Raw genomic sequence first — 144,179 nt, forward strand, 5'->3', positions numbered from 1 at the left:
AAGAGATCAGTAGCAACCTCTCTACAGTGTCCTTTCAAATAGTTGTAGAGGGTCATGAGGTCTCCTCTCAGCCTCCTCCTCCTCAAACTAAACAGTCCCAGCTCCTTCAACCGCTTTTCATATGATTTGTTTGCTAGGTCCTTCACCAGCTTCGTTGCCCTCCTCTGCACTCACTCCAGCACCTCGATATCTCTCTTGTATTGAGGTGCCCAAAACTGGAAACAATACTCGAGGTGTGGCCTCACCAGTGCTGAGTACAGGGGCACAATCACCTCCCTACTTCTGCTGGCCACACTATTTCTAATACAAGCCAGGATGCCGTTGGCTTTCTTGGCCACCTGGGCACACTGCCGGCTCATATTCAACCGCTTGTCAATTAGAACCCCCAGGTCTCTTTCTGCCGGGCAGCTTTCCAGCCACACTTCCCCAAGTCTGTAGCGCTGCATGGGGTTATTGTGACCCAAGTGCAGAACCTGGCACTTGCCCTTGTTGAAACTCATACCATTGATGTTGGCCCAATGATCCAATCTATCTAAGTCTCTCTGTAGAGCTTCCCTATCCTCATGGGAATCAACTCTCCTGCTTACGTTGGTGTCATCTGCAAACTTGCTGATGATACACCCTATGTCCTTATCGAGATCATCAATAAAGACATTGAACAGAAATGGTCCCAACACTGAGCCCTGAGGCACACCACTTGTGACCGGCCGCCAGCTGGATTTAAATCCACTGAGCACCACTCTTTGGGACCTTCCAGTCAGCCAGTGCTTGATCCAGCGGACCGTATGCTCATCCAGGCCGTGCGAAGCCAGTGTTTCTATGAGAATTGTATGGGGGACAGTATCAAATGCTTTTCAAAAGTCCAGGTATACAATATCAACAGCCTTTCCCTCATCCAATATTCTGGTTTACTTAAAAATCATAACACGAAGATTTAGAGTAAAAGATTAAAAACTCCTGGATGTTGTAATGCTATTGCTTTAGCAAGTGTCTTACTCAAAATAATCAAATCTGCTAGTCATGAATAGAGAAACAGGCTTACTGTTTGACATGACTATACATCAAGCTCTTGACCACTGGAGAAATGTTGTCTCATCATCTACACCATTAATTAGTAATTGCATGACATTACAAGCAGTAATTTCCATCAGTTCAATTTCAGCCAAAAGAAGCAAGAATTACTCTTCCAGATAAAAATTGAAACAGTACCAGTGTGTCCCATGATATAAACAGAGAAGCTCCAGGCATGCACCAAAGAATGGAAGACATCACAGTCACATCTCAAAACAAATTCTGAACAAAATAAGCCCTTGGCAGTTTTTAGTTCCCATCTCAGAGCGCAGCCTAATTATTAGGACTGAAGTCAATTATGCTAGTCATCAGCTTAACTGGGAGAAGTATCGTGCCTAAAATACGACTTAAAATAATTTTCATGCCCTAGTTCCAAATAACCCATATGGGATGTTCAGTTCTAGGATAAACACATCAGGCAGAATAAAACCCAAACATGCTACAGATAACGGCAATGAAGGACAGCAATAATCTTTTGGTACTTTCAGTACCAAAACTGGTACTACTTTCAGTGACAGAAACAGTGGTCAAGCACATTAGCTTTTACTCTACGAGCGTTTCTGTTCCAACATTTAACGGGGATGAGCCAGTCACGAATGGCTGTGGCGAGCTTTCCTCTTACTTCAGTTCCTACCAGCACTGCTGCACTGTGTGTTATGGGATACTCGCAGCTGGCAGAGTTACAAGGTCACCTCATCCAGCCCTTGTCCATTCAGTATTGTTCTTTCCCTTTCACTTACACACTGTCATGAGTAGACTGAAGCAATAGGATTTCCCCTAATTCCAATGGAAATTTATTCTATAGGCTCCTAGGAAGCATTTTATTTTCTCTTTGATACGTTCACCTTTCAAGCATTCTGTTCTATCAGACATGGCCACATTAACTTCCTGTTCATTCTTCTAAAGATACTGCTCATCATTACAGTATTGTGTGTTATGATTAACTTCTATGTTTATTTGTTAATTTTGTTTAAAGTGTTACCCAAGATTTTCTCTAAATACGTGTCCATGTTTTAAGATAGTTACTCTGCATGACATGCAAATTCTACTGAATGCAACCACATCAGGATTCTTGATGATCAGGGTGTTAGCTGTTGGGGAAGCAGGTAGGCAGAACTCTTTATGTAAGTCTCTCGCTGTACTTCATATGTATGCCCCAGAACAAGAGTGTTGACCTTATGAACTCTACCAAGTATCTGCCTCATCAATATCCCGGTCTCCATCAAACCAGTCACAAGTGCTTGTTATATAGTAATGGGCTGCCCTATGTCTTAGGTCACTGTCCCTAAAATACCATAACTGAAAAGTATCCCGCATTCTAATTGAATTGTACAGTTAGGATTTGAGGATGCAAGATGATTTGAATCAATGATTTGAACAGAACACTGATTTATGTACTTAGACAGCCTTTCAAGATAAGACAGTGGACCATTTCTTAACTGCCCTGTTTTCTCCATCCAAAATTTATTTCCCGTTCTCCCAGTTACAAGATGAATCACAACCAGAGCCTGATTCCCAGGCTGTTTCACCAGTCAACTCAGACAGTCATAGCCCACTGCTAGATCTAAGCAGCGCCATGGACACTCTTTCTTCTCCCTAGCCCTTCTTTGCATCTGTACAATGCACAGTTCTTGCATACATCCTTGTTTAGCTCTGGTTTCTGCTGTTCGTCCCCTGCAGTAGTTCCATATGAATTGAGGGATTAGGCAGTGAGCTCTGAGAGGAAACAAGCAGATCTCTGGTGTACATGGAACCACCCTCCTTAGAGGTTTCTTGAAATAAACTTCCTAATACACAAACTCCTAAGAACATCCTCCAAAAACACCACTGATAAGATGAGCAAAATGAAGGTCTATATAGCAGCCTGCCCAATAACAACGACAGCAAACTGAGATTAGTCACTTCATAGCCAAAGAAGCCACTTCGCTGATTACTCCAGGTCACAAAAGTCATGTAGGAGAGCCAAATATTTAGAGCCGGCTGGTCCAGTTAATTACACACTGTATGGCAATCATCAGAAAGGTCAAGGACTTCAAAAGGTGTCGGGGGAACTTAGGCTACTTGGCCAGGTGCCATAGGACATAGCACACTAGAAAGGAGTAAATAGTGTAGCCTGACTGGAGTGAGGTAACTGCCTTTGAACCAGAAACTTGCAGTGCTGTGTAAAGCCCACTGTGAAGTCTAGACTCCAGAAATGGGACTCTTCGTATCACAGAACTGAAGACTGCATAAGTAAAAGATTACGGCCATGATCTTCGGGTTTCGCATGTTTCATATGCCTTCTCTCTCAGGTAACAACGCAAATATCTGCAAAACAACATGGGTGTAGGTAGCCACATCATTTGGTCTATTTTATTTAATCCCAAAAGTTTTAAGTTAACAAATAATGACAGTTTCCTCAGCACGACCATCGCCTCCTCCCATTCACTTCCAGGAAAGTAGGTGTTTGGCAGCTTATTGTGAAGAATAGTTCTGATGGATGATATGTTCAGACTACGTTCAGGATAAGCCACAGAAGCTACCGACTAGTAAAATGCGCCTAAGAAATGATATCGCTATGCCTCACACATTTTTGCTACCTCAGAGCAGATAAATAGGTTAACAGAATAGTTGGAAACATCTGGTGCCTGGAGAGCAGTAACAAAGATGTCAGCTATTAGAGAACTGGTTTTGGCTCAAGCGTAACTTGAGGCTGGGCTGGAATCAGATTGTACACAGATCACAGAAACTTAACACAGGTATGTAAAATAGAGGTTGGTATCAGAGATGGTAATTAGATTCATACCGTACGTCCACTATCATCTGATGGAGGCACAGCTGGGATTAACGGAGTTTTCTAATATTTATTCAGGTACTGTTACATGCCCATACCATCCACAAAATGTTCCCTTTCCTGAAAATTCTTGTACAGTCAGTTTTCAGTTTTTCAAAACCCCCCGGAACTTGACTTGTTCCTCTTATCATTTACTAGCTTTTTTAATTCTCCAAGTGTCCTACAGACCGTGGATTGGTCAATGGTCTGATAGGCTGTGCAGTTAAAGAAGCCAGTGGACCAAGGGCAATACTCATCAAAGACTTGGATGGAGGTGGCCAAAGGCACCACAGAACTGAGGGTGGGCCTGTTCCACAACTAAGCACTGCATAACCTCAGTCTGCTCAATAATTCTTTTCAATTCAAGCCTCCCCCATGGGGCTGAGAAAGCTGGAGTAGGTGGCCTGCTGGTCCTCTGCCAAGCTTGTTTCTCCAGCTCCTCCAAATGTCCAGACATAACTAAGGGAAAACATACTGGCTGACTTACCAAGTCTGCTTTCCCCTACACCGTCCACCCACTGACCCTCCCTGTCCCATACCTCTAAGCTCAGTTTAGTTGCCCTTGTATTCAGTCTCATGCCCAGTCTTACCACCCCACTTGTCCCTTGCATGGTCCCACTCATGTCCTTGATAAATCTGTTGCTATTTCCCAGTCTATCACATCTCTCCTAATGCATACCTTCTGTGCCTCTGCTCAAACTGCCTGCTAACCCAAAGGCCTGGACGAGCATGAGGGAATAATGGCTTTTATACTGGTGGGCAAGCCTTGTTCCCAGTTTGGGAGCCTTGGTTCTGATCTTCCTGGGTGGGCTAGTCATGACCCTGTCTTGACAAGAATTAAGGACTTTCCACATGGGTTGGGCAATATTTAGGCACGCGGCATGAGAGAAATGAATCAAAACAGGGATGGGTGGAGGACAGAAGGCTAAGTTGGCAGGAGAGAATCGTATGAATTTGAGAAAAGCAACTTAGAAGGCCAGAGAACTTTATAAATCTAACTCTGCACGGCTATCTGACTTAGATGAGTAGTGTATCCTTGGGAGGTGGGGTTAAGGAAAAGAGGAGAAAAGAAGGCAGATGACATGGACAGCAAGACTTAACTATTGACCTTCACCTAACTAGCTAAATGAGAAAGAGAATCCTAATATTAATTTCAAGAATCTTTGCCAGGAAAACAACTTACTCAGCCAGCTATACTGAAAATATATAACCTTATCTTTTAAAACCTTTCTGTAGCCTAGTCTCTTTACTGCATTTTCCAAGTTTCCTGGAAATTTGGTGCTTAGAAGTAAGCTGCAGTTTTCTGGGATAAATAAATACTATAATCTCCCCACATCCATGAAGGAAGACACATTCAATGTAGAAATTAACTACTTGTGATAACATTCATACTTCATTCATCACAGCAAGTACTTCCATTATGACCAAGGAACTAATTTTCAACTTAAGTATCTGTGAAAAGCAAAATTAAGCTTTTGCATCAGAAATTGGAATTGAAGAGAATTACAGCATATATTTGACCAGGACACAGTAGTAATACTGTATAAGTTTTCTGACCATTAGTAGCCAAATAAAATAAACTTTTAAAATACTTTTGCGAAGAGCAAGCCATATTATATTCCATATTTCTGAAATGTTTTGTTAATAGTTTCAGTTTCAAATAACTATATTTAAGATCTTTTCATAAGTTTATGGATACTCAGTGAAGATTTTTTTCCTTGACAAACTCCTCACTACTATTTTTCTTTTGGCCACTCAATTTGAATCATGTTAGCATCAAACAGGAATTGATCCCGCTTACACTGAAAAAATCACAGTTCTTCTGTGGACTCTTAGGAGAACTGGACTGGGCCCACAGAGAAGAAATATTCCCTCTTCACTCCATGATACAGTTTATAAACTTCAAAACTGACTTTTCTGTTTCCTACAAGCACTTCCACTGATTATGCAGTACCCATTTACAACTTGTTAGTTAATTTTTTATTTCTCCATCCTCTCTGGAGCATGCTGTTCATCACAATTCAGGCACAGTTTCACAACTAGTTTATTTCACAATCCACGTCCACGTTGCCACCAAAAGGGAAAGTTCTCCCTATTTTCTTAAGCCCTTGGCCCCTCCTTTGTGCCCCCACTGGATTGTTGGGATCAGATGGATTGACTCTGTTCAGCTGAAAACTACAAAAATTAATTAATTAGTTTTCAGGCAGATCAGGTCTCTGATCCAGCCAGTTACACAGCTGCATGAATGTTGGTGCCAGCAGAGGAAAGGCGTTATAACCCATTGCCTGGAGCGGAAAAGTGGTGGGACAGTAGCAGAATAGATTTAAACTGGTTTACACCAATTGTGAAAGTACAGCCTTAAAATCACACGTAACTGAACTGAACATACTGATCAACATCTTCTTCAATAAAGGGGATAATAAATAAAATGGAAGCGAACATTGCTCTGAATACTAAATAGTTAATTAAATAGTGGTTAATGTCACAGGGCAAATCTGTGCAAACTACATATTAACACATGACTTTGTTGGAGCACTATTGTCACTTGTTTATTAAAATGCATACTACTCTATATTAATCTTTACTTTCGTCTCTTACTGAAAAAGGGACCTTTTAGATAAATTTTTGCTTGTCAGCTATTTTTTCTGCTTCACAACATTAATATTTATACCTTCTTATTAATACCTACCTAACAAAAATGACAGGATTGCCCTTTCATCACACAATGAAAATGTTAAATAAATTTTATCCTCATGTTATGTCAAGTCAGTTCTCTTAAAAATAATTGTACTGATACTATACACATACAGCTATAACTTCTTTAAAAAATTGGATACATATTGTTTTGACCATTCCAATAATAATTCATATATTCTGAACATATTTCATCTACCTCCTCACTGTTTGCATGTTTTGCTTTATTTGTTTCCATAATTTTTAGCCTCACTGAAGATCCTAACAGGTAAACGTAAATGGATGTTGCATAAGTGAAACAAGAAAAAGGTATCAAGTAATGTAATGGACTAGGATACATGGCAGTAATTTTCTAGAAATGTACTCTAGAAAAGTAAGTGTCTAGAAATTCATATCTGTTGAAACTATTTTGCTACTAAAAGAAAAAAAAATACTTTCAAACTCTCTTTTTTATCCCTTTCATCTAAACTATACAATGCTCAACATAGAGCATTTGCTGGGATTCACTACTGGCTGTTGTTCATGGCCCTCAGCTCAGCTCTGGACCACCAATTTTAGACAGTCAATAATTTTAAGTCAGCACTGCAAAATCTTATTGTGGAGCTCTGTTGAAAAATCAAAGTGAGTTTTCTCAAAGAATATTGAAGACTATTGTCAGCTGTTACATGGCTACCAGGGAGAAGTATGTCCCAATATACTGATGCGATTAAGAAATCACTAGTTACCTTCTCTCAAATAACATATTCCTAGCTATTCCAGCAAGAACTTTGTCTTGTTTATTTGATCCATGGACCCTTTAGACCACACGACCTAAAATACTTAAAATCACAAAACTACTTTACTGTAGCTGACATCCTTCTACTCTACCTAACTCCTGTACAGACCCATAAAACTTGCACTGGTATCAGCATATTGCAATCAGGAATTAAAAAAACCAACCAACCAACCAACCAACCAAACAAACAAAAAAAAACAAACCAGAAAATAATCAGCTATTCTGTCTGTAGCTTTTCCATTTCACCTTAAAATGCCAGAAGTCATTTGTCACACTTACTGAATTACCTCATACACGTTCAAAGTCCGCCAAGTCCTTTTCACTATTATTTCCATCAACCTTTTGATGTGATGACTAATCTGTTGCAGAACTACATGATGTAACACAATGGTTAAAAATAGTAAGAACTATCTTGCTTTCTTTTATTGCCAGCCATTTTTAGAGTTCTTCATGCCCTAACATAACTTTCTGTCCTTATAAAATAAAATTTTAAGCAGCTTTATGTCCTTCAGTAACACTTGCACATCAATTTGTTTGCTCACACTAGATTGTATATATATGAATGCATATGTATAATTATGCACACAAAATATTTAAACGACTACTAAGGCTATAACTTGAAGCACTGGAAAGTTAGGAAATACTGGAATTAGTGTTGGTGCAACCCTACTTAAAATGTGAAGAGTGAGAGAGGCTTTAAAGAAATCTCTGAAAAAATGAATAATTCTGCCTTTAGACAAGGATTTGAAATGTCTGCAATAAGTAGGGCTTGGGGCCATGCATGATAAGGGCAAAGCAATATATTTAATAGCTGCTCATTAAGTGCATCCTGCGTGAGGTAGGAATTCTGTGGAAAAATAGTGTAATCTCATAATTAAATGTAAACATATGAGGGACCGAGTTTACTCCATCAAAACCTCCCAGGCTTTTTCTCCTTCCTTCTCCCTATCTACTATCGTAACTCTGTTATCCCCACCGTCCATTCCTCTCTTGTCCTTGTCCCAGTTCGTTCCTTTTATTTATATATGTCTGCCTTTTTCCCCTCTACGTTCCACAAAGGCAACTCCTCCTCTTCGTTTCCATGGGGGTAACGAACAGCACGTGCAGAACAGTTTCCCTGAGCTGTTCCAGTGACTGGACCTAGATCCAATCCAGTTTAGCACAGTGCAGGAATGTACATGTACAAAGCGAGAGTTCAGTTCAAGGTTATTGTATCTAAAGAAGAACATAACTGAAAACTTGATTTTGTCATAGGTTGAACTGAGCAACTTCAGTAATATGCAATACTATCAGCTTACCTACAACAGCAGAAGTCATGCCTCGGTATGCGTTTGTCTCATCTGAGCACTGTCGTGAGCTCATGTTGTTAACATGGTGCATACATAAAAGCTAAAATCAAGCTGCACGGGTCGTGCTAATATGTTAAGTCCCATTATTTGACTGCTGAACTTGACAACACTAATGGTGTTCTTTTACTACAAGTTGTGTTTGTGCCTGTGGTTGTATGCGATTTATTTTACAATAGAATTGAATTTGATCTATGTCCTTGATATACAGGAGGTTTGATTCTCTTCTCATACTGCTTTACGCAGCAAAACTACTTTGATTTCAGTGAAGTTATTTCTGATGCATATTAATCTGACAGTAAATTGTTGCTTTCTTTTCATACAGATAAATGCTCACACACATACATCAGGTTTTATACACGCAGTCATATACGTACATGTACTTGAATACTAAAACAACAAAGACAGTGTACAAAGCCATATGTCTACCGCATTTTGTGTGTTGCCATGTTTGACGACATTTGTTCTATTGTGCTTTCTGGAAGATTATCCTACTAAGATCCTATTCAAGCTTGCTGCCAGAAAATTTTAGTTTAGCACTAAACCAAAAGCTAAACTAAGGCAATAAACTAAACTTACCCCTTACTCCCGAAGGGGGTCCAACAAGAAAAGAACATAAAAGCTGCTTGTTCAGCTGTGGCACTCCTAAAGCTATTGTGTGACTGCCTTTATTTCAGTGACACATGCTGCCTGTCAGAAGGTGATAGTCTCTGTCACATTTATTAAAAGCCATTTTGGTACTAAGCAGCCTTAAGTAACTAACTAAAGACCATGACATAAATCATGTATGACATTATAAGACATGAAAAATGGGTCTCAAAGTAGTCACCAATTAGTGACCCTACTGTACAATATTTTTAGCAAAACAAAATGAGCAGAAAAATATTGACTTACAGGGCAGGAGCTTCAAAACTTTTGAATGTCAAAAGCCATCCTTCCCAGCAGTTGAATTCGATTTTGCATCTCTCTGATAACTGAAAAGGTATGGAATCTCGCAAGCTAGAAGCTTTCTGTTAGCTATGCCTTTTGAGGGACTCATGAGAATTGTTTTATCTAACAGTTTCTGCATCTGATTAACTCCGTTTTTTAAAGTGTTCCCAACTGCTGATCAAAACATGCAATAAATTATGCTTTGTTTTCAAAGTACCTACTTACTATACCTTTTCTGGAGGTAATCTTCTACTGCATTATTTTTTACACAGTAATAAAGCAACATTTGAGACTGGTATGCCACCGCTAATCTACATCACAGAGAAGTCTGTACAAAAGACTGGAGTGCAGAGATGTCCAAGCTCACTTGAAACCAGCTACAAGAAGCCATCCAGCTGTATGGCCATGGAGGATCATACCTGCTTATTTTCTTTGGAAAACTTTGGTGTTTCCCCAGCAAGATTTCTTCCAATGGTGAAACTTTCTTATTTATACAGGTATTTGGGTACTTATACATTGTACTGAATGTGCAGGTTACATTTACACATCTCTGGCCCTGACTGAATTTAACAAAACTTCTTGATTTGGCAGCACTTGCCACGTTGCTGCTACTATAAACTGGGAAAGTGGATTCCTTTTTCCCTTGCGGATACCTAGTATGCAATCCTGATACCTGGACCACAGACGCCATTAAGGTTTATAAATATACTAAGCATTATTTTTCCCCTACTGTACCTAACTCTGGTGCATTACTGGATTATCACCGTTAAAACTGGGACAGGTTTCTCACATCTCTTCCTTTGAACACTAAAATGCAAGGCCACGTCTATTATTTTGTAGTGTCCCTTTACAAGTATAATTCAGAATATTTTATGAGGCTAAATATTAAACACGATGGTGTTCACAAGAAAGCTGAACCATTTTTTTGTAAAGAAAGGAAAAGTTGGTTTTGCAGAAGAAAACAGCAGGTGAAGACGAGACTCTGTAGAAGTCCTCCTTACGATATTTGCCGTAAAGCAAACTTCCAGCTACATGGCTTGACTGTACAACAGGAGAGAAAGACCTGATCTCTGCTTGGCTAAAGGAGGGGGATATGAAGAAAGACAAGGAGGGCTGATAGGGATAGGACTTCACTTCAACCTCTGCACTAAAACAAGCTGTCGCAGAACTTGAAATGAATATAAAACACCAGAATGAAATGGCTGTGAGACACAGTGCTGCTTATTTCTCTCTGCAAGGAGGTAGATAGTAATGTTTGACACATGTTGAAGTATAGAGATATTAGGTCTTCACATTATGCAGAAAGAAAACAGATGGGTCTAAGGAATAAAAAGAGATGAAAGTTTAATGTGCTGTCTATACTACCTAAGAGTTTTCATGTTAAATTCCATTTCTTATTCCTAAAGACTCCATTATCATTAGACTAAATAGCTGCACTTTTGTAAAGCAATCAGAAGCACCCTCCTATTAATAACCAGAGTATTTTGTGGGTAAGAAGTTCGAATTTTAAACCTGGAAAAGAAATCACTTAGAACGATTGCTGCTGACAATTGTTTTGCTTCATGTTATTTCTTGACATTGTAGCTGGGTGGTAAATAGTTCCCTTCCTGTGAAACTTTGAAATCGCAAAAACATTTCTTCCCCACATTAGAATTAACCCCAGAAGTTTCAAAGTTTTTCCACATAAAAGCAAGGCTGACAGACTCCAGAACAGCAAAAAGGCATCGTTGTCATTGCCTTTATTTTAAAGTCAGAGCAGGGACTTGAAACTTAGCCTTCTGCAACCCGGTCACAGTGCCCCCTTCTTTTTTCATATTTTTCAGTAATTTTTTCTTTCCTCTTCATTGCCAGTAAAAGTGTTCATGAATTAACATTTCCAGCCAAAACAAACAAACAAAAATAATCATTTTATCACTCCCTACAACTTTTATAGAAACAAAGAGGAAAAATAGCCAGGCATTTTGCTTGCTCTTACTGGACCAAGCAAAAACAGGTATGTCAAGAAACATAATCATTTGCTCAATAAAAATATACTTATTTTAATCAACTTGAGAATATTAATCTAACCAGTTCTAAGGTGTGAGTATAAGGATGCAAACCATTCTGTTCAATAAGATATTCAAATAAACCAACGTACTATTAACAACTATTCCAAATATTCTAGTGAAGAAATCAGGCTGATGTTATTAGCCAAAGAATTTTCACCACTCATATGAATTTGAATTATTTAAGCCAGTTTCAACATTTGAAGAACTTTCCTAGTCTCCAGGGAGATATTAAATGTATACGTCAGTAATTCACAGATTGCTGCTGCTGCTGCTAGTCATCAGAATCTGGCTTTAATTCCACCCAGTTAAAATTTCTCTTCAAATCAAGAGTGTTTAATTCACTAAAAACTTCTCAAAATCAAACAGAATAAATAATCTTATTAATGACAGACAATCTAAAATGATAGCTTTCCTTTAGGACCTGAGAAAGGGAGGTACCTGATTATCCAAATTATCCAGAGAGCGAATGATGAGCTAATTTACATGGTAGTAATGAGCCCATAGCTTTCATATGACTTCCTGAACCACTTGCACACTGAGCTGACCGAACCTGGAGTCCAGAGAGCAAAGAATATGACACTACAGGGAAAAGGAAATAGTCCAAGCAAAAGGAGGTAATAATCAACATTTGGATGCAATTTACATGGGCGTGAGGAAAAAAAAACAGGGTCATACTGTGGCAAGGAGTTCAGTAATCTTCATTTCCCATCCTTCATATATTTTAGTGCTACTGTAGTGCTGTCCTGTTCCCAGAAGAAACAGAAGATGAGGTAGTGGACTTGCCATTTCAGCCTGTGTCAGGCAGGGCTCTTGTTCGTTGTCTTTTCCTGAATGACAGTTTGGTTTCAGAACGGCCAGCAGAAGATGTTAGATCATTAATTTGTCCCTTCATTCTTCCCAGATATTAATCAGATAGGCAGGGACTTGCTTTCCTATTCTCTCCCAAAATTCTTTCATACCATTCCTCAATAAACCTAGCTATCAAAGATAGCTTTCAGAACAGTCGCCAACCATGGAAGCGATTAACAAATCATTTAAGTGCTACACGGCTCTTGAGGAAAGAGGGGCTTTACACTCAAGATCTAACACATTCTCTGCAGATACTGAAGCTGACCACACTATGAATAGCCAAAGAGTTTTCAAGGAATGCAAAGCGGTCCCATCGCTATGTAAGAATCAACTTACAGTTGTATTTATTGAACAGCAGGGTAAGTCATTCCTTTTCAATGTCTTTCTTGAAATGAGACCAAGTGCCAGCTAGTATTTAGCGGAACTATGTTACTTTTACACCAGATGGAAAGCTGGCCTGAGAACCTTTATTTCATGTAGAGAGTCAAATACACATGTTAAAAACTCCCACTGACTTTTTCTTCCCTCCTGAACAAAAAGTTATTTTCTAGAAATTCCTGTTCTATGGATGAATCTGGCACTTCCCATAACATCAGGCAAATTAATGCCGTCTCTAGGGGTCTTCTAAACCTGTATGTGTTTACACACTTTGATTATACGGATTTAACCCCGTTTCTGTAAAAGAACCAATATACAAGCTTAATTATACACTTCTGCTTGTGTTAAAAAATTCTTATAACTGTTTCACTGAGAGGGTCTTCAACCTTCCTTCTTCGAAGAAAGGACTTAAGAGTTTGGCAGGATGCATTTCACTGTCACTATGCAGTCCCACCCTGTTTGGACAAGCTCTAAACTTCTGACAAAAATCAAGATTTTGCACGCGCTCGATGAAAGCTTGGTTAGAGGGTATCAGGCAACGTTCTTTACGGAGTCTGTTTTCACATTTTGTCTTCCAGAGCTGAACAGAGCTTTCCCTTGCAACTGCTCCTCATGGCTGCCAGAAACAATTATGGCACTGGGCACTGGAACAGAAAAGAGGCAAACTGCCTTCCTGTGTTCTCAATGTTCCTCTTGTTTTACACACAGCTCAGAGAAAGAATCACTTGGGTTGGAAGACGCAGTGCTCATAAAAAAGTAGTGAAAAGTGGATGGGAAGGCTTGACAGGAGAAAAAGGACTCAAAAAATATTGCTGGCTGTGTGAGATACGCTAATGGGAAAGAGAAGAAGGGGCAAACTGGTGGGAAAAATGTGCAAAAATGTAATTAGTACTACTAATTACAACTTAGTACTACTAAGTACAACTGCTTCCCACAAGAACCTGGAATAGGACACACAGTTCTTAATTTTCAACATTCCTCTGCTGTAGGTATACGGTTGGGAAAGTCACTGCTAAACTGCGTGCATCTTCTCCACGCTGTGGCCAACCCACAAAGGAGATGGCAGCTTATGGCTGTTGCCAAATACTTCATTTGGAGACACACAAGAGTCTGTGCTACAGGTTTGTAAAATTTCTATTTAGTATCAATGTAGTAGTCTATGTAGCTCCACCAAATGACAATTCTCTTTCAGGAAGGTCTTATTTGTTTACTGTATCCTACCTTGGAAGATAGTATGGTACATTAAAATCTGTATACAATATGATACATGCTACAAAGGCTTATCCAAAATGTAGAACATACCAGCATTAAGTTCACCTGTGCAATCTTTAATTGCTTCCTGCATGCATAATGATTGTTTTTCTTTTTTTCTTTTTACACAAACATATTCTGTCCTGGATCCCAACTTCATTCAGTAGTCAGGAAGTAAGGTGTTTAGGGAATGATTAAGGCTTAGCCTTTGAGTAAGGATTTTGTCGTCAGACTTCTGCCTCGTTTGCTCCAGAAGGCAGGTTAAGTGCCCTGGAAGGACCAAGCAAAATCAAAGATTAGTGTTCTCTTCTGACTGAATTTAAAGGTCTGTGCTGAGCTGAACAGGAGGACATCCAGAGGGAAGGGTGAGCACTGTACCGGAGTAGCACTATACTGGAGGACTACTGAGGGAGTAGACTGTGTCAAGAGAAAGGTGAGGGAAGAGAAAGTGAGGTCTCACTAATGCAATGGAAGGCTGCGTCATTGTAGCTCTGTTCTGTCTCTGAAGTCTGCCAGAAGACCTGCATTCTTATGACAGCAGCATAGGTCAAGAAGAGCTCTCTTTTTCACACTTCAAGCTCTACAAGCAGCTCCAAACCATATGAGCAATCAGGCCAAAAGTCTCCTACACTCTGAGGATTAGACATTTTTGACAAAATAGGATTTGCTCTCTCAGTGTTTCAAGTACACAGATATTTGTATGGGGGCATAGAAAGCAGCTCATTTTACAAAATAAATTATTTCTTGTTTGCAGGGAATTCATTTAATATAGCAATGATTGCATAGAAAATGCCACACGGAAATTAGTTACTCAAGGCAGGGTTTGGCTAGAGGTCACAAACAAAGCAAAAGGGGAAAACATTGATTATGCAACCACGAAGCTATGCTGTGTTGTCAACTCAGTTGAGGTATATTTAACTGGAGCAACACAGTACCATATACGGATAGACAAGCTTGCTCTGAATGACAGACTCTGCTCCCTCTGGGGCAAAACACCCTACTGCTCAACAGGCCTATGAAGATAAAAGATTCCTGAATTAATTAAAATGAACTTCTTGTCCAGACTTTACTGATATTTCTGTAAATAACAGGTGCACGCTAGGAATGAGGATGTAGGGCTACAGGAACCCAAAAGGCCTAAAACATTCCCAGCTTCCATATCTATTGCTGGGGCTGTCAGTTCCCAGAAGCCAAGAGAATAGCGTCCTCAAATACTATTGCTTTCCTGCACATTTAGTTGAGAAGCAGATGAACCCTTAACTCTTTGCTCACCACTATAATCTGCTGCACCAGAACATAAAACTGCAACACGTTTTACTTGAGCCTTGAATAACTTTGGAGATACAGTATGGATTACAATTCTGTCCTTTTGGAGACCTGCAATTACATATTATTTCCTCACAGGAGTTATACCTGAAAAGCACAACCAGCAATTGATTTAGTAACCCATGTTACTCGGACAGGAGTAAATTCTGCTTATTGCAAAGAGTCCTGAATTCACAGAATGTTAAACTTACGAAGGACTGTTCATGTCTAAGGATCAGATTCTTAAGGTCCAGTCTGCGTAAAAGTTGCTTACATGGCTCTTGGCTCAACTGAAGGACCACAAACGTTGTGTACTATGGAGCCACTCAACATAATCTGAAGAGAATATTTCCTTCAGTGCAGCTGCAAAATACCATAAATAGGCATTCCCTCTGCTTCCTTACAAAGAACAAAATCTCAGACTTGGCTCAGTAAAGCATCTGCTTCACATGGGGGAGAGAAACCCCTTCATTTCTTTGCTAGAACTATGACTATGTAAAAGCAGCAATATAAATAAAAAGGCAAATCTAAAGGATGAATCTACATTTTGCTCACCTTATCTGTCTTCATTTATATCCGTAAAAAAGGATTACAATGCCATGCTGGAGTAATGTTCACTCAAAGAAAAGTTAATGCACCACAAGGAAGGGGACAGAATAGCATGGAAATCCAAGGGCCATTGTAACCATTCTCTGTCCTACTCGCCCCAGTCACTTTATGGCTTGGAAGCTAAGGAAAGTTTTTTTCTTTCCTGTGAAGTGGCTATTGACTTGAACAGATTACCTTGCCATGAAATTTGTTCAGGCATATACATTATAGTAATAGGGGACATACATGCATGATTCAATCAGATGCTGAGACAATTTATGCCTATTGCAACTGACAAGACTGGAGATTGAGTGCCCATAACCATTCAAAGTATAGTACCGCCTGTTCTTTTTCCCTTATTGTCTCTAAATTGCTACAAAAGTTAATCACTCACATGTTAAAACAACACGACTGTAGTGAGTCTGTAATACGCAATCTTTTCCCAGATAAAATTTTCCTTTGTTTTTCAATAAAGAAAACATTTTTATCTATTTTATTTTTCTCTTACTTGAGACAATAGTTGAAAAACATTAGCATATACAACACATCTTACTCTTCATTCTTTATGTGTCGACCCCATGGGCACAATGAGCATAGACTACAGTATTTTGGGCTGTCTTCCTTTCTATCTGTTTTTGTCTGTAAGTTGGGTTTTCATAGAATCACAGAATGGTTTGGGTTCAAAAGGACCTTTTAAAGAGTATCGAGTCCAACCCCCCTGCCACGGGCAGGGACATCTTTCACTAGACCAAGTTGCTCAAAGCCCTGACCAGCCTGGCCTTGAACAATTCCAAGGTCGAAGCATCCACAACTTCTCTGGGCAGCCTGTTCCAGTGCCTCATCACCCTCATTGTAAATATTTTCTTCCTTACGTCCAATCTAAATCTGCCTGCTGTCAATCTAAAACCACTATTCCTCGTCCTATCACTACACTGCCTGATAAAGAGTCCCTCCCCATCTTTCCTGTAGGCGCCCTTGTACTGGGGACCCCAGAACTGCATGCAGTACTCCACCTGGGGTCTCATGAGAGTGGAACAGAGGGAGAGGGTCAGCTCCCTCGACCTACTGGCCATGCTTCTTTGTATGCAGACCAGGATACAATTGGCTTTCTGGGCTGCAAGCACACGTTGCCAGCTCATATCTAATTTTCCATCTGCCAGTATCCCCAAGTCCTTCTCTGCAGGGCTGCTCTCAATCAGGTCATCATCCAGTCTGTACTGATATTGGGAAGTGCCTCAACCCAGGGGTAGGACCCTGCACTTGCTCTTATTGAACTTCATGAGGTTCGTATGGGCCCAACCCTCAAGTATGACAAGGTCCCTCTGGAGGGGATCCTTTCCCTCTAGCATATCAACTGCATCACTCAGCTTGGTGTCATCCACAAACTTGCTGAGGGTGCACTCAATCCCCCCCGTCTATGCCATTAATTAAGATATTAAACAGTATTGGTTCCAGTACAGACCCTTGACAGGCACCACTTGTTGCTTGTCTCCATTTGGACATTGAGCCCTTGACTGTAACTCTCTGGATGCAGCCACCTAATTCCTTATCCATCTAATAGTCCATCCATCAAATCCATATCTCTCCGATTTAGAGGCAAGAATGTTGTGGGGGACCACATCAAGGGCCTTACAGAAGTCCAGATAGGTGACCTTGCCAGCTCTTGCCTTGTCCACTGAGGCAATTACTCCACCATTGAAGACCACAAAATTAGCCATGCTCAATTTGCTCTTGGTGAAGCCATGCTGGCCATCTCTAATCTAATTTCTGTAAAATGTTGCATACCTCGTTGATGTTTTACTTAAGGATATGATTCCTTGATCTTAGTTCCTAGCATAATCTTCCAGGAAATGTGACTTTCAAGCAGAAGAATGTTCTGGCCATGAAGGTTATGCTGTCCACTTATTCACTGTGCTGGGATTCATTGGTATTACTGTCAGGTTTTCAGCAAGCAATCTACTGTTATAACACACATCACCTAATCATAATCTTTGATAGACAATGAGGGTTGACTAGCATTTTAGAAATGCTGACAAAGCTACTAAAATGATCTTTTATTTTGGAAATTGAGTCCTTGCACAGATCGCATTGAAAAGTTTGTGACATTTTTATGGGACTGTTACTCCAGTCATGCCAGTTACTGGCTAGATTCTGCCTGTGGCTGTGATTTCACTAAACCAGGGTAACAACTCTGAGAATAAATTTCTGTTATAAAACATGAATACAAGTAGCAAAAACTAGACAAAAGCTTTGGACACTATCACCAATAACATGTAAAAATTTTGACAAACCACTGTCCGATGGGAAACTACGACATAAATTCCTCTAGTTGAGCACTTTCTGCCATCCAAACAAGGAAGAATTTAATCAGTATGAACCATATCCTCTTTCAAACCCGTTGGCTTCCTAGCACTTCATTGTCTTACCCAGATAGTTTTGCATCCTGCTTGAAATTACTTTAATGAATAGTGTGTGTCTGGTACCCTCAGTAAGCTGGTTCTGCTGCCATTTTCACTGCTCCTGTTTTTTCTGTCCAGAATAATCACTGCTTGTTCTCAGTTCTGTGCAACTTTTTCTGTTTTTCAACCTGCTCCAAATACTTGATGCAGGTCTTTATTGCCTCTGATTCACCATCTTTTCATACTTCATGTACGATTGCATAGTTTGCTCGTCTTATTTCTGTATTTATTTCTTTCACTAGCCTCTCCTTATCCTCCAGTGCCATTTCTTTCTCCATGAACGTTTCCAGAGACACACGCCCTACAACTGTTTACTAACTATAGTTAGTAACTATAACTACTTAAGCTTTATCTATTTTCGCGTATGCTGTCACATAGTCCTTCTACAACATTGTTGACTGTCATTGTCACGTAAAATTCAGTTTCACTAATGAATAATTAGCCATAAATAATCAGGCTTTTTTGTTGCTGTTCCTGTTTGATGCCTTCATTCAATTATTTATTCCTGAACAAAAGTTTTCTCTGAGAATTAGCCTATGTCTTAATTCCTTCAGCTGTTGTCTTCCCTTCCTCTCTTCTTCCATCATCAGTCATCTCCCAGATGTAAGACAACATTAGGGAACAGAAAGGAAAACAAAGAGGGGTGAGGATAGTGCAGTAAAGTGAACAGAGCAGAAAGAAAAGGGAAATGACATACTGAAGGATATGGGGAGAAAACTGGGGCGGGGGGAGGAACACCATCGGAAGACTGGGGTAAATCAGTGTGAAAAAAAGAGCTGAACATGAAAGGAGGAAAAAAAAAGAACAGGAAAGAAAGACTTAGGGAAAACACCATAGCTATAGATAGCATAAAGAGTAGACAATAAGAAAGAACAGACTAAGAGGAGACAGAAAACAAAGGAGATTAATCAAGACCAAAAAAAAAGCCCTGGGGAGATGATCTGTATCAGAAATAAGGGGTGTTTTTAACCAAAATTGGAGATGCACAGTATAATGGGGAACGCTACAGACCAGTGTAGAGGGCATAGGACAATAAACAGAAGAAATATTTTAAAATAAATGAGCACAGAGTGAATAGCGCAATTGTGCTGCTGTACACTCTAAACAGGAAAGGGGTTATAAGTTATGAACATTAATCTGGTGTTTCTCTACAATTTAGAAGGTAAGCAGAATGCTAAAAGGCATTAGCATAAAACTAAGATGTAGTACGGTGGGGGTTTTTCCATGATATGCTCTTTGATAACTCTATGTGCTACAGTATATTGAATAAGGATACTAAAACTAGCAGAGCTCTACTGTCATCACACAATGATATATGGTAACAGTAAATGTACACTTGGGTATATTGCTCCTGATTGCTTATTTCAGCCTTTTGCCAAGCTGTAGTTTGCCCTATTCCCGCTAAACATTATAAATACTTTTAATGGAAATAGAATACACATCAAAAGATGTGATATTATTGTTTTATGAGGCACTGGTTAGACCTCATGCTTAGTTGGGCTCATTTTGCTACAGAAAGACTATTCTTGTACAACATAATGGAGTACATGGGATAAATTCAACTTTTGAGATAATTTCTTATGAGGAATTGCATGCTGGCAGATGCACTGATTCCAAGTGAGGCGCCCATGTGCATCTGAAGGTAGAATATTCTCCAACAAAAGAAAAGTGCAAAGTAGCCAAATGAAATCCTTTGAAATCATATTGTCAATTTGACAAAATATATTTGGTTCTTATGCTGCTTTCAATGTACAGTGCTTGGTTATTATCATTATGCTCATCTAGCGTAAGGGAAAAAGAGTGACTTGACAGAGGGTACTTATGGAAGTTAGATGCAAAGCCAGCTATGATACCATGAATTAATAACATCACCTTTGTTGAAGTTGATATTAAAATTCTAATTAGTTCCAATTGTCCTGGGGCTTAAGCACAGTTTTCCTGTCACTCTCTCTACTAATTGATCAATCTGCCCAGGAAAAACAGCAGTGGCCTAGCTTTTTTAGGGATAGGTGTTAGCTTCCACTTGTAGCATCCCCTTAGAAGATTGTTTCGAAAGGACAACTAGCCCCTCTAGACGCCTTGGCTGTGCTCAGGAAAAGGGATGTCTAGTGCCAATCTCTTTTTCTGGGTGGACGTGGCACAACAGTTGGGCTTTGAGCATGGTTATGTAGCTGAGCAATAGGTAACATTTGCTAGTGAGGGCAGTGCATGCCCTTACAGGCATTTCCTAGCTTCTCCTTGGCAAATGCAGCAGGCCAGATGGAACTGTTCCTTGGGCTGCCAGTTGGACCACCCTGGTTTGTACCAAACAGGATTTTAAAAAACCCAAGGGGATGGAAAAAGTCTGAAAATTAGCAACTAAAAATAAACAGGAAATGAAGGCAGAACTGTTTCACATGAAGTGCCATAAGTACATGAAGTAGAATTGTCCAGTTAAAATTATCAAAATTATGAATTTAAGTAAAAACACTGGGAATAGTGAAAATAATGCCAGGGCAGAAGGGAAAGGAAGACTTATATTTAAACAAAAAAAAAAAAAAAAACCCTAAACAACCTCAGCTACAACAACTCTACCACTAGAACCACACATGGATATCTTTGATGTGAGGTAAAGAAATGTGTCCAGAAGTATGGGATTTTGAAGGTCTGAAATATTTTAAGTTTAACAAGGTTCCTGTAACCTCCTTTGGAATTCCTTATTTGTCGCAGCAGCTACGGTCGGTAGCTTGATAATTTTCTTCCTTTAAGTAATAGCTTTGAGATACTAAGATTCAGGCCAAGTACATAATGGAAGTTTGTATTCTATCATTTGTACTGCATAAGCAACTAGAAAGAAGAAAGTTACTGCATAATAATAACAACAGCAACTTTACTAGTTATGCAGGATCAGTTCTTAAGATTTAATGCAATTTTTTTTCCAGATGGATATAAGATGTTGTCGGTCTGTGAGGACATGTTATTTTCAATATACATTATTTAACGGAAACATAATGCCAAAGAGAAAGAGCACCACCTACAATTTGATTGTACTGTTTAAAGCTGGAAAAGTCAAAAAAATCTCTCAAAACGTACAGGGCACAATCCTTTATTGCCCAGATAAAACCTATCTACACAGGACCTTTTCCTTCTTCAGGTTCTGTTGCTGCAAAGAGCTATGAAACTGCTTTCTGACCATTCCATTTAACACTCACAACAACAAAACGTAATACAGAAAATAAAGTATACACACACATTATTTACACAAATTATCCTGTATGCTAACGTTGAGTTATTGAGTAAAATACTGCAACATGCAATTCCTTTCGGTATTTCACTCATCTGAGACCCTGAGACACTAAAGGCTGTGTTTTCTAATTTTGGAGTTTTAGACAAATGCGGGCACTGGAGCACTTTCGTTATCTAAACAGTTCCCCAAAAAATTTAAACACAGTGAAGCACAATCAAGCCTTATTAGATAGATTATTAAGTAGGACTTGCTAGGATACTTGAACTGCTAACCAAAACAACATATGCAGCACATGTTTGTGCAGCAGACTGGGAGCCTTAAAAAGTCTTCCTGTTTAGCAAGGTGAATTCCACTGAGTAACTCACTTGGTTCTGGGGAGGGCGGCGGGGCAGGGGAGAGAAACAACAACAACAAAACAACAACAAAAGATATTCCTTTCCTGCAGGACATGTGGAATGCGAAGCATCCAGGACAGCAAACTGCAGAAGCATCACTTCAGAGTTCTTTGGATTTGGTGAACTCTCCCGACAGTTAAGGCCAGCAACACAGTCAGAATCTTAGGTATTTCCATAGCATCTCTAAGTCAGCACTTTTTTTAGGCAGCTATCTCTGAAGTGGCACCATAGAAATGATCTCAGTGACTGCGCTTGTGTACCAAAGCTCTTAAGTTTGCAGGTGAAACAGCACTAGGTTTCTTTTTTTTTTAAGCCCCAGTGCTACAAGTATAATCTGAAAATGATACCATATTTTTCTGGTTCATTCTGCCTTACTAGTAGTAACAATATTTCTATATTTGAAATTTAAAGTGATGAGGAGAAGACAGTAATTCAATACCAGAGAAGCTGGTTAGCATCATAAGATCATCTAAGATGGTGCGTAGAAATTGCATCCTGCTTCATTTGGCAGGCCACCTTCCTTTCGTTTGCTACTAAAGTGCCATTACACTTTAATATTCTAAAACAATAACGCATAAGATATAGAGCACAAGGCATTTTGTTGTTGTTTCACGGGTATGGTTTTTTGCTTTCCAAAGAAAATAACACAGAAGGGTCTTTACAGAAAGACCTTGGGGCAGATTCTTAGGTAGTAGAAATTATCATAACCGAAATCAACAGAGAGGTGACAGTTTTAAACAGCTGATGAGCCTCCTCTTCTTTTTTGCAAGTGGGTGTTGAATGTGGCCAGAAAAGGATGACAGAAAGTCCTCTCACAGAATTTCCAAGCCACAGACATCAAGGACAAAAATCTGCCTCTGCTACAGGTTTTACCAAATGTGCTACTGGTTTTAATGAAGCTCAGCTATTTTTACTTCTTTAATTGTTAGAGCATGGACACTTCAAAAGCTTAGAACTTTTCAATTTTTCTGTAACATTCAATCTCGTAGAGAAGTAAAGGGCTACGTTTCCCTTTCCCAGATGTAAAATTTACACTAAGACCTATAAAACCAATAAGCAAATGAATCAACCTATTAATTTAACATTTCTTTTTTTTTTTTTTTTTTTTTTTTTTATAACATGCAATCTTTACTCATTTACTTAGAATTATTCATAGGACAAAACCAGGAAATCACTATTCCGAGGATTATTTATAGCTCAGAGTTCACGCCAGAGTTCAACAAGTCTCAATTGCTACCTACAGGTATTTCATGTAATAATAGGAAGACACATGCATTTTCTGCATATACAACACTACTCTAATAAATGTTCCTTCTACAATCTCTATACTTCCATAGTTTCTTTAAAATTTGCTCTAATATTAGTCTATAGACTACTGTAATATGGATTAGATGAAAAAATCAAATGTAGATTGCCACTGTGCAGGGCAACATATAAATACATATAAAATACACAGGGAAAATTAACTTCCAAGGGGCTTAAAACAAAAGACTAGAGAGATATTAAACCAACTTAAATAATAAAGGTTCTTAAAATAATTGTATTCAGCTTCCTATTTCATTAAGTGTCTCATTCCAGTATCATCACTGTAGTTAGTGAATTTCCAAAAGCTAGGTGATTCAGACACAGTTTTACCCACGCCACCACGTGAAAATAAAATTAATTTTGATGCACGCTCTACCAGAAACTCAACATAGGTCCTGCAAATAGTGCTCTGTAGCAATACCCATATTTTTTAGTGTCATCTAAAGTTTTTTAGTGAAAACTAATTACCCATTCTCAGTATGAAACATCGATGGAGTTGGCGGTGGAATCATACTTGGGTTGCAGCACTCCTCATCATCTCAGCCAAAATTCACGCAGCCAAGGGTGTTGGCTACCTGTAAAACAGTGATATCATCATTTCCAATTGTCTCCTTTCTAAAGCTATGTAAACAAAATCATAGTATCGACCAACACAGCTCTTTGCAACGCTGTATTTCCACAAGCAAAGCAAATTCAAGAAATTGCAGCTCCAGAGTATTTTACGAGTTTTTAAAATGTAAAACTATAACTATGAAAAACAAGGAATTTTTATCATTCACTTGGACAGGAATATTTGAGTATTCATGCGCTTCTGACACAGATTGATCCAAGAGAACCTCAGTTCTTTTCCATTAGGTCAATAATAAATATTCCACAATATTTATGAATATGCAGGCTCATAAAGCATTAAACCTATATGACAAAGCATAAGATCACTCATTTTTTGTTGCTTTATGTTAAAACAGTTATTCAGAGCATTTGATACCAATGAAAAATTCCTGTTTTATCACATATAGTAATTTAATAATATAAACTGCAGTGCTACAGTTCTTTTCCAATTTGTGGATTGCCATACACAATGGCTATATCTTACATGCCAGATGAAGCAATGAAACATTATTCTCATTTAAACACTACAGAAAGCTCCAGCACAGCCTGGCTAAATAATTTACTGAGAAGATCTTAGGTAGTTTGGGAATGCAAGAAAAATTTCCTATGATAAACAGTAACTAGCAATTATGAAATGCTTTGCATTTTCACAATACTCCTCAAACAAGCAAGTAAGTAATGTGTGCATTGTACAAGTAAGGTCACTGAAACGGACATCTTTCTCTAAGAAAGATTTAACAATAAATGTTTTCTCAAACAAGAATCAGAATATATTCAATAGTTTCTGTTTCAGAGCTATCCAGAACCCATGGCTTGATCAATTGTTCAAAGTTAAGAGGTATGTGAACTAATTTTATTGTCCTATCAATGCACGACTGAAAATATTCCATATTACTGTAATGTTAATAACATCAGTATAAAAATAAGTATGTAAGTAAACTGGTATTGTATACATAGCTAGCTAACAACTTTGCACTCACACGAAATAAAGTATCAAGGTGTTGTAATGCTGAAGTTCTGGCTCAGGCTAGAAGGGGCCATAATAAGGGGACGACCAAGACACAATTGATAAATTTAGGGGAACCTGCTCTAGATCAAGTCACAAGAGCAGGGATCTGAATGAACCTTGATTTCACTAGACATACTTCATTCTTTATTTTATCATTAATTGTTGTGTTGTTTTGTTTTTGTTTTTTTTTTTTACTTTTCAGTGCTGGACCAATTTTCCTTTTATTCATAACTTTTTATTTTCTTCAAATAGAAGGATCTTGACTTGGTTCTACCTGTCAAGGGTGAATTGCTGCCTACTTTGAGAAAGGATGTAAAAAAAAAAAAAAAAAAAAAATAATCAAAATTAACCCATTTAAATGTTACATTTTTTCCAAACTCCATCTCAGGCTAACAGATTTAGGTAGGTGGATCTCAAGATACAGTGTAGAATCCTATTTGAGAAATCTCTAAATTAAGGATCAGTAAGAAAAAAAACAAAGCACAGGACTGTTTCCCCATCAAGTCCTTTTTTGAGAAGTGTCCTATTTGTGTCCTATATGACTCCCTCCCTGCAGGAAACCAGGAAGATAAATAACTCATAATTACTACATTACCTGCTTGAAATTGCATCTTTAACAGCATGTTAAAAATTATTACTAAAACTTTTAAAAAATCTGTTTCTGACCCCCAAATACTGGAAACTTTAGAGTTTAGACTTCCAGACTAGTTCATTGATTTCTTGGTACAACAGCACTCTCAGGGAACATACAGCTGTCACTTACAAGTGTTTCCCAAAGTTTTGTGTGTACAGATTACCTACTCCTGAGACATACGAGTGCCCTTGATGTTAAAAGTTCAAACCCTTTGGAAAGCCATGCTTGGTGGAGCGATACACAAGCCTCCCAGAAGAACTGAACATTCGGTGTGAGGTTATATAAAAAAAAAACATAGGTCCAGAGAGAACAGCTCACACAGTCCCTCTGCTCCTTCAAGCTGCCAGAGGCACAAGATTCCAATGTCTTCAGGGCCTTCCTCCGTTACGTATATTCAGATAGGTTTATCATGAACAGTTCCCCTGAAAGTACGGGGCTAGCATCTCAGACTTTGTTTGAGAAAAAAATGACTGCTGGAACAAAGTATTCCCTTGTGAACAACCAACTGACCCCTGAGTTTCCCAAAACATTGAATGGCAGGAGAAACTCTTTTGACTCCCACCCATACTTGACTGATTTGCTAGCAAAATTCAACAACTAGTCCACGATATACACAGTGACCTGCAAACAATGTATTCCATATTAAAAATCATTAAATACCATTATTCCAGTGGGTGGGTCTGAAAAATTGATCCAGATTATTGTCCTTTACAGAAGTCAACACTTAATCCATTGATAGCTATATCATACCTGAGTGGTGATCTATACCTACTAATCTTGTCCCAGACATAAAGTGGTGTGTAAATTTGTACCACCCCTGGAACTCTAGGATTTATGTTTTAAATAATCATTTAGGCCCTACTCTAAAAAATTATATGTGGAATAAGAAAGGTTAAAATACTGGAATCGTGACCACTTTAAATCATGTTTTTGACAGAATCAGAACCGAACCTCTGCAGTAAGGGTTAAGTGCAGTCTGTTTACCTCATTCAAACAACATCTAGTCTGCAGTGACCATTCCTTGGGAAATTAGGGATTCCCTCGCATCTGTAACAAATTACGTGGAGCGGTACAGCTCATCCTTAAAGTTCATTTGATAGTGATTGTAATACATGCCTTAAGGATAGGATGGAGCGCTTAACTCAATCGCTTGATTATACACAGAATTTCAAATACCGTAGAAGCCAGACTGCATATAAAAGTTCTGGAATTGAGGACAACTCACCTGGAGATCAGGGCTGTTATTGTTCATATCTCACCACAGGCAGACCACATTCATACAGAGAATACTACTACCTGATGGGGAAACACACAATAGACTAGAAGAAGTTTTCTATTAGAGCTGTTCAGGAACAGATGGTTCCAGCATCTGAGATTCTGCCTCCTTATCCTGAGTTATTTATTTATTTTTTAAAATATGGTCCGGCCTTAAGTTCAGTCAAAGTTCATCTGGCATCCACATCGGTATAGATCTCTATCCAAGGATCTTCTTTGTTCATACATCTTACAGTCACATGAAATAAATGATTCACACATTGCCACCTGCGTGTGAACCCACCACCTACTTCAATATATTTCTCACCAAAGTTAATGGACTCTTCACCTCAAGGTTTAGAAGAACGTACACGGTCCAATCTGTCTTTGAAAATCACATTCCTGGCAGAACCAGGGAGTCCCAAAACCTGACAGTTTGATAGTGCTCCATGTGGATAAAGTAGCTTTATGACCACATCCTAAACTCCTAGCCAAACCGGTGTCTATATTCCATTTTAATTATAGTGAAATTGAGCACTGCTTTTTAGTTAAAGGTTGCCTGTTGTAAATAATCTAAGATACACATGCTTGAAATTTGCTGTGCATCACGGGAGCGTGAGGGCGGGCGAGCAGGCCAAACTCAGTCACTTCAGTGATGGGTTCCCAAAAAACAGTCTCTGTTAAGAACTAGCTGTTTACAAAATCACCTGCTGCTTCCAACTTTTTCTTTGCATGACTGGCACTCAGACTAGAGCTTTAATCCTCTCCAGACTGATCTCAGTCGGTCAGGATTTAGGCTGCTAACACAATGCTCCCAATGCCCCTTCAGGGAAGCAAGACAGAAAAAGCTATTAAGGGTAGAGTTTGTAACTCCAGGTCAGTGCGGGCTAAATGGACACTTCCAAAAGATGGCACGAGGTATGCATTACACCTGGCACAGAGAAGACAGCCCAGAAGCGCACATGAGCCTGCAGAAGCATATGTGATGCCAGAAACGGGAGGCAGCTTTCAGCACCATTCCGAAGTCATTTACTACAGGCCAAACCAACTGATTTTGAGCATGCTGGTAGCATGTGTCCGAGAATGATTTTTAGGTACGCTGGGAGTTGCCTCCATAAGCCAGGGCACTTGGTAGTTCTGAGAATGATGTGTGGAGGAGTGTATATATTTGAGATGAACTCCTGACTTTCTGAAAGGTAAATTATGCTACTGAGTTAGATACAGCTTTCTGAAAGCTACATTACACAGATGAATTAGACACATGCTGTTCTAGGAAAATATATGACAATGGTTGCTGACTCCATCGCTATTTTCCACCTGTGGGAGAAAAGTTTTCCTACTGTTTGGAAAGTAGCCTTGTATAGCACAGTTAATACAGCATATATGCTCTATATGCAGCAATGTTGTACATGGTGCCTTAGCAAATATTATATGAGAGCTGCTATGAAGAATTTCCCAAAGATCCCATATCAAATATGAACTGACTCACACTGATTTAGGTAACAGTGACATGCACATGCACTGCATCAACACAGAGAAAGCCTGTGGAATCCTATCTGACATCCCAGTCACTGAGCGGATGGGCGCAGAGCTTCCTCACTGCTTAGTTTTAACACTGCCAGGCTACAGTTTCCATCCCCTCACTTAGCAGGCAACAAAGAATTCTAGGCACAAATATTTAGGCCCATTATTTAGTTCTGACATGCACAATATCACTTATTCAGAAAGACCTTTACTCCTTTGGTAACTGTTACAAGCATTTCAGAGTTTCCCCGATGGCATCTTATACAAATTGTTCCTACAGCAAGTTAAGGCTACTTCAAATACTGCAGCAAGGGACAGCATACACGCAGCTGGTAAACTGCAGTAGGCAGTGGGATGGATGACTACAGTCCCTGGTAAGAAAGCAAGCTTTTCCCACAGCAGCTTCCTTTGTCTCTTTGTGACACACACAAATAGAGACACGCTGTTGAGGTGAGTTACGGCAGGTCGTGAAAGTACGCAGACCATAGGCAAGAGGGCCTCCTGAGCCTTCATTCCCTCACAAAATGGTGCGCTTTATCTGCCTTCTCGTTAGCCTAGCCTATGTTGCGAAATTGAACACGCGTAATTGAAGGTTTGTGTTAGCAGCTGACACGATGTGCTAAAATAAGCTGTAGTTCATATTCCCTGATGGGCCAATCGAGTGGAGTTAACATCAGCCCAATACTGCTTTTGTACCCAGACGGGACTCGGGTTTTTTTGAAGTCATGTTTAGAGAGTAGAGGCATTAGTTTACAGTCCCAAATGGTCCAGGTGGCTTCAGCTGCTTTAGAGGATTTCTAAGAGCCATGGGGACCTCTGTGGTAAAGACATACCCTAAAAACCTGTCTGTGACTGTCTGGGCACCTATTTTCCCATAAAAAATACCCTAACAAGTCCTGTTCATTCATGTTATACCAGCTTTCACACCTCGTATTTGTGGTATGCAAAGACAAGCAACATGTTATTCTCAGCCCCGTGAAATGGTGTGGGCTATAGTATATGGTGGATAGAACCAACCAGAAATGCTCTGACCAAACTGAAAAATTCTGTTACATCACAAACAGAAATATAAGCAAAAATATAATGGTTTTATAAACTTCTGACTAACCACAAGATGCTTTAATGAAACCACTCCAGCAGTTTTCCTTCTTCATTACCAGAGGAGCTGCTACAGCAAATGGACTTGCAGAGCTCACAGCTGTGGGGAACTCCTGCCATAAAGACTGTCCCGGAGTCAGGGTTTCCTGATATTCCAGTTCTCTGCCTTGAAGCCACAGGAACCCTAGCCCCAGTGATGCAGCAGAGAGCCAGAAAAAACTCTCAACTTCATTTCTAATGGGACTCTCAGGACAGTTGGGCTTTCACCCAATAAAAGCCAGAAGCACAGAAGCTCAGACTGCCAAACCTTGAGATTCCTGCCCAAGTCCTCATTCCAAATTTCCAGATTCCTGAGTCTCTGTCCATCTAGCCGAGAGAAAACAAGGAGATGGGACCCTTTAAGTTTCAGGCGCCACAGCTGAGGCAGAAGCCTCAGAGCTTGGACTCTCAAGCTCAGTTTTGTTTCAAAGTAATTTAAATGAACTATCTGACTACTTTAGAAAGATTTTTTTCTACTTTCCTTACTAAATGAAACATAAAAAATTCAAAATTAAAGGCTTTTTTTCAGAATTGAATCTGGAAATGGAACTCTAATTTTGAGCATCTACAGTGGAGAATCCATAACTGAATATTTCTCCTTGGTCTATGACATAAAGTGATCCCAACAAGAACACAGAATCATGGAATATCTCAAGTTGGAAGGGACCCATAAGGACCGTTGAGTCCAACTCCTTGCTCCTCGCAGGACTACTTAAAACTAAGAAACAAAGTAGAATCATTGGCTTCACAATACATCCCACAGTTTAGGGAGAGTGCTCGAAATAACATGTATAACGCTACAAGGGACTCAGTGAAAAGTGTAATGGTGATGAGATACGGAGAGATTCCACCCTCATTTCATCTGACAATGAAGTGGTTCTGAAAAAAAAAAAAAAGCAAGACAAAAGTGTGTTTGAGAAGATCCACTCAAACTCCAGCTAAAACAAAAGCACTCTCCAAGAGCTGAAGCCCACCTGCTGCACCTAGTGAAGGGGTGAGATAGAGAGGGGTGTTCTTCCTGTATTAGAACCTTAAATACCATAGTTTCTCAGCTGCAGACCAAGGTGAGCCTTGATTTGTCTCCTAGCTTGCTCAACACTGCAACATTCCTCCTTGTGGAACACCACGTATTTGTCACCACTATGGAAGGATGGAATTTAGCCCTGATATCACCGCTGGGAAGGCACATCTCATACCGCATGGGCTTAGCTGCAAAAGTGAGGTGAACACATATGAAGTTGTTCTGTGACTCTCAAGAATATATAAAGGTGTTCCATCAGACAACATCTGTTGGGAGTTTAGGAATAATTCTATGGCTCCTTTTGCTTCCATCAAACCTGATGTCCTGAGATCACTTTGCCCAGCTTCTGCTCCTGTCTGCAAGCTCATATGATAACTATATTTCCCAAAACTGACATTAGCTGCTACACATAACTACACATTTCCTCTTCTGTTCAGACTCCTGAGGAATTCAGTGACTTTAAACCTTAAAGGAGATTTCTTGGTGCAATTAAATTCCCTTGCAAAAAATGTATGACTGTCTAAGAACAAACATAAAATAATCTGAGAAATCATAAGTTCAAGTGCATGCCACAATCAGCCTCATGCTCTTTGAAGGGTATTCTGACACACGAATATCAATTCACACAAGTATTAATTCACACAATACAGGAACCATGACGTATCATGATATAATATAGATAAGGAAGGTAATGGCATAAATTAGCACAGTCTGCTTATCTCTAAGGCAAAACTAGAAGAAAATCTAGCTATATTCAAACACCGTAGCAGCAATAGCTTCCTTTTTTAAAACTTTCTAGCCCTTTCACACATAACTCCATTGTAACCCAAAGATTCCCATCCACATCCTACATACTCCAAACAAATTACAGAATTTATTCAGCTCACTTAACGGCATTACCATGTTTAATCACTTCTAGTAATGAGCTTCATCTGACAGAATCCAGGTTCCTTTAAAAAACTGATATGTCTATTAACCGTATTTTCTACATGCATGTTTTTACTTCAGAAGTATTCCCTTATCTCTGTTTATCAGAGGCTGGAAGTCACCTGAAGTGGACACTCTGAACTGATGTATGCTAATACTGACCTTAACTTTGCATTATTAAAAAGGTTTATAAATAAAATCCTGTATCGACCAGCTTGAAAAGAAAAACAACAACCACCTTTGTTAAAGAAGCCATCATGTACTTTTTTTAAAGAGTGGAAAGGAACATAAGATTAAATCAGGTCTTCTTGCACAAAACCCCAAGAATCAGCAATTTCTATTCAGAGGCTTTAAAGAACATTCAACCTTCTTCAAGTCTTGCTTAAACATCTTTATATCACTCTATCACTATGGAGCTTGAAGTTTGAGCACTTTATATTATACAAGGTCAACAGTACATTCCACAGAATTTCTGGGAAATGTCTCCATCATAGATCTGTGCAAAATTTCTATGTAGAAACCGACCTTCACAAACTGTCAGCTCTTTCTTAGTTTGGCAACTCAATCTATATCCCATTTCGGGAAATCATTCTCTATGTAATAAATACACCTCAAACTCACCTCCTCGGAGAACTAGTACAGGTATACATAGAAACGGATATTTATGCGGGCAGCACTTGAAGGAGGAAGAAAGGTTATTTACTAATAGCTGTATTACTTTGATCATATAGATTTATATTCCTCGCTTCCTCTCTCCTTCAGTGAGACAGAAACTGCGAGGACCAGGCCACAACTGCTCAACAGAAATTTTCGCTGAACATTTGTTTTTTCAAGAGGGTATCTGCCCCACCATCACTTCTTTCCACTGAGTTCCTGCTCCCCACTCCAGTAAGGGAGATGCCGGGCAGAAGTACACAATCTGCGTGAAAAGCATGAGCACCTGCCTACACAGGGAGAGCGACATACAGACCTCCAGCTGTGTCCTTTTGCCACTCTCATTCTGCCGGTGTAACCCTCTGTAAGGAGTCTGCTTGGGAATAAAAGTGACTTTATTCTCATACTGTTATTCTGCTTTATACCAGAATCGCTTTCATTTCAGAATAATCTATGTAATAATCCAGAGTAATAAAAATGGCACAGCTGTTGTAGTCTAACTACATTGCTACAGTTCTTCCAGTCAGGTTGCTCATGGAACAAGTTCACGTATTGCAAAGCAGTACTTTTTTTCTAAAACTACACAGCAAAACGCCGTATCACCAGTGCTGTTGATATCCCAAGTGCCATCCTTATTTCACTCACCAACAGGAGTGCCGGGGCCCATGCTGTACCAAAGGCCTCCCTCGTTTGGGCTGACGTAGCTCAACCCTCGGTTGGGAACGTTTTCAGCCAAATGAGAGTCAGAGGTAAGACAAGTGGTGGTCATGAGTTTAGGAACCACTAGCCTTCAAGAAATGCACTTAGAGGGAGAGGAAACAGTCCCTACATCTACTCAATGATTTATCTGATGTACCATTTGTCCATGCCAAATTCTTATTTAGTTCAGTGGGGACTTTTTAAGGATAAGAGTTCAAACGTAAATCTGAAGACTTACTTTCTTTGGTTAAAAATACACGTGAGGAGAAAAGTAACAGGCCCTAGGTTAAAAATACACACGAGGAGAACAACAACAGACCCTAGTTGCTTCGACACAACACTACTGTGCATCAGGAACTCCACGCAATACTACTTCTCCGTTCTTTCTCCTGAAGGGGCTCTTTGGGTGAAAGCCCTTTTTTCCTCCGTTTCAGGGATCACCACCTGATCTGCGGCTGTAGCTGCACCCGCTCTACAGACGCCTCTGAGGACTTCCACTAGTTCCTCTCCCGCACGGGAAGAAGCAAACACCTCCTGGATATGCTTTAGCCCCCTCTTCCCACCTGTGGGGCTCTGTACCGCCTCCTTCCCAGGGACCTCGGCCTCTCCCCCAGGCTGGCATTCCCTGGGCTCGTGTCTCTCCTTCCCAAGGTCACTTCACCCCTGCTCACGCTGGGTCGCCCTTGCCCTTTCTAGCAGGCTCCTGCTCTCCCAAGTGCTTTCTGGCCACCGAGAGCGACAGATATTGGCTTTGTCCCACTCCCCCCACACGCAGCTCTCCCCTTCTCAGCACACCAGGAGGGCACTGCCCCCCCTCTACACCCCACTACCTCCCACCATTACCAACGGCCGCCATGTCAACCCACCGCCACTGACCAACCGGTCGTACTTCGAGCCCGCTCAGCGCGGTCAGGAGGAAGGTGTGAGCGTCGCTGCGCCGACGGACACCGAGGACGCGGCCCGCCGCGCCTTCGCTGGAAGCAACCACGCTGGAGCTCCCCTAAAAAGCCACCGGGGGCTGACGGCGCCTCCCACCGCTCTGCCCTGCGGCCGTCGACGCCTGCCCCGCGCGTCTGGAACCTTCCCTGGCAGCGGGGGACGAGTCCCGAGGGGGCCCCGCGGCGGGCAGGGCCCAGCAGGCTCGGGGCAGCACCCCCGCCGGGCGGGCCAAAGGCTGGCTGCGCCGCCCCGAGGGGGCCCTGCCGCCTCAGCCCTCAGGGGAGCGGGACCCACCTACAGCGCTTCGCCTTCCGCCAGGCACCGACGCGCGGCTCCACCGGTTCCCGCCGAGACAGGGACCGGCCGGGAGGGGGAAGGCGCCCGCCCCCTCCCGCTGGCCCTCAGGGAGACCCGGCTCCGGTTTTACCGGGGGAGGGGGGGGGGAAGACAGGGGACCGGACACAGGGGGCGACCCCCGCGCCGCCGCCGGCAGACCGCTACCAGGGCGGGGCGCCGCCGCGTGCCTCGCGCCGGGCGCGGCCCCGCGCCGCCCGCTTTCCCGCCGGGCGCGGCCCCGCGCCGCCCGCTTTCCCGCCGGGCCCCCGCGGGAGGCGGCGGACGGCGGCGGCGGCGCGCGCGGCCGGTGCCGCCGGGTGACGTGCAGGGCGCGCGGTGGCAGCACCTCCCCGCGCGCGGCTTAAAAAGAAGAAGAAAAGAGGGAGCGAAACATGAGAGCCTTAGTGAGCCGCAGCCGCCGCCGGCAGCAGCGGAGGGGGCATCGCCCGGCCCGGCCGCCGCCGCCGCCGTCCCACCTCGGGGACACCCTTCCTATGGGACGACAAGTGAAGGGCAGCCGCCGCCCGCCGCCCGGCCTGCCCCGAGCCTCGGCGCCTCGGCGCGACAGCGGCAGCTGCTAAACCTGTGCCACTTGCACAACTTCGCCGGTTCCGAGCATCCTCCCCGCCCGCCCCCGGGGGGCTCGGGGGGCTCCTTCCCCCTCCGCTCCTCCATTTTTTCGCGTCCGCCTTTTCGGAAGCCGGGGTGGGGGGGTGGGGGGGGGTGGCCAAAGTGCTTTTTTTTCCCCCCCCTCCGCGGGCTTTTTAATTGCTACCGTTATTATTCTCCTCCAGACTTTCCCCTTCTGGGGGAGGGAGGTGGTTTCCTGATCTGAAGTGCAAAGAAAAGTCAGTGGGATTCCCCTCCTTCTTCCCCCCCCCCCCCTCCAGCCCCCCCCCCCCTTTTTTGGGTGCATTCACACGCTCCCTCAGGCATGATGCTCAAGATGCTGCCGTTTAAGCTGCTGCTGGTGGCCGTGGTTCTGTGCTTCTTCGAGGGGGATGCCAAGTTTGGGGAGAGCGGCGCCCGGAGGAGAAGGTGTCTCAACGGGACCCCGCCGAGGCGGCTGAAGAAGCGGGACCGGCGGGTGCTGTCCCCGGAGGCGCCGGGCGGCGGGGAAGCGATGTGCCGCGGCCTCTACCCGCGCCTGTCCTGCTGCTCCCGCACTGACGGGCAGGGGCTGCCGCACGCCGAGGCCAAGGTAGGCACCCCCTGAGGCTGCTGGGCGGTTTGGGGGGAGCTTTGGGGCTTTTTTTTTTTTTTTTCTTTCTCCCCCTTTTTTGTGGAGCCCGCGCACCGGCCGCTAACCTGCTGCGTTCCGGTGCGGGTGTGTGGGGGGGGTGATGGTGGTGGTGGTGGGGATGCAGCGGCGAGGGGCGACCGTTTCTACCCGGGAGGTGAGGGCGAAGCAGCAACATGACACTGGTGCTGATTTATTTCCTCGGGAGTCGCGGGGGAGCGCGGCTGCGGGTCCGCTGCCCTGGAGGGGACGGGCGCTCGGCGGGGAGAGCCCTTTGCTAACCGGCGGCTGTGCGTGGAAGTTACTTTTTTTTTCTTTTTTTTTAATTTTTTGCCCGCAGCCCCAGAGTTGCCGGCGGTGGCCCCGGGCTCTCCCCGACTACGGCGGGGGCCGGGCCGCCCGCAGGTACGGCTGCCCGGGGGAGAGGCGGAGGAGCCGGAGGGGCTTTGGCCGCCGCCCGGGCAGTGGCGGGGGGGCGGGGGGCTGTACGTTCGCTTGGCGGTGCTTGCCGGTTGATTTTTTTTTTTTTTTCGGGGGGGGGGGGGGGGAAGCTTGTCCACTCTGCTCCACATGTCTAGTCAGGAAGGATTTTTGGATAGTAGATGGTGCCGGTGTCCGGAAACGTTATGATCTCCAGCCCCCTCGGGGCCCGTGTATTACTGAGGATGAGGTGTATCGGCTGCAAAAGAACCCCGAAGTTTCCGTTTTAGGACCCTGGTCTAACAGTTCTCGCCCATGACCGGTTTCTCACACAAGGTGCCGTGAGACAGTCTTTCCTTTTCACGTTACCTGGCAGCCTCTCTGCCCCATTTCCAGCTGCGGTCATGTGAAGGGAAGCACCTCCTCTGCTCACCCATTTCTTAAAATTGTCACTTGGCTGCATCCTTTAGCAAGTGAAATTCTGTTTATCAGCCTGTTGCTTAGCTTTGCAGACGCCTTGGTACCTAACCCTGCAGGACCGTGTTTGGTACACTCTGCTGGGATGAGCGGCGTCGCATCCAAGGGGGTACGCACAGGGAGGGAACTTGCTGAATAATGTCATTAAGAATCACTGCACGTGAAATAAACAATCAGGTGTCTTTTTATTTTTTTCTTTTCTTTTTTCCTTTTTTTTTTTTCTTTCCATCCTGGTTTAGGTTTAATTAAGAATTCCTCAGTTACAACTCTGTAGTTGTCAAGGTCTGAGAGACTCTTGGAAAACTTGTGTTTCAGTCCTGCTGGCCCAAGCATAATAAAAAAAAATACCCAGCCTGAATCGAATTTTTATGCTCAGTTCACGGTAGATTTCACTCCATTCTCATGTAAACAGCTTCTACGAATCAACATATGTGTCTGGGTGGTATCTCTCACTTTGTTTTGTAACAAAAAGCCATATTGCATCATTTAATTTGCTCAAGTCATGCAAATAGGAAAAAATCAATAGGACAAAAAGGGGTCGACTTATCCTCCTCCCCACTAAACTGCTGCCCACACACAGAGTCCTGTTGCTTATGGCAAAAGAATAACAACAACACCATTGTGTTTGTTAGTTGGTTCACTAATGGGTGAAACTGGAGAACATCATTCTCCTTCAGTCCCCAGCTCTGTCCAAATGTTCATGCCTTTTGAGGGAGCATTTGTCCTACCCCCTCTATTCCCAGATGAGTGAGAACTGTCTTACTGCAGGTTTTCAGCTGCAGATCTCTCTTTATTCATACCATATGCAGCAGCAGTTTGAGATTCAAGGCAGATATATTTCTTCATGTTGTCTAGAGACAGTGTCATTAAACTCCTGTGTGATAATTGAATTAAACTATAAACTAACCACACACAGATAACCTGAAAGATCTAGCGGGGGGGGGGGGGAGGGGGGGGTTGGGGAGGAGAGAGGAAAAAAAAGAATAAGGACTGGAAAATATGTCCTTAATTCACCCTGTTTGCAATGTCTTGGTGGCATATATGCTACTGAGATTATTCAGTGCTTGGAGACCCTTGGAGTAATTGGCTAAATGCAGTAAATTGGAAGTTGAATTTTGGTTAGTTTTCAATCTCCAGGCAGTTGAAGGGTTTATTCTCTTCTTACTGTTCCTTGAAAATATCTTTTAATTCCCTTTGTCGTTTGGGTTTTTTTTTTTTTACTAACAGTACTAAAAACCTGACTTAAATGTGAGGAATTGACCATATATGCCACAGGAGCTATATCTGAGCTGTTTTTTTTTTAAATATGAATTACACTTTTTAAGGAATATTATTTTACAGGGTTTTAAAATCAGGCTGTTTTTCACCAAAGATTATGTTTATGAAACTCACAAACCTGCTTTATCATATAAATGTATGTTTAGAAAAAACATCAAAATACGTGTCATTTATACTTGACAGAATGAGGTGGTCGTTCCATAAAAGACATGGCAAACTATTATGGAATACATTTGAATGGAACTCTTCTGAAAGCACGTTTTTTAAAACGTGTTTTACTACAGTTCCCAAACCAGCTTTTTTAAACTCCATCATATATCTACACGATGGAGTGGCTATGACATTAACAGAAATCTGAACGCTAGCTCAGTTGACATTTTCATAAGAACTTCTTAGGTAAGACGCCGGGTCTTTGAGAATTTTTGACCAAATTATTGATCTGTGTTTATAATGAAAACGCTACCATTGCCTATGGTTTTGGGAACAGAAATGGAGCTTCCGTAATGAGCAGATACAGCAGTGCACTGGCTCAAGTAAGATTTTTGCATCTTGTTGTTGACATTTAACTCTTTGTCTTCTGGTTTTTGTTTATGAAAGGCTACTACATCGCAGTCAAACATTGTAATATCATTTTTTCTAAAAGTTTGCTTACAGCCAGACAGGCAAAGTCCTCTCTACCTTGGATGGTTTCACAGCCAAGGCTGTCAAGGAATGGGTGAAAAGTAATTGTTTTCAAGTGTGCCCTTTTACAATCATTTGTTTGCTCTGGCTCTTTCACGAACAAAGGCTATTGTTGAACACATCCAACTAAACAAATAACTCATCTTGGGGTCCCTTTAACAGCTGCCTTAGTACAATGATCTATTTACATATTACCCTAAAATTGAAACCGAACTCTTTAATGACATAATCCAGCACTATAATACAGAAGAAGCATATGTTCAACCCAACAGCTGAACAATCTCGTAAGCATATGATTTTTAGACATAAATGCTTGTATATCAAATACAGCTTAATGCAATGACTTATTTCACTGTTGTTTTTTTCTGTTAAGATCGAAATTATACTGCCTTTCTCAAACTAGATATGACAGAGTACACAAAACAGATGACAATATTCAATGTAAAGAATTCCTGTCTATTGTGTCGTCTTCTGTTCCTTCTTCTTTGCACCATTCTTTTTGTTAATAAACTAATTTAGTATGCTCTGCTTTCCTGCGCATTCCAGGATTTATCTTACCTTTAGTCTACCCGTTTTACTTTCACGTGGCTAGAGATTAAAGGATGATCTTACAGATGTTGTAAATTAGTCAGCAGCAGGCGTAATCATTATTAGGCATGTTGCAATAAATGTTTGGAAGTTTTACATATTTTCCAGAGCACAGTTAGTTTAAACCACTGCAGTTTGATGGTTTCACATACAACTAAAAATTGAAGCAGGAAATTAGTTTACATTTCTCCAAAAGACCAAAGCCATTGTCAACTTTAAGGTCATTTTCAAAGTAGAGATCCAACAGAAAAAAGCTTCACTCAAATAAGTATTTCAGCTTTCGCTTAAAACTGGTTTAATATACTCCAGGATAAACACTTTATCGATTTACTGAAATTCAGAATAGAATGGTTGTCCTATCTCCCAGCCAGGACCGAGTTATACATCAGACCTCACACAGAGCAAACGTTACCGCCCTATTTTGCTTGAGCATTCTAAAAGTTAAATAACATTGTACTTGATTTTCAGATAATTGATTGACTCTCATTCCTTAATCTTCCGATTAGCTATTATATGACCAAGATTCATTCCAGAAATGACATGAGGGGGTGAATTCCTGTGGTTAATTCCTGGATAGCAGCTGCTCAGGGGGATTAGGATCCTTTTGTCTTAACTTTGAGGACTGAAATGTTGGCAAGCATTGCTTCTCCTGTATCACCAGGCAACGTCAATTATGTTTTCCACAAGAAACAGTAAATTAGCTTTGCTGTCCTGTAATATTTTTTTCCCCTGTTCACAATGCGTTCTTCCAGTAGAAGTACAGTTTTCTATCTGTATTGCTGGAATTAATTCAATAAACACACTGAATATTTACCTAGTAATGCCTCATGTTTACTTGTACTTCTAAACCCACCATCATACTGCTGCCACAAGAAAGCCTACTGCCTGAGATCAACTCCCTGATGAAAACGGCCGAGACTTTTGCAAAGCAGGTGATACTACTACTTGAATGGAAGTTCTTCGAAGAGTCTGTAGTCATGGAGCACTTTCCTTCTTTCCTTTGGTGGAAACACCAAAATAGGTCATTTCATCCTTACTTTAGGAGAGTTCCCAGCTTCTTAGTGACATAACGTTTCTAAAAAGTAGCATTTATGGCCAGTGCTTTCGATCATCCCCTCTTGGCTTCAGACTTTGTTCTATTTGGCAGACAATGACTTGACTGAATTATACAGGCCACTTCTCATCAGAACCACAGCAGCGCAAGGTACCAAGGTCAGGCTGCCATCATCCCTTAAGAAAGCCCAGCTAATGCAGAAGATGATTGCTTCAGCAATGTGGATTACTGCAAGCATATAAAGTCTGTTCTCTACTGCCTGGATTGCAATCCTAGGCAGTGTTAAGTCAAGTTCAAAGTTTTAATTGTTATGTATTTGGGTTATAGTTTATTGTAGTTATCATTATATTTTTAGTTCTTGTCCTCAAGGCATTTCCCCCCAGATATAGCATATGTAGAACAACACCTGAAACTCAAGAAAGAAGACTAAGGTTAACAGTTCTGCTGCTATGGCCCAAATGAGCAATCTACCAAAAAAATCTGAACTTTTTCAGGAAAGAAGAGGCTGTGCTGTGGCTGTGGGAATAATTCCCCAAAGAATTCAGGGTCAATGCAAACCTTTTGCCATACATGCAACATGCAATTAATAGATTACTGCCTTCAAGGTTTAAAAAACAAAAAAAAAAAAAAAAAAAAAGGGACAATGCCTTTCCAAAAGAAGATGTGAGACAATTACATTCCCAAGAAGGATCTGAAGAGACGTAATAAACCATACATGGCAGGTGTTACTCACATTACTTAATTGCAGGTGCTAGGAAGCCGAGGATAGTCTGAGAACAGCTAGCCTAAAGAACAGAACATTCAATGCATTTAACAGTCCTGGCAAATCTGGAGGAATTCTTTCTGAAGCCAATGGCAGCTCTTCCAGAATAAGGGTAGAAGCCAAATGATGTCCTTCTAATCGGTGGTCCAACTTACGCCACTAAACCTTAGTACACATTTCAGATGGTCTTTTGACAACACATGTATGGTACAACTAAATGTTCCTGGAAGGAGTTTGCCTTTTAAATTAGGGTTCCTTTAAGTAGGATTTTGTGTAACTGTACAGGCCATATATTGTGTAATATTTTGAACACCTATCTGTTTAAAACAACGGAGACTGTTGAGGTTTATGTAACTATGATCCATAAATAAAATGCTGACTTCAGAACCATGTTATCAAAGTACTGCATCCTAGAAGAGAGCCAACCTATGAGACAGCATACTCAAACATATCAAGAGTCTTCATGCATTGAATAACTTATTTTATCAAAAGTAATTTTGATAATTCCCTTCAACGTTACGTTGCGACAGAATGCATTGGAGAGTCCTTTACAAATCAACTCAGAGATATGAACTATAGCAAAACTGTGTCAATATTTTCAAATGCACTATTTGCAAATATTTACAAAATTTACAGAATACAAATATTTACCACATTAATATTTCGTAATATAAGTGTCTTATGGTCTTTGTTTATAACTGCATTGAACAAATAGCAGAAAGAACCTGAGCTTTGTTTTTGCCTTGGATCAGATTCAGTCCCCCTCAACTGGGAACACATTTCCCACTACCCACCATTGGGATGAATGATCAAAATACAATTCATGTGGTTAACAATAGATTAACAAAGTGCACTGCATTCAAAGACTAATAAAGACGACTATGCTGTTTTGCATTATTTTTCACGATTTGATGACATTGCGCTCCTTAGGCTCCTGTGTTTACTTAAACACATCATCAATCGTGGTTTTGTGCTTCTTCAAGTACTATGCATAATAGATGCTCTTTTTTCAGGACAAAGTTACAGTTTCAATTACTGAGACAAACAAGATGCTATGAACAAATTCTACTTTTTCACTGACAAAAAGGCATGTCTGAAAACACACAGCTTGTCCCACCTCCAAGTAGTTTGCATTAGAGAGAACAAAGAGCAGAGCAGCATTTAAAGCACGAGAAATCCAAGGCACCTGCTGAACTCTGCAGCAGTCGTTTCACTAGTCAGCCTGCGGTATCGGTCAAGATATACCCATTTAACAAATAACTAGATATGATTTTCCCGATGTGTTTTGATGCTAGAATTTTAAATTTTAGTCTCTAAATACTTGAAGAAGTCACCTTACAAGTTAGGTTGTTGAGTATTTGTCATAAGAGAAGTGGGTCGAAGGCCTGCTGCTGTAGCTCCTCTTTATATAAACGATCCCTCTAGTTCAGAGATTGTCTACGTGATTAAGAGATTGTGGGCCTGAGTCCATAAAATAACTTGAGTACTATTATTCTTGTCTGAGAAAGAGAAGCAAGTGCTTAAAATCTCACTGTACTAATGACATATTGCACTTTTCATAGTAATAATTTTTGCACTTCTGAAGCAGTGATGTGAAACACGATGCATTTGTACTAACTGTCTTGGTTCCGCTAGCATTATTTATTACATTAGATCATGCCATCTTTTTTGTGTGTGTGTGTAAGATGGGGAAACAGGTCGTATATTTATTTGTCTCTGGTTTGTGGCTTGCAGATACTTTCTGTTACCAACAACACAGAATGTGCGAAGCTACTGGAGGAAATCAAATGCGCACACTGCTCACCTCACGCTCAGAATCTATTCTACTCACCTGAGAAAGGGGAAACACCTGAAAGAGAACGAACTCTTCCCTACCTGTGCAAAGACTATTGTAAAGAATTCTATTATACGTGCAGAGGTCACATACCAGGTAAAACCTATAAAAAAATACGGGGCTGAAGGATGTCTGTTTTGAAATGTTGATATTGCCTGAGCGGTCATAGATCCAGCTCTTCGCTAGGTAAAATCCCCATTGATAGCCAGGGGATTTTGCCCAAGCAAAGACAGAATATCTCAGGGTCTTCCCAGCAGATCTTGTGTAGCGAGGCAAATATTTTGCGCGCTTTCTTGCCAGCCTCCTATTAAACTCTCCGTGAAACACGGGATTGTTTGTTGTCAAAGGCACCTGAAACCATTACCTTTGCTGAAATATTAGCATGTTCATTCAAATCATGTAAACGAGTAGTTAGCCATCCAAAAGGCTATTCTAAATGATAGATAGCTTTCAAATGCAAGTAGTAAAGGATGCTGGCTGTTTGCTGTAGACTCTAAAAGCTGATGAGTAAAGTGTTTTTTCTGGTTTTGTTACCCTAGAAACCGATGTTTTTCCGCAGGGTTTAAAGCCCATTGAACTCAAAGGGAGCTAGTCGATAGACTTCTGTGATCTTTGAATCACTTCCAACATGCTGTTAACAACCAAATTCTTAACTAACCTAACACTTCCTCAGTGTAGTCAGTAGAGTTAGCTGGACATAACCAAAACCAGAATTTGACCTGTGTTGTCTAAGGCAGTCACCAAATGTGCACTATCACTTGTAACTATATCAACAAAATAACCACAGAAGATGGGTCTTTTAGACATGCTGTCTTAATATGCTATTATATTAAATAACATCTTTGGTATTCTCAATAGTAAATTATTTATATGTTTAAGACTGTCATTTTTAAACTATGCTTTTTTCCCTGTCCAAACACTACTTATAAATAATGCCACACAGGAGAAAATAATTAAACTGGTTAAGATTATTTTTTTTACTAGCAACACAGACTGGAAAAAAGAGTTGATAACGATATGAAAAATGAATTTTTGAATAGTCATATTTGACAGATGAACACAGCTTTGTAATATAATATAAACATATTTGAGTAAAGGGGAGGAGGGTTTTTTAATTGTGTGTCTACAGTGTGTACTTGTTTTCTCTGAAATCCCAAGAGTGCGGGGATTTTTTTGCAGCGTTCTTTTATTGACTTGAGAAAACATTTTGAATTTACTTACTTTTTCCCTTTACTGTGGTTTAACATGTATCTCAACCCATCCAAATATGAAAATATTATTATTGTCTTTATAAACTAAGAGATGTTTCTAAGGCTTTCTTAAACCAGCTGTTTCTTGCTCTTTATCACATTCCCCAAAGCAAGGCAGAATAGATCACAGTTGCCAAGACTGCCTGCTGAACAGCGATAACAGATTAGATATTCTAAATGTTTGGCCCATCTAAGAAGTCAGCACAAAGACTTTTTTTGACATGAGTTTGTAGCTAGTGCAAATGATTAGCATATTCTGCAGAGCACGTCCCTCATAGTCGCTTTGTGAAAATCTGTGTTTCTGAGGAAACAATTTGTTTAACTGGAAAAAGTGAAAGAGGGAAAAGGGAGAAAGAAGGAGGAGGTGGAGGGAGGGAGAGAGAATGAGAAAGGGCCGAGCAGCACAGGAGCTATAGCCGCAGGAACCTCACTCCTCAGATCAACATATGTGGTGACGAATGACAAATTTATTTTTCTACAAAGTTTGTGTATATGTAAAACTGCTGAAGTGCATCAAGATGTCAAGTGCTTTTTCTGACCACCCAGGTTGCCTTGAAAGATAACCAGATGAAAGCATAACTTTAGCACTGGACAGAGCCCTGTGCTTTGCAGGAAAAGAGCTTACATACTTGAGCGTCAGTTAAAATAAGATTTTTCCTACATCAATCAGATGCTAATAATCATTCCAAATACTTGTTCTGAAAGTGGGTTGTGCTAACAAAGAGTTGTTGCGTGCTTACATCCACCAACAGGGTTCATTTGGTGACTCGACTGGTACATATGGTTGTTGAAACCTATACTAGTATTTCCTGAAGGTATTATTTAAGTAAGATTCAGGTCCCTCTTTTTGAGAAGATGGCCTATGGGATTTTAATATATTAATAGTCTTATACATTCTAAAATATAAATAATTAAAATAACAACTGATTTGGGTTTTCTGTTTTACTTGTGGGACTTGTATATCCATAATAATATTTACTGCAAAAGAAAGGAGAAAATAGAAAATGTGGAAGCTATGTTTTCAGTTTAGCCTGGAGGATTAAACAAAGAGCTGGAAATTAACAGGCCCCCAAACCCAAGGTCTCTGGCAATGATTCACTGCACAATTGTTAAAAAGTCAAATAATTACTCTTCCTCCATTACGGAGTGCTAATTGTTTCTGAACGCCAATACAAAGGAGTTTAAGGAAATTGCTGACTACAAAAATAATTTTATCTCTTAAGTCCTGCACAAATGAGAAATATTATTAGCGATTTAAGATAGCAAGCATCTTTTCTGGAATTGAATTTTTAGCTGTACATATTAGCCAAGACAACTAAGAAATTATACTTCTTTTTTTTTTTGATGAGTTAGCTCCAGAAATTCATTTATTGGTCTGTCTCTTTTTGCGAAGACTAACACTCTAGCAGATCCCTGGTTAACTCTTTTTAAGACAGCAGTTTGCCCACCAGTTATGACTGTATCAGAACTTCCATTGACTTCTTTAGGAATATCCAAAGAGAAAGTGGCCCCGATTCTTTATTCAAACAGAATAATGACAATAGCTGTTAGGATTGTATGGATATGTCACCGCAGGACAGTGTAATATTTCAGAAAGTCTATGAGATTAGAACTTCCCTGCTTCATCCCAGGTGACTGTTCTTATTATTTCTCATCTGATCTTTACTATGACCCTCAGTTTAAGTGATTACTGATAGGGACACTGGAGTTAAGTGACTTAATGAAGTATCTTCAAACAGTATGAATTTTAAGTTTTCCAAGGTGATAGAATCAAAGAATCATTTAGGTTGGAAAAGACCTTTAAGATCATTGAGTCCAACTGTAAACCTAACACAGCCACCACTAAACCATGTCCCTAAGCACCACATCTACACATCTTTTAAACACCTCCAGGGATGGTGACTCAACCACTTCCCTGGGCAGCCCCTTCCAATGCTTGATAACCCTTTCTGTGAAGAAATTTCTCCTAATATCTAATCTAAACCTCCCCTGGCACAACTGGAAGCCATTTCTGCTTGTCCTATCGCTTGTTACTTGAGAGAAGAGACCAACCCCAACCTCGCTACAGCCTCCTTTCAGATAGTTGTAGAGAGCGATAAGGTGTCTCCTGGGCCTCCTTTTCTCCAGAATAAACAGCTCCAGTTCCCTCAGCTGCTCCTCATAAGACTTGTGCTCTACACTCCTCACCAGCTTCATTGCTCTTCTTTGGACATGCTCCAGCACCTCAATGTCTTTCTTGCAGTGAGGGGCCCAAAACCGAACACAGCACTCGAGGTGGGGCCTCACCAGTGCCAAGTACAGGGGAACGGTCACTTCCCTAGTCCTGCTGGCCACACTATGCCTGATACAGGCCAGGATGCTGTTGGCCCTCTTGGCTACCTGGGCACACTGACGGCTCATATTCAGCTGGCTGTCGACCAACACCCCCAGGTCCTTTTCCACCAGGCAGCTTTCCAGCCACTCTTCCCCAAGCCTGTAGCACTGCATGGAGTTGTTGTGACCCAGGTGCAGGACCCAGCATTTGGCCCTGTTCAATCTCATACCATTGGCCTTGGACCATCAATCCAGCCTGTCCAGATCCCTCTGTAGAGCCTTCCTACCCTCAAGCAGATCAATACTTCCACCCAACTTTGTTTCGTCTGCAAACTTACTGAGGGTGCACTTGATCCCTTTGTCAAGGTTATTGATAACGATATTAAAGAGAACTGGTCCCAGTACTGAGCCCTGGGGAACACCACTTGTGACCAGCCAGCAACTGGATTTAACTCCATTCACCACAACTCTTTGGGCCCAGCCATCCAGCCATTTTTTTACCCAATGATGAGCACACTCATCCAAGCTATGAGCAGCCCCAGTTTCTCCAGGAGAATGCTGTAGGAAACGGTGTCAAATCTTTACTACAGTCTAGGTAGAAAACATCCACTGCCTTTCCCTCATCCACTAAGCATGTCACCTTGTCATAAAAGGAGATCAGGTTAGTAAAGCAGGACCTGCCTTTCATAAACCCATGCTGACTGGGCCTGATCGCCTGGTTGTTCTGTATGTGCCGTGTGATGGTACTCAAGACGATCTGCTCCATAACCTTCCCTGGCACCGGGGTCAGACTGACAGGCCTGTAGTTCCCCGGATCCTCCTTCCAGCCCTTCTTGTAGATGGGCGTCACATTTGCTAACCTCCAGTTCACTGAAACCTCCCTGGTTAGCCAAGACTGCTGATAAATGATGGAAAGTGGCTTGGTGAGCACTTCTGCCAGCTCCCTTGGCACCCTTGGGTGGATCCCATGCGGCCTGATAGACTTAAGTGTGTCTAAGCAGTGTAGCAGGTCACCCCCTTGGATTACGGGGGCTTCATTCTGCTCCTCATCCTTGTCTTCCAGCTCAGGAAGCTGAGTACCCAGAGAACAACTAGTCTTACTATTAAAGACTGAGGCAAAGAACTAAGTACCTCAGCCTTTTCCTCATCCTTTGTCACTATGTTTCCCCCTGTATCTAATAAAGGATGGAGGTTGCCCTCCTTTTGTTGCTAATGTATTTATAGAAACATTTTTTATTGTCTTTTATGGCAGTAGCCAGATTGGGCTTTGGCCCTTCTAATTTTCTCCCTGCGTAACCTCATGACCTTCTTGTAGTCCTCCTGAGTTGCCTGCCCCTTCTTCTCAAGGTCATAAACTTTTTTTGTTTTTCCTGAGTTTCAGCCAAAGCTTTCTGTTCAGCCAGGCCGCTCTTCTTCCCCGCCAGCTTGTCTTTTGGCACATGGGTATGGCCGGCTCCTATGATTTTAAGATTTCCTTCTTGAAGAATGTCCTGTACTCCTTTGCCCTTCAGGACTGCCTCCCGAGGGAGTCTGTCAACCATGCTCCTAAACAGGCCAAAGTCTGCCCCACAGAAGTCCAAGGTGGTAGTTCTGCTAAACCCCCTCCTTACTTCTCTGAGAACCGAAAACTCTATCATTTTGTGATCGCTACGCCCAAGACAGCCTCCAACCATCACATCCGCCCACAAGTCCTTCTCTGTTCACAAACAACAGGTCCAGCAGGGCACCTTCCCTAGTTGGCTCCCTCACTAGCTGTGTCAGCAAGTTACCGTCAACACGCTCCAGGAACATCCTAGACTGTTTCCTCTCCGCTGTATTGTATTCACAGGAGATACCTGGTAAGTTGAATTCCCCCCAAGAACAAAGGGTAGTGATTGTGAGACTTCTTCCAGCTGCTTATAGAATATTTCATCAGACTCCCACCATGATATCTGCCTTGTTGGCTTTCCTCCAAATTTTTACCCATAAACACTCAACCCTATCGTCACCGTCATCGAGCTCTAGACAGTCAAAACACTTCTAAACATACAGGGCTACCCCACCGCCTCTCCTTCCTGCCTGCCCCTTCTGAAGAGTTTATAGCCATCCATTGCAGCACTCCAGTTGTGCGAGTCATCCCACCACGTTTCCATGATGGCAACTATATCATAGTTTTCCAGCTGCACAATGGCTTCCAACTCCTCCTGTTTGTTGCCCATGCAACATTGCCCATTCGTGTACATGCACTTCAGTTGGGCTATTGATCCTCCCACCTTTTGGGGGGGAGAAGCCCTAATTCCTACATGACTGTTCTCAGGCACTTCCATGGTTTCTAACACATCAGTAACTCTTGCATCTTTGCTGCCGCATGGATCTCCATCCCCTACCTCCACTGAGACAGCAGACCGAAGGACCTTTCTAGCACATCATCCCTCAAACATTGGTGTGCCGCCCCCCGGCTGGTTTTACCCCTTTCCCCCTTCAAATCTAGTTTAAAGCTCTTTCGCTGAGCCCCGCTAACTCCTGTCCAAACACAGTAAAAGACAGGGAACTCCTTTCCCTGGTTTGAGACAGGTATACTCCATCTGTCACCAGCAGGCCTGGTGTCGTGTAGACTGACCCATGATCAAAAAACCCAAAATTCTGCTGGTGACACCAGGCTCGGAGCCACCTATTGATCTGCTGGCTCTTCCTGTTTCTTCCCTCATCGTTCCCTGCAACTGGAAGGACAGAGGAGAACACTACTTGTGCTCCTAATCTCTTAACCAGTCATTCCACAGCCCTGAAGTCTCTCTTGATTGCACTCAGACTTCTTGTTGCAACTTCATCGTTGCCTACCTGAAAAATCAATAATGGATAATAATCTGAGCGCTGTACCAGTGTAGGAAGCTTTCTCTTTACATCTTTAACCTGGGCCCCAGGGAGGTAGCAGACTTCCCTAAGAAGTGGGTCTGGTCTGCATATTAGGCCTTCTGTTCCCTTCAGAATAGAGTCTCCAATGACAATGACCTGTCTTTTTTTCTTTATGGAAGCAATTTCGACACAAGGCGTAGGCCAACTTAACCTCAGCGACATCTCCTAGCTAGATGGACCATCGTCCTCGTTATTGTTTGGTTCCACTTGCAGAGCCTCACAGCTATTATGCGAGGGCATTTGGGAAGGTGGGGTAGTCACAGAGGAGATGTGTCTGCTGCACTGGGCATGAACTTGTTGCCATTCACCCCTATACCTTAAGTCACCATGTTCAGCCAGATGGAGGGAGGATAGGGACTCCTCCATATTATGCGTCCTGTCTCACTGTTGAGCCTGTCCCAGGGATGGTAGAGAAGCCTGTCTAATATTTATTGTTAATATAGCTAGTAAACAAAGACACAGCTGATGTTCCCTTTAGGCATGACCAGAAACTTGATCCATGCCAGTTGAAGAGACATATTCTAAGGAACAAACCTGTGCCACAGCCATGGCACATTCTGCCATCCAAGGGCATCGAACACGTTTTGAACTACATGCTCTCCATTATTTTCACTTGAAGAAATTGGTTCCAGATGACTGTAGGTGAATTCAGATCCAGGCCCAAATCTGAATTCAGGCGTTACCAGAAGGGATGCTCGATACGAATTTTTTAACTCCAAACAGGGGCAGCCCAGCCCAAAGTGCTGGAAACCTAAGAAATTCTGCAACCCACACAAAAATTCCAGAAGTTCTAACGTAGTCAACTAATAGTCACAGTCAACATAGTCAACCTGCAGAAAAATAGTACAGGCTTGTAATGTTGCTACAGCTAACAAGAGCATTGAGGGGATTACCCCTGGCACTGCCTGTGTGCAGGTACGTGCAATGTGTCTGAGTATGAGAAGGGAGCCACTAGTCACTTGAAAACCAGTAGGAAGTGATATGAGCCACCACTGAACTTATTATTACATTTTGAAAGAATCGATCTGGAATCACCTCTTTGATTTAGTTTTCACTGAGAGTGAGGAAGAGAGAGGAGAATGTGGGTTTTGTGAATAAAATTCACATCTAGCTGTCAAAAGTGCAAATCAGAAAAAACCCAAACCCAAGCCCAGGAAACCGCTTGTTTTACACAGTGCTGAACTGTATGCTCAAAGTCACTACTAACAGGAATAGAGCAGGTGAGCCTGATTTCCAGATGCTACCTAAGCCAGTGTAGGTCTACTCAGATGAGTGGATGATAGATACTCAGTCCTGCGTGCAGCTCAAACAAGGAAGGGAGCGAATAGGAACTTGACTTGCTGTAAGAACCCCGGGACAAATGCTACCACAACATCGGAGTTGTATATCAAAGAGAAGAGGCAGGGGGATGGGTAAGCGGGGAATCCAGCGAAGTGGAATTTGGTGAAGGTGGGATAGGAAGGAAGGTACAGTGTGAGGAATAACTGACCGCAAATACGAGTGGAGAGAGGCGGTGAGGATCAGCTGAGAGCAGAAGTTTTCCTTTGAAAAGGCTTGAAATCATGCAACTTACTCCACCGGTTTTTATAAAGGCGAACACAGAAAGCCTTCACTGTGACTGCCCTAACTGAAAAATTTGATTCTTGTTTGCAAGACAGAAAGTTTTAAAAGCATAGAAACGCAAGCCTGTGCAAAATCTGACACACAAAAAAACATTTAAAAACATTATGTTTAATCTTCCTTTGTGATTTCAGTTTTCTTTGTTAACACGGGCACTGCTCCGTCAACACATACACAACTGGCAGGAAATGTGTAATGATATGTATGAGTCTTTTAAAATAATAAGTACAGAAATTCACACAGGAGCAAATGTAACAGTCCTTATTAGGCATAGTTCTCATAGAGGACAGTGACAGAGCTGTATTTGAATAAACTCAGGCTGAGCAAAATGATTTTTTTTTTTTTTTTTTTTCTCCAAACAATTCTAGTGCTTAGGGGCACTTGTCAGGGACCATTCTTCTGGACACTGTACAAACACTGCACAAAAGACCTTAAAATCTAAGCACGATAAAGAAAACACTAAATGGCTACAAGCAGATGGGAGAGTAGAAGCAAATGTTTTTCTAACTAACCTTAGGTGAAGCTGTTGGTGTGTTGAATCTAGCCTATATAACACAAGCAGAGGGTTTTTTTTTTTTTGTAAATCACTGTGTTTTTTATAGAACAAAATTCCACCCCTAATACACAGGTGAAACTGTATTTACAGAGGTTACATTCCTTCCAGTAACGCAACATTTTAGCAATTTACTGACTGATTTTCATAGTTTAAATCAAACCGCATTTTTTATGAGCATTTCTAACGAAAATGGAACATAAGCCTTATCCTTTGTTGGAACCTGCTGGTGGGTTTGCTAAATAGCAAAAGGCAACTGCAGTGCAACACGTACTTAAGTGCATGATAAAATATTTCATAAGGAAAAGGGATTAGTCTTACATATAAGAAAAGGCATCGCATGAGGCATTAGTCAAGTTTGCATCTGATTGTTATTTGAGATGAACATGTACCGAGTAAACAACATGATCATAATATGCTCTCGGTTTTTCTGACTAAAGATAACATTCAGGCCAAGAGTAGTTTATCTTTAGTAAATAGTAGACGGTATACTTGGAAAATTCTAGAAATTCTCAGAAATTTTACACCTCAAATTCGCTCTTGCATTTTCTGGGATGACCCCCTGTGCCAAGAGAAATAAATGATTAAAGACAAAACTGTGTATTCTTAAGTCAAATAATTTGACAGCAAGATTTTAGATTACCTTTGATTTTGGCATTATATCTACAAGCCTTGGAATACTAGTCCGTGATTATATCAGAGTTCCTCTTCAGTTGTTCCACTTGAAATTATATCTCCTGTTTTCTCCAAATAACTACTATAAATTAAAACCAGCTCCTCAGAGATGATATTTACTGAAGCTCCAAATCATGGTAATTAAACTTTTACACCACAACATACTACCATGTGTTTCCAGAGATTATTTTATAGAAACCAAAGGCAGGCTTTGTCGTGTTATTTTTCCAATATTTTTAAAGGAAGATGCATATGAAAAGAAGTATAGTTGGGTGGGAAAGGCTTTCCACTCCACAAAAATTCTGGGATCTAAAAAATTTTCCTATTCCACATAAGGAAGAAATTGAACTCTTTCGAAATTTTCCATGAAGAAAGCCACAGAGAGACCACCCCAGGATAGCTAATAAAGTCATTCTTAGGACATTTACTTGGGAAATGGGAGACTTAGGGTCAAACTCTTGCCTGACAGATGAGGGGCATTGACCTGAATATTCCTCTTCCTAATGAAACACCCTAATTACAGGACATCGGAGTATAATGATATGAGGTTTGCTGTCTGCTTCTCTCTTTTTCATTCAGACCAGAAGTTTGAGTTTGACTTTGGACCAGAAACTTCACGTTAACTAAAATTTTCTCAAAACTGATAATGTTTCTGAAAAAGCTTTGCTCTTAAGAAATTGGCATTTTCCAACGAAACACAGCTGTCCCTGATCAGCTCTTACTATACGTTGTAAGCCAGAGGTTTTATGGCCAAGATCTATGGATTACTGCATTATTCACAAGTGGTAAAGCCATGCATAAATTAGGCCTCTAATTCCAATTAAGTGCTAATTCTGTGTATCCTATGAGTTATGTCCTGGACCATAGTACATCCTAACACAGTGTGCCAATAATGCAAAGAGGAATGAAGGTAACTTAAGACATATTATCTTAACATCTGTTTTAGTAAAACAGTACATGTATAACCAGCCAAATTCTATCTTCTTAGATTTAATACTAATGATTAAAAAATGGATAGAAATGACTAGAAATAGGTTTGTGGACAGAAATAGATACTTTTGCTGTCATTAAACACAGCGCAGTATCAGTAGTGGCAGGGTTTTTCCTCAAAGGCTCTCATTTTATCAACTTCTTCTTTCCCCGGGTCTTCGAACTCCTCCTCATTTTAACCTAAAACCTAAAGACAACCTTTCATCCAAGCCAGCTTAAAGCCAGCTGCAGTGCAGCATGAGACATATCCCCCCTTTCAGGGGACGGGGGCTGAGGAAGTAAACCGCGCGATGGTTCTCTGTGTTCACCCACTCCTATGCTGGGAGTCAACCAGAGGCCAACTGCACGTCGCCACGGTGCAGTTTCCAGCAGCACTTCTCGCTTTCTGAGCCAACTAATTATTCACCTCTCCGACCGATGTCCTTTGCTCCCAGCATTACATAAAGTCTTTACTGCCTGTCTTTTACTGAAGTCTTTACTGAAATTTTTACTACAACAAGCCACTTCGGGGAAAAAAAAAAAAAGTTAAATGCAAGCTGCTCAAACTATTTTACAGCAGATGCTACACTCGATTAATAGGGTTAAAATCAGGGAAAAGTCTATCACAGCCTCAACTCTGAATTTTGCCTCTAAATTTTTTAATGAGTGAACTGTAGTGTCATTTCAAATGAATTGGTATTTTTATTTAAGCACACTGAAAATAAGGTTTCGTACAAATACAGATGAATAAACTATAAAAGGTAATACTCAGTTTGCATTTATTCAGAGCAGGCCTTTTTTGCAGCTAGCACTTTGTTTAAAATGACTTCTTTTTCCACTCAATATATAATCTATTTAAAGATTAGTTTGACGGCACAAGACTGCAGACATGACAACACACTAAATATTTGTATGCTCTTTTGCATTTTAAAGGTTTTCTCCAAACTACAGCTGATGAGTTTTGCTTTTACTATGCAAGAAAAGATGGTGGTGTATGCTTTCCAGATTTTCCAAGAAAACAAGTGCGAGGGCCAGCTTCTAACTCCCTGGACCACATGGAAGAATATGACAAAGAGGAAGAGATCAGCAGGTTCATAAAGATAAATGCTGTTTAATCTGAAAAAAAAAACCCTAGCAAAGCCTGTGGTTTTCACAGTGAAACAGCTCAGTGTGTGCTTATGCTCAGCAGCTGTGTTCTCCAGATGTTACTTTCCTTTGCTGCTGCTAGTGTACGTCGAAAGAGAAAGTTACGTTAGCTTCAATATTTCAGTGCCATTTGATATTTGCGTTGCTGAAAAGGTGTTAGAATCCTGGGTTGATCCACCCTGTGGATCTTGGTTATGGTCCACCCTGTGGATCATACATAGTTCTGGGAAGTCATTTCCACCTGAATTTAATATCACTAAACAACTATAAGAAGTTCATTAGTAAAATAATTATTTCATGATTTTCAATTTCTTTCATTCATGTATTTTTCATTGTGAAAATAATTAAATTAGATTGTCCCATCATAAGTCATTATTTTTAAATGCGTTTTAGAAGCCAGATTTTGTCAAATTGCTGGAATTTACTGTGTTTATTATACAGTAGAATATTTATTTATAGAATTGTATTTATAAATTCTTTTCTTTTTTTCTTTCCTATTCCTCTATACTTCAGATCTAAGACAAATTAATTTTCTTTTTTATACAAACCAAATTTTGCTTGAGTGACGTTCAAATTGATTTTCAGTATTACCTGCTTGCCTACATTCAAGGAAATAATTTATTCTGGATTGTATAGCTGTGATTTCAGTATCACTGCAGGGCAATCTTTTTATCTTTTAGGGACATTGTTGTGCCATGGTTATCAAAAAACGAAATTTCTCACTATTTTTTAAATTTTTTTTAGAAAACACAAGCACAACTGCTTCTGTATTCAGGAGGTTGTGAGTGGACTAAGGCAGCCTGTTGGAGCAGTACATTGTGGGGATGGATCCCATCGCCTCTTTATTCTTGAGAAAGAAGGATATGTGAAGATTTTCAGTCCTGAAGGAGACATACTCAAGGAACCTTTTTTGGATATACACAAGCTTGTTCAAAGTGGAATAAAGGTTGGATTTTTTACTTATCTCTATCTGTTTATATTTTAGCCTGTATATGGGGAAAAAGGGAAGAAGCTTTTTTCAGAAATTATTTTAATTTAAATAATAAAAAAAGAAGAGTAATGAACGCACACACTACAATTCTATCATCTTGCAACGAAGTGAAAACTTCCTTGTTTCAGGAAGGGAAAACATAGCATCTTATGACTGTCATCACATTTTTTCTCTTTCCCTTTCATTTTTTCCTCACTTTAAATTCAGAAGAAACTATCCAACACCAGCATCCCACAGCATTATCTTTGTATTTTCATCCTTTGGGCTCATCTCCATCCCACTGAATTCAGCCGAGTTATGCTGTGGTTCCAGTGGGAGCAAGTTTGGCTCAGGGCCTCCCCTGACCCACAGGTGCTTAGCGATGCCCTGAGAACTGGGGACAGGAGCGTCTGGGCGACGGGAGTGCTCGGGGACCCCCGGGAGAGGGGCGGTGGTGCTCACTCCCTCTTGGCTCAACCTCAAATGGGGGACAAGCTGCCCTTGCTGGGAAGCTACCTTAAAACGGCACGTGTTTGAGGTGCACATAAAAAATGACTGACCCTCTAAATTCAGACATCCAGGCAGGCTGGTGCAACAGCTTTAATGGTGTTTAATGGGAAAACTTTCATGGTCAGTGGAGGGAATGGTGAATGGGCAATGATGGGAATATATTGGAGGGCGGAGGTAAGACATTACATCTAGGTATGGGGTAAGTACTACTGGAAAACTCGTAAGTCTATTGGGGGATATTTTACTTCGGAAATGTCGTAAGTGTTGTTCCGCGTTGATTTCTTGTCGCGTTTTAGAGTGGTAATGCAAGTAAAATCCAGATATATAAAGCAAATTTAAATTGTAATCAGGTTTTGCCTAGAACAGTCAGGACTGTATATCATAAAGCCTTCAGGGATGAAAGATATATTGACGTGCTCTTGACAAAGTAATCTTAAATAATAATTGTGACAAACTATATGGGTTTAAAATGCATAGCACATGCTAGCGAATCATTTTGTGTTTCAGCTATAAGGCCAATAAGCCAATTTAACATAGTCTTTTCTGAGAGGATTTCTCAGATAATTTTGGTTTCTGTTGGAAGAGAGAGAGAAATGAAGTATATGACACCTTTTTCAGGAAATGAATCAATTTATACAGTTCTGTGATTTCCTGAAGACTTCCCTTTCTGCCTCTGTAGGTAACCATTATGTTCAAGATAACAAACCAAGAGACTTATCAGGGGTATTTTTGAACATCAATATAAGGCTGTTTCATATTTCTTAACTGAAGATTCTGATAGTTCGTACTTGTGAAAAACCGACACTGAAACTTTCCCCAGAACTGCTATCGGTCCCAAGCAAACTTTTACAGCTGGAACTTAGAGGCAAAGCTAAATGGAAAACTGATTTTCCATCCTGCTGATTAGGCAATAGCCCGGTTGATAAGACTCTCAACGGCTGCCCTCAGATTCAGATTCAACTTTTAGTTCTATTTTAAATCAGTGACCTGATCTTTTTAGTCTTTCTTAGTCTTTACCCTAACCATCATATCATGCTTTAAACTCCGTTTCAACTATAATATTTTGTCTAATTCAGTTCCCTGAGATAGAAGTTCAGTGACTGAGGATAATTGTCTTGCAGTGTTTAATACAGGCTGGCAAGAACGGAAGCTTTATTTACTTCACAGGTAAGGAGAAAGGGAATGTGCCTAGGAGCAATACTCCAGCTCTTAAAGAGAAAGGGGAAAGTATAAGAATTTGAGGAATAAGTACATTATTTAAAATAATAAATAAATAGAATAAAACAAAACCCACATAATCCAAATGGTCATTTTAAAACAAGGGTTCTTCAACATTTTTATGTTTATTCCCTGCAGTCTGATTCTTACAATCATTGTCCGTGGTCTTTTACCTACAAGGATGCAAGATCAACGGTAGCAATTATTCCACCAAAATACTACTTGAAGGGTATTTGATTTTACTTACCTGTTATACACTTTAAAACTAGAAATCAGTAGTGGAGAATACTATGTGGACAGACAATTTTCCAGCAGGCAGTGCAGATAGTGTACAGCCAACAATTAAAAAAACCCCAACTATCTAAAGCACTGCATCCACACGCAAACTGTGAGAAATGCTGAATGTGTCCTCTGTACCAACTCGAGAAATGCTTGTAGCGTAAGGCAGATGTATTTGTATGTATACAATTTGCTTGATGTGCCTGACTCTTCTCATATAGTGGTGTAAGTGAAAAAGTAAAATGAAATCAATGAATTTTTAGTTGTCCCCGATCAAACTTAGGCCCATATGTTCCAGTGAAGTGTTTTGCCACGGTAACATGTTGCCTTTTTTGAGTTCTCTGTTCATTTACACTGATTCATAGATGTTAACCCAAATATCTAGTCGATTCCTGTATAACATCATCCATATAATGTTATTCTGGAATTAACATAGAGACTCTTCATTGAAGTAAACAAAAACTGTTTAACTCTTCCACCCTTGAAGCAAAGGCAAACAATTCTTCTTCCCTATAAATAAGGGTGAAAATTTTCTCTCTTATTCCCAAGTGTCTGAGAATAGTTTCTGTTAATTTTTTATCTGTATCTGAAATACAGAAAAATACTTAACTCCAGTGACAATAGTAAAAATATTTTTTCCAACTTTTATAGACATGTTGTATCCGGTAAAGAATAATAATAATGATTATGCAGCTGTGGTAATTTAAATGAAAGGTAATCTAAATTGATGCCTCTGAAAAGCATTTTGGACAGCTATCCCAATAAGATATTTTTCATGTTGATAGATGGAAGAAAATAGTGGTGGGTGTTTTATCTTCTTTTTCTAATGTGAAGAGGAAATTTAGGAGTGATAAAATGGTTACATTGTCACAAAGCAGCAAATCTGTTGCATGATGATTTTCCAAAGAATATACTTATAACTATCTTGAGGCTTATATAACCAAGAAACAGAAATGACGTATTTCCTTCATAAAATAATCCCGGACTTTAGTGCTGATCTCACTAACATCATTTCAGTCATCACAGCACTGGCAGTCAGACAAGGAGGAAAACAATATGCAAAAACAGAGGAAGAGAGGTGACTGCATTGTATAGCGATCAGCTGTGATACCTCCTGAACGGATGCTCTTTTGTTCCTCTGATGGGACTAATGGTCCCAGTGTTGATGAAATTCAGCCCCTAACTTTGCCGTGAGCAAGCTTGTAGGGCTTCTCCACTGCTCCCGCTAACCTGAGCACATAAATGGGATTATCTTGAGTTGCTTCTTGTCAGTCACCCCTGTGAAGGTCTGTGGATATAAATAGAGATTAAGTGAGAAGAGTGGTGCAACCTGATGCATATATTTTATTGGTCCATTGGCTTTTAATGTTCATTGAAGTCACTCAGGTCTCTGCTTGAAAATTGTTCCTGCAGTAAAATCTACTGACAGTTATGTGATTTAATTTTAAGGAGTTCAAATGAAAGAGAAGAAGTGATAATTTTATATGCTGCTAGTATCTCAGAAGGAATTAGCACAAGCAGGTCGAAGTATCTCATAACAGAGAGATGCCATGAATGGATGATGGTAGCTTGTGCTTCCTGGAGGCCCTACTCAAGAGAAAATTAGATGCAGGATTCCTGAAGATTAAAAAAAAAAAAGGCTCTGAAGAGCTTAAGAAACAGTTTTTCTCTGCACATCTCCCAGTTTCTAATCCTCTTTGACAGCACAGTTAGCAGGCATGCTTTTCTGATCTTCTGTTTTTCAACTTAGTTGTTGGAAGCCATGAATGTATCTTAATGAAGAAGTTGCTAATTCAACATCTGTGGCCTTCTCTGATGTATTTTATGTCATGATGCCCACATAAGTATTGTAGGATGGATGGATGGATGGATGGATGGATGGATGGATGGATGGATGTATTGGGCACTTGGCCAAGTCCCTCCTGTCACCCTTAGCCTTTTTTTCCCTACCTCAAGAATGTGGTGAAAAGAAGGAAGCTGTGCACCTCAGTCTTGCCCCAAAGTTGAGTAAGGACAAGAGTGAGACACGCACCTGTAACTTGAACGTAGGACATGCACCTGGGATCAGCTATTCAGGAATATATAGCCCAGTGTAGTGGAGAAAATACTGATTCCCTCACCCGTGCCCATTAATATTACAAAGTACCCTGAGTATGTGGCATGTACGTAGAAGAAAAGAATAAGCATTTACCAGGAAAAAAACTCTGAAAGTCTGCTTCCCTGTTCTGGTGATTTACTGCTCCATTACGTTGTGGTGAAGAGAGTTGTTAGTTACAGAGCAACATTTTACAGTTGTTCCTTCAAAGTTATGTAACAAGGCAATTTTTTAATGAAAATATTAGTACCCGTTTTTTCTTTCAGACTGATTTTCACTACCATTGTTTTCTTTTTGTTTTAAACTATTGCCAAGTAGAAGAGAGGCGGAAAGGTTGAATAAGAAGCTGTTGAACTAATAATGGTAATACTTTGATTTCAGTGGTGTTTAAGGAAACGTTAATCAATTACCAAGAAAAAGTAGTCCTGATGTATCTGAATCAAAAAGTTAGGCAAAATAATGAAACGCTTTAAAAGTATCAGGCAAATATGATTTTATCCCATCTCCGCAGAAAAAAAAAAGGATCAAAACATTCTAAATACTTGGATTTAGTGATTTCTTGAGATGTAGCAGTGCTGAATGTGTTACTGTTACAAGATCAGTCACCTTGTACTCAAGATTATATCTAACTTAGAGAAAAATACTCAATGCTCTAGTAGTTCTCCAAATTCCTTACTCCCGTGGCTGTATTTTATCTTATTAAGTGTATTATTTCCTAAGATTTGGAAATCTTTAGATTAGTAGCAGCCACCATAAAATGTAGCACAACCTATTACATCAATTTTCACTCAGTCTCTTGTCTCCTGAGCCCAATAACATGTATTAGTCTAAAACATATTGGTCTAAAATGTATTGTTCGGAAGGGAAGGCATCAAGGTATGATTTGGCAACAACAAAAAAGGAAGAGCCTACCACTTATCTTGGGAGTTAAATGCTATAGTCACCTTTCAAAATACTTTCTGAAAAGCTAAATAGCTCTGGGGCCGCAACTGTTACTCCTTAAATCACTTTTGCGGTCCTTCCATACAATCATTCAACTTTCCCAACATCCTTTTAAAATGAAGGACCTCAGAACTGTACAAAGTAGCCAAGTTTACATCTTAGTACTGCCAATGCTAAAATCAAGTCCCTGTAGTTACATGGTAGTTTTCTACTTATAAGTCCACCGACTGAATTAGTTCTTTAGGTATGGAATTGCAGTTGGGCTTCATGTTCCGTTGCTTGTCATCCATGATCCTTAAGTTATTTTCAGTGTATTGCCACTTTTTTTGATTTTGACCAAGCTCTGGTGTAGCTCTGCTGTATCCGCTGACTACAGAGTCATAAATTGTGCAGCCAGCAAGAATGACTGCATTCTGTTGCACTTTGCCTCACACGGTGCCTACAGTAGAAAACCCTACAAAATGAGTGTCCTTAAAACTGCCGTTACGGAGTTACCACTTCTGCTTGTGTAGAGATCTTTCTTTTTTCCCTTTTTTTTTCCTTTTTTTTTTTTTTTTTTTTTCTGGAGCTAGTAATAAAATATTTGTAGTACATTTCATGGGAATACTGTGATAGAGGGCAAAGCCTCTGAGGAAGGAGAGGGCAGGGCAGGGGAGGGAAGGGAAAAGGGATGGAAAATCTCAGTGAAATGGTATTGGAAATTACTGTTAAGTATATATGACCCCTTGACCTCCTTCACCTTCTTCTGGACTCTAAGACTATGGTTTGCCTTGTCAGAAACAAATTTTAACAGAAACTTCCCCTAAATCCTAAGCCATAAGCAGGTGTTTATTTCATCTTACTTTCAAATTAATCAGTAAGACTAGTTTTACATGTTTTTTTTTTAATTCCCAATGTTTTTAAATGCTATATTTCTATATAATTCCTTCTAAATATTTTAACAGTCAATTTTCTTTGCAATTTTCATTTGTGTTATTTGCTGAGTTGTATGCTCAGTTCTGTCATTGATAAAACTTACCTCTTGACAGTCGATACATACATTTGTTTTTGCATCATGTTGATGTTACAGACCTAAGTTAACACATACACTGTCCATCGATACCCATAAGATGTTACTGACAAGAGACCCACAATTCACACAGTTCATGCTAATCCTTCCATCCAAGTCCAGTAATTACAATCAATTTATTTTCCTCTGAATTCTTATGTGGATGAGGGTGAAACCAATGAACCTTTCTTGAACTTTGCCTTGACATCACAGAGCAATGTGGGTTCTCCTCCACTAAGCACTACATACTCTTGTCAAGGGTTATCTTCTGCTCTCTGCTCCCTAGAAAGCCAACTTATAGTGGCTACTCAGTTTGTGACCAATTACTCCCAACAGGGGATTATTTTGATGCATGGAGAGACAGGGGAGCAGTGGAAGGATGTACTTCTCTCCAGGCTTTGGGATTGGAAGGAGAATTGGAACTTCCTATCTAAATTTCTTCCTTCTTCAACCTAACAGACCTGCAACTCTTCAGAGTTACTCAGAAACATTGTCTATGAAAACTCTAGAAAGTAAAACCTCTTTGTTCTACCAGACCAAGCTCCCATCTGTCTATGAAGAATAGGGATAGTCCTCTAAAATAGCAACGTTAGAGTATAGAATATAAATATTAAATGTATCCTATTATGAACAGTGTAAGATATCATTTTCATTTAATTCTACCATCAATTCTACTGATGCTGAATGCAAATTCTATTTGCTGTCTTGCTCCTGTACTTCTAACTAAGACTAATTAAATGGTAAGTCCATGTAAGGTATGTGCACAAGCCCAGATAGAATGGCAAGGGAAATAAAATCATTGGCATACAACAGGGATACATTTTGGGGTATTCTTTGGTGTCCTGGAACTCCTCTTTCAGAGTATGAAAGGGGAGGCTCTAGGATGTCTTTGGTGAGAAGCTGACGTGCTATGTTGTCTATGTTGTTGATAAAATGACAAGGCAACCAATATAGACCTCAGCTTTCCACTGGAGATTGCAGAGAGGAAAGTGATGAAGACTATTCTTCAGCAGAGGACCTGCATGTGAAGTCATGTGGGGTCACAGGACACGGGGGTTTCTCACTCGTTCAAGAGATCAGAAGAGCTGCCGTCAGGCTTATAGCGCAACAGACGTCATTTCTGAGGCCACACCTCACCTGTGACGCGCCCACTAGGAATCACAATTAATTGGTTTTAAATGTCTTGACATAAGTGGGGCAGAAAACTAGGAGAGAAGTAACGGTTAAGGTGTGCAAATGGCCAAATGTGAAAGTACAGGACATTTTAAAGATAAACCGAGTAGAATGCCCTTGTTTCTAATGACCTTAAACGTTAATGAAATAGGCACAATGCACACCACACAGCAGCCCGCATGGGAACTCAGCCTTCTTCATGAAAAGGAGGATTTTTTTTCTTTATTAGTGGTAAGTTCTTTATGATTTTTGAGAGGGTGATAATACTTTTGTGAGGACTTGCTATACTTCAACTGTATTCAGGAACCGTAAAATACAAGTGTTGTAACCCAGGACTATATAATATCAGTGAAATGTGCCTGGATTTCCCATTAACCATTTGCAGATTTTGGTTCTAATCCTAAAAAGGGCACAACAGTCCTCTGAAAGAGTCTGTATCTTACCACCATATAGCTCTGTTGCTTGCGCGGAAAAGAAAGATTCTTACAATTCTAAAAAGCATGTGCCAAAAGCTCTAGAGACCTCTATTTTTGTGTGAGAGACTGCACTAGATAACCATACCCAAGCTAGCAATTGTGGAACAGTGCAGTGACTTTCAGGTTGTAAGCTGACCAAATGAAGAATTGCCAGTTTATTCTAAGGAAATTTGAATCAACAAAACATAATCGTTTCTGTTGATTTTGGGTAGCGTGCCTTAGATTTGAGGAGCTGAGAGGGGAAAGAAGATAATACTTTATCATTTTACATGCACATGTGTAGATTTTAATGTTCTGTGTTTCCTTGAGAGGAATCCCATGGTGCCAATTAACCTCACTTATTCCAAAACAATTCTCTGTTTGGAAAGAATAATTTTCATTGTGGGTGTTCCATGAAATTGTATGCCTCATACCCTGTTATTACTGAGATGTGTGCAGTGCAATTGAGAATGCCAGTTTCTTTTCCATGCACTGTATAGATTATAGCTGTATCCCACACACAGTGCTAGATAATCCCTACTTTAATTTTGTTATGCGTACAAATCCTTTTTGAACGTTTAGCTGTTTTAAAAATGTAAAAATCCATCATCTTCTGAAACTGCATTTGTTAAAACCAAAAGCTGAATTTAGAAGTGATCAAGACCAATGAATAACATGGTAATTATCTAATTAAAAGGAAATTACTGCGTTTGCTGAAGTATAACAGGCAGATCATGATATCCAACAGAAAATGGCAAAGAAGGAATAAAGTTACGCAGAAAATTCCATGGGTTTTAGCCAACACAGTTTCAACCACATGTTTTTCTTTAATGGGAGGAGGTTTAACAGTCCACTAAGGCTCCAAGATTCATCATCCCTTCAAGCTCTTGGACACCCCAAAATCTGTAATGAGATCCTAGAATACTGCAGGGAACCCGTGAAGTACTGGAGCTCTCAAAAACAGTACCGTGTCCTTGAGACTTCTTCTGTGTGCTTTCCTGTCCGTCAGAGCTATGTGATTTCCTCTGGTGATATATCCCTTGTACTATGCCTTACAGAAAATGGGCCATGTTTTTGTCTTGAAAGAGATTAAAAATTGAATAGCATGTATACTTTCATAGTTAATACAGCCCAACTGCTATTCCTATGTATACTTTACCCAACGCCACAGAACAATTTTCGTCTATATCCTCTTACACACATTTTCTCACAAGCTCTTGAGTCCTATTCTTTAGACAGGATCAGCAAGTTGGATTGTGGGAGGAACAGTTCCTCCAACGGAGCACTGGTATATTGTCATGTTTTCCACCCATTTTATCCCCTTTGCAGTTAAAATTGGACAAATGATCTGTCCCTAATTTAATGGTTTATATATAATTTTAGTTTTAAAAACCAGTCAGAATTAATTTGTCCCATTACCGAAAAAAAAAAAAAAAACTCCAAAAGATGAAACCACTTAGTAGCTGACACTTATTTTTGTTCACTGTCGGTGTCTGCCTGCATTCTCATATTGCTGGAATTTTTAAAGAAATTATTCCATAAATCTCAATAAAGTAATATTCTCTCTTAGATTTAATTTGGAAAATGGAATATACAATCTGTGGGAGAGAGGTCTGCAAAATACTTTCAACCATTTGTTTTTAATTTACAGCAGATACTTTTTAAAACCTTGATCTATCTTCACTGGCATTGAATCGCAATCCCTACAGCTGAATTGCAACAACTTTAATTTATGTAATAATCATGATTTTTATGCTAACTGAATGCCTTGAAAAGAAATGAAAGAGGGAGTAAATCACCAAAAACTTTTATATTTTTGACATTCCTAAAAGTTCTGTGAATCTGTATCAGCTAGATTCTCAATCACTGCAACAGCCCAGAGACAACATACCAGAAGTGCTAGATGAATGCATCTGAGTCACGCTGGAGTGTGAAGGAGAAGGATTATTTTTTTATATCAAACTACACAAGAAAAGTACTTACGTAAACGAAGTATCCGTATCATTTTTTGGAAGTGTGATCAGTTTTCATGAGGAACCTCATTAGAAGGAAGTTAGGTCTTCTCAGGACGTCATTTCAAGCTTTTCCTTAAAGAAAACACATACCTTTCCATTACAATTCGAAAGCTTAATTGTGACTAATGGATGTAAAATAATACTGTACGCCTCATAGGAGCCTAATTGAAGCTGTGACTAAGCCCTATTGACTCTCCTTATCAAGTATCAGACAATGTTTAGGTACGTTAAAGCATGCACTGTCTTGAACACTTTACAGGTGTAGTCGAATAAATAGAATTCAGATTAGAAGAAAGGCAATGCAAAATGTCGGCAGCTTCCGTTACTGCTATTTTTCTCCTCCATAATTGCCCTGCAGGGTATGACAGGACAATATTATTAGGACGTTATGGTTACAGTGACTTTTGGAGGGAAAGAGCAAGTCAGTGGTCTCATCTAACAAGCACGTGTGTACGTGTGTAAATAAGTCAGCAAGATCAAATAGAACTTAGCAAGCCACCTATGAAATAATACTCAAATTTGCCTCTACAGTTACTTACAGATCACAGCCCTGCCAAATACCATGAAATTCCAAATGTCATGTCAACTGTTTGAAGCAACAGACAAATCCAAAAGTAGAGAATATTAGGGAACCGTCTAATTGAAACTAGCTTCTCTCAGGCTTTACCCCCTCCGCTAGTTTGCCCCTCGCTGGGACAAATCAAAACTATTTCACAGCCAGTGTCCACGTTTCTCCAAAGGTCTGTGGGGCTGGGAAGGCCACAGATAAACTTGGATCAAACCCTTTATTTACAAATGCTTGGTAAAAAAAATGTGTAATCAATTACTTAATTTAAAAGTAATTTCAGTTTTTGAAGCAGAAGCATTCAAAACTGTGGTTTTGCTGTAGTTTAATGAGTCAGTATTTTGCAACTTGCAACATTTTGCACTCTTGTAGAGATACATTCTCCTTACAAATTATATGGACCTTTTAATAATTTCACTTTTGAAATAGTATGTTAAATACGTATGAGGCACAAATAGAAGAACGAAAGGAACATAATACAATTCATATAATCCTCTATTTTGTATAAAATTTATATACATTTTATCAATGTGTACAAATTTTATTATATTTGACTATCTGCATAAATATTTCGAGTTTCAGGAGTAAGTACTCTAAGGGAAAAACATGGCAATGACTAAGGGAAACAAACTTAATTAGCTACTTACTAACTAGTAACTTCTGAAATCACTTTATATGAATGGTCAGAAAAAGCCCAAAACAGAATACATGAAAGCAACTACTACTCTACTCTCAATCTGAGCACTGCTAAAATTGTCTTTTAATAAGGCCTGAGAATTCCTGCCTTTGTTCAATAAAACAAAAATGTACCTTCAACAATCAGTGAACAATATAGAAGGTGAAATGAAACTTGCTGGACTAGAATCCTTAGTACTGAATTTGATTTCTTCGATTTTCTTAAGTGCTGCAATTAATCAAAATACCAATTACAGATGTTTTCACAGAAAATGAAGAGAATACCTTATTCATGTGTTTGATGTACTAGATATGCATTGAAGGAGAGGGTTTTGGAAAAAACAGCTTCAAAAATGAAGCACTGGATTTCAAAACAGACTCTGCAATGTGCTAATTTGGTTAGCAAATGCGTGTTATCATTTAGCGGTAATCAGTGATAAAATAGAAAGTGCAAAGGGTATTGCTTGTATTACAGCATCACTCCGTCTGGAGTATTTAGAGAAGCTCCCGAAGCTGGACTGCATAAAACTTACACTTCTTCCATTCTGTTCCCTTGTTTTCTGTGTTAATTGTTCTGCCCATTTGCAGAAAGGTAGAATAGCATTTTCTCAATGCTGTGCTCGACTACACAATTGTTCATTTGATCAAAAACTAGTGGAATTGGGATTTGTGTTTAACTGATTAAAGGTCTGAGTCTATGATACTCTGTGTTTCAGTTCTAGCTGTTTGAAACTTTATCGCCTTAATTTTGAGACTGAACATACACTGTGTTGTTCTAATTGCACTGGCTTTTTGAAAAGAACTTTGTACTGGATTCAGCCAAGTTAAAGGGTTTCCAAGATCATGGTCTTGGCTCAGGATAAATGGAGCCAATGAGCTAAACAAATTCCTGCTTTCTTGGTTCTTATAGTACGAGAAAAATGGAAAGAGCAGGATACTTTTACTGCTTTATACAAGTGAAACAATCCTGGAAGCTGCAAAAATATAAGTTAACTGTGTTTATGTCAGCAAGACACACTATTTCAGAAATTATTTTTAGCTTTCTTTTGAAATGTGAACCACAAATTATAACATTAATGAAGCCAACATTTCTCACTTGGCAAATTTAAGAAAAAGTTAGATTTAAGAGTAATCACTTCGGGATTTAAAATAATAAAGAAATTTAGTCTCGTACAGATAAATATTAGTGTTCTTATAACATGTAATAGTAATAGCTGTCTTGCCCTGTGCTGAACGAGGATACACATGTCTATATTTGTTTCAACTTCTGTTACTGAGAATGCTTTTCTAATGAGCTACATTTTAAATTGGGATTGAAATAAATGAGTAATGGAAAAAAAAAAAAGGGACTTCTAATCAGGAAAACAGTGTACATTCTTTCAAAGTCATGTTTATAAGTTCAGAGAAGCAGTGGATCTAGTTCAAAGACAAAGCATATTTCAATCTGCTTTTCAAAACTACCATATAGTTCATTACTAAAGTTTGTTTTCGGCTGAATCTTAGCCTAACGACAACTGGTTACTTGAGCTATATTACTGTACATCATAATGTACTTTCACAAGTACATTAAGGTGTACTTGTGAAAGGTGTGTAAGGTGTCACAATTTCTATTTACTACAGGTCACAAAATCATTAATTTACAGTTTGGGTTTCAGGTTTTGGTGTTTTTTTAATAACGTAAGGAACCAACTGCTGTTTCAAAGGGCTTAGGCTCTCCAGCCATGGGAGAAGCAGTAATTTGCTTTTGCTGATTTTAAATAACCACAGGATCCTTAACCTGCAAGAATTCATGCTGCACAAACACGAATTTCAACACACACAGAGTTAGATGCGTAACTGCCCTCCCAAACATACAGTTTGATTCATGCACAGAGAAGGAATAGTTGAATTTAGAAAACTTTCACTGACAATTAAGCCCTTTAGACTTTAGGTACTCTTAAAAGTGCATTGAATAAACAAGTATTTCTTGGTGATTTTTTCATGTGTGTCACAGGCACCTATTTTTAAGCCCTCTCAGTATAATAGCAGAAGAGTGCATAGACACCAAAGACAGTCATTTGTTAGAAGAATTCTGGAATGCTGAAAGGGCGAATCTAGTCTCGATGCAGGTATTGAGTGAAATATATGAGTCGATTCAGGAAGTTAACGTGGTTGAGCCACTAAATAAAAGTGACCATAATATAATTAAGTTCAACATCCTCCCATGGGATCCTACCATGAGGTAATAATATTACAGTACTTTTCAAAAAAGGAAGATTTTTATATTGAGGAAGTTAGAAATAGCCTGAAGGGGAAAGTTAGGAAATTAAAATCCGTAGAAGCAGCATGGAGGTTCTTTAAAAATACCTTATTAGACTCAGAGAAAGTATGTATATACTGGAACAATTAGGAATCAAGAAGGTGAGAAATATAGCAAGGTACAAGAGAATGTTCAGGCCCCCAAAAAATAATAGTCCTATAATAAAATGGAAATCCAACTCAAGTGACACTAATAGAGCAGAATATAAATTCAGAACACCAGAGTAAGGGTTATATCCTGCCATTGTTTCGCTGGCAAAGTAAGTAGGAGTTTCCTATAAACATTTATGGTAGAAAAACATTGTGAGCTTTGAGAGGAAATTTGGAGAACAAATAGGGAAAAATCTTACAGAGGCTTTTTTAAATACGTTGTGATAAAAGAACTTCCTCAAGCTAGGTGATGGTCTTTGGCAGAGGCCGGTTAGCTACACCAATAAAGTAGAAAAGCAGAAGATAGAGCTTGATTTCTTTGCGTAAGAGAGACTGGGAAAGGCACACCCTATAGTTGGTGTTTAACATTTTCCATTTCTCCGCCTTTAGGCGGAGAAAATAAAGAGGGAGAAGAGAAATGCTGGAAAGCACCAGCATAAATTGGCCTAAAAATCAGAGCTCTAAAGGAACTGAAAATTGGAATTATTGAGACGATGATGTTTCGCTATTTATTTGTACAGAATTTAACTATTATCTGTGAGGCTGGCTGTAAAAGGGCTCTGAGGGTCATCTTGCAAGTTACAGAGAAGTGAGAACCTAGAAAAATCCTCGGCGAGAACAATTAAGAGAATTGTGAAAGTAGGTCAAAAAAGCATCCTCTGTAGGTGTTAATTTGCTGCCACAAACAGAATTCTATCAAAGAATTAGTAAGATAATGAAGAAAAATTAGTTTACATTTCTAGAAGTTTTTATACAGTGTCTCTAAAGTAGTATGAGACATTGCTAGTCACAAAATCAAAAAAACTTGTTGTGGTTCAAGCTGCACTCAGGGAAGAACTGCTCTATACCAGTGCCTCTAGACATACCTCCAGTACCGCTAAATTAGGAGGCGTAAAAACAAAGAGAAGAAATAAATAACCAATCTCTTGAAAATAATTTTAAAATGTGTAATCTAGTATGGCTTCTAGAAAATCAGCTGTTACTTTGACGAGTTCGTGGTAACTGAGTGGCAGAATTTGCTGGTGATACAAGATTAGAGTATGTTGGTAGGAAGTGTAGAGAAATTTTCTAAATCTAAGTAACAGAATGGCACACTAAATTCAATATAATGTACCTCAGGAAGAATCTTTAAACACACAAAGAGCTCCCACCTTATCCTATCCTGTCCCCCCAAATATTTAAAAAGCATCAGTGACAACTTTGAGTAGCTATCCCACTGCAAAAAGGCAGGTATTAAGCAGTATCTAAGAGAGGGTTTGAAGTACTTTGGTGAACAAACACTGTCACCCAGCAGCATCCTCAGGAGTTCAGCGAGACACAATCGGAGTAAGTAGTGTTGAAAAGGGTTTTTGTTTGGTGGCATCTAAAAAGATATTTAATTTGGAAAAAAATAAGGTCTAGCAGAAATAGGTGAAGTAATAAATTTCAGAGAAGGCAATATCACCCTTTCATTCTCTTTTTTCTTTGATGAATACTTTCATAAATTGAATTGTCACGCATGAAAGGAATGACATTCGAGCAACATTATCGCCTGTCCGTTACAGGCTGCTGCTTTGATTCAACACCAATAATTCACCTGTAGCTTTCCTACTACTATAATTTATTATCCAATTGTTTACGAAAATTACAGCAGCCAGGCAGCTTTCCTGGTGGGAAATTAGGTCATATGTCAATAAAACTGGGGGCAGGTAGGTGTTGTAGCTGCTAGTGTTGTAGTCTATACAACTATCACCTCTAAACTTTGCTTCAGATTCCTGGTCCAGAAATATCTCGGTGTTAATTTTCATTCTTTCTTTTCTGTGTGGAGCAGAACCAAGACATCTCAAAATTATCTTTTATGTGAAACTCTGAATATGCTGCAAAGCGTAAAGTCTGCCGTATATCAGGGCTGGATGCAATAGTAAGCATTTCCAAGGCTATCGACAGTGACTACGGGTTGTCAAGCTATACTTCCGGGGAAAGTTATAAAATTGTAACATATTGGACACAATATACAATAAGACAGACAACATTCAGAGAAGCAGCTCCAAAGGCACATATAAAAGTTAACGGTACTTGCTCATAAAGAGACCTGCGGTGCTCCTGTGTGCAATTAACTATTGTTCGGTAAAAGAGACTCACTGCTGTATTCAGATGGTATGGGAAGTTGTTCAGGATACGCAAGTTGCAGATTGTAGACCCTGCCGTGAATCAAGTGCAGAATTCCCCTTCCGATTTTACGGAAACTGTTGTTTCGAAACCTTGTCAGGTCAAGACTAGAAATTCTAGTGCAAGCAGAAAAAGAAAATGAGAGAAAGTCCATAACAACATAACCAATAGCTTGATGGGATGCGTGAACTGATTTTTTTTACCGATTGGGATTTTGCAACGATAACTGCCACAGAAACGTTTTGCCAAAGATCCTAGACTAGCATTAGTGATGTAATTCTCTGTATTTGTCACCCCACTTGCTGAACAAGCTCCCGAAGCCTTCTCTTCTCCAGGCTGACCAAACGCTACTCTCTCGGCCTCTCCACGCAGGGCAAGTGCTCCAGTCCCCAGCCCCCCTTCACTGAATTCACTCCGCTGTACCCATATCAACCCGGTACTGAGGGGCCGATAAAAGCAGGCGCAGTATTCTCGATGCAGCCATGTGAGCGCAGAGCAAAGGGAGGACGTTCGCTTCCTCTGCTGGCTGTGCTCTTGTTCATACAGCCCAGGATGCTGTTGGTGTTCTCTGCTGCCGGGGCACGCTGCTGGCTCACCTGCAGTTTGCTGCCCACTGAGACCCCAAAAGCCCCCTTCAGCAGAGCTGTCGCCAGCCCGTCGGTGCCCTGCCTGTATTGTTGCAAATGGAATAGGATTTGAAAACGACGAAGGCTGCAGTAATCTATATCTGTAGTTCCAGTTCATTCCTTCTGACTGTGGCTATCCAGCCAGAGGTAGATCCTCCCCAACTCAATGAAGATCCAGTTTTCCTCATTAAAACCTAAATCTAGAGATAGTCTCCCCTAAGATATCTTTCTAGCCTTCTGTCCCTGTTCCCACCGTAAAACCCATCCAGTTGCTTTAACCACTGTAAGGTACAGAGCTTCACATCAGACTGGCTCCTCTCTCTCTTAAGATCTTTTTTTAGTTTCTCAAAAAACAATATTCAAATGAGATTTGCAAGTGTATAGACGTGCACAACGCTTCAGAAGTAACAGATGCTGTCACGCTGTTGACTTAATGGCTGTGAACTGTACATGTGCATAGAAGGGTGTGAAAGAAGCCTCACCACTAACAGCATTTCCACTGAAGAGCGTCTTTTAAGGGGTTGATTTTCAGAACTCTTAATCACTGCTGTAACCAGATACTTAGACTTGAATATTTATTATATACATAAGGCATTAAATACTTATCGTGATTTATAGCTTGGGTTAGGATGTTATTTTTAAATAAGCCATATAAAGTACCTTCAATCCTGTCCATTCAGACACTCATGAGGGAGACTCCAAAATCATGAAATTGGCTTAAAAGCCATGTGCTTAAAAAATCCATTTGGAAACAGGGGGAGTGGAAATTCACTGCCTCCTTACTTTTCAGCTTGATTTGTGTTCTCAAACTTCTTCCTGCGATCACGAAGTCTAAAGGTTCCAAATTAAAAAGCTGAAAACCTACCGCAATGTTTTATTCTGCTAATTTCAGCATTCCGTACACCTCTTACACTTTGCAAGGCTCATAAGGTAATTGCAAGCATTGGCTACGCTGCGTACTAAGATGTATACACACATCTATGCAGCTGAGAATTCCACAACATAATGAAATATTCGCTGTAATTAACAAGAGACTGGATTGCTGAGGTTCTGTGGCATGCCTTCAAATGTTTGGGTCCACATTCTTTCCATACAGTCAGCTCTGACGAAGTTTGTGAGTCCTTCACGCAGTGAGACTGTGGGAAGAGCCCATATGAGCAGAGACATGGGGAACCTGCTGGTTTTCCGGAGGATATCTCTTGGTTTGATCTTCATATGACAAAGGGCAATTTTCATTTCACTTATTACATTTCATGTGTCCCTGGGAGATTTTCCTCTATCAGTTCCAAGAACAATTGCAAGGAAACATTTGCGAGTTTATGAATCTGTAGAGGAAGTGAATTTACCACTTTTTAAATATGTTTAAGCAGTTATATTTGTATTCTTCAGATTTTACAAATTGTGTATAGCCTGTCACTTTTTTCAGTAGTTATTGTTCTTTTTCTCCTAAGGGAATATGGTTTTTGTAGCTCGGTGAGGCTCTGCTAATTAATACGTACCTCATATTTCTAAAGAAGAACTTATGTTAATGTTAGCTATTTTTCTTTCAGGAGAGGTTCCATTCAGGACTTAAGTATAGACTGTAAATGGGTGAATTCCTTGTTCCTCTTTTTGGGTGGGAGGGTAAGAGAGAATTTTGGCATTTATCAAGGAATGAATCAGTGTCTCACAAAACTCTGACAACTCTAGTCATATTTTTGACTTTGAATTTGAATAAAAGTCACATTTAGCTAATGACCATTCAAATGCAGAAGTCACCACGTGTAAATAATGACACCGTTTAAAACAGATGCCCAAGTCTTCCAACAACAACTAAAAAAATCAGGAATAATAAATAATATTAACTTAAATTTCAAGTTTATATTAAGTAATGTAATGTATTATCTGAAAAAGTTATCAGGGGTCTTAGGATTAAACTGGTCCAAATCATCTGTGTACTGCATGTCTTTGAAAGATGACTAGAAATGAAAGATATAATTCCAGGTGATAATTTCATTAAAAATGAACTCAATCGATACATATTTGTCTAGATCAAAAGTACGTTAAGGACAAAGATGCTGATGAACCAGTCATGCTGTGAGGCAGAACAGCACAGGTGTTTGGGGAAGGCAATGGGGATCGCTCTTCACCACCATCTCTCCTGCTCCTTTGCTTCTTTCTGGGAGTGGAGAAATGGCTCAGACACATTGGGCTCCATCTGGGAAAGGACACAGTGGGCAAGACACAGAAAAAGCAAGACTGTGTATTCCACAAGTGAAACAAGACTTGTTTCATGTGAAATACAACTTTCTCATCTTCTACATGTTCTTAGCATATGTTATTGAGTAGTATTGTGATGCTATTGTGGTACTGACATATCTCCTGTCACTAATAGACAGCAATAATGAAATGAAATTACCTTTTTAAAAACTGTAGAAAGCTTTAGAATGAAAAGAAAAATGAAGATGAAAGGCGGTGGCTGTCCATTCTACATGCATAAATTATCACCTAATAGACAGTATTCTAATTAATGCAAATATAAGACTAGGATTTTCAAATGGGAGTTAGTGCCTGTGGTCAACCTGAGACTAGTTTTGAGGAAATACTGAACACTCTTTCAGTGATTCCTGTACACTTTTTAGCTGTGTTAAGTTAAACCTTAAAAACAAGGAATGACTTTTGGAAATGTCCTTTAATGCTTAACATCTCCAAGCAGGAAGCAACAAAAAATGAGTCCATGGCTATTCTGAAACATTTTTTAAAAGTTTGAGTGATTCTAAGAAGCCTTTGCAGGTCAAACTGTGATAAATAGGTATATATCACATGGAAGGGAATATTGTTTCCTGAGTAAAACAATTATGATTACTCTTGCTTCTTTTTAAAGAGAGCATCACTGAAATGCAGGTTCCTTTTTTCATGTGAGCACTCAGACTCGGGACTGAAACTTTGGCTCTTACAGATGATCACAGTTTTTATAAATTGCTACTGCTCTACTTCTATCATTCCTGGCCTCTTTGGGTTTTTTTCCACTTTGTTTTGTTTTGCTTCAAACAAGTTACAAAGATGGCTTAACTTCAGAGAGATTTTCTTAATGGAATCCATTCCACCCAGAAGGTGTTCTCTCTAACAAATGGGAAACATCACTAAATTTAACCCAAAGTCTGAGCAATGGAAAGCTACATAGATGATGTCAGACATTACAAATATTATTTGTACTCGCTAGTTTACTTCAAGGGAAATTATGAGAATGACATCATAATGATGACTGACTAATTTTTATTAGTGTTTTCTCTCTGAAACTCTAGATTTCCAGTTACAAAGAAAAACAGCTTTTAAAATGCCATACCTGTTATTCTTTTCTAACACTTTGGGATTTTCTTATTTGTAAAAGATATGAATATTTAAAAATACCATAGATGCTATCAGCCCTTACGCTAGTCATTTGACATGTCAAATATTTTTTTGTCCAAAAGAAAAAAAAAAGTATTATTTAATGCTCATAAAAGATAGGAAATGATCACATCTTCTTTTAAATTAATTGCTGCTTGGGTTGGCCTATGAACCTATAAACTCTGCTGGAACAGTTGTAGCCAAATTTCTTTACGACAGTTTCTTACTATGGAAATGAATTATGCTGGTGAAGGGGTGATGACCAGCTTGGGCATAGCAATATGTTTCTTCAGTCAGCAAAGGCAAATCACAGGGTGCCACAGCTTTAGAAACATCCAAAATCCGCAGGACCAGTATAACTCTATTCTACAGCAAAAAACGCAGTAATCCAGGGTTGCACAAGTACCTTTTGCAAAGGTCCATTAGGTAATTTTGCTGAGGACGTCTTACCAAGAAGTACGGTATCAGCTCCAGCTCTGAAGGGACTCGCAGGCATTCTGTTACCTTCAGAGCTAGAGACAGCAGTTGCCAACAAGACCAACAGAACAGTATCTCCCACAGCAAGGCAAGAAACATTTTTCAAGCCCAGATAAAGGGCGTCCCTACAGGAATACTGTGAGAGTCATCAAGGGACGAGGTATGGTCATTCAAGTCAGTAGAGACTCCGTAACTAAAACCTGATGGGCACCACAGCGACCCAAAGGCTGTCTCTCGTGGAGAATTCCCCTCCCTGTTTTTAGGAACTTACCACCACCCCCAGAGTGTATTCTTAGGTTCTTTACTGAGGGCAAGATTAGGCTACAATACCAGGTAGAGACAAATCTCCATGACCATGTTAGTATCTTTCTCCAAATGCTATTGTCCCATTCAGCACTGTGTTTATATTTGAGCTCAAAGGCAATGGAAGTATTGGAGTGTTAACGGTTGAGCGTGTTCATAGGTGTTTCGTGTACTTAGGACTTTTATTTATCTATGAAGACTTGTTTTCATGAGAAATGAATACTTACGGTGTCAAAGTGCTTACACCCATTAGGGTACTTAAATACTGTGCCCGAACAGCGCCTTCGTATGCAGGCATTATTTTAATATGCAAAATTCAGGGATGAATTCTGCATCAATAATCACTGCCAGACCTGTGTATATGGTTCCGACTCCTGGTGTAAAATGATGCATATGCGGTCTCAAGTCCCATGTAAATATACATAAGTATATTGGTTAAGTGTGCAACAGCAAGGTTGAGAATGTGACTCCTATGGCTGACTTTACCCTAACGGTAAAGCAGCTCTTGTGATTTGAGAAATTATCCCCTCTCTGTCTTCTTTGTCATTCTCTTGCCTCAGCTAAGGCTGAGTAACTGTATAACTGCTCCCACCTCATTTCAGTGCAAAGCAAATAAAGTTCAGCAAAAAACTAAGGGATGGAACCTTCATATAGTGCTACAAAATTTACTTCCAGAGAATCCAACATCATCTTGGGTAAATGCTATGTGTTTGAGTCCAAAGATATGCCAAAACAAGAGGTCTAGGTAGTATCAATGGCATCATTGATCTCAACACTGAAAGAATGTTAGTTCTGAGACGGATTTGCAGAGCTCTTCTGAAGAGAGTTACTCCACCATGTAATGGGCCTATGCGACAAAGAATGCTCCCCTAATCAACCCCATTTGCAAAATTATCTTCAGGATAAAAATGAATAAATGATCTGTAATAGATAATAAATAGCTAATCATTACATCACACATACCACATCAATTAATACAGATATATTTATTAAACTTCTTTTACATATGACATATTAGAGCATTCTATTTTATGAAGGATTCAAAGGGATTAGACTTAATTTGTTATTTTAGTATACTATACCTTTAAATTGTTGACATATAAGTTGTATAAATAGAAACACTATAAATCTCTTTAAAAATGTACCATAAATTTTTTATGTATGACCTTTAAGTAACAGCAGTCTGTTGCATAACTCTGCAGGGGAAGTCACATGGTGGAAACCTCATATTTCCTTAAATTTATGGTTGTTTCTTGGTGGTCTAAAAGAATTTTTTTTTTTTTTTTAAGTTCCCTTTCAAAGTCGTAATCTTAGTAAATTGTTTAATGTTTGGTCTAATGCAGGTCACTGTAAGTTCTTATTTAGATTTATAATAGGAAATATATAATGTCAGATACCAATGAAGCCTGGCTAATAAAGTCAAGGATGCCAGTGTTATGTTTCATTATAATGATGTGAAGATAATGCCTTTAGCTGCATAACCATCACATTAGCTACAGACCATAAAAAAATCTTTATGAAATCTCAGGGTCGGATTCATTAAGAGAAAAGTTTCCATTTTTTCCAGGAATTTTTCCCCCCCCCCTCAATCAGCAGCATTTTTGATTGATAAATTTACTCATCACCATTGTATCGGATCTCATTTACTGACACCAAAAGTCATGTAAACTCTGAAGTGGAGAGAATCAGCTGCCTCGTGATATCCTGTTTTGCACTAGAAAAAAATCAGTGGAGTTTGGGCACGTGCCTAAATGCTTGCTGAATGAGGGCCTTATGAAACAAAATTTTATATTAAGGTGATTATCACTGCCATTACTTCAAGGAAGTTTTACTCTTTCCTACTCCAAAGGAGTTTGGTTAATTCTCAGGGCGGTGTTATCAGCATCAACAGAAAAGGTCTGCTTCAAGTTAAAACATGCAAGTGAATACAAGTTGCACGAACAAGAAGAAATTATTAGTGGTTTTCCACCTCCACCGAAATCCTCAGGATCCAAAACAGGAATTTACAACGCTTGGCAGAATAAAAATTAAACCCCACTCAGAAATGTCAATATTTAAAATACGTAGTACAACCATAATTTAATGAGTTCTTTAAAAAACACGGGCACATACATGAAACGCACATTTTTCAAAACCCTTTTTCCCCAACATTGGAATTGAACGTTGTAGGTATAACAATATTAACTTATTCTATACTATAAAATAAATTCTTTTAGGGAGTTCAAATACCTATTTATTCAAAAATCTATTTAAGCCTTAGGATATGCAAATCAAGCATGCATGCACTGTTTAAATCCACTCGTTTTCTGCTTTTGGGACTATAAAGAAGAATTAAATTTGATGAGGATTTAAACTACAGGGACAAGGAAATCTGTGTTCACCTAAATGCTGGATGCATGCATATGTTTATGTGCGTACGTAGTGAGTATCTGCCTAACATAAGCACAAACAGCTTGGAAAATTCAAGCCTTGCACAGTCATAAATTCTCACCTGAAAGGCAGATGTGCATGTTCCACAGTAGATGCAAATGAAAGCAATGCTTTGTGTACAGCCTAGCAAAGGATGAACTAATATAACACAATTCTGTAACGAAGCTGAAAGAGGTACTAATAAGTCATTGTCGAAGATAATGAGGAATGGATTTACCATCAAGTCATATATTCATAGTTTATTAGCTAGCAAGCACAGAACTCAGCCCTGATGATCTTCTCAAACTCGCAGTTGCAAACGGACTCTGTAATGGGCTGCTGTTCGTACCTCTAGCCCGCCTGCTCCTTCAGAAAGCCCCTGTCGACCTGAATGTAATCCACGGATCAAGGATATGCGATTGGTGTGCCATTAGTGTATTAATAACATTTGTTTCAATAGACTTTGATCATCCTGTCCAAAGATCTCAGGTGCTGTGCACGTTCAATGCCTTCTAAAAACGAATGGCAAAGAAGAGAATCAAAATGACCATTTTAATATTCCATCTTTTTTTTTTGCATTGTGCCTTCTGGGTAAGCACTAAAACAATTTATACATGCTAAATAAATGTTCCCAGCAGTGTTTAGCAGTGATAAGAATAATCCTGTTCAGGTATGTCAAAAATCGGCTGAAAACAAATGAAGACCAAGATACAATAACAGACAGTTTACTGTCACCGTATGAGCATTGCTTAGTAAAGGAACAGGTAATTTGTATAATGAGTGTCTTTGAACCTAGAACAGGGCTAATCCAGCATCTTGACAGACATGAAAGACTAGCAAACCTTTTATCTTCTCAATAATTTTCTTTAAAAAGAGCATTTAGAGCCGGAACTTAGAGAAAGGACGATAGTACTAAAGGCTAGACTGGAGAAGAAGTCAAATGTGCACCAAAAAGAGAGCCTGGAACGTTTTCCCGTCCATGCAAGGCATTCATCAGCCTCACAAATAACAGAAAAATCAGCACTGCTGGGGCTTTCACAAGTAGATGAGGGTGTCAAGGGAGAGGCAAAAATCCATCCCGCAGGCAGCGAGTCTCGGGAACCTCAGAATGCTGGCAATGGCTTCGTTAGAAACCAGAGAGCCTTCCTATGCCAAGAACAGACACTAAAATCTCAGACAGTTAATGCAAGAACAGGATAGAGAGGAGTGAGAATATTCTGAGATTTTGAAAACATACTCTTACCGAGTGTGGACTCAAAGGTTCTCAGGAAGGGCCAAATGAAATATTCCATTTCAGTGTTGACATTCTTTTAACTAAAACTAATTTCTAAACTGAAAACAACTCACTGAACTCATCCAAATTGCCAATTTTACAAATATTAGAACTGGATGTTTCAACAATTTCAAAACTATTTTACTTTTTTCCCCAAAATACGTGTGCCACAAGCAAACCTCCCCTTCTGTCAGGGAACACCGTGGCTTAGACAAACCAGCATTTTCAAATACTGTCTTTATTCAGAAAGCTCCTGGCCATTTATCCCGAAGACATTTCTCGCAGTAATTTCTGCTTGTCTTAGGACAAATGAATTCTGAAGTTCTAATCTGCATCAGCTATTGACGCACACCAACATATTCCTCTAATTATTCCATATGCATGCAATGCCTCACCCTATTTCATTTTTATAACTGTGCATGCTTAACGCATTCCTTCTTTGCAATGTCCAAAACTATCTTTGCATTCTCAACAAGAAACATATTTCTCATTCACACATCTTGGGCCAAACCCAGATGGTATTAGTTTCCTACAAGGGTATTTCCTGTATGTCTGAATTGTCAACACGGCTGTGGATTGCCATCATTCTCCTCTTATATACAGATTCTAGTCATGAAGAGCAAACCGTATATCCTCCACCACCCTGGTTTTTCCACTTGGCGCATTTCATAAAAATATGCACGTCTCTCTTCAAATTATTAATATTTTTTCTCGATTTTAGTTGAGAGGTAAAGACAAGATCGAGCACAAAAATGCTTGATTATTTTAGCTTCCTCTGGTGTTCGCAAAACGTCTGGGGAAAAAACTGGATTTCTCTGGACTTATGTACTCCTCGTTTTCAGGTAGCTGGCAAATTACGCATATTTTTCAAGACTTACTGAAAGAACTCAAATTGTTTGATTACTCGAGTCAGTATTTGAAATCCAAGCGGTTGCTTAACTGCAGCGGTGCAGATTAGTTGCTCGCTAGCCTTTCTGCCCTCGGGCTGCACGGTCCTGGGGCATCGTGAGGCTGAAGCGATTGGCAAAGTACCAGTGAGAAAACCGCTTGGGCACTATCGGAGAATTCAAACGCATATTTCTTCACAAGCACAGTTTTTGTTGAAAAAAATGCAATAGTAGCACTTTCTGTTTTTTCTAGCTGCCTTTGTATCAGGACACCAGCAAGTGCAGGCCTTCTATTTCAAACAGTTTGATTTTGGATAACAAACACACTTCCAATGCTCATGCTCACATGTGGAAGCTTAAAACTCAGTAGCAGATGCTGGACCTCTAAACTGATTTTCTGTTTGCATTTGTGCCAATAAGACAAGACTGTTTACTTTTTGGAACAACTGAATGGACAAAGAACATAGGTATAAACAATTTTAATATTGGAGTAAATAGACATAACACAGCTGTCGAGCCTTCATCCAGTAGATCTGTTGTATGTCTACTGGTAGGACGTTGAAGAATAATTAGAGACCTTCTAAGAATACAAATTCTGATTTTGCCTATTAGGTTTAGCGTAATCATCTATTGAGAAAGCCAGCAGCATACGCAACCAGTGTTTGCTTTGAAGATATGACACATCATTTTCAAAACTATGCTGAATGCTGATGCTAAACATAGGCTGAAATATGCCTCTCCATGCATCCAGATTTCAGAGTCCGAAAGTTCTTTGGATATTAGGGAACAGAATAGCATTTGCTTTATCTCTAGAATTTGCACACGCATTCTTTGGCAGTTGAAAAATGGTGATGTGTTCCCACCATCTTTTGGTGCCCGCAGGCAAGCCTCATGGTCTACGCGGTGGCTCTGCCTTCAGGAGAGAATCCCAGACAAGATGATAGGTGGAATTTCAGCATCAGTTACAGTTAGCCTTTCCTATGCTTCCAGTCTCTGTCCTGTGTTTTTATGTCACCTGAACTTCTGTCCTTCAAATTGTCTTCTACTCCCCTACCAAAACCCATTCAGATAATACGATTTTCCAGTTTCTTAAAATAAGAAGAAAAAGTGAATTGAAATATCTTGCAGAAAACTCTTTACAACCTTTGCTAAGTACCTTCAGAGCCTTAATGACTAAAGCTAGGAATCTGCTAAAGAAATAACCTTCAGTGAAGAAGAGAACCTTTATATTTTACAGTGAAGATTAGTATAATTTTGATAAGTCGCTGAACTCACTCTTCTCTTAAAACAGTGACAGAGCCAGGCTCAGAAGGTCCACAGTTTAATCTAGTTTATGTTGCAAACATGAATGATTACCACGGTAATGCTCGCGGAAAAAACACAACCGGTGCGCACTGAATGAAGCGCCTCTGGTCCTTTATTACCCTCTGGCAAAAGGTGTCCTGTTTAAGGTGTGCTTTTTTTTTTTTCTTTTTTTTTTTTTTTCCCAAGATGCAGACTGCTAGCAACTTCCTTTTAGCACTTGCTGAGCAAGTTTTAATAGCCATTAGCATAAAGACTTGGGGACCAATCTAAGTGGAAATCTGTAGCTTTTTTTCCTGCAAGCTGGGTGCGGTTTGCTGCTTTATCCCCCTGCCCCACAATAATTCGATACATAGCTCGTGTGAATGTAACATTCCCCTTGCGACCAGAAAAAGCAAGTATCTGCTTTAATAGACAACAGTTCGCTACTGAGAGCCAAAGGAGAAAGGCAGAATTGTGGGTAAGACAGAGTAATGTCATCAGGGCATCTTTCCATTTGCATCTCTCTTTTTTTGAAACTAGTTATTTTTTAATGCCTGCAATTAGACAGATCAACATTTCTGGTTTTAATTTAATGCAGAGAGTATGATAATTACTGTTATTCTGTTCTGAATTATATCCCTAAATTTCCATATAAAGTGGTCACGGTAAAACAGCATGAATTTGTTTTCAATTATCGGAGTATAGAATTTGTTGTAGGTTGGTTCATTTTACATAAGCACTGTCAAATTTGCTATGTGTCACCATATATCCTCTTTTTTTTCCCTCTCTCAGCACAAAAAAAAAAAAAAAAAGTCTTACAGCTCATTTTAAAGTGCTGTAGATTTTTTTGTGGACATTTATGAAAAGTCTTAATTTAGCAGCCCAGGGAGATCTTTGCACCATAGTAAGATTTTTATTTTTCCATAGCATATTTTTATCTTTAGCAATGACTGAAGCAGCAGTGATTGGCTGAAATGGCATGCCATATAAAAGCAACTTATATATTGAATTATAATTCTTAAACTCTTTTGACAACTCTCTGCCAGTAGATCTGTATTTTAACCAAAAAGAAAAATTTTATTAAACATGCTACTGAAAAATAAAGATAAGTTGTATATATGTAGTCAAGGTATGAGAAAACCACAGTAGCTGCCTGAGAGGACCACGGTCAACTTAGAGCATTGGTAGAACAGGAAATCACCAATAAGTGATCATAATGTCAGGTATTATAATCATCATGTCATGTATTTGTGAATGTTAATTTAGTGTAGTCTGTTCTCTTTGGGGTATCATCTGAGCCAATGTTATTGGACTGCCCACTGAAAGAGAGCTGTAAAATATGTCTTTATCACAGAAGTGGCATGGAAAGGTGGGTAAAGCTTGAAAGCAACAGAAAGAAGGAGAAAAAATACAAAGCCATCAAGTCTGTTCTCCCTATTAATGAAAGATTTTTATGGTCAGTAAATTTCTTCGTACTTACTGCATTCTTATTCACTTGAAGGAAGCTTTCTGGCTTTCCTGGAAGGCTAATTCTACAACACAATAGACTTCAAACCAACGCAGCTGAAAAGCTGTCAGGAGAAGACAGTCTATAGTGGAAGGATGCCGAAGAGAAAAAGTATAGGAAAGCAGATATGCCAAATAAATAAATAAAGAAAGACCAGAAAGTGGGGGCGTGCCAGGGAAATAAGACGGAGCATGCTTATTTTTTACCTTCCCTTAGTGGCCTCCTCTGGTGAACCACTCAGTGAATCGCTGGTGGAATGTAAAGCTTCCTTGAAAATAAATCCAGCTGGGGACAGAGGTGGAATCACCACCTGTGTTCCCAGAGGATGAATGCTGCTTACAGCTCAAGAGGCCTCTGTGGTGCAGGAAAGTGTGTAATTCACACCTTCTTGAGCCAGCTTTACTGAATGCAATAATCATCTGGTCTTTATTTGAATCTCCCTCTTCCGGGACTGATTTCCACTGTCTTCTGTTATTCCAATTCTCCTAAAGTAGTGCAGTACATAAAGTTTCTCAGTCCAGATGCAGACCTCACATGGGCTCATGGCCACCTCCTTGCAAGCACACTCACAGTCGTATGTCACTCTGCCCAAAACCTCTCAATTATTGGCTGACTCTTGGCAGTCTCAAAGCTTTCAGCTGCTTCTAACCAATAATTGGGAGAGTTGTCAAAGCAGGATTCATGTCTTACTAGAAGAGTGTGAAGGAGGCAAGCTGTGGGTTTGTGTTGGGTTGGTATCTGCATTTATAAGTTTCATGTACTTTCTTTAGGAGGACGGGAAGAAAGAATTGTATTATCAGGGGACGAGGATTGTCATTTGGATTAAACTAAAGACTTGCCCAGCAGAACAGCAAAATCTGGAGTTGAGGAATTAAAAAAATAAGTACAGAGGACTAGGACTAGAAGTGAAAGGTCCTGCATTTAGTGACTGGTATCTTCAAAGGACTATGAAGGTAAGGAAAAGAAAAAATGATCGAGGCCGTGTCAAAATTTTGTCTTTGCTGCAACAGAAGTAAGAAGAAAAAAAGAATTAGGTTATAAGTTCCAGTGTCATCTTTAGATCTTAAACCGTTTTTAATTATTTCTCTTCAAGTTATGGCCACTCCAGAGTCCTTTTGCTGGAAAACTACACTGCATAATAAATATGTGTGTGTAATTCCTGTGAATAAGTACTCCAACTTGTCCCCAAGTGCAGAGAAGCCCCATTCAAAATCCATGCAGCACTGGTCTTATGAATCACCTTCTTACTACCTTTTCATAGGTCTGACTTTTGGACCCGCTGGGTGCTAAAGGAGTGGGACGTCATCACTTTAGTGTGAGCTCAGTTGTGCTGTAAAAAAACCAAACATTTAAATATCACTGCAAACATCAGAGCAGACAACTTTGTGACGGGTGCACTTTGGCCAGCAATGATTTTCAGCCGAATCCTGCCCTGCATCTAACTGAACAGAAAACACCTCTAACTTCAGGCCACCTCTAACTGGCCTTGGGCAACCTGGTCTAGTGGGAGGTGTCCCTGCCTATGGCAGGGGGGTTGGAACTCGATGATCTTCAAGGGCCCTTCCAACCTAAACCATTCTATGATTCTATGATTCAGTAGGATTTGTGCTTACATCCCAAGTAAGAGGATGGCCCTCTAAGTATTTTTCCTGTATAAATTTAATTGTGAAGCATTCCTGTATCTAAGGTCATTTTTAAGTGAAGTACTAAAATACTGCATTTGTTAAAATCAGTAAAAAAATACTGAAAATGTTTCTGAAAAATCCTTAGATAACTGCAGAACCCTTTATAAATGAGGAAAAAAAAATGAAGCTTTGCAGCACAACAGCAAAAAGGAAATGCTTTGGAGATAGGGTCTAGTATGCCTACTATACTGAGCCATGACATCAGTGTAAGTATTTTTCCCTAAGGTAGATGTCTTATGTTACAAATTCTTCCCTTGCCAGGGGCCTCAGGCCCCACAGATGTTCAGATAGCAAAGCACTTGAGTTCTCAACACCCAAGAAGTCTATAGGAGCTGTATTCCTGTACCATACCTACAGCCCAGCCAGGTTCTGGTTTTCTCGTTTGGTATTTGTTGTCCCCTTTCACCTGTCAGAGGCACTTCCCCCTTGTGTTTCTCAAAATCGTCACTGCAGCTTTGAAAGGCAAGGTGTGCCCTCGCAGCAGACCTTTTGCTGGTTTCTACTCCTGCTGTAGTCAAGTTTCTATCCTGTGCTGGGGCCAAATTTCCAAAACATGTCGATTAAGCAAACACTTCCCGCTGAGAAAAATACCTGACATTGATCTGCAGCCCCACAGTAAGATCCGGTAAAGGGAGGTTCAAATAAGCAGAGATTCTTTTGGGATCTCCTAATTAGAAATCCCTTTCTGAAGAGTTCATATGGTACTGCCTGATAAGAGATTTTAGATGTTTCATGACCCCTTCCCGCATGTTTCTTACAAATAAAACTCCTTAAGATCAAACACATGGTAATGCATATTAGTTATGGTACTTATTACATAGGAAATAAACTAAATTAAGAGTGATCGTACTCCCTCACAAGTTACCCAGCATTTGCTCTACACTAATAGATGAAAGCAAATGATATAAAGACGTTGCATTAGAGCTAATATTTTAAGTCACAAATGACCATTGAATATGCATCTTTAAGCACAATCCCTTTTAAAAAAGGTTGCTACTCATTTCCAGCATAAGAGTGGGATTTTCCAGATGAAAAAGCTGTTAAGTATAAATACTACTATTTTATATGAGTGAGTGAATTGTGAAATCAATTTTAAAGGAAAACTTGGAATCTGCTACCTATTGTTTACTATTATGCCACACAGTAATGGAAATACATGGTCATGTCTGGTTTTGCTTATGAAAATTAATTACTATTAAGGTTACGTAATTAACGGTCATGCTTACAATATGATTTATTTTAAATGGAATAGTTAACAATACCAGTTCAGGCATTCCTATGTATTTCTCTATATTTACTACAGGAAATAATACATATATATTGACGTAATGAAATGGCAGCTCGTCTGAAAAATAACTGCAGCATATGTTTCTGTGGTATAGGAAAACTATAATAACTTAATCATATAAAAATACTTCTGTATATAATATCAGACATATACCAGAGTACATTAGGAAACACATAGATTGAAAGTAGAGCCCACTTCTAAAGAGTGCTTATGTGAAAATAGCACCTTTCTATAAAAATCCAGTATTTACATGAAACAATTACTCCTCTTAGCGTTAGTCAAACTACAAAGTGGATCGTGTTGTGCCATTGTTTCAGATTTTTACAAGTGTAAATAAATTAAAACAGAAATTACCGTGCAAAAAGAAATATTAAAAATATACTTCAGTTGAGAACACTTCCTGGTGTAATATACTTTTAGAACTGACACGGCGTACCTAACCAACCATTTAAAAATGAAAAGTAAAGAAACACTCTTAAGTTTAATGAATACAATTAATCTTTACTTGGCTTTTTAGTGACTTAAGATAATATAATTCTGGTTAAATTATTCTCATGCTTATGGTCCTAAACTAGACCAAGCCATTTTTTTAGAGGAATCTTTCTCCTTTCACAGAACTCGTTAGCTGAAACTTATAATCTGGCCCAAGGAAAATCAGTCTTGAAACAAGTGTAGTATTGGTGCAAAACAGGCAGGTTGCACAGGAACGCGTCCAGGCAGGTTTTGAATGTCTCCAGAGATGGAGACTCCACCACCTCCCTGGGCAGCCTGTTCCAGTGCTCTGCCACCCTCAAGGTAAAGAAGTCCCTCCTCATGTTTAGGTGGAACTTCCTATACTCAAGTTTGTGCCCGTTACCTCTTGTCCTTTCACTGGGCACCACCGAAAAGAGCCTGGCCTCATCCTCCTGGCACCCCCCCTTTAAGTATTTATAAGCATTGATCAGGTCCCCCCTCAACCGTCTTTTTTCCAGACTAAAGAGACCCAATTCCCTCAGTCTTTCTTCATGAGAGGTGTTCCAGTCCCCTAATCATCTTGGTAGCCCTATGCTGCACCCTCTCCAGCAGTTCCCTGTCCTTCTTGAGCAAGGTGGCCCTGCTCTGGCAGGGGGGTTGGACTAGGTGATCTCCAGAGGTCCCTTCCAACCCTATGATTCTATGAATTACTGCAAGTAGAAGATGGGAGCGTTCAAGCTAAAGAACTGCACAGGCAGACATTGGAAGCGTGAGCTTCCAGGTTTAGTTACGACAGACACTTCACATCGCCCCCTGTCTGCAGTATGTTTAGGTAATTAACACTCATTTCAAACAATCATCATTCTTTGTCTTCAACAGACATCCCAATGGAATACAAAGATTTGTCTCATTCTTCTCACCCTTCCTTATACGACTGACAAATGTTAATGGTTATTCCGTCAAATTGTGTAGTACAGAATCTCATACAAGCTACTGTGTCATCTACACTTTGTTGGTGCTGGTTTCATCTAAGGGGAAACGTAAACAGAAAAGAATGCTGAGAAGTTATTAAGCTGCCAAGAGAAAGATATAGATATCTGACACATGGTATCTACAAGACGAGACTATAAGGCCTGGGATGCTGGTTTCACAGTAGACATCAAAATTCCATTGATAAAAAAAGAATGTGAGGATTATTCCATAGGGAAAATCTGAAACTTTGAAATTGGGTACATAATTATTCAGTTTGACGATACCAAAATGACTACCCGTAAGGGATTTTGCTGGATATCTCTCAATTTACCCCACAACATAAGAGACATAGTACTACAGAAAACTCTATACTTTCTGGAACCATAGAGAGCATTTCAAAAGCTATGGAAGTTGTGGCAGTGATTTAATTGGAAAGAACAGGTTTGCCAGTTAGTGATAAAGCTGAAAGTACACATGAGCAACTGTTTTCCAAAACCAGAAAAAATAAGTATGGAAAAACACAGCTGGATTTCTAGTTGACCATAAGCCAACTAATGGCTTGATGGTGCACCGATTTCAGTATCTTAGAGGGATATTTCCCAAGTTTTTATTAAATGCAAGTGTAAATAGTCTTTTTAGAGCACAGAGCGTCTGGCTCACTTTGAAAAACAGAAAGCAGCACGACTTTTCAAGAAGCGATAGATACATTCTACAAACAAAGCAAGTAAGATATTGCAGTCTAAAAGAATCGTGCAAGGCAGCAATTAGTAGAAATACTGGCCCGATCCTAGGAATACAGCTTGCCATACTTACTACCTGGCAGGTCCCCTGTTTCATTCATTTGTCAAATTCTTGCTTCATGTGTACTTCTTAAAAAGCTCTTAATTTCATTTTCACCTGTTTATGCTTTCAACAACTTCACTTTCACACTGAGACTGCTCCCATGACATCAAGTGCTAAATAAAATCTTCAGCTTAGTAAGGGAAAGATCTTTTCTTACTAATGCTTTCAAGAACTCACCTTGAATGGCAGGCCTAGTGTGATTCACTGACATTCCTGGGCCCTTAAATGAGTTGAACTCATCTCTCAGGAGAAGAAATAGGACTGTCTTTGTCTGGGCACAACAGATAGAATCATCCATCAGGAATCTTTGAAATATGCCTTACTGTTCCCAAAGCAACTGATTTGCCTCCCTTTGCTTCAGACTTTATCAGAGCAACTTGGTCAAAACTCTTCGAAACTCATACAATAATATCTATAATCAGTTCAGACTCGGCCGCAGAATTATTTTTGGCTCGTAAAGGAGAAAGAGCTGGATTACCAGTCCCTTCATCCATGATGGCTGCAACTGATTTGGCAGCTCTAGCTAGACTTTCAAAACTAACCTCTCCGATAACCCCCTGAAACTAAGTTTCCCTAGCAAACAAACTAGCAAATTTTGGCTGCCTCTAAATTAGCAGGATCCAGATTTCGTTGTACATATCTCTTTGGGTGGAAATCTCCTGACCTATTTACATCTCCATTTCTGACTCAGGTTTCTCTTCGGTGGTTGTGATTAAAAAGGAAGTATGGCAATCATGTTGAATTAAAATAAATTAAAGCTGTGCACTTTCCCAATTAGGCCTTTTGTGGGACGTCTTTCAACAGGAAGACAGGCCCATTCATCACTCTGAATTGCAAATACACTTTAAAAGCTTAAAATTTAAAATTTCATAATTGGTTATCGTGGGTGCGGTTGGAGTTGCAACACGTTGTCTCCTTATGGGTGCAGAGCTGGAGCACTGGGACCGACGACAGAGTCACTAGCTTTGAAAGGCTGGCAAACCCTGAGTTAAACTCCAAAACAACTATCAGCTTGTGAATAATCATATAGATGAATTGAATTTGAGTTGTTAATTATGTACTCTGTTTATTTCTGTGCCTCAGCTTCTGCCCCCTGCATAACCTCAGGAGCGACAAACGAATCTAAGTTTTATTCTTCATTTATACAAATGCAATTTTAGGCATAGCAATATTACATACATTTTTAGATTCCAAGGAGAAAATTGCCTTCTATTTAAGCACACAGGGTATTTGCATTGTCACAGTACATTACATGGATTTGATGCTTAACATATAACTGTACTAATCTTTGTGGCAAACATAGTAACAAAAGAAAGTTGTTTGGAGATTTTTCTATTTTTATTTTAAAAAATAACAAAACCCTTTCCATTGGAGGACCACATGTAAAACTATGGTTTCTCTGCACGGAGACCAAGGCTGCTTATTACCTACAGTATACTAGCTATGATGAACAGACCACCATAGTTGTGACAACTGATGTTGCTGCCTCCAGGGTAAAACAAAGGTTTACATATTACACAAGCAATTTAACTGTTTTCTAAACATATTGCCAAGACAGTGGGAGTTGGCAGCCAGCACTGTGTTTTAGGTTTTGGATACTTGGATTAGAAGTGACTGCTGATTATAGACCTTTTTATTTGTCTTCTACGAATTACAAGCAACCTAGTAACCCAGCAAAGAATCCTTCACAGCACTTAAACTTGTCTTCGTGGCTTCCCAAAGATTGCATACACAAATCACTCCACAAAAGTGGCGTAAGAAACTTGTGCATAGATAACTACATAAGACAATTGTCTTGTTCTAACTCTTAAAGAGTTCCCCAAAGTGAAATGTTTTATAATCCTTTTTGTGCAGTAGTCAGGAAAGAAATAAAAGAGTTTGGGCAAAGATTATCCACAAGAAAGAAACTTTTTTTTTGGGTTCCAGCTGAAACACAATAAAGAACATAATTAACTTCACAATTCTTTGTGTTTTTCATTTGACTGCAGGGAGGAGATGAAAGAGGACTGTTAAGCCTTGCATTCCATCCCAATTACAAGAAAAATGGAAAGCTGTATGTGTCTTATACCACCAACCAAGAACGGTGGGCTATTGGACCTCATGACCACATCCTTAGGGTTGTAGAATACACAGTATCCAGGTATCAGTAGAAGTCTAAAATTCACAAATTTTGTATTTCTCAGCAACTTTTTCATTTTAGTATTTCCCATTTCTTAAATGAACTATCAGATTTACAATGTGTATACTTGGGCACTTGCAGAAAAATTATTGCTGATTTGCTTTCAAACAGTAGTTTTGGAACACCAGTAAGTACACTGGTTTATTCTTTTTGAGACTCTTTTTATTTATTCTGTCATTTTTTAATTATAGTTATTTCCTACTTACTGTGTATAGGCAACAAAATATTTTTCATGAATGCTGGAAAATTGAAATTTCTCAGAAAGAATTGTTTGACGTTTTTCCACCAAGTTACAACATCCGCATCTTAAACTATAATTCAAATGACTCAATTTTATTTTTAGAAAGAAGAGTAATGATAATGAACCGCGAAAACTCTGTTCACATCTTTATATTGCAGGAAAAATCCACACCAAGTTGATATGAGAACAGCAAGAGTGTTTTTAGAAGTAGCAGAACTACATCGAAAACACCTAGGAGGACAGCTTCTGTTTGGCCCAGATGGTTTCTTATACATTTTTCTTGGAGATGGCATGATCACTCTAGATGATATGGAGGAGATGGACGGTTTAAGGTACAAAAACTACCAATGGATAGACTTGTATTATTGTCTTCTCGTTTTGCACAGTATTTGGGTTCAGAATCAAAAGTGACCAGCATTTGTCAGGACAAATCTTACCCCCTCTTCCTTTACTACATAATCCCATGAATTTCAGTGCCTGGGTTTAGCAAACTGCTGATTTTCAGAACAGTCTTACTGCTTAAATACGTCTTCTTGTAGTTGTGTGCTAGCAAACCATTTAAATATTGGAGCCCTCACCAGTAGATGCAATTGTATTTAAGCACAGGTTAGACTTGTTTTTTCCAAACTATCATTCTATGAACAAGAAAACTTCATTGAAAAAACATTCTAAAAAAGGTGTCTATGCACACATACCAGAGTCAATAACAACACTGTATCACTTACGAAAATGTTTAGAGAACATGCGAAGCAATCCTACGCTTAGGAAAATGTCTAGAGAACGTGTGAAGTAATCCTACTTTGGTTCTACCTATACAATTTTCTCAGCCTGCTTTTTCCCTCTGTTTCATTGCGCTCTGTTAGAGTTGCAACATTTACCTTAATTTAGAGAAGGTGTGGTACAGAGCCTTTACAGACCTAAAAGGAGTTTCTATGCTCAAAGGCCTCTTGGGCTCAGCAGAATAGCAGGTGCTCCTGCCCTTTGCAGTGAGGGTATACTGAAAACCAAGACCAGAGAGCAATTCTAATACTTGATTTTAAATTAATGTAAAACAAGGAGAGACTGAAACAGATTCATGATGAAGAAAGACAGGAAGGAACCTATTCAAATATCACATCTATTCGTGTTTGTAAAAAGAGTTTTGATGCTCTTCTACATTCTTGTCCTCCCTCCATCACAATCATGAACCTAAGGCAACATGTTTTACTAATACCAACAACTCCATGCAACCAATAAAATTACCTTATTTTCTTTTTTGTTTTTAATTAATGTATAATTAACCTTTGGATTGTACTGTGACTAGAAATCATTGAATTCAAGAGTAGGATTCAAAGTGTTAGCAAAAAGCATTATGTAACTACATAGCGATTCTATCCATAGTTACTCCAGAGGAGATACAGTATAAAAGAGTTAATAGCCTTATGTTTGAAGCCATAAAACAATGTCAATGTATGGAAAGTTGCTCTTATTATCAAGTTGTTTCCCAACAGCATGGTCAGAGGCATTCTAGTATGCAGGTAACAAGGCAACATACTGGCCAAACTGAATCTTGGATAGGTTCTGCTACTATTCTTTGGACTTGCATGTACCATAAAACTTATCACGGAATCACAGAATTTTCAGAGTTGGAAGGGACCTCTAGAGATCATAAAGCAGGATTGCCTAGAGCACATTACTCAGGACTGCATCCAGGCGGGTCTTGAAAATCTCCAGGGAAGGGGACTCCACAACCTCCCTGGGCAGCCTGTGCCAGTGCTCTGTCACCCTCACCGTAAAGAACTGTTTCCGTGTATTTGAACGGAACTTCCTGTGTTCTAACTTGTGCCCATTGCCCCTCGTCCTGTCACTTGGAACCATTGAAAAGAGCCTGACTCCATCCTCCTTCAACCCGCCCTTTAGATACTTGTATGCCAAAGGTGTGATTATTCAGTAAAGCGGGTGGCTTATTTTGCTGGTTCACTGTAGTATTATATGGATTAAACCTACCATTAAAATACCTTTAAAAAACAATTATTTTATCCTCCAACTTTCCCAGTGATTTTACAGGTTCTGTATTGCGCCTCGACGTAAATACTGACCTGTGCAACGTCCCTTACTCCATACCGCGGAGCAACCCACATTTTAATAGCACAAACCAACCTCCTGAGATTTTTGCACATGGGCTCCACAATCCAGGCCGGTAAGTAATTTACAATTAAACGGAATTACTCTGGAGCAGATACTGTTTTCAACCAGAAATCCTTTATATAGTCGGGTCACAAAATTTTAATAAGAGGCACTCGTGAACTTTTTAAAACTTCCACTCCTCCACCTCCATACATATGTCTCAGTTAGAAGCAAATGTACATTAGCAAAGAGGAAGAAGAGAATGCACAACTATCACAAGTCAAGACTGAAATGACAGAAACAAAGTACAGGATTTTTGGTTTTGATAAATAATAAAACGATTACCTTTATGAAAGAAGAGAACTTAAAGCAGAGAGTTGGTAAAATACAGCTAAGATGGGAATTGGAGAAATTAGAGCAGTAGAATCTTGACTGGGAAAAAAACGCACATGGAAAACAAATGAGAACATCTGGTGATATCCAAACAATAACAAGGAGGAGAACAATGCTTTAACTAAACAAAACATACTTCAGCAAATTAGGTGGGTGGTAGTACTGAAGAGACTTTTAAAGTCATGGTTTGAAAAAATTCAGAAAGTCAAGTTGTTCGGGTAAGGAGTTGATTCACAGTCCAAAATTCCTACACCATGTAAGTCAACTCATTTAGCTTGGTTAAAGCACTATTCGTTTCAGGTGCTGTTGAACAGAGTACATTTTATCACTAGGGAAAAAAAAGTTTTACTTCATATTATATAAAAAAAATGGTGCAGGGATGGGAAAGATGTATTCTCTCTTATATACAAATCCGACGCACTTCTTAGGTGTTTTGGCTCAGTATGAAATAGGTCCCTCAAATGAGTAGGCACCACAACAAAACAGTAATCCTGCAAAATGTGATGCTTCATACTATTAATAGAGCATTATTCATTATGAGCTCACCTATCTCGTGGATTTTCTTACATTTTGTGTTTTACAGATGTGCTGTGGACCGCCACCCAACAGATGTAAACATCAATTTAACTATACTTTGCTCAGATTCCAATGGAAAGAACAGATCTTCAGCGAGGATCTTACAAATAATAAAGGGTAAAGACTATGGTAAGTTCCAGCCAGGGTAAAGCTACTGGGAACAGTCGGTTTTTATGCCCATGGAATAACAAATAGAAAGCATGAAAAAACAGATAAAGGACTGACTCTATAGCCATAATAGGTAACTCACTGCATAGACAGGATAGGTAACCTACAAAAGATAAAACTTACAAAAAGTATGGGACAAGCAGATAAAAGACACAAGACAAACCAAGATTTTAATGACCCGACTTTGTTCTTGTTGGTGTAGAACACCATGTAAATAAGATTTAAGAAATGTGCCAGTTGGTAGTCTGTCAAAGATCTCACTGTTGCTGCATATGACAGCTCATAAAGTACAGATTTTGGAGTATCAGGACATGATGAAAATGTATTCTTAGCCATTCACAAATAACCTGTGAAGATGAGGACTGGAAACCTTATGTAATGTGCCTCCTATAATGGAAAAAGTGAGATAGACAACAGACCACAACCCACTGAGCTCTGTTTAAACGTTACTAAAAATTAAAAACTTAGCAAAATGCACTACTACTACTTCATAACAAACAGCTAGTTTAGATTAGATTGCAAGAAGATAAACGTACTCAATTAGGGACTTGATATTTTAAAGTCTTTCATGTGCTCTTTGAATCAGTATGATTGTCAGTCACAATTTTGGTTTAACGTTTAACTCTGATACGCACTAAGATCACTTGCTAGTTGAGGCAAGCCAGGTGACAGTTACTCTGAGCTCTCATCTACCTTGCCCGACCATTTAGCAGCTTGTAAATTCATGGTGGTAAAAGGTGATAAATGTCAAAGGTGCGTAAAGGCATCAAGAACTGGTGTATCTCCTGGACCGTGGCATTTTCTGATTTTATTCGCATCCCTCCTTCTCCAACCTGCACTTTGCTTAAAAGCAAAGCAGCTGTGCTGGCTAGAACAATAGTGTAATGCAATTGTTCTACTTTAGTTATTGCATGTATTTTCTGTGTTCATTTTATAAAAGCCAAACCAAAGAATAATATTTGGTAAACCACTGCTCCAATGGAATTTTGACTGCATCTTTATTGCAGAGTAAACTAAGCAATATTGTGTCTATCCAGAACAACTTGCCAATATTAATACTGGGCTGTGGGTCAATTGCTTCAATAAAAAGGGCTCATCATCCTTTTCTCCCACATAAAATATCAGCTCTTACTCCTGTAGAATAATATGAGAAATTCATTTATCAAAGACTTGCAGATAGCCCTCCGACTTAAAAAAAAAGGTCCTATAAAACAAAAAAGCCTGTTGGCTGTGGCTTTAGTTTAAAATTATGCAGTTAGCATATCAAGTTGAGCCTACTTCTAGCCTAAGCAGTATTTGATCGCATGAATACAGCCTTTACACTGAAACTTCCTTGAAGGCATCGTTTGATATGACTAAACTCTGCAGTTTTGTAAAAAAAGAAAAAAAATATGCGTAGGATCTGCAACTACAACAGCAGCATAAAATAAATTGCCACAAGAAGCTATGGCCAGCAATACTGGTGTTTTGTGGGACATGACAAACGCACCATATTTAAAACTGATTTTGAAAGAGTTTCTCAAAGCACTGAAAATCTTTGGAAAAAAGTTCTGCTGAAAATCACTGGAATTTCCTCTCTTAGATACTGGAAGGACTTTACAGTGAAGGGGGTTTAATTTTTTTCCTGAAGTTCAGGAGATCCATTCTGCAGACTGTATTGACACATAGAAGTTAATAGCAGTAATCACATCAACTTCAATGAAAGCCCGACCTAATCCTCATATACTTTTATTCTTCCAGCCCATGCACACGGAAGAAAGCAATTATAGTCTCTCCTATCTAAATCCCTATCCCATTGTTTCACAAACAGCCTTTGTTGTAATTTTCTGATTTTGTTAATTTTTAATTTCTGGCAACACATCTCGAATGTTGAGGAATGGTTAAATGGAATTAACCTCTTTTCTTGAAGTAATAACATTTTCATAAATGTGAATCAAAATATGAAACTGCATGTGATCTAATGCTACGGTAGTTCCTTTTTAGAAAGTGAACCTTCACTTCTAGAATTCAAACCATTCAGCAGTGGATCCTTGGTTGGTGGATTTGTCTATCGAGGCTGCCAGTCTGAAAGACTCTATGGAAGTTATGTATTTGGAGACCGCAATGGGTAAGTTTCTTATAACTCACTCTTAAACAAGAATACGTATAAGGTATATTTATTTATTGAGCTTCCTGTATAAAGGAACACCAACAGTCCTGTGTATTGTGCCACTTTGCCAATTTAGCGGTGTGACAACGCACATTAAATTCTAGATTTGGAAATAAAATGGCACAGCATTCTAATGAATGGCAACATATGTAACATGCCTGATCCTTGGAAAAATGTACAGACAGAGACACATCACAGCATTCTTAAGATATTAGTTGTACAAACACTTGCATGCTTCATTTACATTATGATGGGAATAAATGTTAATCGTGGAACTGTTTGCCAAACAGGTCTAGCTGGTAAGAATTTTACAACTTTAGGGGTTTTATGGAAACATCACTGATGGAGCAAAATGATTTTTTTTAATGAATAGGTGAATATTTTGAAAATAATGAATATTTTCCCACGCTAAATAGCTCAGTATTCACAAATGGCTATATAGTATAGCTTGAACCCAGTTTTGCAATGTTTGAATGACAGAAAGGGAAATGCTGTGCTTTTTAAGCATCTGAAAAATAACAGGCAGGAAATCATAAGATGGTGAACTGCACAGATGTATCTATGGAGCTACTTGCGGCAAGTGTTTATTTATTTATCTGGACAGTGAAAACTCTCTGTTCAAAATGTAATATAACAATTTGCTTTATGTGTTTTTGAATATAGAAATTTTTTAACACTGCAACAGAGTCCTGCAACCAAACAGTGGCAAGAGAAACCCCTCTGTCTTGGCAACACTGGTTCATGTAGAGGTTTCTTTTCAGGCCCTGTCTTGGGATTTGGTGAAGACGAATTAGGTAAATAGAAAAAAAAATTATGTTATTAAATTATAAGCCTTATCAGTAATGCCTGCTGAACTATTCAGAATTATAGTAAATGTTTCAAATGAAGAAATCTAAAAATTATCTTTCCTTTGCTGAAGCTGCCTACAGTGCTCTCAGCTACACCTTAGCAGCCTCGTAAGAAGAACCAAGAAGAGAATGGGTTGTTGGAGGGGTAAAGGTCCTTACTGACTCTCACATTCTGTGAAATGTGTCACTCACTATGACACAATGTGTCATATACTTGCTTTTATTCCCAACATTACAGACTTAAGGGCCAAAGATATTGCATCAGCAGACCGATCCCCCTCTTCTCCCTTACTCCCTAATTTTATTTATTTTAACTAATTCTATATAGTATGAAACAAAACCCATTCATGATAAAGTATCTTTCGCATTTTAGCATCAATTTACAGAAAGTGCTCATTTAAATTTTCAAACAGCAATGGTTCTGTTGTATATTTCAGTGATGAGTGGTTTTTGTGAAGTTTTTTTAATCTTATCTTGCAAATACAGCTAGATCACAAAACTCATGTATTTGACATCTTAGGAAAGGAGAGCTAATTTATTGCATCGGTTTCTTTAACAGGTGAGATTTACATACTATCAAGCAGTAAAAGTATGACACAGCCTCACAGCGGAAAACTCTACAAGATCGTTGACCCAAAAAGGTGAGCATCTCTTTTCTCACTAAGATCAGTCTTTCCTTCAACAGGTTAGAAAACAAAAGGTAAATGTAGTTCTTTTCATGTATTATGCAATACTGACATTCAATAACACGGGAAATTCTCAATGAAGGGGGCTCCCTAAATGCAGCAAGGAGAATAGATTCACTAAAAGTAATTACTGTCTTGTAGAAAGTGAATTTCAGAACAACAGAGGTGTAAGCAACGCTAACTTCTGGAAATCTTTACTCTTCGACATTATGCTAAATACTGCCCACTTTTCCCACCTGGATTCACATTCTTTGCATGTTTTCATAGAACTGTAGACATATTTAATGTGGAACCGTATGGACCAGGACAGGTAAAAGCTGCTCCTAGTAGTTCTGAAGCCGAATGACTTGTAGGTATCACAGAGGTTACACAGCATCAAGGGAAGGCGGCTACTGCTACTGCGCTACTGCTTCCTTACCTGCCACTGCGGTGGGACAGTGCACATTGGGAGCCGGCTCTAAAGGTTAGTACTGGCTGACAATACCTGCCCTGTATACTGAGAAGCTACTACAGAAAATAATTTGACAGTAGTAGCCAGTGGACAAGCCATGCGAGTGGACAAGTTCCCGTCTCACGTCCTCAATTTCAGTTTTGCCGTGAGGAAGGTCGAAGGGACAAATTCAGTCTTTCCTAAACATCTCTTCTGTTGTATAGGAGATACCACAAACGGAGAACGATACAGAGGACTGAATCCTCAGTAGATGTGAATTGTCACTGATTACTGGTTTTCAACATCATTCCATGCCACTGCATTTACCTGTCTCTCCCTGGGGAGGTTTGGAGCACCAAGGAAGGAAACCTGTCCTTGGACTGTGTGCCAAAAATACACTGAATTCTTTAACAGCTGAATTCTTCAACAGTTCTTAAAGCACTGTTTCCAGAAGGCTTATAAATCCCACTCAAATGATTTATATGACAGAGTTAATATGCTTGGTTTAATTATTTAGACTAATTTACCAGTTGTAAAATGAGAATAAATGAAAATTATCAAACCAGCGTTTCTTGAGATGTGATCACTTTCAGGTTCTTTGCAGAGCAGCTAGAGCTATGAAAATATTAGGGAGTCCGGAAGGACTGCAAAAAGTGAGTCCCCAACGTGACCCAGGGGCCCCAGCAACAATAAGACCAGCAGATACTCACTTTAGCTGGAGAAATATCATTTTCTTCATGACGGATCTTGCTGCTTTATCCAACCAAGTCTGTGGCATGTAAAGGTAGCACATCCACCCTGCAAAAGCATCAGCAATTAACAGAAAATGAAACGGCCAACAGAAATAAAGTTTGTCATATTAATTTCTTTGACCCCATCATACCCTGCAAAAGCAACTGCTTATTTGTTCAGCATCTGCTTCAGCATGTTTCCCCGTTAGCATCACATACAGTTAGGCTTGCATTTTTGGTTTTGCTGTTGACTGCTTAAGAGAGGAGTTTATTTTCTTGTCCAAATTTAAATTCTAAAAATTATTAGGACAACAAGTTAATGCAATAATAAATTCATTAAATTGGATGCACACTGTACTGTAAGTTACAGTAGGGTTTCGGTGTTTTATAATTATACTACCCCAAACCTATAGCAAATAATTTGGAAGCAGATGTTACTGCAGGTTAGCGCAGTCTGTCAGTCAAGGTTATTATGTATGTTTTATTTATGCTTTCTGGTATTAAAAACATTTTTTTAGAACAAAACTTGCCATTCTTACTGGGATTGTTTAGTCTGTTGGTGTATGGTTTTAAGTGAATTTTACACCCTAAATCCACTATTAGTATCTAATTACATGGGGCTGCCTTGTTTGACCTCGGCTTTTTGTTCTTGTTACCTCTTCCAGTAGGGTGGTCTTCAGCTGACATACCTGAAAGGCCAGACCTCCCATTGCTGCACTCACGGTTGGCTGTTTTCATGTATGGAAAAGGGTCAAGACTGTGTTTGGTTACTGGTGAAAGTAACCAGAAAACTCTAAAATACTTTTGTAAATTGGCACACAGTTGAAATTAAGCAGACTGTGGCAAAGGGATATAGGTTTTGGTAACACTTTTTAGAAACATGGGATAATTTGAATTCAGGCAAAGTTTTGAGTTTTGTTGTTTTTCAATTTCACACCATTGCAGACTTTTAAGTGAAAGATAATGAGTTACTTCCACAAAGCAGCATTGCAGCTCCTTTTATCATTTCATGCTGATTTCACATTACACATGTAAACGATTTGAAAATTCCATGGCTTTGGCAAACATTCGCGTAAAGCTTTATTGACAAAATATTAATTTTTATTCATGTGCCAATTTTTTTTTGCATGCTAATATTTTGTTGCTCCTTTTAATGTCTCCCCCTTGGCACGTGCTGTAGAAATACATTACATATAGGTGTAAACCCTAGCACAGTAAGCTTTCTAGAACACAAAATAAAGAAGCTACAGGTGGGCTATGAGCATCAGGTATAAATAAAGTCATCAAAGTATTGATTTGTCAGGTCTTAGAAATTCATTACTTATTAATAAAACCCTGTGAGCGATGGCCCCTGGCAGACTCATCAATTTGCAGAGAGCCTTCCGTGCATGGGGCAGTGTAACAGAATGAAATTGTCATTCCCTGTGGTAGCCCCTTGCTGGAAATCAGTAATTTCATGCAAAAAACAATCTTCTGCTAGTGATCATTTGTAAGCTGCTGCAAGCTTGTGAAATTATTCTTTTATTCTAAACAATAAATGCTAAATGAAGATGCAGGGTTTTATTTCTTTAGATCTTTGTAGAAGACTACTGCGTAATCAGAGTTGTTCTCAAACATACCGGTGACCCTGATTTCCTTGTCTGGAATATAGCTTAAGATAGAAACCTACTACTTGGATATTGCTAGCAGTAGAAGAAAATTCAAAAGAAGCGGGCAGGTTAAAACATCAGAAGATCAGAGGATGAGGGTAATTCAGAGAACCCTTTGCATTAGTCTTTAATACTCAGCAATGGGAAAGTCCTATCCTAAAACAATCTTTCACATGTAAAAAAAATGAGGTGTTAAACTGAGGTGATATATGACAAATCGATAAACATGATCAACACAGAGGTTCTGAATCCCTCCATCATCAAGGCAGTTTGAAACACAGAATTCAAGGTACCGCAGTCAACTTCTGTTCAGTTCCTCCAAATACTTCATGTCCATAACTAAATAGCCTCCCATCAAAAGCACAGAATTAAACAATCCTTCTCTTTGTTACAAGGTTGTTATGAAGATACATTAGTACATGGGAGCTCTTAGACAATGAAGTGATAAATCAGAAACAGAAAAGTTAAAAATGAACGTAAAAAACAAGTATGTGAGGTGCTGCAAAATACACATATAGTACCTATTACCAAGATCGAGTAGAGTGAAGAGTATAGGTAACAGCATATTTAGCTTCAAGATTGGAGGAGATATGGGAAACCCTAAGAATTACGAACACATAAAACAGCATTAGGTAAATTAGTTAAACTAGCAGACAAAAGAAGAATTTCTTAAGTTAGAACTGTGTCTCTGAAAAATGTATCTGTTCTCTGATGATTATTGAAAAAATGTTATCAGGAGTAAACTACTTTCCAGGGTTAGAAACTAATGAGAAAATATAGGAAGCAAGACTTGGGTACTTCTCAAATAAAAGGTAGGGTTAGTCAGATGTCCTGTGCAAATACTAGCAGTATACTGTGCAAATACTAGCAGTATACTACCAGTGCAAATACTAGCATTTTATAAATTGTCTTTGTGACTGAAAAAGAAGACCTTTTCATTTTCTATTTTTCTACTTTCTAATTTTTCTGTCTTGCTTTCTGTTTCTACAAATACATACTGGTATCGATCACAAAAACATTGATGAAAGCATAGGAAAAATAACAAGATAAACAGTGATATAGAGAATGTGGATACATCCAAATATTCTGTTTAGTCAATAACAGAGAGAAGACAAACCCATTAGAAAAGAAAAAGTAATCCTTTTTTAGCACGATGAGAGGAGAAAATCAGCTGTGGGCAGTATTAAAAACACGTATTTAAATAAGAAAGATCTGTTGATACGTTCATATCAGCTGTAATTTAAAGATTACCAGCTGTTCTCTGAAAATCATAGACAGGGACAGACCAAGAAGTAAGAAAATACTTTGGAAGGTGGCAGAACAGCGATAATGTAAGTCTTCTTTTAGAATATTTCTATTATGATCATTTTTATTTCTAAGCAAACTATAGATGAAAAGATTCAGAGAAGAGTACTCAAAGTGATGAACAACACTGAAGATTTCCACTTAAAAGACAAGACTAAACCCAGGGAAGTTTATAGGGCAGTCACGCAGTGCTGTATCCCCTGTGAAGTTTTAAGTGTTTGCCACTGTCGATGCTGTGATTCCAAAGGGGATGAATAATTCTTTCGACCAGGGTGGCTCACGGGAGACAGCAGGTGATTTTTACAGAAGAGGGCAGAGCTTAAGTAAGTGTCTTTGCAGATGAAAGAAGATTTCCTTTTCCTCTCCTTATGACACCTTATAGATCTGGATTTCAATATGTTTCATATCAACAGCCAGAATAGCTGCTTTCCGTTGGCTTGAAACTTGAACTTGATTCAAACCATCTCACTCCTCTTTCATGCCCCTCCAGGGTATGTAATTCCGCTTATCATCCTTTCCATCATCACCTTCTGGGATTTCTGCTATTGGAGAGTATTTCCAAACAGACGAATTTCAAACACTGAGGGACAATATCTAGGTCATACCTCACTTTGACATTGTGCGGGCTCTTTACAAAAACATCGTTGATTTTATTTTTTAGTATGAGTCAAGAGTGTTTGATGGGATGACAGAAGAATAGCATTTATGACAGCATAGTGCTCCCGAAGACTTTAATTACTATGGAAACATACGGTATCAGACTGATCTGCATCAAGATACTCAGTCCTGATGGGTTATAGATATACTCTGAAGCTACTACTGGAAGCTCTGTAGAATGAGCCAGTTTTGTTGGTGAATGCTCTCACCAGCCCAGGTGGGCCATACGATTTCTTTCTGTTCAGAAAGTTACTATCCCTTAAGTGATTTGAGGGAATGGAAAGCCAGAATTAATGTCTAATTATGTTTAGTTTAGCCGGAGCATGCAAAATTCTTATCTCATTTACCAACCCACATGCAGTTACTATTCCCATAAGAGACACTAAAGAGAAATTAGAGCTTTTTGCGAATACCAGTCTAGAGAGTTTCACTTTACAGAAGTACTTCACAAAAACTCCTTTGTAACCGCGATGGAAAAACCTAAGGATTTTTTTCAATCACATCACAGCTCACTGACTGTAAAAGTTTTTGGTTTGGTTTGGGATTTTTTTTTCCCTGTTTCTCAGTCTTTCTAGCATCGGCTATTAAGGACTTCTCACTTTTTATCGCTTTATAAGGAAAAAACAGCTCAGTCTATCTTTTGCTTATTTTCTGGAGCCTGCAGGAAGCCTCCTGCCATCCTAAAGAAAGTCATACATAATAGAGCAGCTTTAGCCCAGTAAGCCAGTCTTTCCCAATTCATCCGTCAAAGTGTTATGCAAGCGGCCCCCTAAATTGATAAATTCCCACAGTGCCTGTTGACCCAGCTGCCAAGTGCTCATGCAGCAGGTGTTGTTTTCATGACCACCCTGACAGTAATACAAACTGTTTAGCAGTTGCATTGACCTCTTAGCTATTAACATTGATACAGGCTTCACTAGGGACTAGTTTTCAAACATGACAGAATTTCTTAAGACTAGAGGTCATGAACAAGTATACCATATAAGAATAAATTTGATATGCTGCTGAGTTTAAATCTTAAAAGCCGTGAGTTTTTTCCACATTATTCCCATGTAGTAAATCTGGAGACAAGTAACGAGCTTTTGGCATCTCTCCCAGGACTAAAGGTACACTTTTTAATTTTAGAAGCTGTACCTGAAGAGATGCTATATTTATTCTATGACAAGTAGTAAATCTAGTCGATGACAAGTAATGAAACAAAATTATATTTTCTTGACATTTTCCCTAATAAAGGAAAAAGACCAAACAACTAAGGCACAATTTTTGGTGATATACTTAAGCATCGTTCTATTACCTAATATCTTGTGTGCAGTTAATCGAAGCATAACATTCTTTCCATATATTTTGTACCACAATCAGGATTTCTACGGCCGCATCTCTCGTTCGAATTTGAACATCCAGGAATTTTGTCTGGGTATTTTTCTCACTTTAGTGGGAAAGTAGAGATTTTTGGTATTGTGTCAAAGGCACGACGGAGGAATTGTTTTCGGTTCAGTACCATTCTATTACTGCTGAATTTGACCCTCCATTTGCATTGATTTATGTATGTCTGAGTTACAGGCTAGCGCATATAGCAACTAAATCACTCTCTGTGTGTAATGGAACAGTGAAGAGATGCACTAAAGAAAGCATGAAATCCTAAGCAGTTCCAGGATGAGTTTTAATCTCTTAAAGCATGCTAGGCTTTTGTATGCCTCTAAACTAACAGTAGAGGCTACTTTCTTATACTTGCTACAGTAATGCAGCAAAAATACGTACAGTCAAGAATTCCCAGCTCCCTGCACACGTCAGCGACGGGACCCAGCGAGGGCCCCAGCCCCCAGTACAACTTCTCCTCCATGTTCCATACATTTAGAGTTGTTACACAGTTTCATGAAAGCATGTTTTAACAAGCAAGATATACTGTACGGTACTGTATATATGAACAGCTCTTTAAGATAACTAGAATTGTACGGACCGTATAAATAGTCATTATCAGCTACATTTTTGGCTGACTTTCTGCGGACCAAATAGTGCTTACTGTAAGAGTAAGCAAGCTGTACCCTTTAGAGTTTTATAGATTGAGGGAGACAAGGAAAAGAATCCTCTCCAGCCCACAGTGTGGCTCCATCTATTCCCCTCCATTTTCTACGTCAAGAGACACGGCGAAGCACTAGTTATATAAACAAAATCAGAGGCTTGTCTAAGTGCTGGAAAGATCAAGTCCCACCAGTCAGTTTCAAGACTTATGTTATCTTTGCGAGATTCAGTTCAACTTATGCCGAGCCTAAAAATTCCCACCCCTTTAAAGCCTTAAAGATGCAAAATGTAAGTATTGTGGGGCAGAGACTTTCCCTTGATACGTGTTGGTCCCATAACGGCATTCAAGTCCTGAGAAAGAAGCGTGGCTTTTCCCATAGTACAACTAAGGAAAACCAGTAATTCTTCTCACGCGCAAGAAGGACTCTGCTGCAGCTGCATTTGTATTCCTTTTCTCCTAAGGCACTCTGCCAACCAGAATTTTTTCCATCTTTGTTTCTACTCCACCCCACCATTAATAAATATTATCCAAGGCTGATGAGTGCAAGTCATTGATTGATGGTAGAATAAAAGGCAAGGTTATATTCACAAGTACCAAAAGCACTAGAAAACTTTAAATCATAAAAGTGACCAGCCGTGCATTGCTGGATACAAAAAAGTATGACTGCTGCCTCCCTAATTAAATACAAATAAAAAAAGAACCATATATATTCTGGGACTATCATAGATAAATATCTATTAATAAAATAAAGCATTACCTTCACAAATAAAATATCTCTCTGATTTATGAGGTCATTCTTTGCTAAAGATACGTCACTGGAGCTCTTTTCCAAGAGATGCTCCAGAAGCCTGAGGTTATGCTTCCTGCTAAACGCATTACTGTACTGGGGCTTGAGGAAGAAAAAGAGAAGACTCCTATTTAAAGTAACTTGTAAGAAACGGGCTTTAACAGAGGCAGATGAAGTTGGATATAGAGAAATCAACTCAAACGTAGATAATTTTTTTTTCCAGAAGTAGGACTTAGATCTTTTTACTTTAAATCTCAACAAGTCTCCACTGAAAATCATATCGTTTTGTAGAACTGTTTCCAAACCAGCATTGCCTCTGAATCTTACATATCATTTCTAACTATAGGAACTTTCTTAACCAGATTGAAACAGGTTGAAAAAAATAATGCATTATATTTAAAAGACAGCTGTGGAAATATGTAAACACAAAACCCGAAAGGGTTTCAAATATACTGCATGAAAGGTGTCAAAACATGTTTCAAAGCCCTTAAGTAATACAGGACCTTAAGTCTGATTCTCAGAAGTGCTTTTGAAATCAGAACTTGGTGCTACACCAAAGATGCATCTGCACATTCTTTCTGTCCTTAACATCTTTGGGGAACCAGTTCTTCTGTATGGATGTTAAAATAATCAAGGTAGCAATTAAGATTGAGCAGAGAAAGTGCTACAGTGAAACAAACCAGTGAGCCTGTGCTCTATTACTCTCGTTTCAAAGAAAAATGCAAGAAACCGTGTAATGTACCATTAACAAGCTGTATGCCAAAAAGGGGGGAGAAATGTAAGCCCAGTCAGCTAGTAAGGGGCTTCTGTGACGTTAAGTATGAGTGCTTATTTTTCTTAAAAATTATTTTTACCCTATCTAATATTACTTTGAATGGCCCAATTGTGCATAGAAATATCTTTTTAACATCCTACTAGAACATGGGCTTCATTGATATCTTAGAAGCCATGAGTTCAGCTAGTTAATTTCATTTTCTTTAGCTTATTTTTTTCCCTCGATATTTCTTCTGACGTGGAAATGGGAGATAAACAAGAATGCCCAATTTTCCTCCTCTTTTTTTCTGCCGTGTTTTCCACACCTCCATCATACCCCTTCTTTCTCAGACTCTAAAGACTATCCTTTTCTCAACACAGGACTATCAATCTAGGATTTTAACATTTGACAGGGTAATCAGTGCACAGGTTGCTATTCCAACTATTTGCATATTATTGGGGTTTTAATACTGATGTCGGTATAATGCACAATGATATTTTCTATTCTGTTCTGTCTCACACAATTTTGTTTCGGTTTGTTTGGATTCTAACTGGACACTTCGCCAAGCTTTCTCTAAGCTTTCCACAAAACTATTAGAATCTTTGTCCTGCAAATTTGAAGCTTAGGAATGTATGGCAGTACTTCAAATTATTTCCTTGAGAATGAATAATTTTGTATTTGTCACTAATTAAATTAATTTGCCATTATGCTCCCATTCAATTACTTGTTCAGATCTCTTGGGAGATCCTGACGTTCTTTTCTCAACTTACTCCTGTGCAATCAAACCCACAGCAGAGACAAAACATGGTACCTTTAACGGGAACCTGTAGCCTTGTGATGATCCTATCAGTCTCTAGCTGCAGAACGCAGACAGCAAATAAAATAAGTGGTCAGCATAAGGACATACGGCTAAATTTAAAAAAAACCCAAACAACAAACATCTTAAAAAGGGTTGGAAGTCACAACAACAGTTAGGGCATGCTTAAGTGAAACACTCAAGTGTTTTACACCCTTAACACTATAGAAGGAACACTACAGTTTCGTCTGTGTTAAGGAAGATAATGCTGTCCTTTTTAAATACAAAAGGCTACTGGACATACATATTTTGTATAGACTGACAGGAGAAATTGCATGATGTAGGACTTGACACCAAGAAGCCCAACAAAAAGCAACATCAGAAATATTTTAAGTCAGCTGAACTAGAATTTCCTTCATGCATATATTTCACAGAATCACTCACAGAATGGCTGAGGCTGGAAGGGACCTCTGGAGGTCACCTGGTCCCACCCTCCTGCTCAAGCAGGGCCACCTACAGTCAGTTGCCCAGGACTATCCAGACAGCTTCTGAATATCTCCAAGGATGGTGACTCCACAGCCTCTCTGGGCAACCTGGGCCAGTGCTCGGTCACCCTCACAGTGAAAAAGTCTTTCCTCATGTTCAGACGCTTAAATGAGCATTCAGAATGCATAATCCAAACACGATTTCACAAAAACGTGGAAAAAAAAATCTGTAAAGTCAAACTGAATTTGTAGACAGAGGTAATACTTCCGCAAAATTATTATGCGTGTCATAATGTGTGACACAAAACCTGCTGTTCAGATTACTCTTCCCGGCATACAATTGCAAATATAAATCAGCTACAAACGCAAAAAGACACCATCAGATTCTCGACTGAATTATATGCCTATTTGTGCTCTCTGAAGAAAAGCCACACAATCAGTAGAATTTAGCATGTCTAATAATGATATTTTAAAGAGATATATGTTGCCTGCAATAAGCAAGATGGTTTTACCAGGTTCACGCTTCAAGACTTCTCAAGGACTATTATTTAAGCTTGTAGAAGATCTCTGAAGGCAGTTATATAAAAGAAGAGCAACTCGCACTGTATTTTTCTGTAATGTAACAAATCATCTCTGTGTTCATTGGTGTTTTTAGAAGAAAAGCAATCCACTTAGATCACAGATTTCTTCCACTGATAATACCATAAAAGAGAATCAGGTCTTTATTAAAAAAATAAAGTTTTTCCCCTCGACCCCAACTTTTAACTGTGTACTTGGTTTGTATATTTTTATTCAGGCCTTTAGTCCCTGAAGAATGCAAAAGAACAGCCCAGTCTGCACAGATACTGACATCTGAATGCTCAAGGCATTGTCGGAACGGGCACTGCACTCCCACAGGAAAATGCTGCTGTAATCAAGGCTGGGAAGGAGAGTTCTGCAGAACTGGTTCGTATATAGATTCATAGAAAAAACTGAAAAAAGCAGTGACGTGATAATTTGCTTTTAATATTTTGCTGAGAGAAATGTTTAATATATGTCATTGACCATCACTTCTAAGACAACATAAAAAAATGTTGATCTCATGAGTTGCAGGAGAACAATAAGTCTTTCGATAAGTGCAGCAGTTAAGGCATCTAATGCAATGTGAAGCATTACAGAATGCAATTAATAGCATAAATATGACAGCCAACAGTGCTCTGATTTTTTTCATCAAGGTTGTGAAATGAAAGGAAATGCAATCAATGCACGTTCCATGTTTCGACATTCAGCTTCCACCTGCAATAGTACCATTGTCAGTGTTAAATAGGAGTACGTTGTCAGGAAAGATGATAAATCAGACCCACAGGGCACTAGTGCATATTTTGCACTTGGCTAATTTAATGCAATTGCTTTAGGTTTGGTACGTGCTTACTTTTGATCCTACAAAAATAAAATGGCTCCAGTTTGTTAAAGAGTATTCTATGTACAACTTATCACAAAGCAACAAATAATCAGAACGTTATTGTAATCCATTATTAATCGCAGTGCTTTTATTAAGTCCTATCTTGTTGCTGTAGCATCTCTTTTAAAAGTCACGGGAAAAGTGACCGTGATCAAACTAGATGTTGGGTATGCCACCAAAGGAGTGAGACGGATGACCCTGGAGTGCCGCAGCTGCCCTATCACTGTCTCACGGAGGCCGTGGTGATGTCTGAGCTGTATAAATCTGGCCTACGTAGATCTTCCAGAAAAAGCATGGGTACTAGGAGGTGTTATTAGTGCATCAGCACACTCTTCTCACTGAGCATATCTGCTCAGCAAGTCTGACCAGATGCCTATACAAAGACATGAGCTTAACATGATAACAGTAGAACCCAAAATAGGAGAATCATAGAATCATAGAATCATAGAATCAGTGAGGTTGGAAGGGACCTTTAAGATCATCAAGTCCAACCATTAACCTACCCTGATAAAAACACCACCACTCCTAAACCATGTCCCTAAGCATCTCATCTACCCTTTTCTTAAACACCTCCAGGGATGGTGAATCCACCACCTCTCTGGGCAGCTTATTCCAATGTTTAATAACCCTTTCAGTGAAAAAATGCTTCCTAACATCTAATCTAAACCTGCCCTGACATAAGAATCACAGAGTAAGCCAAAGCAAGGATCACACGATGGACCAGGGATAATTCGGGTTGAAAGGGCACCCAGGAGGGCCCTGCTGAAGCAGGGTCGGCTACAAGGTCCTTATAGCCTGGAGTGTAAATTTCAGCAACCTCCAGCTTTTTAGGGACAAGCAGGAGTGGCTTTGTTTGGAATGAAATGAAAGAAATCACTGATGATACGTCTTACTGGCAAGATCCATGAGCTGACCATCATTCAACTGTGCAACAAAAGCAGGTTGGAGAAACAGATGAGTTAATCTGGCCAAATAGCCCAGCTTCAATTCTCCGTCAGAGATTTCCTATATTTAGAGAATAAAGCCCATTCCACAGCCCTTGTCCAAGTGGAACTTAGAGTAAAAAACATCTCCAGTGTGAACATAAATGGGTCTTGAATAATCTGTTTTGTTTAAAAAATTACAGCTCTATGATAGATAATTTGATAGATGCAAGGTACAGGAAAGCTACAGAAAATATATAGACTAAGGATCTTACTTCCCTGTATCCCACGCAGCACTTAACAGAGACATTCTAGGTTGGACCTCAAGCTACTATCATAATTTAAATAAGAAAAATTAGCTTACGAGGCATCGGTTTCCTCTTAGGGCAATTAATAAACTCATAAATAAAATCAAGAGACCTGTTTTCATATAATGTATTATAAATATCTGTAAATCAATACGATAGCTTTATTGTAATAGATAACATTAGACAGCAAAATGTCTGAAAAAAAAAAAAAAAAAGATACATTATATTTATCGCAGTGCTGTGACTCTACCCCAGGAGAAAATACTTCCACAACTAAAGTTCTTCATTGTTAGTTTCGCTACCACTGGCTACAATTTAAAATAGCATTTATAGTTGAAAAACGTAAGCAAGCTGGTTAACCTAGAAGTCTATAAGGTAAATCTTCAGGCATCTGCTAAAGAGAGAGGGGAAAACCTTTGAAACTTAACTAACTGATAAAAGCTGTCAAAAAATACTCTGGTTCTTTTTTTTTCTAAAGGGAATTCAATTTTGTTCCAAGCGTAAGCGATTCAAGAGCCAAAGGAGGGCATCTCTTTGGTCAATTGTAGTGTGCTCTGCTAAGGAAAGCGTCTAGTGCAGAACTCTGCGCGTACAAAGGAGTTTACCTGAGATTCAGCGTTTGCTAGCTTGGAGATGGCCAGGTGCTAAAACGCCTCACTAACTTCAGGACTTTGTTGGGTATAAGAAGCGGGATGAGGCAGACCACCACTGTTTAAAGATCTAGATGTGCTGTATGTCTTGTTTTCAAATGATAAGATATTTGGAGCCTAAAGTCTTTTGAGATGGGTCTTCTACGCACTCCAAAATCAAGCACGAATATGGGAATTGGACATTTTCAAACCTCTGCTGTTTGAGTTTCACGGTCTGTCCCGGGTGACATCCTCTCAAGACATACAAAATTACTTCCTCCCCTAATATTCTAAAACTGTAAAAAAATACGGTTTCAAAACTTCTAATATTTCATCCTTTCTATTTTGTTTTCCGTTCATGTGCTTCATCATTATAAGTTTAGAAAAGCTCTTAACGAATGCATACTGTATCTTTGCGGTTCATGGTGTTCTCGATAAATTAGAAAATCGCTGTTTTTTCACCCACAGCAAAATGTGACCCAGCCTGTCGACATGGAGGTGTCTGCGTAAGGCCCAATAAATGCTTATGTAAAAAAGGCTATCTCGGCCCCCAGTGCGAACAAGTGGATAGAAACATCCGAAGAGTGACAAGGGCAGGTATTCTTGATCAGATCCTAGACGTGACATCCTATTTGCTGGATCTAACCAGCTATATTGTATAGTTTCTGGGACTATTTGGAAACTACACTTTCAACGGGCATTTGTTTTGAATCCTGTCATTTTTAAAAGACTGTTATCCTGCAGCAAATACCAGTGATTTGATTTACTTTATTAATTTAAGTATAATATCCACAAATGTGCAGAAAAATTCTTTGTATGTGTGTAAATATTTCTGTACGCTCCACAGACGTACCGATATCCAATACTATCCGATACGTGCACACATACACATGCACGCGCTATCACGAATACAGTTTTACAGCTAGTGGAATTTTTTTTAATATTTATTTCTTCATGAGAAATAGTTTACAAAGTAATTCCACTGTAAACCCCATTTTCGTCAAAGGACTGCCGTGATGTCTTAATGAATTCTTTGACATCCCAGAAATCTCGTGTCTGTACCTATCTGATTATAGCAATAAGAGAGCAGTTTTCCAACATTGCTGTACAAACTGCTGGACTTCATAAAATCCAGTTGTAACAGTTTCTGAGGTGAACTGAACTACGTCATGAGACAATATTTGAGAACTCCTTAATGCATTCCTATCTAGGTCATTCATTGTAAGACTGTAACCTTCACCTTCATCAATGTAACTCTATTACAGAATGTTATGCATTTCTTTATCTAGCATAGATGCAAAAATCTGGTTATCACAGCTTAATATCAAGATTGTTTCAAGTGTTTAATAATTAAATTATATTCGCATATTTCAAAACCAGTCATCCTAGAAGGTCTGCTTTTTATCATATATTTTATTTAACGATGGGCACTGGGTTCATGTTACATATTTATATTATTTTATTTTATTTTTATAATATAGACATCACCTAGATGAGACAGCTTTACCATGTCCTGTAAAATACTAAAGTTACATTTTTCACCAACTTAATTGGAAAGACGGGGAAAGAGAGAGCAAACACACTCTTTAATGTGTTGTGGATCTAATCTAGAAATGTATCCTTGTGTCAACCTGTATGCATTTATGACGGATGAAAAAAACAACCGCCAACCAATCATAATAAAATTCCAGCATATGTTAAAAGTGTTCATAAAGTGATTTTCACTGTAACAGGACGGGCCAGATTATACACGAGTAGACTGCTGCCGATTTCACACTGACCGGAACGTCCCTGGATGAGAGCTCACATAAGCAGGTGTTGGCTGTGTAAGATGTCACTTGTACAAAACGTATAACGATTCTCACCAAATGCCGTTCTAAATGTAAATGTTCCTTGAAGAGCTAACATAAAATTGAGTCTTTGTAAATGTATTAATAAATATGGTGTACATGCTATAGTCAGGTTTTCGAAAGCATTGATAGTCTAATTAGATGTATCTTCAGAACTGGTGCCCTCTTATCTCCAGCTCTAGGGCATTATTGGCAGTTTCTTTGCTCACTGCTTACCGACTTTCAGATTTCCTTTGCGCTACCTGGCTTTTAGAAAATCTTGCCTGTGAAAAGAAAGCAGAGTAGCCACAGTACGCGCGTCCTATGGTTCTTATAAGCAGCTGCTCATGCGTCAATGATTTACAACACTTTAGCCAATAAGATCGAAAAGACTTGAGCCCTATTACTCTCCAGTAGCAAAATTCCCTCTCCAGGGCAGTGACATGCACCAAATTTTCCTTTCTAGAACACTGTCCATCCTCATTTAGTGAGTATTAAATCTGAAAGTACAGCATGACCGATACTTGCATTTCTCCGTCTTACGCATTCCAGCTCAGAGGAACAGAAAATCACATTTGCCTTCCGTCTATGTTTGCTTGGGTTTCGAGTGACCTCATGCCAAATGGAAATTGGTTGAGAAGTCTTGGTTAAGTGCTCAGCGAACAATGGTCTGCATTAAAAAGTGCATGCATAATTTTGCACAATGTAGATTCAACTGACAGTCCATTGAAAGACGTCTCGGGATTAAATGAGCATGAAGACCAAATTGCCCTCTCACCCCAGAAAAGGGTGGTCCCTTATAGTCACACGAACACTTCATTGGCTAAGCAGTGTGACCAATCTTAAAATGAACCCTGCGGTAGCATCTGTAGGTTAATAGCAGCTCTTTGTCTCCGCTGCTTTCTGCCTTTAGTCTTTTCCCTGAATTCCACCACAAAACGTTTTACAATTAAAAAATGTCCTGACAACCATTTTTGTAAATTGACCTTAGCATCTAATCTTTCCTTATTCAACGTGGGTGACAAAAATGTGAACTTCTCATGAATGAGCCAGCTGTCTACATCCGTCAAATAGCGCAGTTTTATTACACTCTTCATAATCGGCAAAGCAAGAAAGTCGCTGAAGTATTTTAGCAACATTAAAATACCTGACAGAGACAACATCTTTAACACTTTCTTTAATGAAATATATTTCAAAATAAACCCAACTTTAACTCCACTGTGACACATTCTTTTCAACAACCAGCTGGGGAGATGTGATAGTTGTTTTCTCACTGCTTAGCTCCTGGAGACTCAAAAAATACCACGGATGGTACCTACCATAGTCATGTAGAGAGGGGATAACAATGATCTTAAGAGTTTTGATCTTAATAATAAAGACAATTTAGTTTACCAATGAAATCAGAAAACAAAACTCCAGTAAAAGCTAAGAATTAAATCCAGGCCTCATTCTAATCAATGGCAAAAAACTCACATCAGCTGTGCTGCATCTAGGGAATTGCTTTCAAAATTTAAGCGAAATACTTCAGTTTATTTTATTTAAAAAAAAAAATCTGTTTAAGTCATTCCATCAAAACTAAGAAGTAATCTAAGTGAAGATTAGAGGGAGAGGGGAGATAGGTTATGGAAAGTGTTTTGCTTCATTTTTAAATCGTCTTTTATATTATGCGAAAGCAAGCATCTGCATTAAGCCTACATGGGTACATAGGAAGTCCCAGTGGAAAAGAAGTATTCTCAAAAAAAAAGACACAAAAAATCCTAACTGCTTATTTATCAAAAGAAATTATACTATTAAAAAGAGTGAGTAAACCCCAGGCCTAGCCACCCAAGATGCTAATATAAAAAGGGCAACTGCAGTAATTGCCCTGAGAATTGGCATACAAAAAAAAAAAAAAAAAGTCTGTAGAAAGCCTGTTGCCAGTTAGGTCATTCTGCAGCCATTCTCACACAACCTCCGAGAGTGCCCCAGAATAAAACTGAGCTTATAAATGAAACTAGATAAATGAGGCAATTAGATAAGGGCCTCCAGAAGGGATTTTATGTATGTGTTCAAGTTGTCTCTGTCTCTCTCTCCCCTAATCTTTTATTCCATTCATTTCTTCCTTTATTCGCAGATACTGCCTCTCTGTTCCCAACACATTGTACATTTCAAGCATTCTTTGAGGCTTTCTGCGGTTAAAGGAGAACAAACGTACCTGTTGCAAGAAATGTAACTCTATTCCTGATGTCTGCTAGTTTTCAACCCTTGTTTTATTATTTGGGGACAGAAAGCCTTCATTTTTCTCTTTTTAATTGCCATCGATTAGGAACAAGGGATGTTATTGGAATATAAGGAGATACTTATTTACTCCATAGATAAGTAGGGAGACAAAAAGATGTTATGTAAAATCAGCTCCCAATAGTTTCACTCCATTTCAGAAAAACAGTCAACTCATTTTTCTAATTTGTATAATAAGAAATATTAACTCAAATCCTCCCCTTCAAGGAAATAAATTTATTCTGTTAGCTGTCAGGGACACAAATGCAAACCCTTTGTACCTTTAAATCCTCACAGGTTATTCTATTTCATGCAAACAAAGTGTAAGTTAGGTATAAATAAGGGTATAAATTCTATATTCCCAACATGACACCTCTGTTTATCTCCTTCTTTCATTCGCTTCTCCGCATTTTGGCTTTGCAGCTCCTTCCTTTCCAGAACCACAGCAAACGTTAATAATCCCTGGTTGCTGCAGGTGATGCTTATTATTTTTGAAACTGCTTAACAGACGTGTGCATCAAAGAGGCTTCCCAGCAGGCTGAGGTTTTTACCTTTTGATCATTCCACGGAACTTTGTTATTTTATAGTGACTTCTAATACTGTATCTTAGCTGGACATTTACAGTGCAGGAGTACCAGCCTCAGGCGGCTCAGGCTGGGGCTGCGGAGCTCAGCCCCAGATAGACTGAAGTTGGAGGAAAGGAGAAAGTACGTGGTCACTATACAGTCACTAAGCTTATCAGAAAGTTACCCACTTCAATCCAATAATCAGATGCCTCAAGTAAAAAGCAAACCGATATCCCTGGGATGATGAAATGTTGCTTTTCAGTATCTTTCACTTTCTCTAATTTGAGGTTAGGAATTAGGACCTTTTCCTGTACAAATATGCAAAATGGAGATTCTGAAAACACGAAGAAAAGATTTTTCACAGGTGTAAAGCCCCACTAAGGTGAAAAGAAATATTTGCATACGTAATTCTACTTGCGTCCACGAAATAGACATTTATAGGATTGGCTCTACATGGAAAAAACAACTCCAAGGACATACCGCTCTGCTTATTTTTCCTTAATTATGTAAATCCTTTAAAAGACTATCCTTTACTATCCTTTAGTTTAACTGTGTATCAGTTTAATTAGGAATGATATCATTTTGATCTTCTGTCCAACTTAAAAGGTGATCTTTATCTCAGAAAAAAGCAGAAGGGAGTCATGAAAGAAGTAAAAACTAATTTTTTCCCATTTTGCAATATTAAAAATTGACCAATATTTTATTTCTGCCATTTTAAAAAAAATAACTAAGAATCTCACCAAAAAGACAACCAACCTTTAAAATTTATTCTAATCCAAATTTGCAGAAAATATGTACCAAATAATCTGAGTTCTGTCTATGAAAAAAAAAAAAAAAAGAAGATAAATATTTCCATAAGTAGTTTTGGGGCAAAGTGTTGTAGAACCGTTGAAAAAAGTTAAGCCCGTTTTGCTAAAATGTTCATTGTTTTCAACAGCAGAGTAATTCAATGAAATAAGACACATGTACTTTTTCGGATATAGGTGTGAAACAGCAGAAGCCACCTGAAAGCTTATCACAGGATTACTTTAATCTTTGAGGGCCTGACTCAAAGTCCATTGATGTCAACCGCAAATCTCCTATTGACTTCATTAGTTATAGGATTAAGTCCTTAAAAGATATCCACTTAGCTGGCAGAAGATCTTAACTACAGACATTAGTGCACACATGACCTCTCTGTCTGCATCCTCAGTCATCAGACACACGGAGGTTTTCTGCAATACGGCTGCAGATTCAGCCCTGCACGAAGCCGTACGGAGCACATCCTACTTAAAGATGTACAGAGCATATCCAGTCCTCTTGGGTTTCCTTATAGGGATTGCCAACGGTTACAAGGGGTCTATTAAATCTGCCAGACTTCTTGATACTTCTTTAAAAACGTTGAGCAATTAGCTCCCATTTTTTCTCCTTCACGCATCTATACGCTTATTTCAAATACGTAAGCGTATGCCACTAAGCAGGAAAGTAATTAAAATACCAAGTCAGTGGCCCCATTTTATGAAACAGCCATAGTAAGACAAGGGCCTAAGGTTGCCCCGACAGATGCTCGCAAACATCCACGGAAGAGTTCCCTCAACTGTTTGGAGTCCAGTATTACAAAGGCTGCATTGAGCAGCGTTAGGCACGGTTTCAAAACTTTCTTCCTGTATTTAATAGGGATGGTGTAATATTTCAATCGAGACTATATCCTAATCCTAAAATGTTGTTGTCACCTTTACTAAGAAGACTAGTAAGACTGAAATTGAGGAGACTCCTCAGTACTGAGACGACAGGCGTGCGCGATTAGGGGGTGGGACACGAGCAGGCACTCCACAGACGCGTGCTAGGCAAAGGGACGGGCGCTTGCCTTTGTACTCATTGATTTCAATTACCGCTCTGCACATAGAATCTATCGTGCTATAAAATGCACGACATCCAAACAATCTTAGCGCAGCCATTAATTCTGCATAGATTTACACAAGGCAAACTGATTAATTAGATAGTATTGCTAATGCCTTATCTGGGAAGAGACATTACCACTTTATAGCACTGTACGAGCGGCTCAGCTGACCCCGACTTTTGTCCTTCAGTTCACTTAGGAGGTATTAATAATTACTAATTTGGTCTATATATTAGCAAAGGATAATCATGTTGTCTCATAACCTAAGGACAACTCCTATAGGCTTCCATAGGAAATTTTTCTTCACGTTACACTGTAGTTTGATTTGAAAGCCGTGACACACCTGCTTACCAGAGCTCTCAGTACTGAAAGTATATCATTCTAGCGATCATCTCACGCTATAGGAATTCACAAAAAAAATAATACTCTGTGTTATATACATTCAATGTGTGTCTTACCTACTGTCTACTGTACACACACTGGCTTCCACAATCAAAAATGTCAGAAAATATTGCTAAGAACGTGCACAAACAGCAAGCCACATTACTAGAGAAGAGTTTTATTTCTACTGATAAAAACCAACTTTCCCTGTGTTAGAAGTGATCAGTAGGGTCCACATGTATCATATAGTTAAGTTCCTTTTGCGGTCGATGAGATCTTCCCATTTATTTTCATTTTGCAATTAAAAAAAAAAAAAAGTGAAAAAATAATTAAATAAAAAATTGCTTAAATTCCCAGGAAATTCCAGAAAGGAGGCACCAGCTAAAGCATGTGAATATACTCAGTGGCTGTGTTCACAATATTCTTGGGTGGAAAGAAGGCAGAGAGAGGTGGCTGGTTTGGAGGTTGTTTTTTTTTTTATGTAGGATGAGTTTTGCTGTAGGACAAAAAGGTGGTTCGCATCACAAGGCGGTAACAAATCCCATTTTCTGAATGTTCCTAGGAGGAGCCGCCGAAAGGAAAATGTTATAGGCAGAGTCAAAACTGGTGTGCAGAATGAACTTAATTCATATCAAGATACACTGAGACCAGAAACCATCTGGTATTAAGTCACCAGGTGTATCTTGTAGTGATCTTCATTAACACCAGAAGCAGTAACCCTACCCTGTGAATTAATCCAGAAATGCTATTAGCCGTCCCCCGCAAAATATACTGCAGAATTAAAACTTCAATTCTCTTTTGAGAACAATTAGATTGTAATGGGAGCCAAGCAGAAAAAGAAAAGGAAATAACAAAATTCTGTCACTTGAGAACATTACTGTTGTGATATTCCTCTGTTCAATTAGGTTTCTTTTATAGTAGCTGTCAGGTACTGTATGTACATTTGAAATGTGGGAAAATAGCTTAGAAAATATCATTCAAACTATGTTTAGGTATCTTCTATAAACTGTATTATACTACTAAGCATATACGAGCACCAAACTAGCAGAGCACTGGAGCACACGAGTAATTTTAAGCATATGAGCCTCACTGAAGTCATGTGCTAAATGTTATTAATATAATTAAGTGCTTTCTTGGTTTGAGACCTTACAAGTCTTTGCAAGTCTACCTACCCAGACTACATATGCTATATGTGCATTTCTTTTTAGGGAGACAGCATGGCTGAAGTTCGCAGCAAGAGAATTCAGTTATTGTCTGTCACAAATTCTATATAACCTGAAATAATTGCATCTTTGTGCCTCCACTTTCCATCTGAAAATTAGTGAAATCAATCGTTGTAAAGCGCTTTGAGCTCTTCAAATGAAAAGTGCTATAAAAAGTACAAATTATTATTATATTATTGAACACCATGTATGTATACACACTATTATGTAATATATAATATATGTATAATGCATATAAATTCTAACAAATGTATTTGTGTAATATCTGAGAAATGGAACAGTTGTATCTGGAAGTGATAAATGCATAGAGTTGGATTTATTGTTAATCTGTGGATTTAATGATTTTTTTAGACAAAAGGATGTTTAAGTGTATAATTGCTTTTCTTAATTTAATATATTTATGTAAATGCATGCCTGAAGTTCTGGATAGATAGTTATTCTGTGTCCCTTAAGCTAATAAAATATATTAAACTTTATCTTACTATATAAGGTACACCTGCTGCTTTAAATTTTTTTTGTGTTTTTAATATTTTTGTTATGACCAAAAGCGTAATTTAAAATTAATGAAATTTTAATTTTAATCAGCTCTTTGATCTTTCCAGTAAAAGCAAAATGCCAGCATTTTATATATTCTTTGAAATGTACACTAGTTTTATTTATATAAATTCTAAGATGCTTTCATAAAATGTGACTGAACACTGCTATTATTTTTGGAATGGGAAGTTTGGAATGGGGTTTCCTGTTTGCTTCTGGATAAATGAGAGTGAAAATTAAGACCTCCCTACTGAAAAGATACCTCTTTCGTTGCAAGCAATACGCGAATGCACACACAGCTTGAACAAGAGGACTTCATGTACAGGCTTTTCAAGTACAGGTATCCTGGAGAATTAGGAACGGTGGGGGTCATTTCTTTGTTTTGTTTATTTAATATCTTCAGAGAAGCATGTCATCAAATCAACGAATGTTAAATTCAGATGTACCATTTCCAGTGTTTTAAATAAGGGCTATAAAAAATGGACGCAGCATGGAATTCTTTCCATTTCTCCCCACCTTAAGAAACAGGTTCTGTTCCATTGAAATCAACACCTAAGCATATATGCGGGAGCAGAGCCAACTCAATATATCCAACTCACTATATTTTTTGATACAGAGAACATTTAATCATGTCACTTAAATGCAAACTACACTTACAGCTTACATGTGTGAGAGTCAAAACCAGTTTGGACAGGGAGCACTAAGGAGTCGAGGGCTTCTTCACACACTGAGTTTACCTTAGTGGTTTTGAAATGCTGTTGAATTAGTCTTACACATTTAACTTACCTAAAGTATTTAGCCTGTCCTGCTTTTATTTTTCAGGCTAAAGAATGAAGCGTTACTGACACCGCGATATTGATGCTATCTCTACATTTCAGATCTAAGCCAAAATAATCTTAACGTTTTCATGAAATTGTTTTTCCATTTTTCAACCAGTTATACCATTAGTGATATGGGCTTCTGGCCAGCCAGAGAACTCAGATCCAAGGAAAATTTGAACTTCACCCAAATTTGAGGATATTTGAAAACTGTATTTTACTTCAGCTTTTCAATGAATGAATAAATATAGCAGTCGCAGTTCTTTTAAATACATTTTCTTAAAAATTGTCTTCATTTGAAGAAGGGCTCAGAACAAGAAAACAGCTGAAAGATGGCAAATAAAAAAGAATGAAGAAATCAGTGAGGATTGTTTTGAATTTTAGTGGGACCTACATATTCATGTAGAAAGTAAAAGAATTCTGTGAGGTATAGTACTTAATTACAATAAATACAGTGCAGCGTGTAGTTCTGGTGACATCATGAGTTATTGAGTTTGTTCTTGTAATTTATTAAGACATTATGAAAACCCACTGACATATTTATAAGCCTTGGAATTAACAGTTACCTTTCATTTCTTTTACAACACATAAGACATGAATTTTACTTAAAGAATTAAATACACTCAGCTGTGTACAGCAAGACTGTAATTCTATCTAGAGCTTCTGATGGCATCCTAAACCTGAGGGGCCAAATTCTGCTCTGCCTTTAGATGAATCAAAGGAGGTATCCTTGGCCTCTTCAATGAGGCTTGTGTGGTTTGTCAGTCATCAGAATTTTCAAGAGGAATTCAAAGCCTAAATGCACAATTCTGGAGCATTTCATTTTAGTCATATAGTTACTAATAGTATCTTTGCTTCGGTATTTAATTACTATTCCCAAAATATATACTTCAAATAAGCTTCTGTCCTTCTATTGACTTCTCTTTACTTCCAGATATAGCTCTGTTTTTTTAAGTCTTTTACTCTTTGTTTTCTTATAGAGATGCTCCTTCTCCATCCTATTGCACTAAATTTACTACATATTTTCAAGTTCTTCACAAGACTGATTATGGCTCGAGTGCTTTTTTTCCTATTTTGTTTTAACAAAAACATTAAGTAAGGGATCAGCCCCTGCTTTAACTCTAAATTAAAAATGCACCACAAGTAAGTAGGGTAGAATCTTTAAAATGCCAAAGAATCATTTAGGTCTATGTGGTTGCATTTATTTATTTTGGGGGAAGGGTTGGTTTGAGTCATATTTGATGACATATCTACGGATGACATACATCTCTGGCAGAATTGGGCAAAGTGGGACATAACTTTGGTTTGGAAAAACCTTATTGAACAGTGGCTTTCTTGTTTGCTTGGTTTGGGGTGGTTTTTGGATTTTTTTTTTTGAAGTCCTGGATTTTGTCTGTCTTCCAAAATTTGGGGCTGAAACAGTTGAATGAATGGGTCTTATACTGGTTCAACGTTCAATATTTAAAATTCATCATTTATTACTTAGGCTATTGCCAACATGGCAGCCTTCTTCAACTGTTTCTTATCTTACATTAGTACAAATTCACTGATATCAGTGTCGTCAGGTGGTCGATCAGGTTATGTTAAATAGTTACGTTTCCTTCTCACTCCATTTATATCACTTTAAATATATTACACTCAGAAGTGTTTGTCGTATCGTTCCACAATGAAGCCAGCATCATCATACTAGCAGAGTTTGCTCCAGTCACACACAGTTCTACATGTTTCACCTTTCACTACGTATGTTTGATTACTCAGAGATGGATGGACCAAGGGATGGAATGTAGGAGGTGTATGCCGGTCCTCCATTAGATCAAGGGGTATGTTCTCCCTTCAATATTAGAAAATTGAAATTTGGTGATATATATATATATATGCAAGCTATTTCCACTTTAGGGAAGTGGAACATACACATGAATCAAAGGACTGCATTTGGTTCAGGAGATTTATAAAGAAGAGATCCAAACTCTACAAACTCTCGTGCAGTGGAATTAGTGCTTTCCTGGTCAGATGAATAGAACAGGTGCAGAAATAGCTCTCAAGTCTTTAAACTACACCAGCCCAAATAAATTACAGCTATGGAGCATGTTTAGCAATTTCAAGCAAACATTAGAAATGCAATGCCCATGGCGCAGATAAAGTGCTTATGAAAAAGGTGGACGCAACATCTGTACTGGCACAGAACGCCTGTTCCAAAGTAATAGCTGCAAAATGCCTCCTATAAAGAATAAGACTGTTAGTACAGCTGCAGCTTTTAATAGCTATTGAATTTCTTGATGGGGGAGGCAGATGCAGAGCAAGGGAAATGGACAAGTGAAACTATAAACTGCTATTTTACACCTATGAATGTAATATCAAATAAATATGGTTGAACCCACTTTTATTTTTTTAAGAAATTCATCCCTCGAGAGCCTTGTGCTAGATCTTACCTAGCAAGCCATCAGAAGGCACTTATGTCAGCCTAACCCTGAGGTTTCCAAGATGTATAACTGTACAGTCTGCATATACCTGTTGCTTATTATATCTGTAACAGAAACCTGCAGCTACGCACACGTGCGTAATACCTCATGCATCATTCGTGCACTTATTCAAAGCTATTTGGTTCTAGATCAATGCAAACAAGGAATGAAAAGGTATGCAATAGATTAGATAGTTTTTAAGATGGTTATGCTAGAGAAAAATTATAGTGAAGTGACTGAGTTGCACAGAGACTTGAATATAGGCAACCGGATGCAAGCAGTAAACTCATTACCAGTTAGCTTATAAAAATTATTTCAAAGAATACAGCTGTCTGACATTTTCTGGGTTTTCTTCTTTAAAAGCCTTAATAGTAAGATGAATTTGTGTCCAACAGGCCCCATGTGCAGTACTAGAATCATACTTACTTTGCATTTATAATTAAAGCTTTTTGTTTATGAAGGAACTTCTATGGAATTATCAGATTTTCAGTATGCAGATAAACTGTCATTTTAATATTTTCTAAACTTAACATTGTCTTGCAAATTCTTCACTTCTTGTATTAGCCTGGAAATAAAATACACCACGTAATACTCAGGTAGCAGTGACTGCTGAGACTGCAGATTGATCCGGTACGGAATTCACCTGAAATTACCCCAGATGGAACACTCTTAATATCTTATTTTTAATGTCTGTCATACACAGATCGGATTGGATTTTTTTGCTTTGTTAGGACCACTCTTTTTTCCAAGAAGATAGCAGGTTGCAGATTCTGTGCTGTTGATGTCTACCCAAAGTGTGTCCCAGGTATGCAAACCCTTCTGAGCCCCAAACAACAGTCCCGTATACCCACTTTCCAGTACCACTTAAATTTCCTGGCGCCTGAACCACTACGTACCTTTTAATCTGCCTAGAAATTTTTCTGGCTGGCATACATCCTCAGAAGTACCCGAAGAATATGGAAATAGATATTTATCTCCTTCTAAAAGCAATCCAGGATAAGACACACAACTGCCAAAGCTTGCTTGAGACCTTGGAGAATCCCGAAAAGTTAGTCATAGTCAGCACCTCAATTAACTTCATGGGTGGTGGTGCCAGTTTAATGATAAGAACACTGCTACAATTCAGAAAGAGGTGGATCTAACTCTTCTGGTTACTTCCCAAGAAACTGCTTTGACTGCAGCCCTTCTGGTAGAATCCAAGCTACGATGCAGCCAGAAATGATAAAAATCAGTGGGTCAAAAGAAGAGAGAGAAGAACAGATTCAGAATCTTCTGGCCTAGAAAGCTTATTTGAAAGTGGATGGGCCCACTAAATTAGTTCTGCTTAACCATTTAGTTACTCACACTCCAGGAAGCAGGACCCAGTGCTTCTGTTCTTCCTCCTTCCAGGCAGGTCAAACTGCCTTTTCTGCCTCTGCGCTCTGCTCTTCCAACTGGTCCGTTTTCAACAAGCAGCACTGAGACTGCCTCTTCTTCTGCACTTCTTCACTTAACCCTCACTGTGGCAGAGCACCTCTAAAATCTCCAAGGAGTTTTGTAAAAGTATTTAGGGACAAGACCCAAAGTGTTTGTTTATAGGGAATACCAGGGATTTTTTTTAATTATTACTATTCTAAAATGATAAAGACCTCAGTTCATATCACATGCACAGATTTACAAGGAAGAGAAGACTAAACATAAAAGCAAAAAGCCATCGCACAGACTGCTAAAAAAACAGCCCTAGCATACAAATTACCACCTGAGAGCTGGAAGTTATTTCTTTCATTCTTCAAAATCCACCTGCCAAAAAAGATCACAGAGTAAACCCAGATCTGTTGATGTCCATAGGAGCTCTGCTGGTGATTTCAGCGGTGCCAGCATACCAACCCACAGAGAGATTACAATCTGATGGAGTTTAACAGAGTCTTTAGGAAGGCAAGTTCAGACGGCAATGGGCTTCAGTGGGGCATGTGGCTATCATTGCGAATTTCGAGCTTCAGCTCCCTGACAAACGAATAGCCCTACAAAAAGCTCAAAAGGAAAGATTTGTCAGATTATGGCACTGAGACATTAAAAACCCACAAGATTAAATGAATCCTTTCATGTGCCTTTTGAACAGGTAACAGAAGGTGCTGAAGTGTTTTCTATCTTATAAAAGGAAATTAAAGCGAAGACTCGTCTTTGCTGAAGTTTTTAGTGACTACTGATTTGTACAGAGATCTGAGAGACAGTTTTAAGTCAGCTTGAGCATGAGCAGCGGTCTAGTAGTGGCATTAGGAAGTCCAGGGGAGCAAAGAAACATCTCAGGTAAGCCTGTGAAGCTCTGCATGACTATTCTTAACTGCAACCAGTCTCCTAAAGTGCTCGCTAACACCTTATTCTGAAATATACACTATGTGCTGCAGTCACCATTAACTGCGGTCCAGCACGGCCGAAGACTCACCTCGATTATCATTGCTGACCTAGGTAAAACTTTTCACAGATGAGAAGGTGATCACTCAAATTAACAAGGATTAATTAACAATTAATGTTAACCCTTTTATAAAGAGTAAAGCCACGCAAATCAGATTCCTTCCTCTGCCTATTTTGAAAACTACCTGCTCAGAAAGAGCTTTCTATCAATTATCTGTAATGGGATTATTAGCATATTTTCCCCAGTAAGTTTCTCCGCAGAAATAGGTAATGCTGATAAACTTTGCACAACAACTATAAGAGAAAAGATTTTAAACAAATGAATATTCACTGAATTGCAGACATTCAGATTAACATAATCAGTGTAGTAATTCGCACTCCTATAAAATGACAATGTGCAATATACGATAATGCATAAAGTAAATAAACTGGATTTTGCCTATGTACAATATTTTCGCTGATTTCAATTAAATGTAAAATTTTCCCACATTTTTTGCCTTAACAACTATCCTATATTTTCTACTATTCCAAAACAACTGCTACTTTGCATTTCAACCACACAGATAGGTTAGCTATTATTACTTACCTCCTGCTTTTTAATGTGGTCATAAAAGCATGAGGTTTGGCCTTCTTCCTATTGATTCACGGTGACCAAATATTTCAAATATTATTTTGGCTACAGCGCAGTTTTGCACTCACAGCATGTAAACTGCTCAGCACAAAAGAGAAAAGGGATCTGCAGGCCCATTTCCTGCCACTAAGTAAAAAGAAACACAAAGTTTAATCCAAAAAATCAAATAATTAACTGAACTGTATCAGACGTGCACACTTACGTACACAAGTGTAATTAACTCTTAAAATTTTGCATGCATAAAAATTTTACTTATTTGTGATCCAGAAAATCCTTCAGCATCCACTATATAAAACACACGTTTATTAAAATACAGTAAAGCAATGCCTCACTTGAACACAGACAGATCAACATATTACGTCTAAGAATGTATCTGCAGAGGGTAGTCACATCTATCAAAAACTCTTCCTATCAACAGGGATGGAACCATCTGAGAGGTGATATCCAAACTGAAAAAGTACATGACACGTTGCAGAAGATATCCCTACAATATCCCATTCTGCAGATCAAGTGGCCGTTACATCACAGATATGAAAGGAAAGAACGTGTCCTGAGGTTTTTTTTGCACCACAAAAAAATTAAGTTTGCTTCTATCAAGGAATGATTATAAGAATTTCCAAGCAATACACAGGGGAATATTTTAATAACAGGAATGGAATAAAACTCTGAGAAAAGGAATTAGAACCCAATTTTTAAAAATCATTTGCATGGAAAATTGATGTCTGAACAACCTTGAAAGTCTGGCTTTTATGTCCTGATCCTGCAAATTGCCTAACTTGTCAGCTTTAGAAGTATAAGCAGTTGGAATGAACACATAGCATTTGCTTATGGATTTAAAAGTTTCACATATATATCATTTTCAGAATCGTATCTTGACAATAAAAAGCTTCTTTTCACTAGTTATTTCCTAGTGCGATATGATAATCTCTCCAACGTTCAAGATACAAGATGTAACTTCAAAAGTTACACAGCACAAAATGTGTTTACATTATTTTAGACGTATTGGTCACTTACAGTAATTTTTTCTCCCTCTCTCTCGATTAGTACGAATCCAAATGCCTCAGCAGCCCAAACATGAATGTGAACAGATAACCTATAATCTGAGAATTTAAGGAGTACTGAAGCACATGCTCTCACCTCTCCCCCTTTTAAAAGTGTCAAATGCTTCCTGACACGCTTAGGTCCATGGAAATGGAATATATTTTCTCATTACGTTAATTAATGGGTCTGCTTGGGTGGTATAATTCAGTATAAATTTCCTTTAGCACTCTGTCATACCTAAAAAGGATCTTATTTTTGTGATGTCTTTAAATTTTTATGACTTCTACTCTGTTTAGTCTGTGTGTAATCCTTCTTTTGAAACCTAATGTCCTAGAAAATCTGCAGGTTTTTCTCAAAACTGGCACTCTCTCTAGTTTATAGTCATTTCTTTTACTTGCCTTCTTAGAACTCCAGGCGAGTCCTTAAGGTGCAGTTCACAGCTCAGGGAATTTATGATTACATCGTCAATGTAAACTAAAGCACTGCGATATATTAAAACTGACAAGATGCTGTTCATTAATCTCTGAAATACGGCCAGGTGTGATGTAATGAAGAGAGGCTTCCAGCTCAGAGAAGCCTAACACAGCTCCCAGCTCGGCTTGATGGTGGCTTCCTTTACCTCATCTGGGAGAAGGACGGCCTGGGTGGGGACTCTCACTGGAAGCGTAATGTCAGAAAAATGCGGGTCGGGGAAAATGAGACAGGGTAATCCCTTGCTGTGCCAATGGTTCTCAAACAGCTCAGCTTCTGCTTTCCTTTCCTTTCCAGGTTAGAACACTAACTCGGTCGTGCCGTAGTGAACCACAACTTCCCAAGGAAATAGTTTGATGGGCTGGAGGCACATTTTTATGTAAGAAAAAGAGGAGCATTTTAAGTACTGGAGTCTCAACCAGCGGAGAAAGCAGCGGCAGGCTCAGAACACAGAACAGCAAGTGCTGCAATTTACACACACGCTATAACTTGACCAAAACAAGGCTTTAATTTGGTTGTGACAGTTTTAGTCTTTTTGTTTGTTTTTTAATGAGTAGTTCTACTGTTTCAACAGAAACAAGAGTAAAATCAGAAGAGACCAAGTATAAGGAAAAACTCAACATTTCCGCATCATTAATTCAAACCTCATCATAAACTGATACATGTTATTGCCTAATTTTACTTCATTAACAGTGTATGTGGAATATGTACCGAATAAAAATAAGACTTTGAAACTCATCCGTGCCACAGCAACAGAAGAAACTTTGTGAGCAAAACTTGTATTCCCGACTTGAAAAAGAAACAGGCATTTTTCCAAATACGGAAATAAAATGTGAGAATAAGTTTTTATACACTCCACGATTTAGCATTTTCTGTCCACGCATCATAGAGGTCCACATCCTAAAACAGTTATGGCCATTAAACAGCTTTGCTCTCTGCAAATCATAACCCAGCCAGCTATTGCAGCAGCACAAAACTGATTGATTTTTGCAGATCACTTGATTTGATCAATATTATCCAGCTACAAATGATAGCTTTTGAGTATGATGAACATAATTCCTCCACCACATCTAAACCTGGGAAGAAAAGACAGCTTTTCTCAGAAAAATAAGGTTTGGGTAACCTTTGTACTACCTTCCAAAATTTCTAGGAAAGAATGCAGAGCAAGACTAGCCTTTGCATTGTCTTCTGACCATGGAGAAGTTACGAGAAGGCTCCTCTTTTAATTTCTATTTTTTTGTTATTGTTGCTGTTGTTATTGGGTTAAAATATCTCATATTTATTCTGGAGAAGAGTACTGCAAGCTCCTCCTGAGCTCCTCATCCGTGGACAAAGTGAAAAAGACAGGACAGAAGAGTAAAGACTGTGGAACTGGAAGCAGACAGACTGATGGGAAAAGATTAGGGGTCTGAAAAATGGCAAAGAAAAGTGAAATGGAATGAAGGATATTCTGGCATTTAACTTGCAGAAGTGATTTAGAGAAAAAAAAATTAAGCGGATACTGATGAGCATTCCCAGAAACTGAATCATGTATTTAACAAGAAACCAGATTCTCAGAATTGTATTCATCCATTAGGTTAGAAATTTCTCTCATTGGCTATGTGAGCTATCAGAACTAAGTTTGAATATGGTACCAAATAAGTACTGCAATGATTTGTTGGTCAATTATCTTTAATTTAACTATATATCTCTTATTAAACTACAGCAATTAAATGTATGAAAAACATTAAATTACTCACTTCGACCACTAAACTTGAGAATATCTTAAATCTTGAGAACTACTTTGAACTCATTCACAAATAGACAAAAAGGTGATGTATATCAAATAAAATACCCCTTAATAAGAAATCACTGGACAATAGTCAAGGTGCTGTTGCAACTTCCTGAGTGAACATCGCGTTCTTGCCCTAAGTTAACATTACATCCATTCTGGACCAATTCCTGCTTTGTAAGATAATATGGCACAAGAGTTCTTGCTTTTGCTAGGCTGTACCACTCATGTGCAGTTATCCCGCCATACTTTGTGCAGAGCCATCTCAGACTTTCACCAAAGTGTTTTCTATTACAGAAAAGGCATTTGGCAAAGACAGACATATTTCTCAGCTAAATATTTGAGAAAGCAGTAATTGTGTAACGAAAGTGCTCCAAAACTGACACAGTATTCACCATATTTTGACATATCATTTTTTTTCAGTATTAGCCAGATTTATTACACTTCAAGACTGAGGATGAAATTTAAATTCTCTTGATGCCTAGCTAACAATCTTCATTAAACTACCGAACCTTGGAGGCCTTTGTCTATATTAATGCTACATTAAAAAACTCATTAGACCAAAGCATGACAATAAATATGCGGCCAATGATTTCAGGTAAAGGTGGACCCAAAACCATTAGTGAAATAGTTAATTAATCCCACGTGCTGTAGAAACTTGGATCCAGCATGGAAAAAAAATGGTAGAACAAATCTTCAGATTCAAAGATATATACTCATGCCCTCCATCAGGACAATATTAAATTGAAAATTTTGCCCATGAGAACGAAAATTACCGAAACTGGCTGTAGCCTTAGTTGCAATAATCAGGAACCACTTATTTAATTTCATTAGGTTTTGTTTGATAGATTGTAGATTTTTTTTAAGCTAATATGAGTTTGGTATCCTTCAAATATTAACCAGATTTCCAATAAAATGATAACAGAAGCCTATGAAGTTCATGTTAATTGCATACAAGGTTTTTTTAATTGTTCCTAGATGTTCATATCTGTTAGAAGGGATTTAGTACAATTCCATTTACTTTACATCACCATTATCAAATGATACTACAGGAATTTGAAAGCTTAGATATTACTATTTGAAGTCTTTAATATTTTTAAAACATTTCTATTTCTTTGGTTTTTTGAGACACTAATCAAATATCAAATTGCACACGTAAGAAATAATGCAAGAGCTCTTCTGAGCCAAGCTTTACATTCAAAAGTTCATTGATTCACAGTAAATGAAATCTACCTCTTGTGTTCTTGTATTATGTACATATTTCCACAGTCTGTATGTTTCCCCTGCAGCAAAATGATATTCTGATGATTGCGTATTTAACATCAACTATCTAAAAATAAAGCATTAAGCAATAACTCAGAATACAACAGATTATTGTAACAATTTATGCTAGTAGTCAGGAAAGGGATTCACTCTTGATGGTCTTGGAGACTGTCAGAAGTACCTTTCCTCTCTTAAAAATGTGCTTGCTGTGCCAGACCCCAGATGGAACAAGACAAAATTTCTATGAATTCCAGGTCTCTTGCAACCATGAGTGACAGAGCTCTATCAAAATCTTTTCAAGGCTACGGTGTTTTCAGGATCATTGGCCAACAACCCCAAATCTCAGCCACAGGCGGAAATGAAGATTTAACTAATTACGTCTCAATAGCTACTACAGCTATTGTACAGATAGTTTATTCAGATAAATTAAGAGCAAGTCAACACTGCCTCCTGCACACAAAACCTACTGTTAATACCAGAAATAAACAATATTCCTCAAGAGTACAGCCATTAAGACTAGACTCTCTCTTTTTCTCCTTTGCATTTGGCTGCCAAAAAGTTCTGGGCCAATTTTTATGTTCCAAAATTAAATATTCACAAGTCATCATTTGTATCTCTGTATCACCTTCCACCCAAAGTTTCAGATAACTTCGAAAGGGCTAATTAATTCTCTAAATATATAATAAATATTAGTCACATCTTACAGAAAAGGAACCAGAAAGAAAACTGGCACAACAAATTTGAACCTGATGTTCAGTGCTGACCATTCTAATCTCTGAAAACACACCATTTCTGTTACTGGAAGAGTATGAATATAGGTACTGAAAAACAACCACTAAGTTTGAAAAAAATACACTAAACTGGTGCTCAATAAAGGATTGGCATTATCCAATAACTTTTTCTTCCTCTGTGTTATCTTAGGTCTAATATTCAGTTCTGTATAAGCTTCCACCGCTCACAGACAGATTTTGCAGAACAACCCGTCTTTATTTGAAAAGAATCCATTTTCTCTGCAAAAGCCTCTCCCACTCCACTCTGAAGGTTCCCCGGAGTACACCTGCACAATTTATGGAAGGTTTGAAATATTTATTCATTTGTGCCTGCACTCCTCACAATAAGTTTAATACGAAACCTCAGGCGAACCAGAAGGCTTTTCTAAACATCTGTGGAAGTTTGTCATACCTATGCCCACAAACTATTTGCCTGTTGAGATATCCAAAAGCTGTCATGGTCTTAAAAAAGCTAGCTTCTACTGAAAGACAATGCTTCTCTAAACAGAGTGGGAGGTTAACCAATTTCATTCTATCTGCTTCTATTCTTTGATTTTATCTTTTAATATTAATATTCTTAAGACCACCCATTAGCTAACCTGTTTAACAAAACTTACTCCCCAGTTATCTGATCAACAATTGCAGTGAGGTATAACTTCCTAAAGAGACGCATGCATTTAAAGGTAATTATTTAATTACATTCTTATATCATGGGTATCATTATATTTGACTTTTTAATAGAAATACTCAAAACAATGTAGTGGATATAAGTTCATGTTTAAGATGGTGTGACGCTTTAGCACTGAGACTTGGTTCAACAAGATAATTAATACCAAGTAGTTCCATTCAGATTAATTTGCAAATTTCTTACCTTTAGAACTAATTAAAAAAAAAATCATCCTCTCTAAAATTTGAAAACTTAACTTGATGTTATTAAAAAAATAATTCCTATGCAATAGATAAGATTTACTGAGTTATCTAAAGCTAAAGGAGTGTGAGAGGACTATTTGTGGTGGACTTGGTAGTGTGAGGTTAATGGTTGAACTTGATGATCTTAAGGGCCTTTTCCAACATAAGTGGTTCCATGATTCTATTTTTAAAAATTCTGAGGGCTTCACATTAAAGATCAGATATTAAAATAGCTGACACTTCAATCTGGATAGCATACTACAGTCTAAAGCATACGAACACATTCCGAAAGTATTACTGCTGCAAAAACGTAGCCTCTGTTTCACGGAAGGAAACACAGGATTAATGATGTTAGCTCCCAGAGCAAAATTTACGACTTGTAAAAGCATACAACATATGCTATACCCTGATTAAAGAAAAAAATTTCCATACAATTTTATTGATGTATTGACACCACCATGTCACCAAGCCTCCTAAAATGTGCCACCTAGTGGAGCATACGAATAAGTTCTACAACACAGAAGCAGCCAGCTCTGTACCCACACCGGCTTTGTCATCTAGTAAAGCCTTCTGCTAACCGTCCGGCTCTCATCTGGAAGAACAGTTTTGCACTTACCATTTCTCATACTGCACATCACCCATTCTCCTTAGCCCACCCTGCAAACTTTGCTCCGCTTAGAATTAGAATTTAACCGAAAGACTTCCAAAATACGTAGTAGTCATTACTAAAAACACGCACCCTAAACCTAGACCAAAATGAGTTGAGCACAGAAAACGCATAAACAGGTAAAATGAAATGGAGCATATTCTCCGTTGTCTAGCTAAGAATGGAATCTGCATGAGATGTTATTCCAATATAGCTATTCTTGATTTTTTTCCCCCTAATCAGCAGAAGTATACAACTGAGAAGATAAGAAAAGACCTGCCCACTGCTAAACAACAAGGCAGACACAAGCATAACTCATACGCCTGAGGAAACAGCTGGGAAAATCTGGAGAGTGCAGAAGAGAGATAAGACCAAAGAACATCCTATTTCAGCTATCCAGAAAAGAGTAACTTCTGAGTCTAAAGACTACTTTAACATGCAGTTTTCCAAAGGACGACTTTATTTTTCAAAAATACCCAGCATTTCAGATAGCAGTACTAGCTAATTGCTCCTACAAATTTACATGACAAACGCAATCATCTTCACCTTTCATCAAAAGCTATTTGATTTTTTTCGTTGAATCTGAATACCAAAATATATGGATTCTTTCTATCTTCCATTATACTTTCAGAGTGGAATTTTTTTTTATAAAGTGCAATTGTATTAAATTACAGGAATAGTCCAGCACAGAAGGCACTATAGGAACAAACACAAATAACATGACTTCAAAAATATGCAAGTTAAGTTGTATATAATATTCAGTTAAAAGTATGATGTTCTTGTTGGTGAATCTCTCTTAGAAGCATACATATAAGACGTGTTCATACATCCTAAAGTTGTTAAGTGCCCTTACCTGTTTTCTAACTGCAACAGAACTTAAGGGTGCTAAAAATAACTGATGATGAGGTGTAATTTCACCATACACTTTTCTTTCGCATAAATTTTTCTGAGTTTAAATATCTTTATTTTGTGTAGAGGAAGGTACAGTACACAAAAAGAACCCTAAAAAATTTCAATAGAAATAGAAAAAATGTCCAGAGAAACATAAAATACAGTTTCATATTGAGATTCTGACAGCTGTACCACCGTCCATTTGTAGGAAGACAAGACCCATATAAGACCTTAGAAGAATCACTAACAGACTATTTTCCCTCTTTTCAAAAGCAATTGTAAGTAAAAATAACAGTGAAAAAGCAAAGGAACATAACCTACCCTCCACAAAGCACTGCATGAAACCTTTTGGGTTTCCAACACATTACTGTTACACTTGTGTCTTTTCAGAAGATGTGTAAGTATGTATAAATGTGAGTGTGGGGATGTGCATTCTCGCGTGCATTTATACATTTACGTAAGTACAAACATTTGCTTTACCAATCAGAGATTTACCGTGGCACACGGGTTTTTAACACAGATCCCCTTCAGTGCTCTGTTAATTTCTTGTTTATGCTTCGAGAAGGAACAGTTTGTCCAGCGAAAACAGACTAGGTTTGATGATAACAGGGAAAACCAGGCATTTGAGAAAACATCCATGTGTTAGGATCACAGGGATGGATATTAAGCATCTGCTGAGGAGAATTAACATAAGTTAGATTTTTATCATCATGCCATCTATACTATGGTGGAGCCCAAAGACTCCATTTGATTTGCAGCTGCGTTATTCCAAACAAACAGGAAAAAAAAAAATCCTTGCCACACAGCCAGATAGTCTAAAAGACTCCATTGGGTGAAAAGCCGGGGGATGCTTTCACACTCTGAAGTGAAAAGAAAACCCCTGCAAAAGAAGGTTAGTTTTGTTTGCTAACCCCGTCCCCTCACCCACCCACAACCACCCCCAATACAGCATGTTCCGGGGAACAAAAATAGGCTATCTTTGTCATTTCTTGCAAGAAATAAATTCAGATTTATTTTTTTTTTCCTCCTGTCTTCAAAAGCCTATGCGCTTTTGTTGCCAGGACCTTAACTTGTAGATTGGAAAGGTAAAATGCTTTCACCTTAGGCAGATGCAACTATGAATAAGTTTTTCTATAATATCATGGCAGTTGCAAAATTACCCAACTAGTCTCATGAAGATTAATTTCCTTTGCTTCTGGGTTGTCAAATAGCGATTTCCTCTTCTTATAAGAATATTGTGTTTTGATAAGTATGAGCAGATCCACAGCACTTTGGAACTTCATACATCTCAATTTTCTCCCATGAAAAGTGACACATTCCTCAAGTTTGGGAGAGCTGGAAAAAACTTCTAATATAAAATGAAAAGCCAATTTTAACGAAAAAGAATCACCAAATTCATCACCACGTCTCTAATGGTTTCCCCATACACATTTGCCCTGAGTTGTCCAGTACTGTTAGTCCCCACAGTCAGCATGTGCTTTGAGAGACACATGCATGTACATTGCAGTAAACATGGACCAGAGCACCCATTAGTAATTAACGAGGGATGAGCAAAGCAACTGGTAACAGTTAAAGCAAGGGTTCATGGACCGCTTTGAATGGGTTGCTCTGCATTCTTTTGCAATGAACAGGGAAAGCTGTGATTGGCTCCATATGACTGGCAAAGGTGATGATAACATGACTTATGAGCAACCTGCCAAAAAAAAATATTTATCTAGCGATATATTACGTGTACACAACCAAAGATGCTCCTCTAGAGGCACAGCACATGGTAGTTAGACACATAGTTTAGTAAGGTGATTATAAAATCACCTCGATACTCATGTAAGGAAAGAACTTTTATAGCCACAAGGCAATCGCAGATAGCAGAACTGTGAAGAAAGTCGTGGAGTTTACTCACTTCCCACTTTTGAAAACAAATCTCTATTAATCTCAGCCCTTGCAACCAGCGCAACATGCCAAACTAATTACGCAGGTATCATACTTAAAGAAAGTGACAGAACTTTCCAAGTCAAAAGGAATAATCGCGTTCGCGTCCTGCTGCGTGCCACATTACCACAAAGCTCTCCTCTCGGCTGCTTCTAGTCTTTTCCAATCTATTGTAGTCTGGATTCTCTCTTACTGGTTGCACTTTTGGTTGTTTCCTCTTTCAAGTTAGTTTCCAGATGTCGTTGCTTACCCGTGTTTTCCCTGCCACACTGCATCCTTAGCCTGAACTTCTACACCATTCCCTTCTGTGTTTCCCCCACTAGTCAACTCCCAGTCTAAGTCAAGATTTTCAAACCTGTTGTAAATTACATTAATTGGCAGTTCTTTCCTGCAGCTGTGTGCATTTCTTAAGACCACATACTTACAGGGCTTGGGGGTGCGTGTCTTTTTTACCTTCTTTGGACAAATTTTATACTGAACCAAATTGCATCTGGTTCCAACACCAGCTGAAGATTCATGCTGGTACCTTTCAGGGGTCCTGGCAGGGTCAGGATTACAATTATTTTGTACACTATTCAAATGGAAGAGAGATCCACTGGAAACTTAAAAGGAAAACGAGTTTGTGCATAACATGCTTGAATACTTCATGCTATCATGGGTAGCTCACTCATTATGTGAGTCATGAGGTTGTCTGGAAAAAAAGTGAGGTTGTTGAGCACGGACAAAGAGTTTTGTTAGTCCTGCAGGAAAGTTTCTCTTTTTATTTAGAATCAATTCAACCTACATAGTTTAGAAAATAATTTAGGTTACCTTAAAATTACAGTATTAATTTCCACAGTTCCCTTTTTAATATGGCCTCATAAATTAAAAATAAAATCATGAAAATAGTCAAAGAAAATATGATTAAAACCTAGAAGTCAGACCACAGCATTCTAGCAGGCCAAAATAAAATCCTGAATCTGTCCAATACCTTTGCGTTCTAACAAAATCGTTCAAGAAAAGATACTCCATTTCTTTATATTTGCCCTACAAAATCAGTAAGAAAGTAACTGAGAAGAGAAAATGAGGGGATAACACTTTTCAGCTTAGATACTATAGTGATGTTTTCCATTTAAAACTAGAAAAAAACCCTAGCTTTGTTGGAAAATGATAAAGTGCCATCAAAAGATTTTCATTTATACGTATACCTGAAGAAGAAAGCTCAAAACCGCTGTGGCAGAATGTCTGTAACTAGTAAGGCTGATTGTAGAAGGCACATTTACTCTGACCTCTAATTAATTTTCCCCAGCAAAGCTGACCAGTCTGTAATCTAGATTGCCAGTCCACGAGAAATCTATAGTCATGCAGGGAAACCAGAATTGGCTCCACCTGCTCTTTATGTCCCACATATTTTCCAAGAATATCTTCTCAGAGCAAAAATCTTTGCGGCCTTATCTCATCCTATATCCACAAATCTGAAATAGTTGAAGACAAGGAAGTGGAAGATACAGAGAAGCTGTCGAGCTCAAACAAATGCCCTTCCTTCAATGAGAATACTAATGGGGTTCTCCATCCAGTAACCAATTTCCGTAAAGATTGTAGGAACATGGTACCCTTCAAACCTCTATCCTTCTGCCAAATCAATCTTAAATTAATTAGTGTTTTTAAAAAATGTCCCATTTGTTAAATTGTGGCAATAGTGAAAAATGTAGTCTGTACAAATGGTTGTCTCCATGCATAGAAAAATACATTTCATATACACTCTGGCTGCGTTTCACATCCTGTTGGGCTTTACTATCTATCTGAAGGTAAACAGGCTTACAAGTATCTTTCTTTTCACGTCCAGGAGAAAAATGATGCCACTTACTCCAATTCTTACAGCTCTCTGAACTGTGAGACTCCATTGGCAACCTTTTCACAACTTGTAAATGACAGTACACTAACCAATTCATAGTTGAATACTAAAACGCATCCAAAATAAAAATAAGTCAATCCAAATTGTTTTCATCCTTTTTAACAACAGATTTTATTCACATTTGCTCCAAGAATATGTATTATAAAATTAGGTCAACCAATGCACTATCAAAATGAGTACATATTGCATTGATTTAAGTTTTCCTCCACACTTTTTCTTTCACTTGCTGTGTTACCCGTTTCTAAAACAAAATTCCTGAAAACAAGGAGCTCAGACAGGGTCTTCAGTTTAAACTGATGAATACTTGAATGCACTGAAGCTCCACTGGTTTACCCCAGCAGATCTAAGAGAAGTTGTGCACAAAATACTGTGCTTTAAAAAGTAACGTTGTTACAATTAAATTAACATGTAATACAGAAGTTATATGCATTTTTCAGGACTACGTACAAAACCCTGACAAGCACAATTTATCTGAGGTTTGTCATTGCCCCAACACGGCTTTACAATGATTCACCAGCCTGCTAGCCAATCTATAATAAATTAGAGAGCTTCGGTTGCATCCAGTGTTCAAAAACACTTGGGTTCAATTATCATCAAATCAACTAATAAAAAAGGTAAACATTTTTCTTTTTAAAAGAACTTGCATTATCGATTAGACTGTGTGGTTTAAATCAGCTTTGGATTTAGACAAACAAATAAGAAGCGTTTTACATAGCCAGCTGCACATCAAAAGCAATTTTGCAACACAAAAATTTTCTGGCCAGACCTGCCTTTTAGACAGTTATAGATCCCAGTGGAGACATGGGAAGACCAGAGTTCAAATTCAGTTTACTATGGCAGTTCTCCCAGCTCTGAATCTCAGCCATGTGACTGGCAATGCTTACTGTCACCACAGGGGAGTCTTAAAAGGGAAAAGTGGTAGCTCCGACATTCAAAGAAAAAAGCAAATACTACCATACATAACTCATATACGAGCAGAATGTTTCTCAGCAGAATTTCAACCTATTTCTTAGCATTGTGCAGCTATCTCATCATTGCCTGAGAAGGATAGAAGACATAGAGTAACTATTATCACACAGGAAAGTGCATTTGTCAGCTTATCTGCCTCACTGAGCATACCCTGAATAAACTAGGTACAGCACAAGGAAAAGGTAAGAGATACTACAGCTGCCTCTGCATTAGCAAGCAGTGTGGTACAACAGAAGCGGGGCTACCGAAATAACTCGCATTGAAGTATCTACTGACGTAGCAGTTACCACACTGACAGCATCGAGGACCTGACACCCCTGCATAAATATGCCTTTTGAGGGTTTCCGATTCAAAATTGCTCTAGTTTGGGGTTGTGGGTGGAACACCACTAGAGTCTGGAGCATATTAGGGGCACTCCTGGAGCACAAGTTTTGCTTGAAAGGAATCCAGTTTTTGGAGTCCTCTGGGACTTCACTGTGATACAAACCAAAAATGCAGCAAGTGGAGACCACCGTGAGGTTTCTTTCAAAAGCATACACGTGATCTGAACTGTAATATACGTGTACCTGAGGTTGAAAAGCATGAAAAAGTGTTCCAGTGTAAACAAACCAGCACCTACTGCAATAATTCTCAAATCATGGACGCATATCATCACGTGCAATGGGTTGAATACTTCTGTGCCTATCTTAATGCCAATGCAGTATTTGGCATTTGCTTGGATAAGCTGCACCTTAAATACTTTTTTGGTGCATTTTTCAAGTCCTTTTTTCCCAAATTCAACATTATTCAACCAGTTCTACCAATTGCTGTTCTTTCGTATTTTTTTTACGCTAATCGTAATTCAGGGAGACTCCTTTTTTCTGTTAGCTTCTTTCGGTGAATTATTTATACTCTATTCGGCATCATGAACTTAAACATACAGACTACGTATTTTTATCAATATAACTTGGATATTGTTAACTGATCTGGAGTCAAATAAGAAAAGGGAGCCCTGGTACTGCAACCTACTATTGGTCAGATTTACCTCTATAATACATTTTTTATATACCTATGCACCAATAAGTAATTTTAACACAGAGGTTAGCTACAGAGAATTTTAAGGGACCAGGCAAAGACACAGCACCTCTCCACAACTGGGGAGTATCACAGATGAGGAGTGACAGTAAATCTAAATTCAGGATACTGCCATTATGCTGTGCGGGCTGTTTCTGAGATCAGCCAGTCTATACTAAATAAAGCAAGAGTGTCTAAATCTGGCCAGTGCACAATAAAAGCCAAGATGAGTATAAATGCTATTGTCACAGAAGCTTGTTGAGAAAACAAAATACAGCGTAATGATGCAAACGGGGGAGTGTGATTCGTGAGGAAAAACTGCACAATTCCCTAGTTGATTTCCATTTAAATTTTTGAGGGAGCTAAGTATACAGCTTTCTGTGCCAAAAACACACCAAATATAAGCAGATTGACAAGATACTTATTTTGTAGCAGTTTTTGGGAGCAGTCACCAGTCCTGACCCAAACAACCTCTATTTAGATTCCTTGGTTTTACTCATTCATACCACTGGAAGTAATGACCTCTTCTCAGCTTTAGCATAATGGTGGCTAAGCACTTAATCCAAACCTCTGGCAAGCTAGTAAGCATAGCTAATCACAAATTGGAGGAACTGGTGTATTCACAGGCTGACTCTGCAGTAAGTAACATCATATGGTCCAATTTTGTTCAATATATTCATTAATGACCTGGATGAGGGGACAGAGTGTATCCTCAGCAAGTTTGCTGATGATACCATACTGGGTGGGGTGGCTGACACCCCAGAGGGCCGTGCTGCCATCCAGCGTGACCTGGACAAGCTGGAGAGCTGGGCAGAGAAGAACCTAATGAGGTTCAACAAAACCAAGTGCAAGGTCCTGCACCTGGGGAGGAAGAATGCTAGGCACCAGTACAGGTTAGGGGCGGACCTGCTGGGAAGCAGCTTGGAGGAGAAGGATCTGGGGGTTGTGGTAGACAGTAAATTATCCATGGCCCAGCAATGTGCCCTTGTCGCCAAAAAGGCCAATGGAATCCTGGGCTGCATAGGGAAGAGTGTGGCCAGTAGGTCGAGGGAAGTCATTCTCCCCCTATACTCTGCACTGGTGAGGCCACAACTGGAATACTGTGTCCAGTTTTGGGCTCCCCAGTTCAAGAGGGACAGGGAACTGCTGGAGCGAGTCCAGCGAAGAGCAACTAAGATGATTAAGGGCTTGGAGCATCTGCCTTATGAGGAAAGGCTGAGAGAGCTGGGACTCTTTAGCCTAGAGAAGAGAAGGCTGAGGGGAGACCTTATTATGGCATACAAGTATCTAAAGGGTGGGTTGAAGGAGGATGGAGCCAGGCTCTTTTCATTGGTTCCAAGTGACAGGACGAGGGGCAATGGGCACAAGTTAGAACACAGGAAGTTCCGTTCAAATACACGGAAACAGTTCTTTACGGTGAGGGTGACAGAGCACTGGCACAGGCTGCCCAGGGAGGTTGTGGAGTCCCCTTCCCTGGAGATTTTCAAGACCCGCCTGGATGCAGTCCTGAGTAATGTGCTCTGGGCAATCCTGCTTTAGCAGGGGAGTTGGACTAGATGATCTCTAGAGGTCCCTTCCAACTCTGATGATTCTGTGATTCTGTGATATACTACCTCTTCTGTCCCTTTTAAAACTCTACAAACTCATAAATGCAACATCATAAACTATAACAGAAGATTGCTGTTAATGAACAAGACAGATACTTTCCATCCAACAAATTATTGAGATTTTGTACAGGTCTTTTCATAGTCAAATTTATCTGGATACTTTAAAAACAAATGGAAATAATGTTGTCATATGGCAGCCAATTTGTACAGCGTACGAATACACTTGGAAAACTCTCCCTGCAACAATCTTCAGCTTTGTGATTTTTTAATAATTCAACATCCTTCTCAACAACAATACAAATGCTATTGACACATCTCCTTGTAAAAAACTGTCTCCAGCTCTGTATTGTAGAGTCAGCGACAGCTATGACAAATACTGCTTTGGTATTTGAAGGTGTTTTCGCTGTCAAGAGAAAAAAGTGTTAAGCTGAACAGAATGTTTCAAGAATTACAGACAATACAGAAATTTTTCATCTTTAGGTCACTCTTCACACCTCCAGCCAGGCCATCGCTAGCTGATGGGACAGTGGCTCCCATAGAACAGACTGGTGTTTTAACTGTAACTAGCAGATAATCGACCATATCGATAAAATTATCGCTATAGTTGCCATCATTTGTGAAAAAGCCAGCCAAGAGTTCAAAGACTGCATGGGCATAAAAAAACCCCAGAGATTATATTTCTTCAAATTACTTTTAGAATATATTTTAAATCTACACTGCTGACGGCACTACAGTTTAAGTATAAGAACATTTAAACTTGTTTCAACAAGCTAACTGCAGGACGAAAAACAGTTCTGCTGAAGTATCAGTGAGCATGGTATTTGGTTAATTATCCTGCCAAAAAGCAGAGTGATTAACCTAGCTAAGTGCCAAATATGGGGAACATTGTACAAACACTGCTACGTGTATTGAACCTGTTCTGTACAATCACCAGATTACAGGGCTGACAGTCTGCTATGTGCAGAGCCTAAATTCATACGCAAAACAATGGAAAAGCTGGTCTACATAAGATACATGCACAGAATAAAATAATGAATTTTGGCAGGACATAATTGTAATTGCTGAGTCAAAACTGTAGTCATATTTCTTAAAACAATTTAAGAGACATATTTCTGACATTTAACTTAAACATTAAATCATAATTAGGCTATTGCTCCCTACGCACTACTGTCGCTTATTTTTAAAATGGTTGCAAAATGTCTTTTCAAAGAGAAAAGTAGTGTGCCATTTTTACCCCTCAGATCGAGAAAGTTCACAAACCCTGAAGTTCTGAAAAAATATTACAAACATTTCAAATGGTTCCTTTGCATGTTTTTCACCTAAATGAAATTTTCAACATTCCCAAATTGTAAGAGTTCAGTAGGTTCATAAGCAAAGCTACTTCAAGTGCTTCACAGCTCTAGCTATTTGAGTTCCATGCAGTACAAATTTTTATCTGTGGCGAGATTATATCTCAATGATACAGCTTGGCAACTGCACTAGAAAAAGCTATAAAGATGAGAAGGTATACTACAAGATCATAGTCCTTAGGAAGAATAGGAATATTACTCTACCACAGGTAGTCACCTACCAATCTGATAGCAAAATAAAGCATTTCTATTATTCTTAACAAATAAAAAATGTCCTGTTAAGGAAAATGCAACTGATTTATTTTTATGTCTTCTGAATGAAAAATTTGGTTCCTCTGTCAGTAATGTTTTGTTTACAGAAAATACCGTAACACGAAATGGGGGAAAAAAAAAAAAAAAAGTAGGTCATTCTTCACATATTTTAAATTCTATTTTCAGTGGGCAAAATATAGCTTACCTATAGTGTACTTAATATCCTTTCAGATTAGGAAAATCCCTACTTGGAATCAGCTTTTCATAGTTCAATGGCAACAGTCAAACTGAGCCTCCATGTGAGCAAACAGGCTCATCAAGGTATTCATAAAGGAAGAAAAGTCAAACTTGTTAGAAAGTTAACAAAGTTAAAAGGAGAACACATTTTGATTCATTCCCCTGGTTGCACCACAGCCAAAGGGACTGCTGTCCTCATGGGGAGAGTGAAAAGACACCAGTTTCATAAAAGCCCAGAGGGCTAGAAGTGGATAACAACCAAAAGTGATGGCTTGAAGCCACCAGTACATTTCCTTCATTTACCAAAAGAACTTCAATATGTGCTTGAAATGCTTTGTTTTAATTTGTTAGCTGTTCTGCAAAGATCTCTTGATAATACAGAATGTTTCCACAATAAATGTTGGCCAGAACAAGTTTACTCTAGAGTTTTACTCTATCATTGAGTTTACAAAATAAAATAAATTTAAATAAGTAAGGTTGGCCAAATTCAAACCACAAATCAGAAAACCACCAAGTAGGACCATCCTCCCTGCCAAAGCTTAATGTGACCTAATGGGAGAGCTGTAAGAGGTTAGAGTTGGTTTTTATGTAGCTTCATGTAATATTTGGCAAACCAAAGGGGCTGGGCCAGGACTCCTGATCCTTAAACAAACATTTGATGTAATTTTTTTTTCACTTTTTCATCATAATAATACTCTGCGTTCTGCCCTCCTATGACCTCAGCCCCTTTTCCCCAGGGTGGGTCGGATTTAGAACCTCCTTCTTCACTTACGAGTGCCATTTGAATCAGCCCCTTCCAGCTGTGTTTCACCTCCACCCACAACAGGCCCTGCAGGTCCAGCAAAGTGCAGAGAGGGAAAGGACCACAGGGAGAAGGAGCCGTGCCCTGGCAGCACATCAGTTGGCTTGCAACTTCTCGCTGAGTTTATTATTCATAGCACTGGTGGGAGGGCAGGGGGCAGGGTGACTCACACAACATCTTGTCTAAATTGAAAACCAATACCAATCCACACCCCCGCAACCGAGAAGCAGATCTGCGGTGGGTCACTGTGGTCAGTTTTGCTTCCAGTGGATGTCTGGACCCCAGGGACAGCAGCAGCTCCAGGCGAAGCAGGTCACTCGCTATCATTAAAACGAGACAGACTGGCAAGTTTATCTTTTTCTCCAGCCTCTTCAAAGAAGCAATCTCCACCGCCTGTTCACTCTGAAAGGAGCTGAAAATAGTGAGAGACAATGTGAAGTCTCTCAAATTATCTTTTAATTTGTATGAAACATATAGAGAACCGTATAAAAAAAAACCCACCAGCACTCCAATTTAGTGCCACTCTAATAACATGTAAAATTAAATAACCACCTTACAAGCACTAATCCAACTAGGAAAAGGAATGTTATTTAGCCTGAACTCCGCAATATTTCAAATGCAAGTGACCAAGAACATTATGGTCTTAACTACAGATTGAAAGAGTAATGTAGTAAGGCAGAAACAAAGTGGTACTTTCTTTCAGGTATTGCTATAGAAAAAACAATAGTTTAACTGTATTGAATTTAACAGTAAAGCATCTGCCTAACAAAGTAACAGCTAACACACTGTTCCAATTGTATTTTAGATTAAAAACTCCAGTGTTTTTGCCGCCAGAGAACTTCACTACCTCAAGATACGTGCGTATCTTCAACAGCGGTTCTATTACTTTTTTAACTTGTCCCCCTGTCCTGGCCTTCTCTCACTGTTTAACAGTTCTGTATAAACTTGTCTTCAGTTTGCCCCTCAGTGAAATTTTTGATGACCAAATGCCTAATGCTATTGTCAGCACACCCTACCCTGAAGAGGGGTAAGGGCAAAGTAAAGAACTACACAAGCCTGGCACCTGGAATAGGTGCTCCCAGCTGGATGGGGAACTGGGATGGGGATCCATCAGCACCAGTCCAAGGGCTGCCAGGGAACCTGCTTAGTTGAGGAACGATAGGAATTCCCTGGGATGCTCGAGGTTGTTTCAGTCACCTGAAGCCAAGCAAAGGCAATGGGGACAATAAGAAATGGTCCTGCCTATATGGTG

The 144,179-nt window shown here is 39.0% G+C and overlaps 1 protein-coding gene across 1 annotated transcript; it reads left to right on the forward strand.

The window, feature by feature from the left end:
• Nucleotides 1–35,109: 35,109 nt before the first annotated feature.
• On the forward strand, nt 35,110–110,768 carry HHIP (hedgehog interacting protein; the record flags this gene model as incomplete). Its single annotated transcript, XM_082482597.1, has 13 exons — nt 35,110–35,376; nt 42,411–42,606; nt 53,716–53,872; nt 54,673–54,874; nt 89,834–89,985; nt 90,424–90,597; nt 92,301–92,444; nt 93,348–93,469; nt 95,492–95,615; nt 96,321–96,451; nt 97,065–97,146; nt 107,602–107,750; nt 110,575–110,768. The coding sequence occupies 13 exons, from the start codon at nt 35,110–35,112 to the stop codon at nt 110,766–110,768; spliced, it is 2,094 nt and encodes a 697-aa protein (XP_082338723.1).
• Between the last annotated feature and the right edge of the window lie 33,411 nt (nt 110,769–144,179).

Source organism: Vanellus vanellus (genome assembly GCF_965231255.1).
Source record: "Vanellus vanellus genome assembly, chromosome: 4".
Classification (NCBI taxonomy): domain Eukaryota; kingdom Metazoa; phylum Chordata; class Aves; order Charadriiformes; family Charadriidae; genus Vanellus; species Vanellus vanellus.